Source organism: Siniperca chuatsi, linkage group LG15 (genome assembly GCF_020085105.1).
Source record: "Siniperca chuatsi isolate FFG_IHB_CAS linkage group LG15, ASM2008510v1, whole genome shotgun sequence".
In the NCBI taxonomy this organism is placed as follows: domain Eukaryota; kingdom Metazoa; phylum Chordata; class Actinopteri; order Centrarchiformes; family Sinipercidae; genus Siniperca; species Siniperca chuatsi.
In genome coordinates this window covers 16,233,483-16,373,698 of record NC_058056.1, presented here as the reverse complement: position 1 = coordinate 16,373,698, position 140,216 = coordinate 16,233,483, and the positions used below count along the sequence as shown (strand labels likewise).

The window sequence follows — 140,216 nt, the reverse complement described above, 5'->3', positions numbered from 1 at the left end:
GGTACTGCATCATGCACAAGGTTTAACAAGACAATTCAACAGGATTATTTGATAAGTTTTACCTTAAAGCATTCTCAACTACTGTACATAGCTATTATGAAATAATGCAGTCAAAATTTAATATTCATCAAAATAGCATGCAATGCTAATTTCTCAATATTTGCAAAAGGTCTTGAACTCCACTGTGAGCATTCCCATTGATATTAAATCCTAATATTATCCTGTATGCTGGTACACTAATGTACAAGGAATTATGGATGCATTCAAGCTCATCCTGATGCAAGAAAGACTCAAAAAGGAAGACTGCATGCGCCCAAAACATAAAACATTATAACAGAAAAATGAGATCAAGCATCTTTTATTAATACTATATGGCAACAGTTTATTGTACATTACTGAAATGTACTGTAATTACTTGAAGTTTATTGAACATGGAAATGCATAACAATATTCCCTCAAAATGTGCACACATAAACACATTAATGTACTAGTTATTAAAACCTTGTTTAAAACAGTTCACTCCAAACAATCCCAAAATTTAAAAAAAAAGTGTAATATTAACCAAAACATAGCTCTATTTCAGACACTGACTTCAAACTGAACTTTTATGCCAGCATGGACAAAGAAAGTTCTAAAAGTGGTCAGAATAATAAAAAGTTGGTATTTGGACTGTCTGTGTGCAAAAAAACTATAAAGTTAATCAATCTGTCAATCAAATCTGAACTTCTACAGTTAGTAGTAAAGACTGCCTGATACTGTCGAAAGTTACAGAACAAAGGAGTAAGTGGACCTTGAGTGGAGAATGCTTTGTCACTCTGTACTGTAGCTGTGTTGTTACAGCCTGTTGTAAAAGCGAGATCATTCACATTTGCTTTGCAGTGTCACTAATTTGGGCAGTGTCATTGTAAATTAAAAAAAATACATGACCGAAAATACATATTGAGTTGCATGTGTTTTATGTGTAAACACAGCAGGTTTTGAATGTTAAATTTAGGTTTTGACTAGTCAGTTTTTCACTTGTTTCACTTGTTTCCAGGCCACTTTCTCATCTATCCATCTCACAGTTCAGTAAGCCTTGCTGATTTACCCCCATTTGATCTACCTGACCATCTGAGCAGACAATCTGCACACCCTAGTCCACCACGAGAGAGATCCTGTTTAACTGCAGACTCAAGAGTTTTCAGCAGCTCCATTAAGCAACTGCTCACATGTTTAAATTGCCGCTGGAGGCACAGGCTATCTATAGAAATTGAAACAATCACAAACGCTTTGCTGTTTCAGTGTCTGCCCATTTTCCCGTTCTGTGTCTGTGTAATGACACACACCAGGCCATCACTGCAGGACGTCAGCCGGACTCAGATGCTTGACTCTGGCACAGCCTGTTGGTTTATTAGAGTAACAGCAAAATTTGGTTACTGACGAGCTGGTTCTGTAATGGTCCAGTGCAAGGAACAAATGAGTGAGCCAAGTTTTAAATCAAACGGAGGAAAAAATGTCTGAAAGCAGCAAGTGTTCGATTTTCTTACAGAACAAACCATAGATAACAACAGAAGTACTCATTCACAATGTGTCAGATATTGCATAACAATTGGTACACTTTTGTTTTGATCTACAATTCAAATTAAGTTATATTTCTAGTTCCAACAGCAGGACTTAAGTAGAATGTATTTCTCAGTGTAAAAGCTCAACTTAAAGCTGCACTATCAGTATTTGGACAATGGATGAAATGACTGTCTACTGTGAAAGGGGTCACTCATATTAGTGAACCCACAGATTATTATCACCCAATTCTGCAATTCCTCTCAGCTCTACAGAGCTTTAAAGCACTCCCCAAGTGGCCCAAATAAATCATTAATCTATAACAATGAAATTAAAAGGCTGTCTGTAGCCATGCTTTACCTTTATCTTTCTTTGTTTGAAGACCTCAAATTTCTATTTTAACAAATGCATCTGGTAAAATGTTTCTGTGAAAGGGTATATTTGTGACCTGTGAGTGTTAGATGTGGTTTCAGTAGATGTGAAGCAGGATGCAGGTTGGTGGTGTGTTTCACAGTCAAACCAATAATGAAACTGCAATCAAAAACAGAAGAAACTTTCTTCTAGAAATGCCTTTGTGAATATTTTGCTGAACCCCCAGTGAAGTGGCAGGATGATTCACAGTGACATAAACTAAACTGATGCCTCAAACTGCACATGTGGATAAAACATAGCAAGTCACAAACATTTTAGCATTCAAAGAGCGCAGATGTCTCTGTATACTTAAATTATCAGGGTGAGGATTTGGTGGGAAATTCAAGTAGGCTACTCCAATTAAAGTTCACTGAATTGCAGCAGTTTTCAAGGGTGATTGGTTTGCACTTCTGTCATTTTCTTGCTTAATGGAACCAGAATTGTTGAAAGTACATTGTGTCCTCAAGCACAAGTCCTTTTCCTAGTTCTTGTCAGTACACGTGTCGCAGCATTCTGGATCAACTGGAGAGTCTTAAGGGACTTATTCGGGCAGACGGATAATAAGGAATTGCAAAAATCCAGCCTAGAAGTAACAAATGCATGGACTAGTTTTTCAGCATCATTTTGAGGCAGGATGTGCCTGATTTTTACAAAGTTGTGTAGGTGAAAGAAGGCGGTCCTTGAAGTTTGTTTCATGTTGGAGTTAAAGGATAAATCCTGATCAAAATGTGTTTGGGGCGAAGTACAGTGATTTCAGTTTTGTCAGATTTTAACATCAGAAAACTGCAGGTCATCCAGGTTTGTATGTACTTACGGCATGCTTAAAGTTTAGCTAACTGATTATTTTCATCTGGCTTGATCGATTGGGTGACTGACATTTCGTCTTTCATTTAAAGTCTATTCAACTTTAGGCTAATAATCAGGTAGCTAAATTAAAAACCCAATAAATAAAACAAGATTTTTCTCTTATTTGCTTGTTACTTTTAAAAGGTAAAAATAAAATATCTATATTTAAAACAAATATAACTTGGTATATCTGCATTGGAATATCAATAAATTGAAATAGAGCTCAGACACTTACTCTTCCACATGATTTGATTTTTTCAACAAACTCACTGTACAGTAGTTAGTTTTCAAAAATTGATAATGAAAGAAAACCTGGGGTTGTTTTTATTTCCCTCTCTTAATGATGAGTAGTAGGCTGCTCTGGCATTACGGCTTTCATATATGTTTTAAGACTATCTTGCCAGACTAAACGAGATTCTTCCAGATTGTTGGAATGCCATTTCCTTTCAGGTTTTTGCAATGTTTGCTTTAATTTGCGGGTTTGGGGGTTATACCATGGAGCTAACCTTCTTTGTTTTATTATCTTCTTTTTTAGAGGGACGATAGAATCAAGTGTCATTCGCATTGAGCCTGCAACACTATCAACAAGATGGTCAATTTGACAGGGGCTGTAATTAGCATAGGAGTCCTTTGTTATATTGAGACATAACATTGAATTAAATGCAGATGGAATCGCTTCCTTAAATTTAGCTAGAGCACTAGAGTAGGAGTTTTTGCCTAATAGCGTGTAGTCTAGTAATAAGCGTTCAAAAGTTATTCAATAATGGTCCAATAATGAAGGATTCTGTAGAAAGACTATTAAATGTTCAAATTTCAATGCTATACACCAGAACAAGGTTGAGGGTGTGGTTAAAACAGTGAGTGGGTTTATGTGGATTCTGACGATCGAATCTAATTATGAGATAAATGCAGTACTAAGGCTCTCATTTTCAACGTCCACATGAATATTGAAATCACCTACAATAATTACTTTATCTGTTTTAAGGACTAAACTTAATAAAAACTCTGAGAATTCAGATAAAAAAGTCAGAATAAGGACCAGGAACGTGGTTCACTATAACAAATAGAACATGCTACTATCTGACTGACTCATCAACATATGGGCTGATATTGTCATTAAAAAACATATTTTCTTTCTTATTTTGTATGAAGCAAAACCTTTTTTATATTAGATATTGCAGGCTGGAGCTTTCCCGGGATCCTGTAGGGCTGTAAGTCCATTGTTTATTTTAGTTTTTGTTTATCAACTCATAAATCTTTTTGTTTCAGCACAAACTCAGCTACAGTATAAGTCTGACTTATCATTTTGTCAATTTAACAACGTATAAAGGCCCCAAATAGAGGAAAAATGACACAGTTGCCTATAAAAATGTAAAAAATAAAAAAAATGTGATAATCACATTCAAAATATTATTACATAACAGTTCATGGTTGTAAAAAATAGTGTTTTATTATTTATATACACAAATACAGCAGAAAAATGTAAGAAATAAAACTATAATTCAGTCTGTTTGAATGTAAAGTGATTTTATCCCAACATGTCTTTGTGCCTTTTTCAGTGAAAGTCTATGTATGCCTGTAAATCACTGAAAATATAAGCAATTCAAAGTTGTAAAAATGTATTTATTTATTTTTTATATAAAGTTCTACAGACAGTGAGATAGTGTGTGAAAGCACCACACAGCACTTTCTACTGGTTTTCTCAGCTTGTCGCTACATGATAAATTAATTATGATGTATAAATAATTAATAAATTAAACATCAAAGCTCCCTTTGATTTTGTTATAGCACTCAAAAATGTCCCCTGTGTATGACATTTGGGGGGTTTTGCAGAAAATGAGATAATGACAGATAACATATTTTGGGGGCACTATACCACATTTTGGGGCTTTGGGGTAAAACAAAGTTTTATATATAGTATATCATCAAGTTATCATAGCTCTACGGCAAAGATCATTTTTATTTTTCAAAAGCTTTCATCTAATGGAGCCTCTAAATTCAGTAAAACAATCAGTTTTAGGTTGAACTGCTCACAACTCACGTCTACACTGAGGCCATAACCCATGATGAGGGGTCTCAAGTGGATATAACTTTATTTTATGGGATCACAAGCTGTAGCACTGTCTACAGGAAAGATGAGAGAATAGACATTGTTTATTTTTTCTTTGAGAGATTTTTTCTGTAAATAAATAAATGAAAGTTACTAGTTGCTTTGCACATTTGCAATTTTTGGTGGGTTGCAGGTGTAGGTGGGGTGTTATCACTAAAGAATTATAATTTGATCCATTACAGTCATGTCAGTGATAGATCTCTTATCTTTGTCTGGAAAACAACTAATGTAGCAAACATCAGACAGTATATATAGTTTTATAAACATTTATTCTTATGTTTGTATGCTGAATAAGACCATCAACATCACCATTAATGAATAAAAAAGGTTTTCATTTTAAGTGCTACTTGTCAAATTTTTTTTTTGTTTTGACTTGAAGGCAAAAATCAGGCGGCTGCTGATCAACCTCTACAAATGAGTGAAAAGTAAACTCATCTGCTCTGCCTGCAAGATGATTGACACCATAGCAAACCTTGGGTCTCCCAGGAGATATGTGTTGAACTGAAACTCTGCTAGAGAAATGAACCTGTCTATATATAGAACATATAATGCATCTCTGCCACAAAATGGACTGAAGCGTAGCAATGTTTCAACAGTTCCTGTGTGCATATTGTCTTGTTTTTGCCTTTGCAATAAAGCTTTTCTGAAGCTGTATATTTCCACATGCAGTGATGCAATTCTTCTCATTTTCTTATACATACTTACTGGCATTTCTTTGAGACATGATTGTAAGACTTTTCTCTCCTTAAACAGCTGATAAAAGTTGAGAGAGTTGATAAGATAATCCTTCATTGATCCCCCAAAAGGGAAATTTGGGTGTAATAGCAGCACAAAAAATAAGACAGAAATAAGTACAGATAAATAGAGAAACTTAAATTATAAATTATAAGTATTTAAAATAAAAATAAGAATAGAATAAAATAAAATAGAAACCATACAAGAGCAATTAAACTAAAAACTCCAACTTACAGGCCTGTATGTTACTGTGTATGTTGTAAAGTAGGCCTACCTACATGATGTATACAGTGGTGTGCAAAAGTGTTTGCCCCCTTCCTGATTTCTTATTTTTTTGCATGTTTGTCATACTTAAATGTTTCAGATCATCAAACAAATTTAAATATTAGTCAAAGATAACACAAGTAAACACAAAATGCAGTTTTTAAATGAAGGTTGTTATTATTAAGGGAAAACAAAATCCAAACCTACATGGCCCTGTGTGAAATAGTGATTGCCCCCTAAACTTTAAACAGTTGCAGCTTGCATCCAAAACAGAGCAGAATATCTCTGTCCATACAAAACATCTCTATATCGTCCCTTAACAACAGCTCCAATGAAGACAGTCTCAGGCGCCACACACTTGTGAGCTGTTTCTGCCATCAAGGTTGGTCATGCTCATATTAGAATGAGTACCTGGTAGTTAAAAAAGTACTTTAAGTTCCTACCAAATCCTGTCATTCTGTACCCTGTAATAACAGAATAGGTAGCCTACCCAGTAGTTAGTTAGTACAAATAATTACACTGTAAACAGGGAAAAATTACCCTCTACATTGTGGGCTGTAATCTAAAGCGTTTCCTCACCACAGTCCAGGTCTATTCAACTTCACGTTTATGCTACTGTAGATACATTTAAAATCTACATTTACTCTTGTTTCCTTCTTATTCAAAACAAAGTAAATAAATTGGTACATTTTTATATCAGTAAATGGAAGCGTGGAGTCTTGTTGTTACCATGAGATTGCAAGGCGACCAGCAGAGAATCCAGGAAGTAACTGTGCCTGGCCAATGAATAGTCTGGTACAAACAATTTGTAAAACCACAATGTTTTTATACCGTTTTTGTATGAATTAAACCAGCAAGATATAACGTGTTAATTAGTGAGCTTTAGAGGTACTGGTAGATGAATTGACTTTGGTAAAGACTGAAATATCTCAACAACTATAGGATGGATTGCCATGAAATTTTGCACTGACATTCATGGTCCCCAGAGGATAAAACTACTGACTTTGCTGATCCTCTGACTTTTCCTCTAGTGCCACCATGAGGTTCACATTTGGGGTTTTGAGTGAAATATCTCAACATATATTTGAAGGATTGCCAAGGAAGGTCCTCAGCTGCAATGGCCCTGTTGCTGTGTTATGTGGTATGCACCAAAACCATTATGTTGCTGAGTCATATGCAATACTTTGGTTTCTTATTAAAAACCTGCAGAACTAATGACATCCCCCTGAGCTTCAGCTGTACTTTGTGTTTAGTGCTAGTAGACAAATGTTAGCATGCAAACATCAGCATGTTAGCATGTCTAGCTCAAAGCACAGATGTGACTATAGCCTCACAGAGCTGCAAGCATGGCGGTAGACTCTCAGTCTTGTTTGTCAACTACTATTTTCAGGGTCAGGAATGAACCTTCACAAGCTACACAAGCTTGCTGGAGTGAAATATTTTATCTCAAAGAATGAAACATCAGAATACCTAAAACTTGTTATAATCAAATAATTCCAGGCTTTTAGTTGTCGATGATATGCAGATAGTGAAGCTTTGTGGCACAAACACTGTGGCTCCAACACACCATTTCCTTTTCTACTAAGTAGAATGTACATTGACTGGAAAAGATGACAGCCTTGATGAGTGGGTAGTGTGAAAAAGGTTGTATGGTCACCACAAAACCACTTGAGAGTTTCAGCACTGTGACGTACGGCAGAGGATTAGGACCACGCGTGAAAATGTTTTGTTATTGAGTACTGAGTTCAAAGTAAGACTTCTGGGAATTAGTCAGAATTAGTTTCCATAGTGACCAGATACTCACCTCACCTATGCTGTGTATAAAAGTTGTGTTATCACCAGACACACACTCAGATATCACCACTCACTGCCAGCAATGGAAACCTCTTCAGTCCTCCTTGTGTGCATCCTGGTGACATGTTCAGGTATGCTGCAGAAGGTTTTTGATTCTAACATTGTCTTTATCATGTAAAGTGTACTTCAACATTTGTTGTTTTGTCTCTTCAAAGTCTGGACAGTCCACGGGAGAAGCTTAGAGGTCAACAGTGATGATCAGGAGGACGTGGAAGTGGAAATCTCCATGGGGGCCGGCAGGGTAATGTAGCTGCTTTAAACAGTCTGATAGTCCAGCATTCATCAAATATCAGATGACAAAATGTTAGATGATTAACAAAGCATCACTTGCCTATTTGCTGTGTCTCTGTAGACAATGTAACTCTAAACTTGACTTTGGGCAATCAAAACTTTAACCCTGACTATCTCTAACCCAACCTGACTAAACTCAGGCTTATGATCAGTGGTGGAGGAAGTACGGAGTAAGTAAAAATTCAGAAGCACAATGTACTTAAAGTATCAAAAGTAAAAGTACTCATTCTGCAGAACCGGCCACTGTGACTGATATATTATTTATTATTAGATTGTTAGCACTGATGCAAAAATGTGTAAGCAGCATTTTACTGTTGTAGCTGGTTGGGGTGGAGCTAGTTTTAACTACTTTATATACAGTTAGGTATAGTGGTTCCCCACCTTGGGGTCAGGCCCCTCCAATGGTCACAAGATAAATCTGAAGGGTCGTGAGATGGTTAATGGGGATGGAAAGAAGAAAAAAGTAAAATCTGCTACATAAATGTGAATTCTTATTTTTCTCTAATATTATCTTTTTGTGAAATATTGGATTATTTGACTTGGAACCTCAAGCAGTTATTTAAATTAATCTATTTGAGGTTAGAGGGGAAATCTCTCTTTGACAACTAGCCACTGCTTTGTAACCGCTTTTTGGTTGAACTGCTTGCAACTCACAGACATAGGCTGACATAAATTACATACCTATTTAAAAGCCCTTAACAAGCAGTGGCCTGCTGGTGGGTCAGTCACTGACAACTTTTTGTCCAAAGTTTTTTCAAACCCACAGTTTTATATTATAAATTGTAGGACAGAACCAAACGTTTCATTACATTACATTTATTTGGAATACATTGTTTTTTCAAAGCAACTTACTAATGTACCCCTACACACATGGGGATCAGTGTCTTACTCAATGACAGTTCAACATTTAGACAGAAGGAGTCAGGAATTAATCCACCAACCCTGAAATTACGGCCGCCCGCGCTAGTGCCTGAGCTACCCTAAAAGTTTCCAAAGATACCAAATCTGTCAGGCTGAATTTGGGGTAAAAGTGTCTAAAATGATGCCGCAGACATGTAGAATATTTCAATTTTGTGCTGCCATACAAACATGAAGTCTTGGGTATGTACATAATATAAACACAACATACATGATACTGAAAGACCAAGTGGAATTAGATGCTTTAACTACCTTAAAACTACTTAAGAGTAAAAAGGAGAAAACTGGATGTTCAGGGGTAAAATTTTAATAAAATAAGGGTAACACTTTACTTTAATACTCTATTTAGCATTTATAAGCTATATATAGACTCTTAACAAACAATTTATATCACACGATTTTATGAAGACGTTATACTGTATTGTTATATTGTCAATCACCAGTTGCACCAGTTACCAGGTTTCACATGAGGAGTTATAGTGACAGACATTAATAAACGCTTAAAAATACATGCGTACAACTGCATTATAGTGTGTTATAAACATTTATTAGTTGTTTGTATGCTGCTTATTTAACATTTGCTCAGTATTAAAAGCCTGTGTCACTTTCATCTGCAGCTTCCAGGTGTATGCTGGGCGTGCAAGTGGGCTTTACGTAAGGTGAAGAAAGCCATTGGACCTAACGCCACTGCAGAGGTAAAATAAAATGTCTCAAAGACTGAAAGCTCAGTGAGCAGGATGACCTAGTCAGTGCATTGTGGAAGGGGCAATAATGTCATTTTTACTCTCACAGAGTCTGACAACAAAGTTGAAGTCCATCTGCAACGAAATTGGCCTCATAAAATATTTGTGCCACAAATTTGTGAAGAGACACCTCGCAGAATTAATTGAGGAGCTCTCTACCACTGATGACGTGACGACGATCTGTGTCAACACTGGAGCCTGCAAGTGAGTTACCAGCAAAATGTTGTACTTCTTACCTCACTACAGTTATCTGACAGCTAGAGTATCTTTTCTGATTAAGATTTTAGATACAATACACATGATTGGTTTATTACATATGATGCACTGTTATAAGTATAAAGTAGTTAAATTAGCTCCACCTCAGTCAAGTACAAAAGTAAACTTCTTACATATTAATACATCAATAATAATCCAATGTTATATTAATATAGCACTGACAAGGGCCATTCTGCATAATGAGTACTTTTACTTTTGATACTTTATAAGCACATTCCGTTGGTAATACTTAAGTAAAGTTTTGAATGCATTTTACTTGTAAAGGAGAATCAGAATCAGAAATACTTTATTGATCCCCGAGGGGAAACTCTTTTGTTACAGCTGCTCACTATCACGTCAGTGCACACAGGAATAGAAGTACTAAGCGAAAAATATAATACACTATAATACAGGCAAGATAAATTTAGTACAAAGTGGATATAAGTATAAAATTAAAATAAGTGTAAAGTACAAAGTGAATTTACCAGTTGATGATAAATATGTACGGTATAACACTATAACGTAATAATATAAGTAATAGTGCATGTGCTGTCAAGTTAAGTGTAGCTTATTAAGATTATTATGAGACGGTGGGTATTGCACAGCAGTAATAGAAGTATGAATAAATATCAATAAATTAAACTGAAAACAGAGTATATTGCACCGAGTATTAAACAGAGAATATTGCACATTTATCTTGAATATTGCAGTGATGTTAATGGTCCAATGTCCAGTTTAATGACTTAAGGTCACATAGAGTATTTTTATAGTTTGGTATTGCTACTTTTACTTAAGTAAGTCATTTTAATACTAATTCCACCACTGAAGCTCTCATACATTTGAATTATTTTGATCTTTCCCTGATGTGCTCTCTTAAGGCCAAAGGAGTTGTCGGACCTGCTCTTTTATCCAAGTGACACGGATCCCCAAAGTGATGAAATGTATGTCCCTGATGTTGTACGCATGGATAATAATTAAACTGCACTTAATTTGTAAGAAAAACATAAACCACAAGTGTTTGTGGTGGTGACCAACTCACAGCACACATAAAATGTATGTGATCAAGGATCTCTTTCAGCTTTACTTTTGTCACTGCATTTACTCTATGTTGCACCTTGTCTTACCTTTATTTACTTTGTAATGTCAATTTCTATTTCTGTATTTGTGCACAGACAATTTAATAAATGATTGCATTTCAAATTGTATTAATATTCTTTGTTGGACTGGACACAGTGTCAGTTTAGAATTGCATTTGCACCCCTGTTAAAATCTCCAATTGTGGTGATTACCTCTTTCACGATTACATGCACCTGTATGGTTTGAGAACATTCACTGGGCTTTGAAACTTTACAAACCTTAAAAATAAAAAATAAACACTCAAAATTGCCTGTTAGTCAAGCTAAAAAGCTCTTAGTTCCTAAATGTTTTTAAAGTCAGACAGTGACAGTATGCCAGCTACACTTCAAAATGACCAAAACAATATTCGTGGTGACTACAAAGCTGACACAAATCACACATGCAATTCTTGTGTTTTTTGTGGTGAAGCATCTCAGAAACCTTTATTAATTTCTACACTTGAATTCCACTTTCACAACAATGCCAACTGCAGAATGTATTCAGCACTTAACAGAAATAGATAGCCCACTAACCTTCCTCTGTTACTGGTCGACTTCGACAGATTTTACAAATGGGGCCTGGGAGAATCCTTCCATTATGAAAATTACCATTTCAGTTTCATTAGAAATGACCTAAACTAAGGACATCATTCAAATGTAAAGTCTATAGTTTGAAATTTTTAAGTTTAGGTTGTATGTTGTCTGCCAATTTTAAAATGAAAATTTCTTTTCACATTTAATTTTGTTGCCACCAAAAATTACTGTATTTGTCATTGGTGTTATCATTTTAATTTTGGAAGTAATTTTGCATTTTCAAACAAAAAAATAAATATGGGATTATTCAAATTTTAATTTTGCCATACATCATGCACAAACATATGGAGCATGAAATTTCAATCACATTAAATGATTTAATTCTAATGATAGTAGCTCTAGACTTAACCTGCAGGGACGAAAATTTAATCTGAGACCCTCCTATTGACAACCCTGCAAAACTCCAACAGGCGAAGCTGCATATTTGGAATTTCCTGAAGACGAAAGTGGGCAAGAGTGAACACTTCCTATTACAGCTCATTCGCATAATCATCAGACGGCAGATCACCTACACTTATCACCATATTCAATCTTGAAATTTTGCAGTAACCACAAGTTGACACATTTAGTCGTGTACGAAAGTACAGCAGGTTATATGTAGAATCTGTGAACGATAGAGTTAAACAGATGAGAAAGAGGTTTTTGTGTTCAGGATTTATATGCACCAGAAAGAACTTCTTCATAGAGATGACAAATGGGCCACTGAAAGACAAAAGCACCATGAGTTATTGTAGAAAAGGTTTCAGTCGTAGTCATCTGGACACAAGACGTTTTGGCTCCTATCCGGAAGTCATTCTCAATTGTGAAAAAATGGGACGGGAACAGTGCTGATACACTGTGATAGACTTTGGGCAGATTGAATCTCAGACCACCATTTCAGTTCAAAGAGGGGTTCTCTTTTTTCACAAAAATGGCTTCCTTGACACCCCGTTCAAACCAACTCTTCTCTCTACTTAGAATCTTCACCTCGCTGTCTTCAAATGTGTGGTTTGTAGCTTTTAGATGCAAATGCACAGCGATCTGCAATCCTGAGTTAGCGTGTCATCTGTGCTGATAAAGTCTTTTGTGAAGTGGCTGTTTAGTCTCACCTATGTACCGTTCTTTGCAGTTTTCCTCACTGCACTGAATGGAGTAGACTACATTGCTCTGTTTCTGTGTGGGTAACTTGTCCTTAGGGTGAACAAGTTTCTGTCTTAAAGTGTTGCCTGGTTTAAAGAAAACAGGAACATCGTGCTGTCTAAAGATCCTTTGTAGTTTTTCAGACAGTCCAGATACATAAGGAATGGAGACATCGTTCCTTCATGGTTCTGTTACACTTTTGTCCTGTTATTTGTCTCTTTTAACTTTGTTGATAGCCCAAGTAGGATAACCACAGGCTGAGAGTGCATTCTGGACATGCCTTTCCTCTTTCTTCTTACCCTCTGAGCCAGTGGGCACTTCTTGGGCTCTATGTTGTAATGTCCGGATTACACCCAGCTTGTGCTGTAATGGATGGTGTGAGTCAAAGAGCAAGTATTGATCCGTATGTGTTGGTTTCCTGTACACTTCTATCTGGAGCTTTCCGTCCTCTCCTCTGAGTGTAGAACAATCAAGAAAGGCCAACTTACTTTAATTGTTTTTTTTAATAATTCAGTGGGTTGAGGACAACATTACATCATGACACAAACACACTAACATAAACTGTCTTTATGCACTTAAGACTTTCACAAATACACATGAATAAGGCGTACATAATACATGAAACATATAAGCTATTTACACAGAATGTCTGTGAATGCCATGTCACTGGTTATCTTTTTTGTGCAGTTTGCTCCTTTTGAAGATTTAAGTTAGCACTGCTAACTGAACAAAACCTTAAAAGAATAGCACCTACTGATTTCACATGGCTCAAAATTCTGTCAGTGATAAAGTTGTGCCATCATCTCTGAAGCATGTTTAATTTTTCCCTCTTCATGAGGAGGCTGCAGCAGAGAGCAGGCACTTGCTTTTTCGGTCAATGAAGTGTCCATGTGACCGACTGTTGTCCCAGCCCTGCTTTAAGGCTTGCCGGTCCAGCTTATTGAGTCCCTGAGAACAGAGACGGAGATCCTTGACCAGCTCTGACAAACCATCCAGACCTGCACAGTCCCAGGGGCCAGACACCTGACAACCTGTGGGCGAGGCAACAAGCAGGCATTCAAAGTGTATACTTGACACTCTTGCTGTTCTTTCTTTCACAAAAAAATATTTAGTATCAAAATCTAGCTGTAGCTTATTTTAGCTCACCCTTGTTTTCAGTATTATATTAATAGGCTACCATTAAAGGCACCCTTTGGAGTTTTAGACATCTAGGAGCACTGTGGAGCCATATTTTTACCAGCAGGCCTCTATATTTTGTTTGTATCATCAGATTTAAGATATCACTGCTTCAACCACCCCTCTGTATCTTCCAGTATCAATATGTAGTGGCAATCTACCACATCTTATCTGTGCAAAGAGTGTTTTCTTATTTTTAGGCAAATTATACTTACTATACTTATAAACATATTTTTCACACTTATAATAGTAATGTGAAGAAAGCTGCTAGCAAACAAACATGGATGTAAACGATGTCAGTTTTAAATTCTTCCACAAAAATTAGATCTATACATTTTTTATGAGGAAGACTGTATCCAGCACATTTATTAGGCCTCTAGGCCTAATAAAGGCCTCTAGGCCTAATAAATGTTTTGGGGAGAAACAGTGAATGTACACCTAGCTTTGTTTACAAAAAACTCCACAGGGTACCTGTAACTTATGACCCATGCACACATGTACCTTGTAGGTTTAGAAGGGTCAAAGGTCGACAAGCCTCCCTGAGAGAGATCAGGATGTTGTGAAGTCCTGCTGAGGTAACAGACGGGTTTCCTGATAGGTTCAGACTCACCAGAGTGGGACACGAAGGCAAGCACCTGGAGTGTTTAATAGAGAAACTGATAACTGCAGAGACAAATTAAGGATGACAGATCACACTACCAAAACCTCAAATGAAATAGCATTCTAAGTGAGAAAGAGCTCTTGGTTAAGTTAAAATGTCATTACGAATAGCATAACTCTGAACACGTGTTCACAGATTAGCATAACGACCTTTGAAAGCATGCTTAGAAGACATCATTAAACCATAATTATGAACCATGCATGTTCTCACAGAAAAATATGGCAGCAGACACACACATACACATACACACACCTGGCCAATGTGGCAACACTGCTGTCGGTCAACCCGTTAGCTGCTAGACTCAGATAGGTCAGTGAACACTCGTCCTATGAGGAAAGGCAAATGTTTTAATTAGTTTGTACTGTACTGCAGGTAAATGTAAAACCTCTCAACCAATCATCACATCACATTAATGATATTGTATATTAAATAGTTTGTGTGCAGAACATGATTTATGTGTGTGTATGTACCTGTGACAGGATGTTGGTTAGGTGTTCCAGCGGCGGGTAGTCAGCAGGACCCCTGCGGACAGCAGACAGGTCCAAGTGTGTGAGACAGTGGAGAGGCAGAGTCTTCAACACCAGCTCAAAGCCGGTGGAGCCCAATGCATTGTGGGATAGACACACTGATTTCAGGTGGCCTGTGCCTGAAAAAGAAAGAACATTCATTTACTCATTTTAAACCCCCTTAAACATCTTTTTCCAGGCTGAAATAAATTGTTGGATGTGGATCGTGATACGATGTGCTCCATCTCCTTTGTCTTCTGGCCAATTAAAAAAACAGGACACTTCTTGTTAGTTAAATGTCTGAACAGAGCTTTATCGATACTACAAGGATTTGATTAACAGAGGACACTGATGTTGAGAGCTTTATTGATTCTGCTTATCACAACATTAGCTACTTACTACAAGCTCTAATTTAAAAATCAAAGCAAACAACTTTATCCATCCCATTAACTCATCTCTTATCTAACCACCCAGTGGCATTTTAGTGAAGCTGAATGATTTGCAGAGAAAAAAAATAAAGCTTGAAAAGAAAAAGGAAACACTGACTCTTGCCTGTGAGAGAGTTACCTGTCAGAGCGCTGGCTAGCAGCAGCCGATGCTGCTGTAGGAAGCGAGCAGTGAGGCCACAGGCCTGCAGGGACAGCTTGGCTAACAGAGGGCAGCAGGACAGCAGACAGGACAGGGACTCTGACACGCCGTCGCCCAGCGGGTTCATACTGAGGTCGAGCTCCTCCAGGCACTGCGAGAGGAAACAACCACAAACAACAACATGCATGAGAGAGAATTCTCTATTAAATTAAATTTACATTACATGGTTCCCACACCTTCTTAAACATCAAATTCAAGGACTTTTCAAGGACCTTCAAACTCAAGGACCCAACATGGCATAGATCAAGGTTAATTACTGTTACAATACTTGATTTTTTATAAAGAGAACAAGCAGGCTTTACAGAAGCTCACAGACAACAATTAAAGAGAGAGAGAGAGAGGATTGAATGTGTGAACACTTCTCAGTTTTGCTGTGTTACAGTGGTTACTTAAAAATATATCAAAAGAACTTCAATTTAATGACCCATGTCTATTTATGTCTATTTTCAAAAACTTTCAAGGCCTTGATTTTCCCCCTTCAAAGTCACAAACTTCCGAGAATTTCAAGGACCAGTGAAAATGAAATGGGTGAAATGTCGTTCTCAGAGGTGACGATTTGCATGGTGTCTGAAATGACGTGGTTTGACAGGGGGAAGGGTTGTGATTTCAGTCACAGTTTTCTGTAGCAATTGGTCATCAAAACAAAACTAACAACTGTGTGAATCGCTGGGAAGCAACTATTAAACTTAAGAAATGAAACTCTGCTTCTACAGCCTTAACATAATACTAAACATTTGACTACCTTTTCATGTAGTGTAACCTCTGATTTCAGTGTGTCACCACAGCAAGAACACTGGTACCACTAGTAGACACTTAAAGTCACCCAAATACACAGACCCACACCCAACCACACACTATTTAACATGTTAAAAGAATATTTAACTTTATTAAAGAACATTTAAGTTATTTGTTTGAGAAAGCAGCCTTCTGAGTACCTGTGCATAGTCATATTGGTGCAAAATCTACATAGAAAAAGGTCTATTTTCATTCGGCCGCCATATCGGTAATCAGTGAATTTTTCCCCTTGGTATTGGTCTCAAAAATCGGTCGGGCTCTACCAAACCATGACAGTTATGGGACCAAATTATCTTCAAAAGCTGCCCAGCTGCATGAAATCAGAGGAAACACTGATGACAGCTGGTGGAATAAAAACAGAGTCGTCCAGCTGGGCTCTTTACCGGAAAGGCGGGATGGCTCTGTCCCTTTAAAGCATTTACAGCCTTCTCCAGCCCTTCCCCTGTAATGTGACTGGCAGAAATGTCCAGCAGCAGAAGCCGAGGCATGGTGATTGTTGTGGCAATCAGCTCAGGGAGAAGATTATCACTGAGACGGTTGCCAGAAATACGCAGCTCGGTGAGGCTGGCCTGCAGTTTTAGGGCACGAAGGAGCGGGTTGAGGGAAGAGGGGGCCAAGCTGAGGCCACACACCGACACCGAGGAGCTCCCATCCTGCACCTCACACAGCCGGGTGACACGCTTGTTCTCATCTGCAGGGAGAGAAAGAGATGCCGTGCTCCAGGATGGTTTATAAAAATGTGTACGTGTGCGTTTGTGTGTATGTGTGTGTTTATGTGTGTTGCTCACCCACTGCCAGGCTGTGACAGGCCTTCTTGTAGCGCTCAGGGAGGGGAGGGAGATCCCAGGAGCAAACTTCAGCCAGAACCTACAGCTCAACACATACCATTATAACTCTGTCCTAATGAAAATAAGTAATTTTAAAACACTCTTTTATGAAGGCACTTTTCTTAATGCCTGTCCTCAAACTGGCCTCACCTCTTCATTTGTGTGTAGAACAGCCAGCAGCTGGTCCTGAGGGGAGAGCAAAGCGCCTTCCTTCTGCAGCGAGAGGCGAGGCAGTAGGCCACATTTCTGGTAGTAACGCTGAGCGGCCTGCTCACACAGCCACAACACAGTGCAGGAGTCTGCCTCACTGGAGCGCAGTGGAGGGAGGATGAGAGTATATGAATAAAAACATGCAAAAATACCAGTTTGGTCTTTAGAGTCAAAACTGTTAAGCCAGGTATAAGTATCTTAAAAGCAGAATGCACCAATCACAAGCGATTTCACAGCAGTATAGTTTTGAAGAAAATAAATAATGTCATTCATTCATATAAAGAAAATGACATATGTGCCAACCTTTGCGGAACTGGGATGAGGAAAACATCTTCCTGAACTCTGACCCTCATTCTGATTGGTGGAGGCAGTGATGTGGTCATGGGAGCCAAAATTTGAGCTGGAGGCTGAAATAAATTGGCAAATTAAAAAACAAAACATATATATAAGCAAAATAGACTGGCTTTTTTGAAGGGGAACTCCACCAACATTACACATCAAAGGCTGTTTACAGGTCTTAGGAAGTACTACTACTACTTCATATATGAAAAAAGTAGTATAAAGTCTTTTGTGGCTCCAGAGGGAGCTATGTGGAGTCTGATAAACTGGCTCAAGTGATGTCACTTGGGGTCGAAGACTACAAGTTTAAAAAAAATCTGGGGGTGTGGAGTTAGAAAGAAGTGAGCTCACCAGACCTCTGTAGCACGCTCCTCATCTCTGCTTGAGGCTAGCGGCTACATTAGCCGCTTCTAGCGTAACACACCTGAATCTCTGACCTAACTACTGGCAGTCAAGTTGCATTGCACTACATAATATCTCTGGTTCTGCTACAATGATTTTGATCCTTTTTTTAATTTTTATAAATTGTTCAGCGTAGAGTACTCTTTTTATTAAAATCTATTCAGAATGTTACCATTCACAGGTCTGGAATGTCTGGAAATATAAGTAAAATAAATTTTGAAGTAAAAATACACAAAGTCAGTTTAGATCCGAGATAAAGCTGATAGTATTCAAGCTTCAGCAGTGTCTTAAAATGGCACCACTACCTTCTTGATCATCTTTCTCACTCATTTACCACCACATTAATCACTGTCTAAAGTTAATCAAGAAAGAAGACAGATTCCTGAGAAATGATGTTCCAGTTATGGCTCCTAGTCATTCTGAAACATTAATAATTGTCTAGCAACAGTCAACGTTGTCCTGAATAAGTAACGTGAAATCCGTTTCTGAATATGACTCTTTCAAACTTAAGATGAGTCATTCTATAGAGACATTACCTTTGTCCAAGGCAAATAATACTGCGTTGAGTGTATTTTTCTAGATTCGACTCAGTCTGTAGCTCATCAGAATAAAGGGTGGGATCACACCTGCATGTGTATTTGTGGGGGTGGAGGCGTCTCCGCTCTCATGTCGTCATCATCTGTAGCAGTGGGGCTATGTGACTTGTTGACCTCTCGTCTGCCCAACCTGACCATCCCTGGCATCTGAGTCATTTTGACCTGCTGAGGCTTCAAAGAGCCATTCTTTTTCAGAGAGAGACTCCTGCTGGAGGAGGAAGGAACTGCAGAACCTGAAAGAGAAGAAAAGCATAATAAAGCAAAAGATAAGCAAAGAAATGTGGAGTAAAATAGAATAAAAGTAAAAAATCTAATCATTATCTCTGCAGGCCGTGTTCTGACCTCTTGCTGTTGAAGACAAGGTAGTGTCCTCCCCCCTCATCCCATTCAGCTCCACACGAAGCCTCCTCTTCTTCTTCGGCTGCATTTCCTCCAAATCATCCTCCAACCAGTCATCAGCCAGATACTCCTCCTCAGGAACCAGGGCTGATTTGTTGCTGGATGAAACAGCAGGTGTGCTGGAGAACTGAGGCTGAGACAGATTGTGGAGACGAGTTTTGGCGCTGCCTAAGCCTCGAATGGCACTGTGGTACTCCTCTCGGGCAAAGACAGACGGCGCAGAAGCATCCCTGACACTTTCTCGACCCAAGTTGGGGATCGTGTTTGCTTCCTTGTTTGGGGGAACTTCCTTTTGACTCGGGGCTGCTGGGAAACTGAATCTAGGGCGGACGGGACGGAGAGGACTGAGCGGGCAGTCAGAGTCGCTGTCTTCAGAGGAGCTGCTGTTATTCTAAGGAATACATATACATACAAATCATGTACCGTAATTGTAAATATAAAGGCTTCTAAACAATGGTTTGTATAATCTCAATGAATCCAAAGCATTTGTAAGAAGAAATTATGTAGTATAAAGTATTTTTATCAACATATGAATAAGCATTTGCCAGACTTTACCCCATACAGGACAGCAGCCTCTGTTCCCCTGGCTCTGTGACGCTGTGAGGAGCCATTGCTCTGCCACTGTTTGGGGCTGGCAGGTACTGCCTTCACCTCTGAGTTCCTGTTGGTCTGGGGCCAGTCTTGGCTAACTGAACAGCCCCCTCCAGAGGACGAGCGGCTCTGAGTTCTCAGCATCAAACAGCTGGCTGTCCTGCAGGGCATCGAAAGGCTTGGCTGGGGCCGGAGCAGCGGGCACTATGTTAGAAAGAGATAAGTGTGAAAAACTGTCTTTGAAAGGGTACTTAAAGGCAAACCAAGGCTAAAGTGATATGAAAATGTCTCACCTCCCCCTGCGAGCGCCTTCCTCAGCAGTCTCTCTGTAGCGATGCACTCCTGCTTGGTGTCCTGGTCCAACTCTCTGCTATACGTCCTCTGCCATTGATGCAGGGTGTCCATGGCGGTGTCACCCTGACAGAGGATAGTGAAAGCATGAGATAGATGCACTCATAAGCATTTGGACAGGATTTTTTTTTTCTAGGTAAGGTGGGGTTATTTCAGTATTACCAGTCAGTGATTTTAACCCTTCAGTAATGATAACAGCCCCAATTACCTACTATTTTTCAGAAAAACTCGCTGGTCCAAGTTAGGAAAAAAATAATTACAGAAATTAAAACCAAATATTGTCAAGCCTCTTATTTTTGATGTAGAATTTCTATTACTTGGTAGCATACCAACAGAAATTGTGTGTAAGTTTACTTAAAAATTTAAGGATTTCTGCTCTGAAACTTCAAACTAAATTATGGTTACAGAAATCATGTCCATGCATACATGACTGGAAAGAAATGATTGATGAAAATTAAAACCATGGAGCAAATAACATTTAAGCTAAGAGGGAACTCGGAATTAGATGGAAGAAATGTTTTCATTATGAAAAACAAACATTTATGGCTGAACTTAAGACATATTCTTAATAATAACAATAATAATATTAGTAATAACTAAATTATGTTGCTTGTTTGTTTATTTATACAGTATCTATCTATCGGCCTAGTGTCTTTTCTTTCTTATCTTAATATCTGTTTGTCATAAAAAGTTTATCTTTGAGCTTGTATAGCCAAATTTTCTTGTTATATGTGTTTAACACTGTCGCAGATACCAGTCCCTCTGTTACTGTAAAAGCAGCCTAATAAATAAGCATTTCATTTTCTTTTACAGAACCAGCTCCTGTAATTCACCAGAGGCTCAAATGCCACACACACCTTGGAGTTGCGTTGGGTGACAGAAGCCCCTCGTTCCACCAAGAGTCTTGCGACTTTTAAACTGCCACACGCGAGGGCATCATGGAGTGGTGTCACTCCCTCACATAAGGGACCACCAGGATCATTGATGTTAGCACCACGCTCCAGCAGCACGGCAACAATGTCTGAACGAGAGGAAGAGAGACAAAAAGGATGAGAGAAAGAGGTTTTTTTCATTTTAATTTTCATAAAACAACTTTTAAACAAGGTTAAATACAGTTAATCTTAAATCAGTTACCATAGTGACCGTGGTTGCATGCCTCATGAAGGGGAGTCCAGCCACAATAGTCTCTTGGGTTCACTGGGTGACCCTGACATACAGCCAAGCAGAAAATCATTAATTATCATACAGTCCAGGTTGTCTGATGTTACATTTGTATTTACCACCCCCCCCCCCTTTACTCTCATCTTCATGAACATCACTCCTAAATGATTCAAGCAGAGACAGCCACTCTTCTTGAAGTGTATAGTAAATATTTAACAAGCTTAGGCAAGAAGATCAAGTCCAAGAAGTTTATTATTGGACTTCTTCTGAGTACAGTACAGCTATTTTACAGTTTACTGAGGATTTTACTTTTATCTGTCCAACTTTCATTGTGTTTTGTCTTGATTTTGCTTTTTAAGCCACATTTCATTGAAAAAAAATCAATATTTTTTTAAAAACAAAAAAGATAAATCTCGTTTTTCTCACCTGTTCTACCAGATACTGAACTTGCTTCAGGTTTCCATCTATACACGCTCTGTGCAGAGACGTCTCGCCCTTCTCATTCCTCTTGTTCCACTAAAGCAGGAAAATAGATAGAAAAAGGGGTAGAGGGTAAAAGATAGAACATATAAGACATGGAAAACAAAGATGAGATGATTGCTTGGATATATGACTCACCCTTCCTGCCTTCCTCCTTCCCGGTACCATCTTGTCATAACCCTCCAAATCATCATCTAGATACCACATGAAAAGTCATATAGGACAAACATAAATTAACTTTGGTAAATATTAGAATCCATTTGTCTAAAGATGTCGGAGGGGTAGGGGGGGCAGAATGGCAGTTCCCCGTTGGAAAGTCTACCTGAGTGTGAGAGAACAACATCACTGTCATCCAGAGGTTCACTGTTGTCCATCTCCTCCTCTTCATCCTCCTCGCCATCGCTCCCATCTGGACTCCAGCCCTCAGCAGCACACAGCTCCTGCAGCCTCGCCTCAGTGTCATCGGCCTTCGATGAGCCACGCCGTCTCTGGGATGCCAGCCAGAGCCTCAACACGCGTTTCTGCAGGAGGGAAAGTGAGCCTTCATACATGGCATCTGTTTTCACGGTTCAAAGTATCATTCTTTAACATTATATATATGGGTTTTCAGAACTTTCAGCTGCTCATTCCAGCTCACCTGTAGTCTGGCCTGCCCAGACTTCTGAGCGCAGTGTGAGGCCGTATTGAAGCTGCTGTCTATATCCTCAAAGGCACAGCTGCTCTCCTCCTGAGCTGTTGCGATGTTCAGCCAAGTGCTACACTCCTGATCCAGACACAAACAAGTGATTCAATTACAGGCATTATATACATGATTTATACATGATTTACCTACATCCATAAAAAATAACATAACTATTATCATAGAATGGCCATTTATAAAGAGAGTAATGCTGGGTGAAGATACAGGTAGCTCATGTATACCTCAGTAGAGCTGCCCTGTCGTAAAGCCAGCTCCTGTCTATAGTGCTCCACTGCCTTGCTGTGCTGTCTCAGGTCTGTGTAGGTCGCAGCCAGGGACACGTGGATGACAGCCAACTCCCTGGCAGGCTTTCCCAATGCCTCAGCGCCCTTTAGCTACACAACATAGACAACAAAGCTTAACATAATTATTTGTGGTGACGTTCTATTATGTGAATAAACTCAAAATGGAGAGAAGTTAAAATGCAGTGAATATTGGGTGCTAAAGTAAACATTAAAATATTCTTCAGTTTTTTACCTGAGCTTGATATGCATCCAGAGCTTTGCTGTAACAGCCAACCTTACAATAAAGGTCGCCCAGCTGCTCTGCCAGCCCCACAGCCTGATGGGAGCAAAGTCTTTTGCTCTGATCCTCCCCCAACTCTTCCTCTAATTTACAGCCCTGGTCCGCTATGAAATTCAAAAAAATAATGCCATCAACACAGCTATCTCAGTGAAAAAAAATTAAATCAAATTTAAAACTAAATACTAATAATCGACAAGACTGAGTGAATTATAAAAAACAAGCTCTTTCACCATATTTGAAAGCTTTCTTCACTGCCTGTCTGTCCAGTGGCTGCTGGGAACCCAGCCAGAGAGCTTTCTTCAGAGATCGTCTAGCCGCTACGAAATCACCCAGAGATAGCTGCACCTGTTGATAAATGTCATGCAGATGCACAGATTACAAAATGAACAGCCACAATAACAAAAAATGGGTTAGTTGGTTAAATACAATTGGACTATTTTTGCTATAGCTTTCTCAAGAATGAGGTCATACTTTGCCAATGCAGTGAAAGCACTCGCTCTCACTGAACTTGTCTTTGATCTTCCTTGCACACTCTTTGGCCTGTTCAAGGCAGCGCACAGCATTAGACTTCTGACCGTTACGGAAGTAGATGTTGCCTAGGTTAAAGTTTGCACGATAGAGATCCTCCAGCAGCTGACTCTTCCTTTACAGGATAAGAATGGAGAATTTAGACAGTACAGTTAACAATACTTTATGGTAATCTTATAAAGTACACTTACTGTAAGTTGCTGTTGTACACTATCAGAAAATAGGAAACATTCCTGACAATTTCCCATCTTCCTATCTGAGTTTTTACATTAAGATGAAGTATAGTTTAGGATGTTCTTACTCTGCAATAAAGACACTACGTCGGATAAACTCGCTGCAACGTTTGGGCTCCCCCAGATGATCACAGACCAGACCAAGATTGAGGAAGAGACGTGCCTTCATCTCACTAATCTCTCGCCCTGACACAGTCCCTGGAGGTGAGAAAAATGAAAAATGTTAGAACAAACAAGTAATACAAAAAGTATTGGCACTAGATAATTCAGTACGCTGAGGATACAAACAAGCACATAGACAAACAGTGCAGACCTTCTAGAAGGTCATCCACAATGGCCAGGCTCTTCCTGAAGGCATCCTCTGCTTGCTCTAAACTGTTCCTTGATTGGTCTGATTCATAACGGAAGAGGTAGGTTCGCCCAATAGTGGCCAGTGCCCTTTGCTCCTCAGCATGATCTCTGACAGAGCGAGCCAGGTCCAGGTGACACCACTGGTGCTGAAGAAGAAAAATACACACAACCCCTTACATGCTTTAATGTGAGCCTGCATGTTGTCTCTGACATTTGATGTCGTTTAATGGCCGCACAAGCATTTTGAATAAAGCAGACCAATCTACTCACTTTCAAAGCAGCCTCAATGTTTCCCATTTCTGCATAGCACTCTCCTATCTTACGATTGGCCACAGCTCGTCCAATCACATCGTTTAGCACCTCAGAGAGAGCCAACTCCTGCTGGTGCTCCCTGATGGCAGCCTCATAATCACCTGAGATACACAAGGACCAGACAGGACAAACTCACTAAAAAAGTAATAATAAAAGTAAATATATAAATCAATATTACCAAAACAGAGAGAGAGAGACAGAGAGACAAATTTGCAGGGATTAGGACTATTATGGGCCGGTGTAAAAGTTATACTAGGGTGCGAGGTGGTGGGGAGGGCAGAAGATGGCTGTATAGTGTTTTTGAGGACAACTGGATTGATTAAACAACTGTAGTAACTCCACACTGAGAGGGGTTAAATCCATAGGGAGACAGAAAAGCAACATCAGAAGAAGAAGAAGCAGCAGCAGCAGCAAGCAGTTGATTGTAGGAGTGTGAAGCTTTAAATTTATGCAGAGACGATGGTTTGAAGCTGCTGATTGAAAACGACTTAAAACTCACCAGTTATTGTGAATAAATGTATGTACAGTTTGTAAATGCACACGAGTTAGGAGTTGTGTCTAGTTACATCACCTCCATCAGTATGTTTAAAAAAAAAAACGATGAGTATGTCATCTGCATGATCTGGACATATCACTGCTATCTATTCTATTTGAAAACTTCTGATCTGTGTCCTTGTACATGTCTATGTCATGTCCCTATGCCTATATTGTATATAACAAACGCCTTCTGCACAGTTTCCGATTTCTTACACATTTCTTTATTCAACAGTAAATTCAATATTTTGTAAAAGATGTAGAGCAGTTGGACTAATTATCAACCCCGATGCTCGCCATATGAACCACTTACCATTTCTGGACAGCAGCTCTCCCAGCTGATTGCAGATGCTGGCTTCCTCTCTTAAGTTCCTGCTGTTCTGCGCTTTGCTCTTGGCTTTCTGCAGCTCTGCAGAGTAATCACACATTTAACGTTTACAGTGTAAAGGGAATTACACACCACTTTCAACTTGCAAACGCCGTACAAGTAAATCAATACATACGTTTTATCTCCCGTGAAGAGCTCATCTTGACTCAGCTCTGAGCACTGATAGCTAACAGCTAGCTAACTTAAAGCAGGTAGTAAATGACAACGCAGCGCACTTCACTTTAGCTTAGCGCTAGCTGAACAAAAGCCAGCTGCCAAACCATAAATGAACAAAACAAACCACCCTTTTCACTTCATTTTCACAGATATACGTCTTTGCTAGACCATTAATGCTCTCGTTGTCATTTGAGTATCCGATCGTGTTCGATGTCTCATCAAATAGCGCTACAAAGTAAACATTTCAGTAAACATATTTTTGCTTTAGCTATCAGTCCACAGTTAACTTTACAATGCCCCGCCACTACTGCGTCAGCCAATGACTTCCCTGTATGTCAGTGGTCCTATTTCACCCTGATATTAACCTCTCAGGCACAAATCACGCCTCGATCACTGGGATTAAAAGTTCGTGTATCCAACCTTACCCTTAACCCTGATCATCTGCTACAACCCAGCAATTAAATGTAACGCATTTGATTTGTTGATGTTTCTTGACGGTGCACAGCTTGAGAACAGAGTGTGTCTGTCTGACAGACGAAAATCAGGGCAAAAAGGTCAATATCCATCAAAAGCCGATCGTTCATTGGCTAACGCCTGGAGCGTGACGTAGATCTACATAGAAACAAGGTGGAGGTTCTCAGCAGCACAGGAGAAGCTCGTGACTTTCTGTTACAGTTGGACAATTAGCGATTGTTTATGCAGTTAAATGCCACACAGAAAGCTATAGGACAAAACTATGAGAGCATGTTAATGTGTTGCGACTGAAACAACACATGCAGAAGTAACAATGAATAGCTTGTTCCTCATGTCAATCAGGTAAAAAGGTAGACAGGTAAGAGCTAATTCCTGAGCCAGCTTTGAAGAACATCTAAACCCTGTGTCACACTGGCACATTGTTTCAATGTTGAGGAAATTGAACTTTTGCTGTAGCAAGGGAGATAATGATTTCTATTTTGTTTTTAAAGTAATTTAAAAAATACTGAAAGGTTATAGTTGGGAGCCCATTCTTGTCAGGGAAGAAAGATAGAAAGAATTTGCATTGATAGAAAAAAAAGATTTTTTGATAGATAAAAATAAAATATCTGTATAATATATATCTCATAATAATGACAGAGTAGGAAGTCAAAGCGATAATGTAATATCTCATAATTATTAGAAACTGACTAATATATATTGTCATGGCCAATATTATTAGCTAATTTTAGCTTATCACATATATTTGTATGGATGTATATATGGGCTAATAAGTAATAAGAAATTGTCTACAGAAATGATGAAGATATGTTCCAAGCAGAAATAACGTTGCCCAGTTTGGCCTCCAGGCACTGACAAGTTAATTTTTCAAAATGTCCTGCTCACTGTATATCTTAGTCATAATTGTTTAATAACCAAATGTAAGGGATCCTTATCAAAATTGTTTGTTTATGTTGTGTGTTTATGTTAATGAATGCGCTCCACTCCTCTTTTATGAAATGTCATGCACAGGTGCAAGAACTTCAACGTCTTCAGCAGAAAATGTCACCATTAAATAATGCAAATGCTAATAATAAGTAAATAATATTTACTGCAGAAACTTGTCAGTTTGTCGGGTGTTTATGTTAAAAAATAAATCTTCTATAAATAAATTCTCAGATTTCTTCACACTCAAATATCGATAATGGCCAAAGAGTAACTGCAACTAGTCTAATAATCTGGTTTTCCCTGCCAGCTAGTGGTGACAGCATGCTCTCTTTTTTCCACACCCCGTAAAGCTGTGATGCCACATGAGAGGGTGGTCACAAAAGTACAAAAGACTATATATATATATATATATATATATATATATATATATATATATATATATATATATATATATATTAGTCGGGCTCTAATAATAACTGCGACTTAGTAAAATCTAAATCCTGATCATACGATGTGAGGTAATTATGAGAAGTTTTATTTTTATTCCTCAACTACCTGTTTGTTTGTTTTTTTACATTTCCCTGCATTAATAGGCTTCCATTTACACATCTGATGAAAAATATCAGCTCGGACTCTCCCCTGAGAAATGTTTTTACTGTATGTTAGAACGTGTTAGTATTTTGTATTAAGAAGGATCCACAAATCTGAAACGCAAACAATGTCTAACATTACTTACACCAATTTTCAGATTGACGTCCATGGAGCTAACCCAAATTTATGATCTTATAATCCAACTGTTCAGTCTGCTAAAAAAAGGGGGGGGGCTGGATGACGGTGACGTCAGCGCTGAGACGTTTTTTGATTGGCTTATTTGGATGGATAGCACGTCTTAACAGACAAACAGTGGTGCAGCCTCTAGTGCATTGCTAAATTAAAAAACACACCCATAGTTTTTTGAAACAGATTGATAAGTGTGTGATGATCAGACTGGTGTTGGGACCAAATTCATGTTTTACTGTGTTTTTTATCCATCATCTGACAAAACAGGACCAAATCATTGATGAAAATTGATGTAAATATTAAGTCAGTTGCTTTATTGGCTTACTATTCCATATTATATATATCCTCTAAATGATTTAGATTTGTAGGTTTCTTGTCCCCCATTTTTTGGGGGATTCAAAAATATTCCCAAAGTCCCCTGAGAAAAAACGCCACAGTGTGTGGCAACAAAATAACTCTGCAATCATAAAACACTGCACTCACTGTCCAGGTTTACATTAAGCTGAACTGAAATCCTGCAAACACCAACAGGCAGAAATACAGATTTGTGAAAATATTAGATATGAGACATGCAGCATCAGAAGGAGCTGAGAAGCCTTTCGTATTCAGACACAGAGATTCCTCTCAGCCTCTGTGAGTCTGTATCTCTAAACCGTTGACCTTACAAATGAGCGCGCTGCATCATTGTGAGAATTGATGTTTCTGGGCGTGTGCAAAGTGGAGTAGAGCACATCAGAGTGCAGGATGTCTGAGCACAGCAGAGCGCAGAGAGGCAGGCACATCCGCCGCTGGAGGGATCAAATCTGTACCATCTGACGCTCAAGGATTTATGGGTTTAGTCAAAATTGCTTTTCCCACTGTGGAGATTAAGCACCGTAGGATGTTTTCCACTCAGGCCGTAGAATAGCCCAGTGTAGCTGCTGCTGCTGTTGCTGTTTTTCCTCCCTCTTATCGGCTCCGGCGCTGGAGAAGGGAATGTCTCAGGAAGGCAGAGTGCTCCAAACCCTGGAGGGGAGTAGATTCTGACTGACAGGAGAGGTCCGTCCTCTGGGGAATGTGAACCATGCAGGTGGACGCTGTTCTTGTGCTCTTCTGTGTTTGGCTCGCGGGTGCAGCGGGAAAGATGGCCCAGTCGAGGGGTCACAAGCTGGAGACCTACAAACAGAGCAGGTAATGTCAAGGGAGTCACGAACGTATCAAAGACAAACACTGGAATGCATGTCTTTATTGTCTCAGCAGGATGTATGGCAGTCTTAAATTAAGCTTTTAATGGAAAATCTGCGTCTCAATTGTTAAATGTCTTTTTTCCCATAAGGGCTTCATTATGTTCTTATAGATATGTCTTTGAGGTTTACACAATGTTGTCCAGTGTTTCCTGTGTCACCTGTGCTGCTCCCTCCCCCTCTAAAAACAGACTTATTCAGACAGCAGATTGGAGAGCAGAGAGAGAGAGGGAGACCTAAATCCCCACATCTATTTATGTACTACTGTTGAATGCTGTGTACTCTCGCCCCACAACTGCTGCAGGCCAGTTGCAGACTGTTTTCCCCACCGGCAGCAGTTGTAGTCAATGTCATTTTCAGGTGATTATTTAGGCTAATTGCTGCCTCGTTAATGCGTCCATTGGATTAAATGTTTGAGTTGGGACTGAAATAGATGAAGGGATCGTTAAAGCGTCCTTGATTCTACATATTATTGATTGGATTGGCTGTGACATTAGACGAGTGTTTTAAATAGAAATGATGTGTTTGTTTAGTAGAATATTAGATGTTTTATGTTTTAAGAAATGTGACATTTATACAACAAACCTCTTCAGTTCAGTTTGAACAAAGAACTTTGTATCGTCTTTTTTTGACTTGTGTTAGAAATGCTGATTACTTAAAATAATTCCGTTTATTTGGAGCACATAATGAAAGAGGAGAAAGTGTGTGATCGCTTAAATGAATTCATCAAAATGCTGCCAGGTATTTGAGAAGCTGAATGTTTATATGCACAGCAAATCTGTCAGAAGGAATAACATTTTGAGAGCGATATATGAAATACCTGTGAGTACAAAGAGCCAGAGCCACTGGTGACAGCTTACAATGCCTCGTTTAGTCTGACCAACAGTCCAAAACCCCAAACATATTCAAGACAAAGAAAACCAGCAAATATTCACATTTAAGAAGCTGGAACCAGGGAAGTTTTGCCATTTTCAAACTAGTTGCAGATTAATTTCCTTTCAATCGACTAATTGTTTCAGCTCTAATAATATATTATATATTATATGTTAAGTAATAAGTGCAGGGAGCAGTATGTGGAGGTGGAGATACTGAGATACTTGTAGTGGAAGAAATGTGACTTTTACATTACAAAATAAGCATCTTAGTCTTTGATTAGAAATGCAAATGTGATTATTATTTCAGTGATTCGGTTACATTTGGAGCATATATTGAAGCATAAAAACACCACTGTGAGGTGTTTTTTAATAGATGAATGTTTACAGAATTGATTTAAATTTGAGAGCATGATAATTCTAATTTGTTCAAAAGATTAATTGAACACCTTCAGATGGCTTCGAACACCCGTGGAGAACAATGCCAGATCTGTGAGCAGAGAAATAACACACTAGGGCTGCAACTAATGATTATTGTCTTCATAAATCAGTGTATTGTTTGGCTAATAAAATGTCAGAAAATTGTGGAAAATATCCATCACATTTTCCTAAAGCCCAAATTGATGCCTTTAAATGTCTTGTTGTATCTGACCAACAGATCAAAACTCAAAGATATTCAATTTACTATCACAAAAGACCAAAAAAAAAGCAACAAATCCTGACATCTGAGAAGATGGAACCAGCAAATGTTTGGCATTTTTGCTTGAAAAATGACTTATAAAAAAATAGTTGCTGATTAATCCTGTCGACTAACTGATTAATCGACTAATCCTTCAGCTGTGGTACAAAGTCAACAGCTTTAGATGGATCTGAACACATCAGCCCTATGAGCAGAGCAACAACACTCCAGTCAACAGTGAAAAATACAGATTTTCTTTCAAAACTTTCCCAGAAATAATCAGTGAAGATTGGACTGTTTTCCAGCATTTATATCCACAAACACAACTCTTCTCTTGAAATAACAGCAAAGAGTTTAACTACAGCTTGAAGCCCTCAAGTCAAACTCTCTTTGCATTAATCTCTGGTGAAGATAAGATTTTCCCAAGCAGGCAGCGCTGTACGCCTCATAATGCTGTCAGCGTTGAATGATTTGCATCCACTTAATATATTCAACAAACCCTGTCAAATTATAATCCCTCTGCCTTTAGATACACTATCACTTTCCATGCCTTAACTCTTGTTATTTATAGATCAGAGGAGATGTCAAACAGCAATCTGCTCACTATTAAGACTCTCTTCCATTTGAGTGAATTAAATATGTTTGACATTGCATACCTACCAGTTCTTATATATGACTGTGGTGTTACTGAATGGGGCATTTCTGTTAAACAGTATGAGGCTGTCTTTTTAAATCTAAACAATCCTCCATGAAATTACAGTCATTCAGAGTGATCATCTCAGCCCTAAAGTGATTAAGATGATCATTAAGTATAAGAGGAACATAATCGTAGTCAATTGTGGAAAATCTTCAGAAGACAGAAAGCACAAGTGGCTCAAAGCAGCGCTGTAATCTCTGTAAACACCAGTGTCGCCTTGTTATCAATTCTGTGCTTCACTGTTTTTTGTTTTTTTCCCAACTAGTTAAAAGTCCTCTCACATCAGTCTTCTCTCTGCTGATGCACACAGTCTGAGAATACAAATCAAATGTAAATCTCTCCCTCCTCTTTTTTTTGAGGGGGGGATCTCAATATACTTATGCAGAAGTCAAACTCTTCTTCTCCCTGTTTCTCATCACTCCACTCCTCCTCTCTTGAGTGTGAAATTGCAAAAGCGCCTGTATGCTGCTGGTGTGGGTTGTGGGTGGTTTGTGGTGTGGTTTTCACTATAGTACTTTGATTTTGTTTTTCACTCGCTGCCTTGAGGAGGAAGAGCGGAGCGAGGAGGTTGTGTAGGACAGCAGAGTCCCACACAAGAAAACATCTGAGGAGAAAACAGGATCATTTTGTGCAGTCGCTGAATGATTCTTGGGTTAGAAAAACAACACATTTTGATGAGTAAAATAAATCAGATGCTTTTTTTTACACTTAAACATAGAAATGTAAAGCATAAATACTGTAAAAGTAACTCATCTAAATTTAAAGCCCCCACAGTATCATGGGTGCATACTGCTGTACAAAGCCAAAATGCAGTAAGTATCTAGCTACATATTTTGTCAAATCTGACTTGTTGATTTTTATTTTGCCATATCATTTTTTTATAACAGCAAGAGAGCCAAATCAAGCTAGCTGGTGAGATAGCCACGTCTAGCCTTGACTAAAGCTACATTTACTTACTTTTCCCCAACCATCATTTCATGTAGTTAAAATATATACATTTTAGTGAACTAAGATCTTGGTAATTTGGTTTGTCAGAAATCCAGTCATATAGAACAAAAAATGCTAAACTATCCTGCTAAAAAAGTATCTAGCCTAGCTTAGCAGAGTACCAGTAACTGCCATCTCAGCTTTTTGACTATAGTCAAATAATAAATAAATAAAAAATAGTCATAGTGGAATTCACAATTTGGTGTGGAAGTTACATTTAAATCACATATTTTAATATTGAATTGTAAATCCATTTTTATATTCATTTCAAAGTAAATACTAACAAATGGGCAATGGAAAGCGGAAAGAATGCATTTTGTTTTTTGCCTTCATATTTCATGAAGTTTTTCCAAAGTTCTATATGTCAATGATTTTTGTTGTAAAATAAGTCTAAAAACACACAAAATTAAGACATTAAATCCTTTCCATCTGTTACAGTATACCCAGTCAGCCTGTAAACGTTTCTGTATTTACTGCTCTCTGCCTTTTTAAGGCAGCATACATTAATGTGTCCAGGATGACTTCTGCAGGAATCTGGCCCATCAACCCTGATGCAGCCTCTCTGCAGCGATGCATGCATGCATGTTTATGGCTGAGGGGCAGAAACAGCGTCGAGCCACACAGAGCAGAGCAGTGAGCAGACAGGCGGCGGTCTGCTGTGTGGTGTAGGCACGGTAGAGAGGGGGATTGGAGATGCATTTCTGCCAAGAGGATTAGGAACCAGCTGCTGGATGGACGCAGACGAGTAGCACCCATTGCCCATCAGAGAATTCTTTTTTTCTTTTCTCCCTCTCTCGTGGCCAGAAAAGGCTGCCTAAAAGACAAGTACACAGAGGCAGCCCTCATGTAAAGTGACACCAGAGAAGCGCTGGCTCTCTCTAAAGTGGATGTGATGACGAAATGCTATTTTGCCCTGTGTGCGAAATGTAGATAAAATGTGTGTTATGTAACAGGATGTACTACATCTCCTTAGTGAGAAGTGAGAAGTATCAAAACAAAACAAAAAAATGATTGTTCCTACTTTAAACCCAAGTAGATTTAGGCTTGAAAATGACAGCATTGTTTCTTTCAAAATTAAAGCTGCAGCTAACAGTTATTTTCATTATTGATAAATGTGCTGATTATTTTCTCAATTAATCAATTCATCTTTTAGTCTATTAAATCTCATAAAATAGTGAACAATGCCTAATTATAATTTTATAGAGCCTAAAGTGACATATTTAAATTAATTGTATTTTCGAACCAAGACATTCAGTTTACCACCATGTATGGCATAGAAAAGCATAAAATCTGCACATTTGAGAAGCTGCAACCAGCGAATGTTTGGGCATTTTTGCTTCAAAAATTACTTAAACGATTGATTATCAATAGTTGATGATTCATTATCTGTCGATCGATAGTATAAATAGTTGCAGATGTAGTTACTATTCAATTAATTGTTGCAGCTCTACATATATTACATCTGAAAATGAAAAACCTTGTAAAGAAGGCTAAAAAGACAACTTGATTTTGAATGTTATTTTCAATGTTGCATTTTAGAGGTAAAACACAAGAAAACAGTAAAATCTCAGCTTTGAATAATGTGCTGCTGCCATATGTGACATATGTTCTCATAATTCATTATTTGTTTATTACTGTTTGTTCTATCAGGTTGCGAAGAGAGACCAGAATGGATGGAGGTGTAGGCCACAAATCCGGAGGGTGAGTTTTATAAATATTGAATTAAAACTTGAATGATCAAAGCAATATCGATTCTTTCACTAATTTATTTTGACATTAAAAACAACGCACTACATATCCCTGAAGTCTCATTGTGACCACCTGTCTTTTTTTGTTTTACAGCCCGATTTACAAACGAAGTCCAGACATGACAAAATCTCCCATGACAAAATCTGAGCAGCTCCTGAGAATAGACGACCATGATTTTACCATGAGGCCAGCGTTTGGAGGTCAGAAAATGGATGTTACTTCAGATTTAAGTGTTTTAAATAAAAGTGGGCGCATGATTACAACTTAGTCAGGATGCTGTAGAGGCTGCATGCTCAGTCAATCAAGTGCAGCTGGATAAGATCTGTGCAGTGGTCACTGGTTTGGGCCAAACAGTCCTATAACCATTAAGCTCTTGGAGATCTTAATTACACCATCCATGTAAGCTGTGCTGGAGTTCCCAATTGCAGCTCAGTTCTTTACATCACAAGAGTGTTAATACATGTCTTTTGCATCACTGTATATTAGAGGGATTAGATGTCATCTTTTTGGACTGCAGGATTATGCTGAGATAAAGACACACATGCTTTTGTTTTTACTATAATATAGTAATGGAATATATATTTATAATCTTTTTAGCTGTCTATCTTTTTATTCGTCTTTGAAGGCAAACAACCACAAACACGAGAGCTTTAACAAAAAAAATCAGGCACAAGGGCTTTCACTTTGAGGAGGGAAACACGTGCTGTTTTTATCAGACCAAGACTACTTTTAATTACACCGCAATCTGTTGCTGAAAACACAACCAAGTGACCCTTGTGTCTCAGATGGAAGTGGAAAAGAGAGCTGGATTTCATCCACCGCTGCATCAACTATGATCCATTACTGTGACCTAATTGCATTTGTGTATTGGAGGATGATGATGCAAAGTAGAAAGGCTGAAATAGGTCAAAAGTAGAATCCCAGCCAGACCGGCAGCAGTCGAAAGCAGTTGCTCTGTGTTTGTGTGATTCATTGTTCTTTTTGGAAACATGTTTTCCAAAACAAACAGTCTCTGTAATGGTCACGTCCAAGATCGTACAGAGAAGCACGCTCAACAAGCATCTATGTTGAAAAATAACACTTCTGCATTTATTATGCATTTCTGACAGTCCATTTCTCTTGTCAGGTCCTCCGATTCCTGTTGGAGTAGATGTTCAGGTTGAAAGTCTGGACACCATCTCCGAGGTGGATATGGTAAGTATGAAACAGCTTTTTGGTATACGTTCTAACATGATGTATTACAGGTTACAAGATAAAACACCAGTAGTGGAAAGTAACTAAGTATATTACCGTACTTAGGTACAATTTTGAAATACTTGTACTTTACTTGAGTATTTCCATTTTTCCTATTTTTCACTTCTACTCCACTACATTTCAGAGGTATTTGTAAGATATTACATTAAAAACATGTGAAATTATAAAACACAATGTATTGTTAAAGATTAAACCAGTGGTTCCTACCTTTCTGTCATTTTGGCTTGTGAAAAAACTTTGTTTAGCTGGGGCCTGTTGTCACATTTCAGATGTCTGTGTTAGTTAGCAGTTCCGCCAAAGACACATTTCCCCTCTAAACTTCTCACATGGTTCCAAATAATCCAGTATTTCACAAAAACAGAAAAAGATTAGAGAATAGTCTGAAAATGAATGCACATTTTTTCTTCTTTCCTCTCTCATTAATCATCTCACGACCCCTTATTTATTTATTTATCTTGTGACCCTTTGGAGGGGCCCGACACCTAGGTTGGGAACCACTGGACTAAACAACCTAACTGTATATAAAGTAGAAGAGGCCATTTTACTGCACAACCACTACTTTTACTTTGATACTTGAAATATAATTTTTACATTGTTGTATTGGTGCTTTTACTTAAGTTAAGCATCGGAGTACTTCCTCCACCACTGTACTAGTACTGCTAGTTGTTGTTTTTCCTATAGGACTTTACCATGACACTGTATCTGCGTCACTACTGGAAGGATGAGCGGCTGTCGTTCCCGAGCAACAACAACCAGAGTATGACCTTTGACAGTCGCCTGGTGAAGAAGATTTGGGTTCCTGACATGTTCTTCGTACACTCCAAGCGTTCTTTTATCCACGACACCACGACTGATAACGTCATGCTGAGGGTTTACCCTGATGGCAACGTCCTCTACAGTCTCAGGTAAACAGATCGGCAGGAGCCTGTATTCTCTCAACTTAGAGAAGAAGAACTAACTCACACTAGGAGGCCCAGTCCTGAAAAAAATGCCTCTGCAAGCAGTTTATATATTTGAAAAAAAGACATTTAAGTTGTTGGTCATTCATCACTAACAAAGAATACAGTTTATTTTCCTGCACTGTAAAAATAATCTTAAACATCACAATAAAAAGGCTTTTTACAACAGACACATTACAAAATTAAGCAATGCCACATACTCACAAACAACACCAACACACAGCACATGAAAAGACTACATAGCAGTCATTAGAAATGCTAAAGGTCACATTTCGGTTTCATTTGATGATTGTAATCAGTGTAGCAGATGGATGTGACAGTGTTGATTTCATCAGAGGAGAAATGCCAAATTTGACTTTAGTCAATTCACTGCAGGGACTTTTTAATTAACCTTTATTTAATCAGGCAAGTCATTTATATTCATATTCATATTTACAATGACAGTGTGGAGAAGTGATACAATACTGCAGAAAGGCAATGCAACAGGAAAACTTAAAAAAAAAACATTTTAAAAACAGCTCTATAAAAGGGACAGTAGATTTGCACAGTGATACGTTGGAAAGACATATTTACGTACTCAAAGACATCAAAATTGTCAAGCACAAAACACAAGCTTGAGTCTCCTTCTATTTGTTTTGGTTTTGGTCAGCTAACAAAGCAGCCTGTATACAAAAAATGTGTGAATTTACTCTTAACTCCCTTGCTGTTACTCGAGGGAGTTGAATTACAGCGTATGTTTTTCTTTGTGTTACTGCTGTTTGCCCTGCAGAGTCACTGTCACTGCCATGTGCAACATGGACCTCAGCCGCTTCCCTCTGGACACCCAAACCTGCTCGCTGGAGATTGAGAGCTGTAAGTGGATTTATTGAAAATATGAATAAATACTTCAAGACAATCGCTTTATTTTCACTGCTAACATGGATACATTCATCCATCCAACACTTTGGTCCAGAGCAAAATACATATCTTGATAACTAGTGCCCAGATTGCCATGAAATTTCGGAAGAATATTTATTGGATTGGATTTTGATGACGATTTAGAGTTGTCGTTTAGCAACACCGTCATGTCAAAGTTTCCTCTTGACCACCTTTTTAGCCCATCTGAATAACGAATGTCTGGATTTCCATGACATCTGCTTTTATATTCATGGTTCCTCTTTTTCATTTCCATTTTGGACACTATATGAGCTTTCCTCTATGCCCTCCTCAGGCCAAAAAGTTTGCTCACCAGATATCTAAAATGAAATCTCAGATATAGCACGCCATGAAAGTTTTTGAGCACATTCATGCTTCAAAGAGAATATATTGCATTAATGTTAAGACCCTCTCCTCTAGCATAACCCCCTTACCCCCCCTCTAGTGAGGCTCTAAGACTCACAAAATCAGAGTGTGTAATGGACATTGCAGAAGGGACTGCTAGTGGTGCTTTAGAATTGCATTCTTGTCTTGTTAGATTTTGTTCACATTAACATCCAGCATTGTTCATACTAAATCTGTCCCTATGTATTTATCTACTTCTTTCCCCTCCAGATGCGTACACAGATGACGACCTGATGTTGTACTGGAAGAAAGGCAACGAATCCCTGAACACAGACGACAGAATATCTCTGTCCCAGTTCCTCATCCAGAAATTTCACACCACCACCAAGCTGGCTTTCTACAGCAGCACAGGTGCTGTAATCCACAACACAAGCGCTTCTAATATATACAGTAAACTGAACTGATTATGCAAATGGACCAAAGGTGTGGATCTTGCATTGTAATAACTAGAATGGAATTAAAACTTCAATGCATTTCATTTTCCTTTATAAGCCTTTTCCAACTAAAGGACAGAGTCTTCCTTACATGAAATTGGTGTCCCTTGAATGTCACACCAAGAAGAATGTACTAATATTTAATCCTTTCTGCGAAACAAAGTGAATCAAACCACTGCCAACCACTTGTACGCTGCTGGAGAGCCACTGTGAAACCCTGCAGCCTTCTCATAACCACATGTCACTTTCTAGCTCAGAAGAGCAACCTGAAGCATAAAAAGGATTTTGTGTGCTATCTCTTCCTGCCACAATAGCTGGGAACCTCTGCTTCGAGTGTTTGTACGGTGTATCAGCAGCTAACATATGACAATGTGTGTATAACTGTGATATTTCTTCTTCTCAGGCTGGTACAATCGTTTGTACATCCACTTCACCCTGCGGCGTCACATCTTCTTCTTCCTGCTGCAGACCTACTTCCCTGCTACTCTGATGGTCATGCTGTCCTGGGTGTCCTTCTGGATTGACCGCAGGGCCGTCCCCGCGAGGGTGCCACTAGGTATGATAGCGGTTTCTTCCCAGGGCACAGCCTTAGCAAAGAAACTAGCTCTACAAAAAGACTATTTAGTTTGAAAAATGAAGGCGTATTCCTAAAAAAAAAAAAAAGGTGGGAAAACAGGTTAGCACAGTGTAGTGGTCCTCTTTGTGACCCAAACATTTTGGGAAATATGCTTATTTGATTTCTTGCCGAGTTAAATAAGAAGATGAATACCACTCTCACGGTAAATAAGAAGCTATAGCTAGCAGCCAGTTAGCTTAGCTTAGCATATGAATGAAACAAACGAGATACAGCATGTTAATTAGTCGGCTTTAGAGGTGTTGGTAGGCGTATTCTGTTACCTGGACAAAGCCAGGCTAGCAGTTTCCCCCGTTTCCAGTTATTATGCTAAGCTAAGTTAACTGGCTCCTAGCTGTAGCTTCATATTTACTGTACAGACGTGAGAGTGGAATCGATCTTCTCCTCTAACTCTCAGCAAGAAAGCAGTTTAATGAGTGAGTTCCCATCCCTTGTTGTATCTTTTGAACAATTTTTATAGGACAGAAGAGGTCAATTTTACCCATGATTTTACAATAATAAAGCAAAGATTAGAGAAAAATCTGAGAAATAAATTCATGTTCAATACATGTTTTTTTGTTCTATCTGTTAAACATCACATGCCCCTCAGATTTTTCCTGTGACCCTTTAAGGGGTTCCCGACCCACAGGTTGGGAACTGGTGGCAGAAATAGTGAGTAGGGAGTATCTTATAATATAAGTTCTGGATTATGGCTCTCATAGATAGAAGCATTTGCCCTGCTGAAGTGTATAGAGGAAATAATTTCAAGAAGTTGGTCATATTAGTTTTTTTGTTCTGCAGCTAACCTCCAACCCTCCTGTGGAGGTGAGAGAGCAATTACAATACTGTCCTACAGTGATCGCTAAAATACTGTATCAGATTAAAAAACAAACAAGTACACAATTAATATCCATATAAATGTATTATGGCAGCACAAAATGAAAAAATATTATTGTGCGCAGCCCTGTCTATGATATTTAGGATTTGGTTTTAGCCTCCCAACCGAGTGATACAGTAAATAAAAGCTCTGATGTGACTAAACTGTTTGTGTGTTTTACTCCAGGCATCACCACAGTGCTGACCATGTCCACCATTATCACTGGGGTCAACGCCTCCATGCCGCGGGTCTCCTACATCAAGGCAGTGGACATTTACCTCTGGGTCAGTTTTGTCTTTGTCTTCCTGTCGGTGATAGAGTATGCGGCGGTCAACTACCTCTCCACCGTACAGGAGAGGAAAGAGAGGAAACTGAGGGAGAGAGTAAGTTATTTCATGTGATTTTTCTCTGTGGTTGTCAGTTGCCTGCATTAAAATCACAGTTAACCTATGATCTTTTAATGATTCACAGTGGCAGACATTCTACATAGACAGTTTTACATTACCAGACTACGGTAATAATCTTGGCTTCACTGCACTTAAAGAAACAACGTGCTTAAAAATCAAACATATAAACTTACTGATGTCCTGGTCTCTCCTGAGTGTGAGTGAGTGCAACATTGCCAAGCTTAATTTTTGGCCAAAATGTTCCAAAGACGAGGGTCCCTCTTAGCAACAACTACAGCTACATGGCATTTACTTTGATTTCTGGACTTTTAAATAGTAAATACAGCTTTATTCTCAAGTGATGAAATTACATTTCTGTTCACACAGGGAGTAAATAATGCATGTGACCAACTTATTCTCCTCTTTTTTTTCAATTTTGCAAGTAAAAATAAGGAAGCAAATGTTGCTCTGATATTTTGAATAAATTATTAATTAAAACAGTTTGACTGTGCAACAAATATGTTTCTTGTTTGATGCTGTTTTTTCCCTGAATTTAACCCTCTCAACATAGATTTGGAGCTCTGCAGAGGACATCATATGCTTTACAGTTCTAATAGTTTAACCATTTAATAACAAACCCACACCATATGTTTAGGGTTTTAGTTGTATAATCTACCGTGCATTGTACCTGGATTATTTTTCTGACAATGTTTTTAAAGCAAAAAAAGGTGGACAGTATGCGCATCCAGCCCCAGGGCAAAAAACATCAACAAAGTAAAATGACAGGCTGTCTGCACACTGAAAATTATGTAAATAATTTAATTTAATTCATGCATTAATAAGAACTTGGAAGCTTGCAAATTTCAGTATGCGGATAGCCTCTTCTTTTCCTTCAGGTCATTATTTTTAAACATAATTCATGTAAATTTCCATTGCACTAGAATTCTGGTAAACTCCTACATAGCAATAGTGTCCCACGGGTGGAACACTGGGTGGTAAAAGTCAAATAAAAATATGTAAATGGCTTATCATTTTTTTTTTAAATCAAACCCATATTTACCATAAAGTTGACAGAATTTTAAAGCTCTCTACAGGCTGATTTAAATTTCCTAAATGTTAAATGGTCTACTGTTGTGGATAAAATTCTAATTGTTGCGTCCTGTAATAGCTGCAAATAAGAGACTCAATAAAAGCAAGATGCATTAAAAGCTCTCTCTAAATCAACATAGGACAAGGCTGACCTGATTTTGTATTAAAATATTTTACACATTAAAATATTTCTAAACCGGTAGAAACACGAATTAATAATTTATGTGCATTTCCAATAAACAGATAAATATTTTCTAAATAGGCTCACTTTAAGCTCTCGCAGCTATGTCAAATTATTTCTGGGACTACAGCTTGTGTACTATATTGCTATTCTTCATCTGCCAAATGCTGCAGCATATGGAGCCAAATTGCCCACGTACCCCAGGGAACATTTCCAGCACAACCATCCTTTTATAAATGTTTCATGCCAAAGTTATTTAAAGGCCCTGAGTGTGCAGGAAAATGATAAACATTTAACAAACTAATGTATTTATATTGTCATTTTAGTTTGTTTTATGACTTAATAGCGTTTACAATAAGCAGATTTCAAAGTGTCAAAATGACTTTGTTTCCTTTTTTACCTCTCTAGCTGCCGTGTACATGTGGCATTGGCAACCCCGATGAGATGATGATCGACCCCCAGATCACTGGCTACGGGTCTATGGATATCAACACCACAGGGAATTATGGGATGCCAGAGAACGGCGGCCGCCAGGAGCGAATGTTGGCCCAGGTGGCACTGAATGACCCGCAGATCACAAACCAGGTGAAGCCATCCAGAGGCTACGTGAACATTTGGATAGACACCCACGCCATAGACAAGTACTCGAGGGTTGTGTTTCCTGGAGCCTACATCCTCTTTAACATCATCTACTGGTCCATCTACTCGTAACGCGGGATGCAGAAGTTGATCCTCTGTGAGAGTCGTCCATGATGAGACTCTAGGAGCTTGGCTCATTTGTGAAAGAGCAAGAAAATAACATTGCATTTTATGCTTTTCAGACAGAGAAACTGCTCATGAGATGCATGGGGACCATTGACAGATTGGTGACCATTGCCTTCTTGACCCAGCCACTTAAAACTGAGGAGCTTAAAAATGAGCTGCTGACAAACAGGACAGTCATCGTCGCTGGTTTTGTCACTCCATCAGATCTATGTGGTTTCATGTTGTAACTATAGTGCTGTTGATGGAAAGACGTTTGGATATTGTCGCCTGATGATTTACTGCAAAGAGAGATTCATAAACATGGACCTGTGTAATTGTGCAGTTTAACTCAGCTACATTTCGGTTCTCGATGCAGTGACTCTTTGACCACATTTTCAAAACCGAAAGTGTGAACTGAAAACGGATTTCTGACATTGCCTGCGTATGGACAGATTCCTTCCCTTGCTTATGAACTAGACTTGACAATCAATGACAAACTAAAAATCTTTTAAGGAATAGCTCAGCTTATTTGCTTTCTGGTGGAAAGTTAGATGAGAAGATTGACACCACTCATATCTGTCCGTTTAATATAAAGCTACAGTCAGCAGCCAGTTAACTTAGCTTAGCACAAACACTGTAAACAGGGGGAAACAGCTAGCCTGGCTCTGTCCTGAGGATTAAACAAACAAGATATAACACGTCAATTAGTGATCTTTAGAGGTGCTGGTAAACGGGCCTTGTTATATTCGGACGGAGCAGGCTAGCTGTTTCCCTGTTTCCAGTCATTGTGCTAAGCTAACATCTCCTGGCTGTAGCCTAATATTTACTGTATAGACATGATAGTGGTATCAATCTTGTCATCTAACTCATGGGGAGAAAGTGAATGTCATTTCCCAATATGTGGAAATATTCCTTTAAAAACCTGATAATCAGATTATTCTTGTTCTTAATGTTCAATTTTTTTCTTTTGCAGCACGTTAATATGATTCAGTATGTGTTACAGTTTCTTGTGATTTTTGTATCAATGCAATTATTTTGCTGTCAAGCTATGTACTGCATTGCAGTTGCATGATCTGACAAAGTTTAGTAAAAAGGCAAAATAATGCTGTATTAAAATCACAAATGTAAAAATATATGTTTAGTAAATCCCAAACACTGATTATGGTACTGACTTTTTTAAATGTCCTCATTTGTTCTTTTTTTTTTTTTTAAACATCTGAAGCTCATCTCCTCTGTTTGGTGTTGTGAGGCTTTGAGGTTCACTGTGACCTGTTAGTTGCTAGTTTTATTGTGTTTTTCAGCTTAAAAAAACTGTATACGTTAGGCAAAAGATATATTAAAAATATCTTTTGGTGGTTTATGACAATTTAATGACCAAATATACAGAAAAATAAATTAAACTCTGGAAAAATGTTATATATGGAATTTCCTTTGGTGGTTTATGACAATTTATTGACCAAACATATAGATATTAAACTCTGGAAAAATGTTATATATGGGAAAATGTTTAATAAATGTTTTGTTTTCTGAAAATGTGAAAATTATTTGAGCAGAGCGTAGGTGCTGAACAACACAACCACAACACTGTGCATTTTAAATCTCCATGTAATACATTTAGTTTGTAAAAATGGAAATGGACTGAGATGGATGGCTGAGTACTGCTTCTGCAGTCATCAATCAATTCAAATCAACTAAATACACAAACAACAGACACTTCATTTCAGTTGAAGCATTTGGCGACATCTTTCTGGTTAGACCTCTGTCTTGGTCCCAAATTTTGATCCTATTTTCTTCTTCTTCTTACAAATATTTATACAGTATATTTAAACAGTGCTGGAGGATAAGCTTTCACAGATATTAGACATTGGATTGCTACCAGCTGCAGGGTCTCTCTACTCTCACTGGCACAGGTCTGATTGCTGATAAGCATTCATATAAACTGCATATTCTATAATACCATTAACTGCTCACATGTGACGTAAAGGGATATAACAGTAAGCCTATTTTTAAAAACAATTTCTCTGATTTCTTGCAGGCAAAAGTGTGGATTATGCTGAAGAATTTTTCAATTTTTTTTACTTTTGTTTTAATCCACGTAACGTCCCAAAGGGCACGGTGACAATTCAAACTTTGTGCACCATCATCCTTCAAAAACATCACAACAAACAAACAAAGGCATCACTGCAGCAGAAAGACATGAAAAGGATAAAGCATCAAAAAGATGTCCAGAACCTGATTTTCCACCACATCTGTGAAAGTTTTTAAATCGAACTGTGAGCTTTTTGAAAGCGTGCCCAGAAATCTAAATGAGTGAATAGGTCAATGGGATTTCATGGGAATGCAACACCACTTCCAGATCAGGTCATGTCGGCAATAAGTGAAAATGACATTCTGTATAAATACTGTTAGTACGATTATTTAGATAAAATTAGCTTAGACATTACAAGAAGGAGGACATCAAATCACAAGTACAAAAATGTTAAAGGACGCCACAATAAAGATTTAGGCTTATTTAAATTGTGGTTGTTGATGTAAAGATAGCAAAGATGTAAGACGCTGAGTGAATGGGCGACATCATACTACCAACAAACCAACACAATAAATACCTCTATCATCATCAAAAAAAAAAATCAAGTCTGCGGGTGCTTTGAGCTAAATGCTAACACATCTTAGCATGCTAACATTTGTTAATTAGCACTAAACGCGAACTACAGCTGAGGATGATGTAAATGTGATTCGTTTTGCAGGTATTTGATCATAAACCAAAGTATGATGAGTTAAGGGATCACCAATTCAACTTTGGGGAACATGAATGTCTGAACCAAATTTCACAGAAATCCATCCAATAGTTGTGGGACCATAAAGCCAAAAAGGTCAAGCGTCAGGGTGGCGCTAGAGGAAAAGTCAGGGGATCACTAAAGCCAGTAGGGTTTCATCCGCTAGGACCGTGAATGTTTGAACAAAATTTTATCTTAATCCATCCAATAGTTACTGAGATATTTCAGTTTGGACCAACGTGGTGAACCAAACAACCATGCTGCTAGCATAAGAAATTACATAAAATTACACTTCATAGTGTCCTATGAGCCATAATTTTACCTTCTGTTCAAAATTGCAGTGTTATATTATTTACTTTTATTTTAATTATTATTTTAATGTGCAAAGGTAACATCATTCCTGGCACTACACCATCTAAAAGAACAGGTACTCATGTTGGTATTGAACCTCAGCAAGCACCAGTCGGTAACAGTAGTTCTACTCTGGTGGGAACGAGTTCGTCCAACCCAATGAAGGTGGTCTTTGAGATACACAGCAGCTCTGTTGTCATAAATATTATGTACCACACTGAGTTGTAGTTTTATGGCTCTATGCTTCAAGGGTAAACATACGAACTGTTGGAACTGCTGTTTGCCAACATGTGCACAACCCTGACAGGTATAAAATGTCCTATGAGATAGATAGATAGATAGATAGATAGATAGATAGATAGATAGATAGATAGATAGATAGATAGATAGATAGATAGATAGATAGATAGATAGATAGATAGATAGATAGATAGATAGATAGATAGATAGATAGATAGATAGATAGATATTAATGTATCTATTTTAACTTTTTTCAGGGACAATGCACAGTGACTTTAGACATTACATTAAAACACCTAATTATTTTTTCCTGTTATTATTAAGTCATTGTTTTTATGGAGCTGTCAAAGCTGTCCCTTCTACTCATTTCTCCTGTTTCAGTTTGGCAAGGCTGAAGTCCTCTCTCACTTGCCTCAGCAGAACAGGGCAGCACACTACATCCACAGCTGTCATAGCCAGGGCTTTGGCTGTCCTCAGGGTGAACAACTGGGCCTTTTCAGCTCCTGGCACAGGGAAAAAGAGCAGAGGAGAAAAATAAAGCATCGGGTAAATAGAAACTAAACAGGCAAACCAAGTGACCTGGAAAGAGATGACGGCTGAAATTGTCTGATCGTAGTGTAATTTAATTTCAATACAAGAAACAACATCTGTTCCCAATAAACACGTGCTGCCATACCTGCTGCTTCGGTGTATTCCTCAGTGTGATTAACCGCATCGGTGCAGATGTAGAAGAAAGGGTGGATACCAGGGACGATGAATGATACGTTGCCAAAGTCTGTAGAACCTGCCAGATAATTATAAAATCACTGTGATAACGATCCAGTGAACAAGAAAAAAGACAATCTGTAAAAAAAACCACTAGATCACAGTTCTGCTGTTACACTTTTTATGTTTTTTTTTTTACATACCAGGGAAAGGACTGGACTGAGATAATAATGTCCGTTTTTTATGACTTTTTTATTTTCACCTACCAGAGAAGTTGGCTGCCTTCTCTGGAAACTGAATCCCCAAAGCTTTTCCATTACTTTCATACAGGTTTGCCAGTGTGGCATTAGGTAGAATGTTATAGTAGGCATGGGCGGGGTAGATTATCTCCACCTAAAGGAAACACAAGTATACCCTCATCCATGGGGGACGGAAATTTAACATCACAACACAGAAAGAGATTACTATCATATATTAACAGTCTAAGAACTTCCATGCTTCCTCTGTAATGTGAGTTAAACCTGCCTGAAGCAAGTGCAGCCGTAGGAGAAAAGCAGCCTGAAGATAACGGTGAATTATGCAACAGTAGCACAGCACTCAGAGCATAATTACAGGAATATGTTAAAAAAAAAAGAGCAATGTTATATAACAGCAACTCCAAAATGGCATTTTTCTCAGCTCACACATGTTTGTTTCTACATCTGTGCTCAACTGTTAATCTACATATCAGGGATATAATGTGCGTCCAGCCGAGAGGGAAGCAAATGGAAGACAACATTTTTAGGTAAGCTTACTTGGCAGCCGGTGGCAACAGCAGCTGCCCTGAAGCAAGCCTCAGCTTTAGCCTTCAGGTCACAGAGATCCTTAACCAGCGGCGTGCGCAGATAAAACTCTAACTCAGTGTAGGCAGGGATAATGTTTGGCTTCACCCCTCCATGTTTGATGATGCCTGTAGTGGAGAAGAAGAACACAATGTGCGCAATGGAGGATAAGAAGGGATGCATGCATAATAACACATAAAGAGATAAAAACATCCTTCTACATTTGAAAAAGCAGATGAAAATTGTTAAAAATACTTGGAAAAATTGCCTGACATAGATACCTTCCGGTTGCTATCCTTGTTAAATGAGTGTGTAACTGTTCGTGTATCACTTCACTATAATATCAAGGCAACAGACAGAGGCACAAGTTTGTAAAAGCTATTAGATGGTAATTTTTGAGCACTAATTTAGAACGTTGAGAACACACACACAGCGAGGTGCAGACCAGTCTGAGTTTCAATTTAAGTCTATCAAAATAAAAACGTGTTGCACAACTCTTCTCCAGCACACCATGCATTATACACCAAACATTTCCAGCTATCTTGCCTTCTTCAGGGTGACGTCTGAGGTTCACTCATCAGTCATTTGACACCAAATCACCACTGATACCAAGTATACAAAACAACATTATCATCATCCTTTTCTTTAGAAATACTATTTATAAAATACCATTACTCTTATTAGAGAGTTGACAGGAGATGGAGTACAGCATTTAACAAAGGTCCCGAGCTGGACTTGAACTGGGTCGGCGCCTTAATTCCAAAGCCACTAGGGCGTAACCCTAAACAAGCCTAAAAAAAAATCTATCAATCAATCTGTAGTTGTATCCATCCCTTAACTAAATGCATCATTTCTCCCAAAGTCCCACAAGGTCCATTTAGAAGCTGCTCTGGAGCTTTTGATCATATCACACGATCTTCGCAGCAGATGGAATTTGCCCAGTTGTCGTGGACTTGTAGATGAGCACATTAAGGACTTCTTGTCCATGCCGGCTTAAAAGTAAATGGACTTTGAGGTGAGATTGTTTTGAATGAACTTTGAAGCTCAGCTAATCCCAGTTTCTGCCTCTTCCTCACCGTGAAGCCTCCACTCTGGTTTGAGCTGCTGTCTGAGCGCAGAGAGGTTGTTGTAGGCCAGCACAGCAGCGTCCAGGGCATTCACTCCCTCCCAGGGGTATGCAGAAGCATGAGATGCCTTCCCGTGGTACTTCACTAACACCCTGTGTTACATCAACACAGCGGGTTAAGGATTATCTGCAATATGTATAGATTAGGGGGTTCATTAAGATGGAGAAAGCAGAGAGGACACAGAGAACAAGTTGTGAATCCTTATATGCTATATACAAGAACTTGCTCATCAAGTGCAACACAGGGCAGGCACGAAGCATCTTGCTGAGCTGGGTGAGCCATGAAGACGAGGTCGATGTCAGCGAACGCCCCCGCCTTGATCAGATCGATCTTTCCTCCTATATCCTCCTCTGCAGGAGTTCCCAGAACAGTTATCTGGTATAAAAAGTGTTTAATTCAGTCATTTGACAGTCATTTGACATAATTATCAGTCAAATAAGTCAAAGGTCAAAGTTAATTCTTGACCTCGGAAACAGTGTTTTTAACTCAAGGTCCACTTACTAGCTTTGTCAGAGTTTTCAACAACATTACAGTTTTTTTGCGTCGATCGTAACCAAAGATGGTTAACTCTAAACAGAGACAGGGGTTACAAATCTCTCCTTCCCATATAGGACCACATGACTGAATTACCATGCCTCGGTCATCTCCATGACAACTGACTGAGCAAACACCCGTCAACTGAGGACTGCAAGATGTAGCAGAAAGCTCCAGAAAAAGCTTCAACAGTCAACCTTGAGTTAAGATTGTTTTTGGTCAAAAATAAATACATTTTTACCAAACTGTCTGTGAACATATAGAATACACAATAATCTGTAATATGTTTTTGACACTTTTTCCCCTCATAATCGGAAGTACAATAAAATATATTGCAGTCAAAATATTTTTTAAACATATTTCACCACAAAATACACACTTTGTACAAATTCAAAGTATTATGATGCTATATATTATACTCATTTACAATTATCAAAAAATGTTTGCGTGGATAGTTGTTAACTTTTCAGTGATAATTATTGGACGTGCAAGTGTTGATTGTTTGTGGACTCAATTGAAAAATATAACAAATTAAGGAATAAACAGAAAAAAAATGATATCTTCATATTGGAAAATCTGCACCTCTTGTAGCCAAGACTCATCAACACAACTTGTTCTTGTATAATAATAATAAATAAATAAATAAAAAACACATTTGTTTAATAAAATCAATACAGAATCCAACAGTGCTTTATTTTAACCTATTTACTGATATTTGTACCAAAAGTTTTTATCTATTTAACATCAGTGTACTTTTTATTATGTTCTTAGATATGTTTCTTGTTCCCCGTAGCTGTCTTATCCTTGTCTTTTATGTTGAACGTGGATGAGGGACAATAAAGCGAATCTTGAACTTTTTTAAATTTTTTGCTATTAGGCTATTATTAGGCTGTTATAGGCTATAAAATAAAGTATTTTATTTTGATACACAAGTCTTTTATTGCTTGAAGAGCGGAGTCACATCTTGTGAAAATGTGTGACCTGTTGAGTCAGAGTCATCAGAGGAGTTGACTGAAGGACTGATTGAGATTTGTCTATCATATCTTTTGATCATGTATCAGAACAGTGTGTTGTCAGTCAGCTTTCAGAGTTGCTCAACGTTTGACTTCTGGTTGTTTATTCTGAAGTAACAGCACTACAGTTCCCTGGTTACCTTCACTGGGACAGGGAGTTCAGTCTGGCTTTCTAAAGCAGCTTTCAGCCCCAGAGCGGCGGCGGCCCCCACCTCTGCTATCAGGTTGTGCCCGCACGCGTGCCCGATACCCGGCAGCGCGTCGTACTCGCACATGAACCCCACGTTCAGCCCCGGCTCACCCTCCCCGCCACCGACCGGACCCCAGCAGGCCCGGAATGCAGTCGGTAGTTTGTAGTGACTTTCGACCGTCCACGTCTGGTCCTGAGAGAAGTAGCGGACCAGCCTGTCGTGCGCATGCGTCTCGTTTCCGGCAAGTTCAGGTCGGCTCCAAATGTCCCGACTCAAACTGTGCAGCTCGTCTTTACGTCTGTCTATGCACAGCTGGAGGGCGTCTTTCATCTGCTGTCGCTTCTCCATGTGGCCTGACAGTCCTGAGCTTCACTTTGGTGTTGTGCGAAGATCTATTGACACAATTTGCTGTCTTCCAGGAAGTACCATTCAGAAACATCAGAAACTGGGCGGAGCCGCCGCTTTTACGCCGGAAGTAGTTTTACCATTGTAAATTTGCATTTGAAAGTTTAGTTTTTATAGCTGAACATACTCATTCTGCGGTAAAACTGTCCCTGTCAGTGTTTTACTACTATATATGATGCTTTTGGATTAATATTACTGCTGCATTAATGTGTATGTTGCATTTTACTGCTGTAGATGTATAAACAATTAATACTTCAGTTTATCAGAGAACTTCTAATTCATTAATTTTGGAGATACATGGTTTGAAAGGGTAAAATTGTAATCTGAAAAGTAACTAGTTAGTAACTACAGCGAAAAAAGTACAATATTTGCCTTAGAGATGTAGTGGAGTAGAAATATAAAGTACAGTACTTGAGTAAATGTACTTAGTTACATTCCTTCCACTAACAGGGTTATAATGTTCAGTTTTTGTTGAAAATGTTTTAAAAGAGGTGTTGATGAACTGTCATTTTGGAGGCTGCAGTTTGTGGTGCGTTATACTGACAGGTATGTCTATTATTTTGTCCACCCCATTTATATCAATGAGGTTTAGACTAAATAACAGCTTATGAACATTATTGCAGAGCAAGCTAATAAACTGGCAACTGAGTGTATGTAAATTCATTCACAGGAGGAGTTTTGGGTCATTTCAGCTTCACTTTTTATTTTAAATTCAGAAAATTGTATCACCTATTGGACATACACATTTGCCTCAGTGTGGAGGCTATTGTTTTGTTTTTGTACAAAGAATTCCTGGGGAATGCACTTAGCCAGACAGCCTTGATGTATCATGTACTGTTTGATGAGTTTGACCAATTGTGTTGGGCTACAGCTCCTTTCATTCTGTTTAAATCTTGTGAAATGTTAAAATGTACTAAAGCAATGGAAAACAACCCATTAAAAGTTATTTTATTATAAGTTATTTTGTAATTTCTATCACATTGGACTGGAATATGTGTGCTCTTGCTTTTTGCTTACATTTTGAAAGAGAGTTACTAGAGTATAACTTTTAACTAAGAAAATATTACATGCTTAAACAAACCAACAGATTGGTTTTTATTTGAGCAGACAAACATTACAAAATCACCTGTTCCTTTTCCCCTTCTCTAGAATATTGTCCATCTGACAAAACCAGTCATTATTTCAACAGATGAAGACCGTCCTGATGGCTGCACTGACCTTTTAGTGACCAAAGCACTTCCAACTGCTCCCGGTTCTACCTCCATTAAACTAAAAAGGACCCCAGGTAATGTATTTTCAGGTACATAGTATATGAGAGTGGAATTGCTGCAGTACTTTCCTATACATTTTGTGACTTATACAGGAAATATGTTGCCCTGTGCTTTTGTAAATCTTCACTCAGTGCAACACTGCTTTCTTCCTCTTTAATGCAGTATTGTGAAAATACCTCTTTTATTAGCATCAAACTTTAAATGAGTTTCTTTGAAGCTGGATCGCCATCTGTTGGCCAGAATCACACTCTTTTTTTTTTCCTGTTTAACTGCTTGAAAGAGTAGATACTGCATATCACAGTGCACTGAAATTTGTTACAAACTGTAAAGCTCGTTTGAGATCACAAGATATGATCTTGTTGTCTGTTCCAAGTGTACGGACGGAACTGGGAAAGACAGCTTTTATGTGCTCTGCTCCCCTCACTTGGAACAACCTTCAAAAAGACTAAGAGAATTGGTCTCTCTGCCAGATTTTAAAGCTCTTATGAGGACAATGGTGAGTGAATCGGTTGGTACATGTCACTGTGCTTAGGTATTTTACTTATTTCAACACGTTAATGTATATCTTATGTGTTTTCGAGATCTCTGATCTCAACGGGTCTTACTTGACTTACTTGGTTAAATATGGGTTAAATTAAAAAAATAGCCTGTAACGACACAGCTTCCATCAAACTGCATCTAAATATTAAATGCTATTTAATTTAAATCTGGAACTTTGGATAGGGAATTGACAGTTCATAACATTACAAGGCTCCAGAAACATAACCCTACACAAACCAATGCACATTTTTGCATGTTAGTCATATGCATAAATCAGAATGATGCTTCTCCACTGTGATTTACTGTCATCAAGATAAAACAGAACCCTTCTGTCAGGCCTGTGTGATGTGCTGTATTGAATGAGAGTAAATGGAGACTGTCTGTTACCACACTAGAGGGACCCAGAGTGACATACTTTTGCACATGGTTCTGCATTCATTTAATTTGCTATGAAAATAAATCACTATTCTGCTGCATTTCATGTTTTACCTTGAACAATTTAGTGGATTGAGAATGAATAGAAAAAAGGCCTTTAGGAAGAAAACTCTGACAATCATCTTTTTTATTTTATATATTGCCTATAGCTACTCAGATGACTGTACACATGCAGCAAGCAAACAATGTTTTCCCTTGAACTGGGATCTGGCCCCGTAAAACAAGGACAATTAGCGCTGAATTAATAAAAATTAAGCTCCACAGCTGTCACACACCCAGCGAGTGTGTGTGTGTGTGTGTGTGTGTGTGTGTGTGAGAGAGAGAGAGCAGATGTACATGTATGTGTTTTCTGTCTATATTTGAGTTGTAGGTTAATTGGGGGTGGTTGTCAGTCACAGGAGGAGACATGTTGAACAGCGCTCAGCAAGCTGACACCAAGACTGTGTCCTGACATGGCCTGTCTGTCAGCTTACTTTACGCCCCGCTGGTGATGCCGACACTCATTGTGTATCAATTAAGTGACATCGAAGGGAGGCAGCCATGTGTCACTCCATTGTTTTATTCAGGGATTTGCCTCGTGAGCATGTGTCTAATTTCACATGATTACACATGTTTTTGGCCTCACGTAGTGGCCAGTGATTCCACAACCTTGAGAATATTGGTTTAAGACTGTTAGCCTCTGATGATGAAGTAAAGGTGCTGGTGATAAAACCCACATCAGCTCAGAGGAAGAAGAAAACCAACTGCACTACAGGCATATGTAAAAGCAATTGCATCCAATGAGTGATGCAACAAATAAAACCTCTGTCCGCCCCCATGACACTCTGAGCACATGGTACATGCATTAACAAGCGCTCAATATTTCAAGCAGCGTAGATATTTTAGGTTGAGCCACTAGTCATCACACCAAGCCGCAGTGATACATGACTTATGATATATGCAGGCAGGCGTCACAACTGCCAGACGCCCCAAAGGAAGGCTGGCTTGACAGCTACAATGAATTGATGTGCTCTTGATGACAGCATGACTCTAAAATGGGAAATGAAACAAACAACAGACTTTGCTTGGGTGTGTGTTTGTGTATGTGGTCCACATATTAATGTGTTTGTGCCTCTACTCCAGCCTTGATCTATGGAAACCCATATCCGTCATGATAAAAATAAAAATGCTCATGATAAGTTACTAAGCCAATATTTTGTATGGACATATTTTCCGGAGCATGTGCAGCAGTGGTGCTGGGGGTTCTTCCACCACCTCATTGGCCTACCCATGCAAATGTTCTGCAATCTCTGAAAGGGTGAACTATTCTTAGTGATTTTTGTAAACATTAGACAGATGTAATTATTAAAAAATTATATATAACATATAATTTTTGCCAACAAGTCCTCCAAATTAAACAACAAAATACGTTGTTTGTCCATGCCCTCTAGAACGTCACATAGAAGCGTTTTCTGATCATACGCAGCTATCAGCATCATTTGTCTGTGCCTTCCAAAGCTTTTACAAATTTCTGTTGAAAAATAAATCCCATTTTCTGATGTGACAACGCTATTGTTAAGGTTTGGTTATGTTTAGGCACAAAAACGACTTGGTTAGCTTAGGAGAAATATCATGGTGTTGGTTAAAATAAGTACTTCGTTAAGTTTAGGGGACCTCATGTTATTAATCTGGCAACCCCTCTGATTCATCCTGTTAGAAACCACTATTGTAGCCAATTTACTACAAATCACATATACTTTACATCTAACAGCTAACTGCTACTGTGTTTTAGAAAATGTAATGTTTTTTCCCATCTGTTGATTTCCATTCGTTTTGGTATACGATTGGCAGACTCTTGAAACTGCATCATGTTATGTCACAGTTTTGTCAAAGTTAAAATTTTGACACACCATGAGAATTTAAATTTTTTGATGACTAACTTTTCATCTATTTTTTTTCTTTTCCTGGCATGAATGGGCTTCAATATTAACCTCAACTCTACCAGTTAATTTTCTTTCCAGCAGACAAAATATGAGCCCTGACAAGTTGTTGATGAGCCTGATTTTAAACATGAGGTTCCAGTTGACTGAAGGAAACTGACAATGTGTCAGTCGTGCTTGCTCTGTCCTGTCAGCATTACTATCATATAAAATGCACCCTTAGAGGAGTCCCCCGGAAATCAAGCCAGCATTGTTCAATAACGCACAGCAAGCTGCTTGGTAGTTGGAAGATATCACCCACACTCAGAAATGTGAGTGTACATGTGTTTGTGTGTGGGTGAATGTGCAACTTGACAGTCCCGTTTCTGTCATTAATGTCACATCAGTGCACACAGTGTGCCTCTGCGTTCTCCAAGCTGGAATACATTAACGCCTCGGTTGATCAAGTCATCCTGCATCTTCAGGGGGTGGAGTAGGGGTGGGATTATACTGCACAACATTTGTTCCTGTTTTTGTAATGGTTTATGATGGAACTAGCTTCACCCTCGTCTCTAAATCTCTAAAACCCACAAAAAACATATGCTTTGTGTCACTGATCGAAATGATACTGTTTGTTACTGCTTCAACTCATTTCCAGTTAATAAAAGCTTTTACATTTGCTGTTCCTAACATCCTTGTAGGAAAAAAATCTTCTGGGACACAGATAGTGGCACATTTTCTCATCTTGGGCTGCAACAGACAGTAAGCGATTTGTTTGTAATGGATAGAAGATGAACTTGATAGTCTGTACACGCAGGGAAAGCCATTATTGCTGTGCAGAAAAAGTAAGGAGGACAAAATAGAACAAAAGATTCTGGAAAAGAGAGTGCTATACATACAGTACAAAAACATCACAGCAATGAAAGCAAAGAGAAAATGTCTCACCAAAATACAAAACCCAGATTGCTACTTGAACAGAACAAATTTTTCCTGTCTTCAGGTTGAGTCATATATTTTCTTGTTTGTCCACACAGCTGCCCTCGCTGCTTCAGAGGTAGTCCTGCCGTAGCAGTGCCCTTTCTTTGTTTGACAGTGCTGAAAAGGCTGCTGTCTGCCCCAATAATAGTGGGCAGTGTGTTGAACAGTGGGAGTACGAGTAGTCCCTCCAACCACAGAGGAACCACAATCAGCAGGGTGTGTTGCAAAGTGGAGCTGAAGTGCAGATTTGAAAATGTTATCTTACTGAGTTTTTGTGCTGGATTGTCTTTTGTAAAAACAAATAAATCATTGCATGATAACAAAAGGTAGCTTTGCTAAGAGAACTGAAATGCTTAATTTCTCACATGTATTACACCCTGTTCAATGATAACTAAGCTGATACATCTATATAAAAGTTTTAATTTCTTGTAGGTTATACCTCTTTTTACATTGGTAAGTAAGAGGAAGCTGAAAAAGAGGGGGCTGGTTGGAAGCCATTGCTAAGCCCAGAGACAGTTGACACATTGATTGTGCAAAACAGGCTGCAACTTAGCCTGATTTGCATACAACCCACATGTATTGCATTTGAAAGGTTGATACTCTCCTTAGTACTCTACTGTAAGCTTAATTTGTAGTCTTCAAAATACACTCTGGGAGTTCCTGAGGGGTAGGATTAATTTCGGTTTTCTGCTCCAGAGGAGGGAAGAAACATCTCCCTCTCTTCTCTGAGGATCCCCCAGCTCTGATAATTGCCACAAGCAGAAACCGTTTAAATAAAACATAGACTGTGGTGATGCCAGGCGACTAAGTGGCCAAAGTCTGCAGGGAGGATGGCGAAATCAAGTAGGAATCAGTTTTTCTCTCTTATAGTGAAAAGGCCTGAGACAACACAAGAGAAATGTGTGTTTTTTCAACCCTTTCAAAGGGGCAGGAGGGAAACTGCTGCTTAAGAATAGACCTGCCCATCGTTAGGTTTGACAATCTTTTTGAAGCAAAACACATGGGCCACTGCTATACAGGCATATAAAGAGGAACCTGCACACTAGACTAAACAAGACTACAAGTACAAAATACTAAAAGGACAATTTACTATCCCATTAGTATTACACTTATCCACATACCAAGATCTAAATGACAAAAAAATGGTTTTCAGCTTTTAAATAGACTTAATTTGTAATATTTGTCAGAGAAATAATGTTACAGTGATTGCTTGTGTTTGTTAGTCTTGACAGAGTAACAGGACTCAGAGAATACAGCTGTGCTAGCAGCTCTGTGAGACTCAGGCACAGCAGTGCTTTGAGCTAATGCTAATGTCAGCATTCTAACATGCTGATGGTTAGCATGGAATGTCCACCATTTTTGTTTAGAATGTTAGCATACTCATATTTGCTAATTAGCACTAAACACAAAGTACAGCTGATGGGAATGTCATTAGTTTTGCAGGTATTTGGACATAAACCAAAGTAGTGGACACATTTTCATCAAAGTTATAACAATTAATCCTGAGGGGGACATGCATGTGTGTACAACCTCATGGTGGCACAAGAGGAAAAATTAAGGGTCTACCAAAGTAATTAGGATTCATCCTCTGGGCACCATGAATGTCTGTACAAGATTTCATGGCAATCCATCTAATAGTCTTGACCAAAGTGGTGGACAGACTGAGAGCAAGGCTAAAGAGTGAAAAGAAAACATCAACCAATGTTAATCAAACCATGTAAATAGTTTTTGTTTATTTCAAAGAAATGATTAAATTCACAGTGTCTTTGGTACATTAATTTTGTACCTATATACCATAATTCTCACAGAGAATTTTTCACCAAATTATGTATCTCCTCCGTGTGTCTGCCTGAGCACTCTCTCCCTATCTTTCCATCTCTTCACATTCTCGAGCCAGCCAACATGTCAGGGAGAAAGCTTGAGTGTTAATTGGAAGCTCTCCCACGGGAACTCGTAGGCGTCTTCCTTGTCCTCTGTTTATCAGCTAATGTGATTGCCACGGCTCTCTTGGATTCATAGTTACTGTTGAATAATGAACATACTTAATATTCCTTTCAGACTCCTGTGACCTGTTGTGCATGAATAATACTTAAGCATTCAAAAAATTAAACCCCAGCTGACACAACTGGATTTATTGTACTACAACAGACACAGTGGTATGTTGTTTTTGTCGTGGTTGCTCTGTTGCAGGCTTAAAAACTTTGATGCATCCCCTCTTCTGATACTGTTCTGTGTATCAATGTTTTCAAAAAATCCTTTGGGATAATCTTTTATATCAAATAGTGGGCTAAAGGAATGGTTCAACATTTTGGTAAATTTGCTTATTTACAATTCTTGCCAACAGTTACATGAGAAGATTGATATGACTCTCATGTCTGCGCAGTAAATATGTAGCTGGAACCAACTGCTGGTTAGCTTAGTTAAGCACAAAGACTCGCTAGCTGTTTCCCCCTGTTTCCAGTCTTTATGCTAAGCTAAGCTAACCGACTGCTGGCTGTAGCTTCATACTGCTTCATACTTGTACTGAAGTGTTTTTCCCAAAATGTCAAACTGAAACCAGTTTTGATGCGTGCCGGCCCTCCTCTGAAACTTGTAGTGTGATAAGGTTTTCATGAAATCCTCTGGAGGAATCTTTCATTAAATACTTTCATATTAAATAGTTGGTAACTTTATTTGGATAATCCGCCTACATATAGTTTATAGAGTAGCTGTAACATTCAACTGTTTCACTTTGTCTGTAGAGAGATTATCAATAAAGTATATGTGACAATTCATGCACATACCCTAACCAAGATGTTTTTTTGTGCCTAAACCTAACCAAACCAAGAAAACGGTTTTATTTGTGAAACTGTTGAATTGGATCTCAACTAATAAACTGCTGAAATGTTACAAATACTCTGTAGGTAGACTATCCAAATAAAGTGTAACCAAATAGTTTGACTTTTTGGGAAGTACATTTATTTTCTTTCTTGCTGAGAGTTAGATGAAAGATTGATACCACTCTCATATCTGTAGGCCTTCAGTAAATATGAAGCTACCGATTAGCTTAGATTAGTGCAAAGACTGGAAACCATGAGAGTGGTGTTGATCCTCTCATCTAACCTTCGGGTCACTTTCTGGTTGAGAGTCACTGTCTGTACGTTAAAGCTAGGGTAGGTAACGTTGTAGAACTAGCAAAAGACAGCTAGATTTTGAAAGTATCCAACCGAAAAAATCCAGGCCTCCCTCCAAAGCCGCTCCCCAAAACACATTGAGTGCATGAGCAGAGTGCGCGCAGGTAGGTGGGTAGACAGGCAGGGAGGTTAGCCAATCATTTAATTCCGGCAGAATATATTGGATGGGCTTATTACAGGCCTGCGACATAGATACCAGATTTTTTTTTTTTAATTATCAGAGCATTTGATTTATTGATTGCTGTTGGGATGTAAAGAGAATTTCAACAAGTATAATAAAAAATGCTTCTGAAATACATTACATACCCTAGCTTTAAGGCTACAGCCAGCAGTCGGTTAGCTTAGCAAAAAGACTGGAAATGGGAAAGCTAGCCTGGCTCTGTCTAAAATCTGCCTACAAGCACCTCACTAAGCTCTTAGCTATTTAGCTCACTAAGTAACATGTTATCTCGTTTGTCGAGATAACATGTTTTTTTTGTTTTTTTGTTTTTTTTTACCATACAGTTATAAGAGTGGTATCAATCTTCTCATCTAACTCTCGGCTGGAAAGCGAATAAGTGTACTTTCCAAAATCGTAGAAAAGGTTTCAGTCGTAGTCATCTGGACACTGTTTTCAGAATCAAGACGTTTCGGCTCCCATCCGGAAGTCATTCTCAATTGTGAAAAATGGACCGGGAACTCAGAAATTTAAGCTACTCTGTGTTACTTAAGCCCTGCCCTCAGGAAGGAGTCTACCTGAGTATCTGTTGATTACTCTGCCTAGTTTCACCTGAAACTGACCTAATTGTTTCCATGAATCAGTAATCAGGCCTATTGTTTTCTGGCTGCACCTCCCTCATCACTGTTCAGTACCTGATTAGCATATGATTGGCGTGACCAAGGTGCTAATACATTGTGGTAAACGTTGGGCAGATTGAATCTCAGACCATCATTTCTGTTCAAAGAGGGGTTCTCTTTTTTCACAAAAATGGCTTCCTTGACACCCCGTTCAAACCAACTCTTCTCTCTACTTAGAATCTTCACCTCGCTGTCTTCAAATGTGTGGTTTGTAGCTTTTAGATGCAAATGCACAGCGATCTGCAATCCTGAGTTAGCGTGTCATCTGTGCTGATAAAGTCTTTTGTGAAGTGGCTGTTTAGTCTCACCTATGTACCGTTCTTTGCAGTTTTCCTCACTGCACTGAACTGAGTAGACAACATTGCTCTGTTTCTGTGTGGGCATCTTGTCCTTAGGATGAACGAGTTTCTGTCTTAATTGCAGCATGTCTACCATGCTGCTTACAGGCCCAGAGGTCATATTTCTCAGGCTGAGAAGTGACATCCGTGCATGCATGAATTACACCAAACAGTTGAAGTGAGAGCATGTGTGCTCATGAAATTGCTTTTTGTCTAATTAGATTTTGTAGAAGATACTGTCATAAGAAGCTAATCCTTCTCATAAGAATCCGTCAATTTGTTTTGATATTATGTTCGATGGAGATTAAACACACCCTGAGTGATGTGGTGTTTCAACTTAGAAATGAATCTAATTATTATTCCACAACCAATTGCTTATTCAAACGATCAATAACATTTATCAGACAGACCAATGTTAGCATGCTCTCCACACCACTGTATTGATTTTACACTTTACAAGCATGCTATAAGTAACTTAATTCGATGCCCATATATACATTCAACCATAAGTATTGATAAACTGAATATATAGATTTTGACAGGGACAACACAACTATGTAATTATATGTACAATGTATAAAATAATGATTTAAATACAAGTTACTGCAGCTGTAATTCACACAAAGACTCACTCAACAGCCATTTTATTACTATCATAGGTTCAGCCTTAAGCAATCAGACAATCATCATACAGGATGTGAAGACAGGGTTACTCACCACAGGACACGTTCACAGCCTGATTAAAATGGGAAGCAGCAGTGTCAGATACGGAGCCTATAGTGAAAAATGTTTCCTGCTTTTGGGTAATCACTAATTATCCCTCCAAAAAATAGCTTAATAACAGCTTGATTTTAAAAAAGCACAAAATGTGTCCAGTGAAGACCCTCAGCTTTGTATCTATTTTTTACCAACAGATGTGTGATCATGATGTCGGGCCTTTCTATTATATACTATTTTATTTATATCTGCTTTGTTCCAATAGCATTTTTATAGTATTTTCATGCTAGTTTTCCCTTATTAAACATAAATGTGTGCAAAGTCAGGAAAGAATTGCAAAGAGAAGAATGATATGCACCTCAGCCATCTTTTTTGTTGTGATGCACATGTTTTATGTGTATGTGTGTGTAGACAGTGATCAGTAACCGAACCATCGTGATTTGTGTTATTGTATTAAAAGTACATTATTTACAAAAGTCTTGCATGTCATTGTTTTCAAAGATGTATTGTAGCATCTACTGGACCATACGTCCATCTAACACTTTGTTGCACAGCAAATATCTCTACAACTACACCAAAAAATCACAAATCAAAGTTTCCATTTATAAATATAAGTGTAAAATCTAATGTTATACTGTTAGCAGCAAGGCCTAACAATCATGATTTCAGTTAGTCAATTGGTTCAGCATGTTGGTTCAAAACACTACTACAGCTACTGGCCAGAATTGCCTTGAAATTTGGGAGGGTTATTTGTGTTTCCTGGAGGCTGACTCCTAATGATTCTTTAGGCCTTCTAACATTTCCTCTATAGTGCTACCAACAGGCCAAAGTTTCCACTTGTACACAAGAAATATCAACATGTAGAGGAGCATATATCCATAAAATTTACAAAGCACCTTCACGGTCCCCTGAAGATGAATCATTTACATTACTGACATTGCATTACCTTTCCTCTCGTTCCACCCTTAGTAAAAACATCTACTTTCTCACACTAACAGATGGCCATTTACAGGGCACATTCCTGCTCCCAAGGAGATGAACCCTTTTGATTTGATCCCAGAGTCTAGCACCACCCTCAGGATAAACTTCTCATTCTGAGCCCCGCTACTGTCACAGCTTGTAGAACAGAAAAAAATCATGTTCTTTATACTATGTGGAATGAACAGCCTTGTTGTCTTGTTTTTCTGACAATTGCCTGCATTTCTGCATTCTTAGGAGGCTGTCTCGATTATCTTGTTTGCTTTCAGCTTCAAGGTAAACAGCTTACAACAAAAGAGAGACAAAATAAAACGGAGATGCTTTCAAACTGTACCTTTCATTCCACCACTACTTCCAACCTCCTGCCACTCCATGTCCAACTCCCCTGTTATTTATCTCTTTTCAACACCACTATTCTGCACCGCTATTTTTCAGGACTGAAAGATAGGTGTCCTCCTTTTGGAGGTCATGCTGTTGACATCCCTGTAGGTTTGTGTTTTGCAAACACAAAAAAACTCTCTAGAAAGTCACACTAACATATAAAAGCATGACTAGGATAGGAAACGTTTGAAGCTTTTTTGTAGATAAACTTATTATACCTCTGATATTCTATGAAAATGAAAGACATACTTTAGCCTTTATTCTGTGAACAGTGCTAATGTTCTAAAACAGAGCAAGATGGCTGATTGGACAGTAGTGACACCTCAAAGATGAGATGAAAAACAAATCATTTCTAATATGTTTATAACACGCATTAAGACACATGAATTCCTTTTCTAATGATTATAGCCAAAACCTGACGGCTTTAATAATGTAATATCAGGCTGTCTGTCCCAAGCTCCCAGAGCTCATACATCAAAGAAATAATTTAGATGCCTTCTCTGATGCCACAGACCTACTATCACAGACTCTCTCACACGTTAACACACACGTACACAGACTTACACACTTGGCAAAGCAAACTGTGAAATGCACAGACACATTCAGTGAATTTGAATTTGGGAATAATCAGAAAATAAAACTGATAAAATGCTGATTTCAGTGTAGGAACAGGTGTTGTTGTGTGACACATCATTAATCAATCAAAACTTAACAATGAACTCCTGACTCTGGGGGTCATGACCTTTGACCTCATCCATGAACATGTATGTGAGAGAGACTGATGGGGGTTGAACCTTCGTGAACCCAAAACTGGGTTAAACCGCTGAACCAAAACTGATATAACATGTCTCCTAACATTATTCATATCTGAAAAGAGACGGCAGCAAACCTGAGAACCTGCAGATACAACAGGACTACAGCGTATTTATGTTCCTCTTTTTGAGAGGAGAGTATTGTGTTGTGACTTATAACAAAGATTAAAGCATAAGTCTGGTGATATTTAGCTTTTTTGTTACACAAATATGAATGATGAATTTATCCTACTAACAAGTATTGTCTGTGTAGCCAAAACCTGATTTAGCTTATTCCTCTGGGCCATAGAGCTCCATTGTTGTCCAAAACCAATTTAAAAAACAAAAACAAGCATTGCACTGGGTGCCATGTTCCTTCATTACGATGGACACGGATAGTGAGTTTATTTTGACTGAATTCCACATACAGAATCCTGCTGCCATAAATGCTCACTACAGCCTCACATCTGTGGCTAAAAATAGTCCTCAACAAATACACAATTTACTCCTGAATGCATGTTAGCAGTGAGACATGGAGCAATATTTTAAAGTCGTGCTTTTGTCCACCTGGTGTATGTTAGTCCAGTATTCACCCTCCATTCAGCTCTGTTTTGGTCTTCATGAGAAATATATCTAGCTGTTTAGTTGGTTAATGCTCCCGTATGTTCACCATCTAGTCCTAACTTTGTCTGGTGGGTTTTTAGAGCTTTTTCACTGAAAACAGCTGCCTACTGCAGCTAAAAAAAATTACACTATGAGAGCGGTGAGAGCAAACCAAAACAGTAAAGTTGCGGGTCGGAAATCAAAACAATGAGCTAAAAGATGTTAAGCCGTTGTGTGATAATTCTCTGTGGGTTTGTCACTATGAGCGACCATGTTCACATTACACATAGTCATTTGATCCATTGTTAGTTTAAAAATAAAGATTATAGCAGCTTTAAAAATAAAAGTATAGATTATATTTTTAAAGATTTACGTCTTCATTAGGAACAGACAAGACTTGTGGATGAGACACACAGAAAACCCGGAAAGTACTAATGGACGAATGAATTCTTGGTTCACACTGAGATATTTGGTTACATTTCTATGTGAGCAAATTTTTCAAGCTGTGAGTCACCATGGCCTTGAGTAGCGACCCTTTGATGAAACCACACAGTCTGATACAATGGAAAGCATAACAATTTGATCTGTCACTCTCATGTATCCCTAAAAAAAAGAATTCATGCTCTGGAGAACCAAAAAAGGAGCCACTGACAGAAATACAATAACATGTTGCATACAGATAATTCAAGAAAAATAGAAGTGAACCTTCTTATGAAAATGCACAGCAAACCTATAGCAATCAATCATTACTGATGGTTACCATGGTGACATAAAGATGAGGAATGATTTCATCAGTGATGAGGGAAGGTAGGAGAGGGCAGAAGGACGACAGACCAACTGGCAACAATAAGCAAAGAAAAAGCAATCTAGCTTGAAGGACAACAACAATTCTGACGTGGTGACAGAACCAAATAATAGAAGGACCTGAACACGACACTTTCATCCACTGCTTTTCAAATACACTATCATCAAACCAACTGTGGATTACTTCTTTTGTGCCGTCTCAGAGTCTCTGCAGAGTTAGACACACACACACTCACACAAGCACACTGGTGTAAGACAGGTGACCTTGCGCAGTTGTGGTACAGCAGAATCTCTATGGTGATGCACCTGAAATGTTAACAAAGATGTGGTGCAGCTTTTACAATCCTCTCAGCTTGTAAGTGTTCTTGTCTAGACACAAAAGAATAGTTTTCTGCAGGGCTTCGCTGTTATTACTTGAGGGCTGGATGAGAAATAAATACACAGTAATGCGAGCAGAGCAGTGGAAAACAAATCAGTCAAAGGAAAGAAAATTGAGATTTTAAAGCAGCCTGAAAATGATTTATTCCATTTGAATTTTATATGAGTACTTGACATAAGTCATCGCAGACAAACTACATCTTAGAACTAGAGGAGAGTAGTGAAAAGATGAATAGTTAAAAGTTAAGGCTCTAAAACTAATACAGTTTCTTTATATGATATACAGATAATGGCTGTGTAATATAATGCTGTCTCAGTGAATAATATCCACTGATGATTTATAGTTTAGTCCACATACGTGTACACCTGAAGTCAATTAGGCCACAAGCTGTGAAGTGATAATAAGCGGGAGGTTATAGGTATAAAGTGAAGGAATCATCTCTGTTCACCAAGTTCAGCTTGATGGCTGGTGGCTGGCTGCCAGCAGGGCTGTTTATGCTCTGTAGCCATCAATCTATTTTCCAGCCCAGATGGCTGTGATTGCTGTAGGAGGGGGAGCTATGAGCTCTACCTGACAAGGATTATAATCAGATCTGTCTTTGTGTGCTTTACTTTTAAAAATCTGCTTCTTTACTGACACTTTACTGATGTACACAAATGTCATATTTTGACCATTATCAGTTCATGTCAAGTGTTGACCCTGTGATACACCAGGATGTGTGAAGGAAAGAAGGAAAAGGAAAAATTGGCTTTTGATGTCACAATAAACAATCTTACAATCTATCAATTTATTTTAAGGGTCTGTAAATTCCTGATTATTTCCTAATAATTTACTTAATAGTTTCCTGGAAAGAACTACATGTATGTAACTTGAGTAAAATAGAGACAGTGTTAAAATTGGTAAACTTTAAGTTATTTAATTCCAATGAAATGCTAAGCTAGCACATCCTAGAGTCTACCTAGAATTCCTAGAATCTACCAAGTTTGTCCCTATATTTTCTCTATAATTAGCACCACATTACATAGTTATTTCCATTCAAAAATCAAGAACTTATTAGGTAATGTTAAATAAAATAAAGTAAAATAAAGCATTAACTAAAATTATAATTTACACATTATTACACTATGCTCACTTTTTTTGCATTTATAGAAGTTTATTCTGATTTAAAGATCACAACTCTCACATAATTAACACACTACAAAATGAGACAAACTCACCAGTAAGATTTCCTGCAGTGGTGGTTGTTCTGTGATGGTGTACCAGATACTGTCCTGACCTGGTCTGGATGTATTAGAGCCAGTGTTTGACACTACAGTAGCTTGATTTTGGAACGTCACAGTGGTTGAAATGTCATTTAAACAAACCAATGGGAGTTGAAATGTCACCTGCCACTTATGTTCATCTTTGACCCTCAACCTTTTATTAAGAAGGTCTTGGCATACAGTATATGTGATATTATCATCATGACCCTCAGACTTTATTCAACCTCCTGTGGCTTACTGTATTGCCCAGAGGAATGTGCTTGAATGAAATATTAATAGATTATTGGATTAAAGAGTTTTCTCATAATTGAGTGGACCATAAATCTAAATTCATCTATTTGCCAGACACATTTTCATGCATAAAAGTGGGGAGACATTAATAGTAAGTTCAAGGGAAAGAAGAACTTTTATCAGCATCAGATGGAGCCTTTTTTCATTTCAGTTTTGGTTTTGTTCTCTTGATGCTGATGAGTTCACACACATGCTAATGCTTCTTGTGCAATTGATGATAAAACACTTGCCGACATCCATCAAGAAAGACCAACTAAGTCAAGCTGTGTCAAACTGCTCTTTACTGCTCACCACAAATGCATTTAGATGGATGGACAGGCTAGACTTGAATTAGTTTGTTTTTCCAACAATATGCAAGCAAATGCATGCTTGCACCAGTGCAGAGGCATATTTTGCACCCTTTTTTGTGCCAAACCTTTAGCCTGATTTCCTTTATTTTAGAACTCTGCAGCATTTAAATCCCTCTCACTGTAGTGAAAGCAGTGAGCGGAATTTAAATAAATGCTGTATATGGACTTGTTACTAATGTTATAACTCTCTGCACTGACCAAACACAAGAAAACAATTCTCAAACCAATTTTAAGCTCTTTGTTCTTTAATGCCAACTCATTTGTGATGGAGTCTCGTCATCCTGTGATAAAGTTAAAAGCTGATACACAAAGTATCTCTGTGATGAAAGAATTCTTCCGGGATGTGAGAGCACTTTGATATTGTTTTGCCTGATGCCTTTGCTAGTAATGGCTGAATGAACATGATGCAGTGAGCAGAATGACTACGGATAAGTACTGTGGTCGGTATGAAATGTTTTCATGGAGGTGCTATGTAGGAATCAAGCTCAAACTGTGATACCTTTACAAGCAACAGTGGTGGAAAGTCATGTCAAATGTAATGTTGAATTACTAGGTCAAGGTTTTTCAAGCACTTCTTCTCTAACAATCCATTCTAATCCATTGCATTTATCTGACAGCTCTGACAGCTGTAAAAATGATATTGCAGAGTAACTTCAGTTATTCTGCAGAGTGCATGCTAAATATACCCTTTCACATAACTGTATTTCTCCAATTTAACAGACGCAGCACCAGCAATATATGGAGTAGTTAAACCAGCTATACAGCTTCAAATACTTAATGTTGTAAGGCTTTAAAGAGGCTAGCTGATTAGCATGCTCTGCAACACAATACATAGACGTCTTTGACATGATGTCAAAACTTCTTCACATTTTAGTTAATTTTTGAATGTTTTAAACTAATATTCTTACATATAGCTACTTTAAAGCAGCTATAATCAATATTTTATATTAATTAAACTTTGTTTTGGTTCAGTCTCACCGCTCTTATAGTGTCATTTTTGGGTCCAACAGGCAGCTATTTTCAGCATAAAAGCTCTAAAATCCTGTCTAGCACCAAAGGGCAGAAAGACAAAGTTAGTGACTAGCTGGTGAACATAGAGGAGCATTTATCAGCTAAAGAGCCAGATAATTCCCTCAAGAGTTGGTAGAGACCAAAACAGAGCTAAAAGAAGAGAAAATATTGAACTTACATTCATCAGGTAGCCAGGAACAGGATCCCAAATGAAAACTAATGTTGTTCCTTATCTGCTGGATGTCAAAATAGGTGATTGTTTGCTAACAAGTTCGCCGCATCAGCTTAAAACTTAATAATATGTCAATCTTGTGGTCATGACTTGTTTCCTAAGTGGCCAAAAGATCACAAATTAAATACTTTTTACACTAGTGATGTGATGAAGTATTGCAAACACTGAATGTTAGCACAAAGTAAGACATATATAAAAGGAGGTGAACAGCTAAAAATAAATTTAATTTCACAACTCCTCTTCTTCCGGACAGAAAAGGGCCATGTGATTACAGGTGACTGTTGGTTTCATGGCAGTCAGGTCCATTTGGGGTTCTCGTCAGTTTCTGCAGCTCTGCAGCTGGGTGTAGGGCAAATGAATTATTATCTGGCTCTGAATCAGCCAATTGCACTGCAAGGCCTTTCCAGATCATGCTCTCGCTGTTCTGGGTTGCAGTTTCCTCTCAGGCCGCAGGGCTACTACTGTACACCATATCACCTGAAAATCATGAGGGATAACACTGAGAGAAACAGTTCAACTGAGCTGTAATTTGAAGCTCTGCACTGCTGCCTGAGTAATTCATCTGTGCCTGTAGCATCAATTTGCATAGTGTTTGCACAAGTGAGCAATCACTGAACCACCTGCTAAGTCTTTGTGATTACCACTGTGTTCTGCTGAGATTTAAAAAAGGTCTTTATATGACTTAATGGTGCATGAAGGGGATTCTACCCACTGACCATTAGGCTGTTATTCCGCCGCAAGAAAATACACCGTTTCTGCAATGGAAATTCATGCATTAAAACTGGTCAACTTGCTTAAATTGTCTATCAGAAATAAAAGAAGTGCATTGAATTACATTAATCACTTTATTTATTTAGTCTGTTGAAAAAAATGAATCATTGTCTTTCTACACTGGTATTTTTTTGATGTTTTGTTAGAGACAGACAGTTGATCTCTTTTTCAATCCAGAAAAAAATTCAGTCACAGAAGGCATTAAGTCACAACTTTTTCATCCTCCCTGCTGTGCTGTCATTCCTCGCGAGAAGGATCTGTCCTGAAATTCTGATGCAGGAGAGAAACATGATGGGGAACTTCCGCACTTCACCTCTCCCTGTCTATTTCTCTGATGATGTTTCCTGGGTGTGGAGTTGCTCGTTCAATTAAAAAGTCTTTGGGAAATGGATCAACAAACACCTTTGATTTGCCTAATGAAGCCAGGTTGATACATATAATTGTTTGATGAAGTGAATAATGAGGCTGATGTCTGATGATAGTTAATGATGCATATGACTCTTCTGTGCATGAGATGGAGAAACATGTAAAATGATACAGAGTAAATTTAGTAAACATTATATTTGGGTTTTTTCTTCTTTCTGAACTGATTTGAATTGAACTCAGTCTCATTCTGCTGCACCACATTGGCTGCAATATCAAGTGTCTCCAGCTGGGGAGGAACAGAATTTAGAAGGGGCAGATTAGGAAACTGTTAAGAGCTGTCAGTGTTCAGCTACAACCGCCTCCCCTTCTCTATTTATGCATCTTTTCCTCCTCACCCCTCCCTCCCCCACTCTCTCCCATCTTCCAACCCCTTGACACAAACACATCAGAGACAGACAGCTTGCATTAGAGTCTCGTCTTGCAATGTGCTGTGTGTGTAACGACCACAAAATAAGTAATTTGTCCCTCAGAATGGTCTCGTGTATGTGCAATATCTTTAAAAAAATCTGTTGAAAATGTGCTTTAATTCACATGTTTTGCATGTATGTGTCTATTTCGGAGGATTTGAAGCCTGTGTGGACTGAAAGTAATGATTTCATAATGTAGGCAGCCACTCCAATAACAGCTGACTGTAAATGGAGAAGGATCGATATTAAATGGGAGGCATTATGGTGCTTTTCATGAGGAATCCTGCTAAAATCAGTCACTGTAAATCACTCGCAACATTCAGCACCAAAGACAGACGGACAATAGCAGCAGCCTCCCATAACTTCATGGCCCACATGGTGAAGGGGATTTAGAAAAATTGAATTTCTACAAGTCGCTGTTATAGTCTGCTTTTGTCATCGCAGACAGCGTTGTCTCTCTCGCTGATGCTTGGTGAGAATGACAATGAAATATTGATGATAATTATTATGATGGATGTGGATTGCAATACTCTGCCCCATGCTTTGAGAGATGATAGATGCTGCTTTCAAGCCAAAACAACATTAAAACTTTATCCTGACCAAAAGGAAAACACCAAAGAGCAATGAAACAGAAGCCACTTTACATATATCTGAATTAATTATAGATGAATTCCACAATCAATAATTGTTAATAAGATGTTTCACTTAGACCATCTGTCTGTTTGTGTAAAATATCTTCATAAAAAGTACATATTGGATATACTGTTCTTCCACAAGTGATCAATGGTTGCTTAAATCTGCTTTAAGCGCAGCAAAATAAGTGTTCAGTAATTAGACGCATGACTCCTCAGCCTCTTCTGTTCTGCCAAAACTGGAGGAATTATGTGCAATGCCTTTCATTGTTTTCCCATGATGTTGCATCGCCAAATGTCATGTATTTTCCACAACCAGATACATGTAATTTGGGTGATAGCTCTGCTGGGAGTGCATAGTGGAAATAATTGCACAGCTGCGCAGGACAGGAAAAGGACTCTAAATAGTGTGTGCATGTGACCCCCAACTGCAGTAAATAAATAGATAAATAGTGGTGGATATTCAGAATGGACTTTCAGTAGCACTGTGACTTTAAAATTGCACTAAAATTACACTGCATGGTGTCTTTTATGTTTTACTATCAGCATGAGTTTACTGTAACATTACAAAAGCAGTGGTAGAAAAAGTATTCAGATATTTTACTTGAGTAAAAGTGGCAATACTGCAATGTAAAAATACTGTGTTACAAGTAAAAGTCCTGCATGCAACATGTTCCTTAAGTAAACATAGAAGTATCAGCAACAAAATGTACTTTAGGTAACAAAAGTAAAAGTACTTATTATGTAGATTGGTCCTTTTCAGAGTGATGTTATTGTATATTTTATATTACTGGATTATTATTATTACTGATGCATTAACATGTAAGCAGCATGTTAATGTTGTAGTTTGTCAAGTTAGAGCTAATTTGGACTACTTTGTAGTTTAATATAACTATTATAGTGCATCATAATTTATAGTCATTTATTTGTATAACTGTTATTGGAGTTTTACAATAGTTTGTTCATAAGAGGTCTAACAGGGAGTTAAACAGTATTTCTGTCTGTCACTTTGTTAGTTTTAGAACATCTCCCCAAAGGACTGCAGTTGAAAATGAACCAGCTGGCTAACACTGGCACATTTACAGAAGTGTTGATTGATGTGCGTGTCCTTATAAATAAAGAAAGTAAATGAAACTTCTTTGGCATCTAAATGACCCAGAACATTAATAACGTGACAGTGTATGATGACATACTGTACATTTCTTTGACTGTGAAAGACTTTTTGGCAAACTAAATCAATAAATATTTGTTCATGCATAGCCCATATAACATATACAACATTACATATTGCACATATTTGTTGTGTGTATATGTATATATACATATATATAAACTGTATATCTTCCTTGTAAATATAATTTTCCTTTTATTTCTTCTTTTAGTGCTACCTTCATATACTTTGTTCTGTTTTATTGCCTATTTAATTGTTTTGATGCTATTCTAATTTAAACATTTGAATATCTGTTTATACATTTTCTGTGTGTGTGGCAGGGAGGGGGCTACAAATGCATGTCATTGTGCAATCCTGTATTGTATAATGAAGATGAAGCTAAACCTTTAAATAATCCCTTATTTGGTGTATTTATGATAATTGCCCAGTTTGTGGCAAATGTAAGGGTTACCACTTCAACACTTTTCTACATATTGGGATTTAATCAGGACAGAAGACAGCCAAATATTGTAATTGATATTACAATTATAATAATTATTATTATTGGGACACTGAACAATGAGGAAGTATAGCCAGTCTCAGCTAAAAACACGAGTTAAGGCTGCCTGCAGCAGCTGTTTAGTTCCATCCGAAATAGGTGTGGATGATGTTCAGGGATGCACTTCCTACTGCGCTCGAACACCTCAGACCACGTGACCAGCAGGCGCACAAAAAGGAGCCGCCCGCTCCCGCAAACACACGCTCCCCGCCGGCTGCCTGGCTGGCTTTACTGTGTTTGGCACTGACAGTATCTGGGGAGTCAACACGCGACCATTCCCACGGCAAATCATCAAAACAACAACAACTGTCATTTTTACACTGGCTTCCAGTTGTTTTTGGAGTTGCTGTAACTGTTGGTGAAGAGAGTGAAGAGTGCAACAACAACAGACTGGTTTACTCCCAGTTTAGTTGAAATATTTTTGCGGCATGGATCGGGGCAAGATGTTTGTGCTGAGAAAATCAAGGTACGTTTTTAAAAAAAAATTTTTTATATTTTTTAGCTTTTATTATTTTATTAAATAATTTTTCTTCGTGATAGTTTTTCATTTGTGTGTTCTTTTAATTCCTTTAGTCGTGATTAATTTATTCTTATGGGCATTATTGTCCAATATATTAGCATAGCTTTGATCCGAACTGTTTTTAGGCACACCATTAAGGATTTGTAGGCTCTCAAACTAAAACGTATTTGATTCGCAGCGGGTCATGTCATGTTTAATTGTTTGCCAACACTGTTTCTCCTCTTTGGAAACGTCTTATTCCAAACCCTCCATGTAAACTTAACCGTTAATAATTAATAGAATAATTACTGGCATCAAAATGTAAATGGATATTGGACAGCCATGTGCATTCTTTATCTTGTTTCTCCCTTGATGCCTAATTAATCCAATGATTATTGAGAAAAAAAGGCTTAATGCTTAATGACCTCCTTTAATTAATAAGAAAGCCTGGCTGTCCTACATACTTAATGCAATGATTTCCCATGAGGCTGCACAGGTTTGTCATCAACTGTTCAGTTTCCCACTATTGTCTGGGATGCATCTGCTCTGGAGTCAGCTGGCTGATACACAGATTCCCCCAATATCTCCCAGCAACAAAATCATTTTCCATCATATTAATCATTAATAAACATTGATGCTGCTTTATGTATTCAGATATTTGAAGGATTAAATGTAACAAGATGTATTTAGTGATTTATGAATAAATTATTGCATTCTTGGAAAGAAATCTCCTTTTTTTTTTCTTCATAGATGTCCTTTTACATGGGTCTAATGCTGTTACACCACACACCTCTCCACTGAGCATCTCTACAGCCACAAACCAGCCATGAAGTTAGCTTTGCACAGGATAGCAGGCACCACAATGAACACGTTAACGACAGGTGTCCAGTATCTCGGCTCCAACGACGCCAGCTACGATGACCCCTCTGTTGACTTGACTCTAATCAAGAACAGATTCCACTTTGAGAAGCCTCACTCTGCCTCGGTTAGTAACTCCTTGCCCGGTCTCGTCCCTGGAAATAAGGAGGTCATTCACAGCGGCCTCTCTCCTATTTTCCCCACCAACGTATCAGACTTTCTGCTGAGTAATGGCACCTCTGTGGAGACTGGAGGGGCGACCCAGTGTGGGGACAACTTTGTGGACAACATGGAGTGTTTTATGATCCTCACTCCTGGTCAGCAGCTCGCTGTCGCCATCTTGGCACTCACCCTGGGTACATTTACGGTGCTGGAGAACCTCATGGTGCTGTGTGTGATCCTACACTCCCAGACGCTTCGATCTCGGCCTTCCTACCACTTCATAGGCAGCCTGGCTGTGGCTGATCTGATAGGCAGCATAATTTTTGTCTACAGCTTCCTGGATTTCCATGTCCTCCACAGGAAGGACAGCCCCAATATTTTCCTCTTCAAGCTGGCCGGGGTCATCGCGTCCTTCACCGCCTCTGTTGGCAGTCTGTTTCTCACTGCGATCGACCGCTACATCTCCATCCACAGGCCCATGGCATACAAACGCATCGTCACAAAGACTAAAGCAGTCATTGCCTTCAGTGTGATGTGGACCATCTCTATTGTCTTCTCACTGCTGCCGCTGCTGGGGTGGAACTGCAAGCGTCTCAACTCTGTCTGCTCGGACATTTTCCCTCTAATCGACCAGAAGTACCTGATGTTCTGGATCGGGATGACAAGCATCTTGGTCCTGTTTATCATCTACGCCTACATGTTCATCCTCTGGAAGTCCCACCACCATGCTGTCCGCATGCTGAGCCGCAGCTCCCAAAGGAGTGTGATTGTCTACACTGCAGAGGGGGCTAAAGTGCAGACAGTGAGGCCCGAGCAGGCCCGGATGGACCTCCGTCTGGCTAAAACCCTGGTTTTGATCCTGGTGGCCCTCATCATCTGCTGGGGCCCACTTCTAGCCATCATGGTTTACGACCTCTTTGGGAAGGTGAACGACTTCATCAAGACCGTGTTTGCCTTTTGCAGCATGCTCTGCCTGCTCAACTCCACCGTGAACCCTGTGATCTACGCCATGAGGAGCAAGGACCTGCGCAGGGCCTTCCTCAACCTCTGCCATATGTGCCGGGGAGCGACGCAGCCTCTGGACAACAGCGCAGAGAGTGACTGGAACAGCAGGAGTGTGAGAGGCACAGCGGGCGGGGCGGGGAAAGATGGAGCCGGCTGTGGAAAGACTCAAGTAAAAGTAGCCCAGGTTACCGTTTCTGGAGTGACGGACACTTCTACTGCAGAGCCGGTCTAAGAGACAAGCTGCCCTGCTCTGGTACAACTGAAGTAAAGATATTGTAGAATGACCGCGACTCTCCTAGCGCACTGCTCTGTTACTGTGAAATGTGCCAAAACATGACTTAGATACAGAACTGTAAAACAAGTTTTTGTTGCGTTAAAGCTGAAATCTGTAATATTTATACATTATTATACCCAGCCATATAGTGGAGTGTGATGAGACTCTAAAAACTGTGCATTTCTTTAGGAGAACATGCTCTCTTTACTCTGTTATTGAGAAATGGTATGTTAGGTTGAAAGTGTGATTGACTATGTAAATAATATATTCGCATTTACAAGAACCAGTTGGCTCAAGGGCATTTTTTTCCCCACAACAACCGTTAGAAACACTATGCTGTGTCATCTTTGCTGAAGTTTCAATGTGCATAAAGTTACAGATTTCAGCTTTAAGGTAGAAAAATATGACATTCCCTTTTGTTCTTTCTTTTTTACATCATGGCAATATTGTGGCAGTAATGCAAGGTGAAACTGTGTCTACCTTCATGCAAAATGTCAGTTTTGAATAACAGCATACTGCTTGTGAGTACAATTAGCATCACATTAGTCATTCGAAATCAGCTATGATTTTGTAAGATCATAATATTGTGAAATTTGGCATTTTAATGTTATTTTACTTTATTGCAATTTTTTTTTAACATGTACTTTGCAAAGCAAAATGGTGAGTCATACTTTGAAATATGAACGGCTTTTTGATCAAATCAAAACTTTAGTCTGTAGTGATTTGGGAATGTTACATAGCTGCTTATTACACATGTGCTTATGAAACAGTTTTGTGAGAAGCTACACTTCCGTATTTCTGTGAAGCATCCATTGTGTCCCATAAGTGTGTGTAAGCAAGGACATGGGTTCAATAAATATATGAAATTTGTTATAATTTTGTCAACATACCAGGTATCTTTTTTTCAATAAAATGAAATCTCAGCAAACCATCACATCAGCACCTGCTGCTAATTTACAAGACATGAGATGTGTATTTTTTTTTTTCAAGGTTAAAAAACGTGTGAGTGTGTGACTGTATGTGTTTATAGCTGTGGGCCTAAGATTTTTGGCATGTGAAGCCCTAAGCAATGTCTACTTCTGACCCCTCGTCACATGCTATGGTCTTAATGTGGTTGAAAACTGCACAGTTCAACCAGACAAATTCATTTTTAATTTTTTTAACTTGCAAACTTTAAGGCCTTATGAGATGAAAATATTTTACACAAGAAAAAGGCACAATTTGAGAAAAAAAGCTATTAAGAAACATAGAATGTATTTCTCACTGCTTTAATCATCTTGTGACCCCTAGACTTTTTGCACATAAAGTGAAGTCAACTGTTAAGGCCTGTATTTTTTGTGTAACACTGCCCTCCTGTGGCTATAAAAGACTTCTGTGGTCTATTATTTCTCATGGACTGATCATACTGATGAATGGAGTTGTAGTTCATCGAATAGTACAATGAGGCTATAATGTAACCAAGATAAATCTAAGAAAAATTGACATGATTTTCGGATGATGTAGTTTAATTTCTCATTCTTTACTGTGTTTCACTACATATCCCAGAATGCATTACAGCGTATTTCACATGTGACGTCACGAGCCGGAGAAGCCGACAGCCTCATATCAAAAACAAGCAGCTAAGTTCCGTTAGCTAGCTCCCCTGTTAAACGGCAGACAGTTGGCCCGCAGCCGGCGGATCGTCACTTCAACTTTTGGGAAGCAACTTTTAGAAACAACACGAGTTGTTTAACTTAGTCGGGCAGACCAACTTCCCCCCCAAAAGGTAAGAAATAGGGTTTTTTTTCAAATGTACACCAGAGCGCACTGTTCTACCAGTGGTAGCCAAAGCTAACGTTAGCTTTGTTTTCTTTTTGATTATTAGCTAGCAAGCACAGCTAATGTTAGCTTGCTAGCAAATATTTAAAGCCTCGGCTGCGCAGTATGTCTAGCATGTAATTCTCAGCGAAGGAAACTGATTTTAGCAGAATAATTCACACTGTAATTAGCAAGCCGTGTTACAGAATACCCATGGTTAGCAGTTATCTGAAATAACTGATGTTACTGCTTCATTATTGTCTTGTTTCGGTATTTTGTACCCCCCGCTCCTCCCTTTAACAAACTGAAGTCATGGCGTGTGGAGCCACCCTGAAGAGGACCATGGATTTCGATCCGCTGATGAGTCCTACGTCCCCTAAAAGACGAAGATGCATCCCCGTGTCCCCTTCGTCCTCATCCTCATCCCCTAGGAAGTATCTTAGCATGGAGCCCTCGCCATTTGGGGAATCGTCGTCAACACTTAGTGCAGGTAATGTTACTAATGTTGGCCAAGTTGGCCTGCTTGGTGACCAGCCGGGGGCTTGAAGGCATTAGCAACATGTTGAACAAGACTATGACAAACCAGGAAACAAATATGCTTATCAGTGATAGAGTTTAGATGTGTACTCCCTACCATGACAACTGTATTTGTCTACACTAATAGCCCTCCTTCTGTCTTCTTTGTTTTTGCTTTCTTTTGTCCCACTAGAACAAATCCTCAACAGCATCAAGCAGGAGTACAAACGCATTCAAAAGAGGAAGCATCTAGATGGAGGCTACCAACAGTCAGAGTGCTGCTATTCTCCAGAGTCCCCATCCCTGTCGTCTACTATGAATGTTTCCAGCATGCCAGGTTGGTTGGGTAACACACTGCCTACAGGAGAGACTGCTCCAGAATCACTGTGAGGTGTAGTCAGAAATACCACATATGGCATGATTCTTAAGTTGTTGTTTGATTTGTACAGGAACGTCCTCTGGAGGCGTTTCTCCTACTAGAAAAGAACAGCCATTATTCACCCTCAGACAAGTTGGCATGATCTGTGAACGCCTGCTGAAAGAAAGGGAAGACAAGGTGCGGGAGGAATATGAGGAGACCATGACTTCAAAACTGGCAGGTTGGTTCACATTGAGCAAGTATATTTATGACTCAGAACCCACACAAATCAAGCAACAGTCTAAAATCTTCAGATATATAAGTTACATTGATATAATACAGAGGAAAAACAGCAAATCTTCACATTTGAAAAGCTGGAACCAGAAAGTGTTTGGCATTTTTGCTGATAGTTGATTCAATTGTCAGTTGATTAATCGACTTTATTTTTTCAGCACTAAAATCGTTATGTTTTATTTTGATTGTCAAAAATGATCAATATACTAAATTCATAATTTAATCTGAAAAATGTGAAACTATGACAGTTGCCTAAGATATGAGAGCCCAAAGTAATGTCTTATGTTGGTATTTTTCTTGTTAAATGAATTTAATAATTATCAGAATTGTAATGCATTTTGTCTATCAACCAACTGATTGAGCAATTTTTTTCATGTGCATTCGTGTCATTCTGTGCGGTAGTGAATTAATTCAGTATGAGAACTTGTTGCACTGAGCCGTGCTGGATTTTACTTCACAAAGCCAGATTTAAATATGGGAATGGACTACAGTAAATATTAGTACTATTTGTGATAAGTGTGTGATTTGTACCATGGTTAAAAGACAAGTCTCTGGCAAAATGACAAGATAGAAGACTAATTCCAATAATGCACGTTGTCTCTTAAGGCTTAACATTTAGTTCAATGACATTAACTGTGATTTCCTGTCCTGTAAATTTCAGAACAATATGACACCTTTGTGAAGTTCACACATGATCAGTTAATGCGACGATTCGGGGAGCAACCTGCAAGCTGTGAGTCATTTCAATTCATCTTAAATTATTTTCACATTGCTGTTTCACATACTGTGTGTGAGCAAGTCTTGGATCTTGGTTTGAGCGCCGCCTTTGAAGTTTAAAGTATTTTATTTCATCTCCCTCTTCTCCAGATGTTTCCTGAGTGTGGCACAGAAATCTTTGCAAGACGGCCTTCTCTTGCTGCAAGCTATCATGCGATATCTCAAGAAAGGAAAAAAAAAAAAAGCTCATCATTGTAAGAGATTCAGTTTAGCTAGTTTTAATGAAACTTTTCTTACTGTGCCATATTTCTGTCTTTGGGCAAAGGTTTATATGAAGCTGTTGTCAGTTGTTACCACTCTGTTGTAAGCAACAAGGTGCTTCCTAATGTAAATTAATGGACCCTATCTCTACCAGTGGCCTATGTTCCTCCCGCTGTACGTGTATCTACAGTTATCTCACTTTTGTAATGATTCCCAGCATTCCAGGCTTTGTCACTTGTTTTGTTTGTTACATGTAAATATGATAAAGCAGCGCAGAGTTTTACTTAAGGTTTGCTGGTCAATCTGAGAGGTAGTGGATGAAACACAGCTGAACAGAGAATGTGTTTGCAGTTAGTCTGCTGTTTATTGCTTTTTAAATTGAGCATAAAGTGGGCTAATTAGACTTTTTTTTTTGTTCTCCCTACCAGTGTTTTATTTATTTAGACTTTTGTTTTGCTGGTTATCACTTTCAAACCAGTGTACTTATTGGACAAAACAATAAAAATCTTTTAAGAGACTTTTAAGTGTTTTGCTGAACTGATACCCTTGACTATTTTAAACATAGTGGCTTAAGTGAAGTCAATTATACCAAGAAATACCTGATCCTCAGAGTTGTTGAGATCACATGCATAACCCCTGAAGATGGTACTTGAATGATTGATTGTCCAAAACCTGATGTCAGCTTTGACTCCTGCAAAGCTTGTCCACCCCTGTAATCTTTATTCATTGCATTTTATGAAAAAACAAACAAATCCTGACTGTATTGGTTTGTCTTTCAATTAACTGTATACTATGCATCTGTATTTGAGCTGTACCTTCAGTATAGCAACGTACTGGCTCAACCAGAGATCCTTATCACTGCAGATACTACTACAAGTGTTTTTTGGAACATCCAGCACCTTCATGAAAGAGATTCAATATGTGTATGTTGTGCTTAATACACAGCTATGAATAAAATAAACATGTTTGGCACCATGATTATCAGACACTACTCACATTTTATTAGAGAGGGGAAAAAATACAGTAGAAAATATGAAGTCAAATTTGATAAGAGCTTAAATGAAGGGAGACAGCGGCCACAGATATATGTAAAGGAGTGCATGTGTGGTTTCTTTATGACTACTGTCAGCAGCCTCCCCAGGTGAGTCGAGCCACATGGTCAGTCTTCTGCTTGGTGGACTTGATGAAGCCCAGAAATTCCAGCTCTGACACAGCTTGGATGAAACGAGCACTAGAGAACAAACTAAGGAACATCATTTCTCAATTGTGGATTATACTTAGGCCAAAAGCTAAATCTTTTTGCCAATCATTTATATAAAATCTCCACTCTCAATTGTCATGAAACTTGATATGTATCTCTAGAGCAAACACACTCACAATTATCTTAGTGTCCGTTTTCAAAAACTCACAATAAGCAAGTACGTTGTTAAAAACATGTTGGTAGATAAAGTTACAGAAGGATACTGTTTGACTTCCTCCACTTTCCCGAAAGTGTCAGATTCTGGATCATTACCCTCAGCAGCAGAAACCACAGTGGCATAGGCCTGAAAACAAACACAGCTTTTCATTCATGTCAGTATCCAGTCCACTCTGGGCCAATATTTGATTTTCAGATCAATAATGTGACACATTGATCCTCAGGATCAATAAATCCTCCTAAAGGATGAAAAACAAACTTCCAACCGTCAAAGTTTGTAGGGCAAAGTTAAAAAGGTGCCGTTATTGTGAGTTAAAACATTATTAGCCACATACCAAATTATTCAGTATATAAACTCACTTCTAGCCAGTCGTAGAGGTTAATCAGCCTGCCACACTCCAGATGGAGTTTGTACACAATGCAGATATCAGGAGCAGCATTAGAGACAGTCCCATCCTCAGTCTTTAGGCTGTCATTCTACAAGAAGAGTCAGTCTTTACGCATTTTTAGATTTTTCAATGTACATGTCTCACGCTTTTCCAAAGATTTATGATAATGGCACTGTTTAAACATCACTATACATATATACTTTCATTGCTTTCAGTTTCTCATGTTAAGATGGTTACACACTTGATAAGATTAGGCAGAGGTACCTGAAGATAATAGTAGGGACTGCTGAGTGCAGCCTGAATGGAGGTGCGAGGTGTTGCGTTGAGGTGGTGTCTCACAGTGGCAGAAGAACTGTAGTAGCAAACTTCATTCAGTGTCTGAGACTCTGGGGGAGACAGGTGACTCCTGAGTGGGAGAGAGATGTTAGCCGAAGATTTTTTTTACCATACTTATGTAATTTAAGTTGTATAAAACGCCACACTTTCTCAGTAGAGCAAGAAGGTTATATGTCTTACTTCACTAAGCTGTCGATAAACTCAAGAGCGTCATTTCGTAGAGCCTCAAACGGACTCAGTTTCTTGGATCTCCGAGACTCGTTCATCTCCAGCAGCGTCTAGAATACATAAGAACCAGACGATTTATGAATCAAAGTATTAAAAACACATCAGCAAGGTGGATAATCTCTTCACAGAAATTCTGTGAAGATACTAATCTTCATAAAACCATAAAAACCTTTTGCAGCTGGAACAGATCTGTTTTCTTTTGAAAATTTTTCACTGGAGAGGTGATACAGTCTTCCACACAGGGGGGAGTTTCAGCAGCTACTGCTGTTAAGAACAAGACAAAAGACAAGAATTTCAATTACATTTCCACTGCTTATTCCAGCTATAGTAGTAATTGTTTGAAAAAGGATCATCAGGATGACCTGGATGAATGCAAAATGAGGGAAAATAAGAATCTATAAACAGAGAATAATGTCATATGGGTGCTCTCCCTCATTTTTTTTACTACTTACTGTCCAACTGCTTGAATTTGGCAAGCAGGTCTTGCAGCTGGACAAGAGCGTTCTTCATCTTCTTTGACTTGACGGGCTGCAGAACCTCCGCACACATCTGTAACAAAGCGATCAGCTCCTCTTTAGCCAGCATCCTGGAGGGAAACCACAGGAGGTTTACAATTGAATGGTACAGCAGCAGCCCAAGTGGCTAACTTTAGACTGGGTTGTTGTTGGACTAAAGTCTGGTTTCAGGGGAGCTCCTGCACAATAAAAAATCCAGTGTCAAACAACAAAAGGCACAATACTCTTTTACTGTATATTAATGGCTATTTGGCCACCAGGTGGAGCAATAATCCTCCAAATATCCCTGAATATGTTGCCATCTGGTGGTAAAATTTGTAAATAAAAGTTGAAAGAATAACTGTATATTACTACAAATGATTATGACAACACGTCAAAACTGGAGGGCTTTAGGGGTATGTTCAACAGTGGGCACGGATCAAACTGCCTGCAGTTTCTGTCATTTCGATATTTTAAGACTGATGATGTCGTCCATTTGTTGGTCCCACTTGTTGACATACAGGTTAAATAGCCAGACTTACTTCAGAAGCTTCATGGCAGACTGGTAATCCTCATTCTCCCATACGTTCTTCTCCAGACATATTAAATGGAGTTCTCTGATCTGTAACACAGATAATTCATACATCAAGCCAAAAAACCTGACACCATTACTTCAACACTAAAAGAAAATGTTTTGTATATTTCTTGCCTGTTTTCCAAGGGGGTACCGAGGTAATGATGAGGTTAGAGTGTGGAGACACCTCAGGACGGGATAATAGTTCTTGTGGTATTTCCGAAGGTCCTTTACCAGTATCTGACACACCTCCTAAAAACAGAGAAAAAAAACCTAAAGCATTAGATTCTGTCTAGGTATGTGCACTTTATATTGGCTATTGCCTCAGGTGTAGAGATAAAACAAAGAATGTACCTTTAAATGAGTGTCATCTGTCAACAGATTCACCTGTTCCTGAGGTTCCTGCTTCTCTACATACCTGGGAAAAACACACAGACTTGATTTAAAGCCTCAGTTTTACACTTGAAAAGGTAACCAAAACCATTCAACAAGCTACTGAACCACATTACAACTAAACTTAAGTTACCTGCGTGTTCACTGCTTGCAGCGAAATTAAATGGTATATTTACACACTTTTATGTTTTGCCTGTCAAGTGATTAACTCTTCTTAGAAATGTGAGAGGATTCTAAGTGGAGACTAAGTCATCACATGTGAAAACCAAATTGTGTGTACCTCTTGAACGATGGCAGCTGCCTGATCCTCTCCAAGTCGCGATGACTGAGCTGCATCACATTAAGAAGAGCCTCCTTCTTCTTGCAGCACAGTACACTGAGAGGCTGAAAGTGAAAGTGCTCCAGCAGGGCCAGCTGCACCAAGACAAAGCAGAAAGTCTTTGTACCACATATCTGAATTACATCTACAGACAAAGAGACAACTTGTCTTCATCAAGTCCACCAACTAGTTTTTAGAAGCTATGCTGTACCTGAATGCCCTTGATGAAGTTTCTCACTGAGAAATCGTGGTAGAGGAAGATGCTGATCAGCACCTGCATCACTTTGCTGTTGAGCTTAAAGGGGAACTGAGGTGTCAGGATCAACTGGAAACATAGACACCACAAATAAATACAATTAACATACTGGGATTTCGTTTAAAAGCCAACACAACAGCTTAGTAAAGAAAAAAAATTGCAACTTGTTTATTTTGTATCTGTATATACTAAAAGTTTACACTTTATGACAAACTGCAATTCAATTCCAACAAACGCTACAAATTTCAGTCTCAAAAATTACAATAGAGTTGAACCCAAACCTCGCTGACACAGTGAAGAGTATAAACTTCACAAAGCTAATAACGCTATTGTTATGGATTACATTATATGGTACAGGTGATCATGTTACTATGTCTATTGCCTGTATGTATCTGGGTACCCAAATCTGTTAACTCACATGTTTACAAATGACATACTGCAAAACATATCCTTCCATGATCAATAATACAAACCAGAACTCAATTTAACACATTCTATAAAAAGGTTGAATTGCTTTTGGCTGCTTAATACAGTTTTAAATCTCAATAATGCAGAACAACATTAAAGATGTAGATTATGTGCTTCATTAAGTAAAAAAATTAAAAAACACCTGCACAAGTAAAGAGTTTTCAAAAAGAAAAACTCAATTTAAAACCTGTATTGAAACAATTTTACTTGTTACAGCATCTTCATGATTAAAAGCTATGCGATAGTATTTTACAATGAAGTACCTACATGAGTACCTCAAATATGATGGATTTTAACACTTCAATAGTACGAAATTGTATGGAAGATTGGCAATGAGGCAGACAAGAATATCTCATATCTGATAAGTTAATTGATATTAAAATAAATGGGATCTTGTCCTGGATGTTCATGCATGCCACTAGCTTAAAAGTATCATGATGCAACTGTCCACCATATTTCCTGAACTTCAGATGCATTTCTTCTGTACTGTACTGTATGTGAGAGTGAAACTACCTTGTCTATGACTGTGGCCAGGTGTTGTGTACAGGACAGGGACTGGAAGAGCTCTATACACAGCAGGGAGGACACAGAGTGGGGCAGCATGTGTTGGATGGTGCTGGGTGATGTGGCGATACCAAAGATGAACATCAGCGGAAGACGTTCAATGTACCGGCTGTGGAATACAGAACATGTTCACAGAGATACAGTTTTAACATTTTATACAAATGATGATAATTTCATTGTAATTGCATAAACAGGAGGAGGATGATAAAATAATATAAAATTGTTGAGTTTCTAGTTACCTGCAGATGAGTATGAAGTCCTGAAGAACTCTTGGGTTGAAAGCCTCCAAATCTTTGAAAATAATTACAACAGGAGGCTGCTGTGGATCATCTCTGACAGGAGAACTACGCTTTTTTCCAGGAGTACCAGAGTTGGATTTCTGAAATACAGGGGGGAAAATTGCTTTATGTGCTTTCAGGTGATCAAATTCTTTTCATGCACCTAATTACAAATGTAAAATCATGTACACTAGCTATGTTCCCACCTTTGTTTTTGTACTGTACCAATCACAGAGTGTACTGAGGCAGCAGTGCACGCTCTTGTGGAGCAGAGTACTGGTCTGCTCAGCCTCCTCCTCTTCCTCATCATCCACAGTCACAGCAGTGTCCATCAACCTCTCCAGGACCCTCTTCATCAAATGCTTCAATGCTGAAATGATAAAGCAGACAATATAAAGACTTGAAACCACAAATAACTAAATAATTATCAAGCCACTACCATTACTACTCTAAAAAAGGTACAAAGAGACAAGTTTCTTCAAGTGTTTAAATTCAAAAGGGAATGCAATCCTCTGAGTCCCTTACCACCGCACTCTTTGGCCTGTACAGAGGCCACATGAGGACTGACAGACTGCTGGAGCAGGTCAGACAGACTTTGGAAGGTCATGTCATGGTCCGGGACATTCACACCTATGGAGGATATCAAAGGAAAAGAAAAGCAGACACAATGTGTGACACTATGTCACATTAGGCTTCAAGAAACCCTCAAAGGCATACCACAAGACTGATGAAAATAAAGAGAATGGAGATAATTTGTTTGCATTATATTCTAAATTGGTTGTTGTTTGGATAGCCAATCAGCAAATGTCAAATACCAAGCACAAGAGCCGCTGTGGGAATCTCACTGGCCCTCATCTGTGATGCCCAGTCACTGTGTTGGCGGGTGGAAGAGCACTTCCTCGTGAAGTCCAGCAAACTGTCCAAGATTTTCCTGTTGAGTTCATCCTGTAAAATCTTACAGGCAGCAAAAAATGTTTGTTAAACTTTTTTTCCTTTATTAAATGAGTAAATTGTTTATGAGACCCAGTTTGGGGCTAATATTTTAAAGCTAAATGTTTACTGTCTCATGACTATCAAATTGTTTCCAAGGAGTGTAACTATCTGTTCTGTAAAAATTTTCTGTACATTTCCCCCCCGCCAGATTATTCACAAGTCAAACAGTCCTTTAGAGGGTTTTATTCACAATAATGTACTGAGGTTGTAGAGTAGTATCTCCTGTTTTTATTACCACATCTGGTTGTTTTTTGTGACATTGTAAAACACTACTTTGGTTTCCTATTATACATGCTATTGAGACACCACTAGTGGGCTTTGCAAAGATCCAAAACACTTCATATATGTTCAGTTTAATGCTTTTAATGTATAAAAATTTACCAAATCATGACACCGCCATATTAAACAAAGATATTTTCTAAATCAGTTCACCTCTACTATCCTTTTCATTGTAAATTCTGTTGGACTGGGCAACATGTTCAATATCTGTTCTTACCTCTGTGTCTGTTTTAATTTTGTCCCACAGATCTTGACAAAGTTTGAATCGTATTTCACTGTTCTCAGCACCTTCACAGCCATGGGTGAAATGATCCTCTGGAGAAATGGCATCAATGTGAGTAACGTTAACTTATAACTTAGGACACTTCAAGAAGTCATCTGACAGCTCACCTAGGATACTCTCCTATAAACATTAATATAACTCACCCAAACTGAGTGTCTTTTTCTTCTTAGCACTTGGCTTGAAAACAAAACAGCCCTGAAATACCAACGGCAATACGTTACAAACAGTGCCAGTTTACTATAAACATAAACAAAGAAAAACAAAGTAAACTTTGATGTGACCATGTTGTACCACGATTGCCAATCTAGTTTCATGAGCTTTATGAAGCATAACGTTACATGCAACATAACGTCAGAATATTACGTTACCTTTGACACAGATGAAGTAGACATCCCAGCTACAAGTAAAGGTATTTTTATGTTTAGTACACTCAGTCAGTGACTTGCGCTGTCGTCTGTTTCAAAGTATAATAAGTAAAATATTTGTTTAAAATATAGCTTTTGCTGTGCCTTACGAAGGAGCTAATGCTTCCCGCCACTGTGACGTTTACGGAAGGAGCTGTGTTCAGATAATAAACGTTTACGCAGGGGTGTTCACAGCTTGGTCAAGTTTTAAGCTATCGGTCATGATAACCATAACCAAATAAAAAATGTCAAATGTGACCATAAAGTTTTTAACCCCAGTTATGTTTAAGAACATTATTCCTCTTTCCAGTTTTAATTGCTGTGGGTTTTTTAACATTGCTGATCTTGAACATCCCCAGACCCTTTAAAGCATCCCCGGTATCCCTGTTGTGGCCTCCCTGCAGGTCCAAGTCTGTTTCCTGTTGCTGTGTTAAATATTCATTGATGGCAAACATGTAAGGATGATGCTCCCTAATACTAATAATAAAGTTATGATGATAAATATACAATAGTAGTAACATAATAGGAGAAGTAAGCAATATTATTAGCTTTAAACCTTTATAAATATGTAAAGTTTAATTTGTATGTATTTAACTATTTAAATGGCATAATTAGTATGTAGCTATATGCTCAAGTGTTAATGAATATAGGTCTCATAAAAGAGGGACCTGACTAAGACTTTATTTTGCCCTTTGTATTATTTACTCTTTAGTTAGCATTGTGCATATTGTATACTGTTGGGTGTCTATACTAAAAACTGAACTTAAACTAGACTGCTGCAGTTATACAAATTGTTTTATTTATTTTCATGCAAATTAAGTCCAGTATATGTGTAATTTGTGTGTAAAAAATACTCAGCAGGCGCAAAGGTGAATTTAAGTGATCTTCCTCTAATGTTTTGTTAGAAATTCAGCAATGGTATGATGGCAATTATGTCTAATTTCCATACTTTATCTATCATTGTTTATTTGTAATTGCCATTGTAATCTTGTTACAGTAGAACAGTGCATGAATCTAGGAAGCCTGGGAACACATTTTCTCTACTGTGAACTCTGTGAACAAGATATCAGAAAAAAGTACCTGCAACACAAAAAAGACCTGCAGACAATACTTTACAAAAAGAACCAGTAACATTTTATTGAACACTTTGTGGAAGACATGTAAATATTACAGATAGGTCTACTAGTGTTGAAAAAGGATGAAATAAATACAAACAGAACTTGAAATCCCATAGGGATATATAAAAACATTGTTTTTCTTTAAAAGTCTCCATTTAGCAAAAGGAAAAAAAACATCTTCAGTACTAAGCATAAATACAAACATGTTTCTAAAATCTATGCCCTATAGATTACCTGGTTATTATAACTAACATACATACTTAAAATCATCCAAGACATTTTTTCATTAAGTACAAAATAGGCCATTTCATCGTTACCTGTGACTGTTACTGTTATCAGTTGGAAATCTGATGCTTTAACAAACAAACCATTCTGCAGCATAACTTCTCAAATCCTGAGTGAGATCGAGTTGAGAACAAAATATCGGGCTATGATCCACTATAAAGCCACTTTTTTATTATGACTATGGGCCTCATGTCTTGTAGCTGCTTTAGCAAAAGATCAGCACCGTCTGAAAATGTTTTATCCATGACAATCTTGACATTGTTCACTGATTTGAGATTAAGGGGATTTCTGAAGTCTACAAGATTTTCACAGCCAGTTATTTTACTTTTCATTGTGGATTTCTGTTTATGAGTTTGTTGTCTTTTGGACGGCAGTTCAGCACTAGATTTGTCATTTAATTTGCGTTTGGAAGAGTGGGTTGACTCTGAGGTTTCCAAGAACTTAAGGAAAGAGTCCTCAAGTCCTAAAGGCTTGAAAGACCCTGGCATAACCCCGTCATCACGTTGTTCTTGGGCTGTAGGGGTACCAGGATTTGAGTTCTCTCTTGAACTGTTAACAGTCGAACGATTCCGAAGTGTCAGCATCCTCTCTGGACAAGCTGGTGTAGGATGTGCAGGTTTTCTGGGACGGCCTCTTTTAGTTCCTCCTTCTGTCCCGGTGGAAGCTTGAGATTCTGCACTATCATCATTGGACAGCTTGCTGTCTTCTTGGCCTATTCTATCCACAAGTTCATCTGTTTTCTGGTCATTGGGCTTTTCGCCATGATCGTCTGGCTCCGTCTCTTCAGAAGATGAGCTTGATGCGCCCTCTGATTTGTTTGCATCCTTGAATCTGGCGCGCGAGTACTTTTTGCAGAAAATAAACTGGCTCCTCTGGTCTTCAATGTATCTTTCTGTGAGGCCATGAGTGGTGTAATGCTTAAATATACTTCTTTCAGCCCGCTCCACTGCATCACAGCCTATTATCATGCATGGGTACTGCAGGGCGGACTTCTTGGTGCACATGGCTGATGCCTCCTCATGGGATTTTAGTGTAGGCTTTCCAAAACTAGTCCAGTGTTCAATGGACTTTCCATCTTTCTTTTTAGTGTTTTTCTTCTTCACTTTGAATTTGTTTTCCACATTCTCTTTCCCATTGTTAACTCCTGGGAAGAGCCCTATTGATTTAGTCCTTCTTCCGTCACTTGTTTTAGGATCATAAACATAATCATGCTTTTTTATCAGGTGTCGGAGGAGGTTTGATTTCGTAGTGTAAACGCGGTCGCATCCCTCATACTCGCACCTGAAAGTTGGATCAACTGAGCCGCTCTCAGAGATGGCGATTTCCTTGTGGAAATTCTTAATGTGCTCGATGTACTTGTCCACAGAGTTGAAGGGGAGAGCACACTCCGGTCGGTCACAGTTAAAAGTCCCTATGGTCATGCTGGCCATCATGGCGGTGGCTTTGTCACGGGTAAACTTGTGAAGTAAGAGGTAATGCTGCACTAACCTTGTGATTCCCATAAACACCCTTGAACAGTCTTTCACTTGACACCTGACTTCATTATCTTTGTCTATGCTCTGAACGCTCTCCTGTCCATTATTAACACTAGTCTTCTCAGTGTCAGTTTCAGGTTTGCTGGGGGGCAAGGTTGCCTGATGCATGGCCCTGTAATGGAGAATCAAATTTTGCTGGATGGTGAATGCGGCAGTGCATCCTTCATGAACACAGCGATATGGTCTGTATGGACTGTAAGCGTTGTCTGTATCACACATTTTGAGGTTCAACCTTTTCTGAGGTTTCTCTTTGCTCTGTGGTTCATCCTTTGTTGGTGTGTTTTTGGAGCTGCTGGGTTTCTCTGGGGAGAATGAAGCAGATGCAGTAGGAGGGCTGGACTTTGGGTCTTTTACTTTGCTTAATGATGCTTCTGATCGTCCTTGCTGCTCCTTCGCTTTGCCAACCGGACTGAGTTTCTGTTGTAAACTGAATTTCTGTTTCACATCTGGACTCTTGTTTACAACAGCCACTTGAGGCTGCTCTGGGGCTTCATGAACTGATGGTGTCACCTCACCAAACAACTTATCAGTCAAATAGTTGTTAGGTGATGGTAGTCGTGTAACAGTTGATACTTCAGGTGTGAAGCCTTGTTTACCTGCATCTCCTGGTGAAGTGATCCGAGGAACTTCTGGATTGTTCTCACTGTCTGCTTGAGGTACAATTGCAATGTCAAGCGGTTCTTGTTTTATAGCAGGTAATACCGCTGCAGATTGTGTTGTGCAACTGGTATTGGCATCAGTGGTTGCACGTCTAATAAACTCGCATTCTTTGTTAAGTCTAAAAGCACGCCTGTTTCGAGCACTGATTCTTAGCTTCTGCATTTCTGCCTTTGACAGTCGATGAACTTTTTCATAGTGAATTCTCAAACCTGTCGTTCTCGTGAATGTTTTGGGGCAAATCTGACAAGGATATGGAGACAGTTTGGATGGGGTTCTTTTTAGTTCTTCTATCATCTCATTAGAGTAATCATGCATTTTACTCAAATGTTTGAATAACGCCTCCTTTGTCATGAATGAGTACTCACAGTCATCCTGGTCACATTTAAAAGGTTTGGGTACCTTTTCAGAGGGCTTATCATCACTTTTACTCAGTATTTTACTTTTTTCAATGTCAGGGGCTGTATCACGATGACTGACATTTTGCTCTAATGACAGAGCACTCCGCATCTTCTCTTGTGCAGCCTCAATCAAATCCAACCTTTGAAAAGCATGTGAAATTTCCATCAAGTGATCCTCTTGATAAGGTACAGCAAGGGCTGGATTAGCAACCTCTACTGCTTTCTCTTGCTGGTTTTCAGAGGAAACCGATAAGGAGTTTGAATAGTCCATTATATTTGTATTTTGGGGCTCCTGTTTTAACACCATGGGTGAAGTCAAAGTGGTCAAGCTAGAAGACTGCTGTGAGAAATCACCATTTGACACGTTGTATATTGCTCCATTAGTGTCAGGGACATGGGGGTCATTGAGAAAATCAAGAAAAGATGTTGGCAGATCAGCTGTTAGGTCGATTTCGTCTACAGGCCTGCACTGTGAACGTTTAGATAAGTGACCCCCGAGAGACTTGGTGCTTGTGAACTCTCTGAAGCATCTCCTGCAGAGGACCTTGCCATCCTTAATGATGGCTGGCCATTTGGTTCGCTTGCTTGACCTGCTGCGTTTTCCTTTCTGCATGTCAGGTTCACTGCCCTTTTCATCTGAAGGGTTAGCCTCACAGTCAGCATTAGGACAGTCCTCTTCATAAGGAAAATCTGTTTGAGTGACACTGTGTGGACTGAGCATGCCATCTATGGAGTTGTCCATCTGTTCATAACCAGGAGTAGACATATTCTCAGTTTTAATAATTTCATTTGTAGCCTTTATAGCAATTTGGGCCTCTGGGCTCAGACATTTCATGGGAATATCAACTGATGAGCCTTGAGTATGACAAGAGTTTTCACTCTGAGCATATGGAGTGTGGTAACTTCCTTCAGGGAGGCTGTCAATTGTTGAGATACTGTTTCCATTATCCAACTGGCTTGTCATACTTGCACTGCTTTTTCTCATATCTACGCTGTTTCCACTGCCCTCTGGATGCATTAGTCCATACTGATGCCCTCCATTATGTATTTGCCCTCCATTGTCAAGCATCAGAGAACTGGACACATACTGGGACATCAAACTTGAATCTGAAGGAGCGTGTGACGTAGTGGGAACTTGTATAGCTGCCATTGAATGATCTCTATCAGATGGGAGAGACGCTGTGGTTTGATAAGGGTCTGCCTGCCACTGAGGATAGCTCCGAGAGGGGTACTCATTCATGTTGAAGGCATCTGGATAGCAGTTATTCATGGGAGGTGAAGACCATGACTGGGGCATGTCTGACTGCATCATTCCGGTGGGATTATTTGGGCTTCCCCATGACGGGTACAGTGTGTGGTTCACCATTGGAGTGATAGGCACAGGCTCCATTGATCCAGGATAACACTGGGCAGGTGAGGTTGAACATCCCATTGGGTAATCCATTTGCTGCATCCCAGGTTTGTTGCATAGTATTCCTGGCTGAGTCGACAGCCTGTTCCCCAGGTTCTGAGACTGATTAGGTGAAACTGGCCCACTTGGTGCCTTTTTTGCTGTAATTTTGGCCACTTTGTTATATTTCTTTGCCAATTTCCAGTCCTCAAATATTTCCGGATGTTGCTTCTTTACATGCCTAGACAAACTTTTGTTTGTACTGTATGCCCTTGTACAGTCATTATATGGGCAGCAATGTAGGTTCTCCTCATTGCCAGCAGTTACAGCAGGCGTGCTGGAAGGATATCCTTGCAGCGAAGACGGAATTTCTGTCTTGATTTGACTTGGAGAAATTATTTGTGGAATCACTTTTGAAACTTCATTGTCTTGTACATTATTAAGCCCCTCTCCCTGTTGACTTGCCACAGGATTTGTTGCAATGGGTACAGGATATACTGGAGGGATTTCACCTTGCCCAGCCACATTATGGAGCGCATTAGGAGCCTCCGGTGCTGGTTTCACATCAGCTGGTGCTAGAGTGGGGTTTGTCAGCGGAGTGTAGCATTTCTCTGGTTTTTCCATTTCAGGATCTGCCGCAGAATTCAGCATGCTTTCAATCGAGTGTTTAACTCTCACAGGACCAGCTTCTGGTAATGTGCATGGTGATGTGTTTGCCTTTGACTCCTCCATATATGTGACCGTATTAATCCTTTCAAGGCAGACAACAGTAGAACATGCAGCTTCTTTGCTCGGGGTGCTCTCAAGTGGTGGTTCTACTTTTGGAGTGACAAAAGGGTTTTGATTTGTGATGGGCGAACAGTTAACTGCATCATTTGGACTATGATTCTCTTGGTGAGACAAGAACTGAGACTGTGAGTAGAATATTTTGCCACAGTTATCAGTTTGGCAGGTGTAAGTAAGATAATGCTGAGCCTCGTGATCATACAACAGGTAGGCCTCACTGAAAACTTTGCCACAGTTAGGGAACATGCACTGGGCCTTAAATTCAGGATGTGTTTTTTTATGCATGAGAAGCTCAGAATTGGAGTTAAAGTTGGCCTTGCAATCCAACTGTATGCAGATGTATGGTTTGCTGCCACAGTGCATCTGCAAATGATCATTAAGATGTCTGACATTAACAAACTGCCGTCTGCAATACTGGCACACCACTTTCTGTTTTTGTATCTCTAAAAACCTCATGGCCTCTTCGTCATCCTTGTGAGATCTGACATGAGCCATGAGGTTACGGAAAAACTTGAAAGCCTTGGAACAGTTTTTGACAGGACAGAAACAATCTTGACTTATGTGTGTGTCAGATGTAGTTTGTTCTATCTTAACAGGAGACGCCAATTGGTCGCCAATTTGAGATTCAATTTTAACAGAACTAATGCTTATCTTGGCAGCAACTTTTGAATTTTTTGATGGACTTTTAGGGGACTGAGGTGGTTTGGTTACCTTCCTAGCAGCTTTCATTGCAGCTAGTCTCTCCTTGCAAGATTGCTTTACATGTGATGCTACATGTGGCTCTAAAACCTCCCTACTTTCAAAACTGTCAGCACAAATTGGACAAAGATACACTCCATCTTTGAAATGCTTCTGCGCATGGCGAACAATTCTGTGACCCAAGAACTCCTTGTCACACAAAACACAATACTGCATGTAGGCTCGCCAATTTCTGAACCGAGCAGACACAAAACCCTGCTCCCGAAGTTTTTTAGCCTCTCTGTTTTTTTCTCTTTCATCTGTAATTTCATTGAGTTCATTTGTAGTGGTTAACAGAAAATCCTCCAGGTCTCTGTATTCAGGGAGTTTGCCAAGTGCACTTTCCACCTCCTGTTCGTCTGTGTCATTGAGTGTGTCAATAGATGACACAATAGCTGCCTCCTCACCCATCAGTGCCAAGCAGTTGCGTTTCAATGTTTTCCAGTCCCAGAACTCTGGATCAAAAGGCCACTGTGTCTTCAAGGCCAGCAGTAACTCGCAGCGTAAAGAATTGGGCACTGGTAGACTCCCGTCCTCCTCTGGCTTTTGGTCGGGTTCGTTGTACAGTGACTCCACAGCATAATACGAGTCAATGGTAGGCTGCAGGAGGAACTCGGTCAGCTGGCACGCACGCTTAACCTCTAGATCAGTTGGCAAGAGGCAGGAAATAGTTTTGCAGATGGTAGACTTGCTATCCTTATGGTCACTGGAGGTCATTTTCAGAGCTTGAATGCACATTTCCACGCACACTGGAAGCCCCACCTCTCCAACCTACGGAAATAAAAAAGTAACATAAATGCTAAGGATTTTATAATAAGGCCTCTTTAACAGATGAGTCATTATTGGTGTGAATGGCTATGTGTAATGGTTCTGCTATCAGCTGCAAATTTGTAGACTATTTTTCTTACCTCGTTTTGGATTACTTTGATCAGAAACAGAATATGACAGACGCTTCTACAGAGAAGAGCCATCTCTTTGCTATGTCCAAGAAATGCATCAGCTGACGACTCTAAACGCATGAGTAGCTTACTCCAGAACAGTGTGAGTTCCCTGGAAAACATCACAAGTACAACTGTTAAAAACAACTAATGATTATTGTAATATTTATATTATTGATCATTTGGTTAATAAAACATTAGAAAACAATGAAAAATACCCATCACAATCCCCTAGATGCCAAGGTGACATCATCATATGTCTTGTTTTATATGACCAACAGTCCAAAAACCCAAAAATATTCTATTTACTATAATATAGGACAAGGAAAAGCAGCTAATTCTCACATCTAAGAACTTGGAACCATCATATATTGAGTGTTTGTCCTTTGACCATACTGTTACTCATTCAGTCACAGTTGGCCTTTCTTCCCTCAAGTGCTAAGCTATTAAGAGACATGGCCCTTCAAACACACAGAATCAGGATTTGCAATACTGCTCAACAATGAGGGTATCTTTGTTTACTACAGAGGTTGCTTCAGGTTGGATAAAAGTAAACTGCATAATGCATTTGTTCCATGACCACTGTATTCCTAAGGGCAATTTTGTAAGTGTTCTGAGAGTATTTATCTGAAACAAACAGCAACACTTACCAGGCACAATAAACATCTCCTTGGAGAAGCTGTCGCTTGAGAAAGGCAGAACATAAGCCGAGAGCTCCTTTCTCATCTCCCTCTGACTCCAAGTTGCAGATCATTTCAAGAGCATCTTTACAGTCTATTGACGCAATCTATTAGGGAGAAAAAGAGAAATAATCAAAGAAACAGTCAATTTAAATGAAATCAAATAACGATCTGAAACGTTTGACAACACTGTTGGGACATTTTATTATTAAATATCAAACAAGTACTGAGTGATTACTGGGTTTTGCTTGTTAGATTCAATTTCAGTTCAGTCCATTTTCAGTCCAGCAGTCCCATTTGTTTTAATGATCATGTTACACAAAAACAGTAAAACTTAAAAATGGCCTCAATCTTCTGTTTGCTGATTGGGAGTTTTGCTGGGTTAAAGATATAAGATCACAGATCAGTTGTTTCAACAGCAGAGTACTTGTTTAAGTGTTAAATATAATGACTTTGTGTATACAAGCAACTGTGTTGCTGTGTGTTATTTCTTACCTCTTCCATTAGCTGCTCCTGACTTTTTGTCATGCAGATGCAAAGCAAGTAGGTTTGTTTGAAGTTTCCTTTTCCTTCATATCCGGGATACTCTGAGCACATCTTTGCAAGGACAGCAGCTTTATCAACGCTGTCCACTTTGATTAGGTGCTTTACTCTCATGTTCAGAAGTGTGGGACCTTCCAACTCAAGATACTCATGAACTAAGAAACAAACAATTTAAAAAAAAAAAAGGAGAAGACAGAGACAAACGTTAAGAAATTGCAGATGACAGACGATTCAGACAATTACAATATACACACTGAACAATTATAATTTCATGCAATTACAACTGTACAAGTTAACATGGTGCATCTTCAAACCAAGTGAGAAACAACCTTGCTCAGTTTGAGGAATTTGATTGGAGAGGATGCTGCTTAGTGTGGTGTTGGACCAGACGCCATCCTGCTGCGCCAGAACTGAGAGCAGGCAAAGCTGTGTGCTCCCACTTTCTTGCAAAAGGCTGTGTGCCAACTGTAACAGAAGATAAATATGTAGTAAGTAAATTACTAAAACTTCAGAGAATCATCCGTGTTAGACAGTCTAGAGTCTAAAGTAACTGTTAGAACAATGTTATTGTAGTGAATTTGTGTCACCACTCAACTGTTTACATTTCTTCAAAAGCAGCAGTGAACAGAACATTTCATAAATGTCGTTCTTGAAAGGAACATTCAGGCCATTTGTTTATATTACTTTTCAATGATGAACTAAACCAAAAGTATTACTACAACAACAACTTTTCATTGCTTATCACTGCAAAGATAAGCCTCAGAAAAAGTCCCAGGGATACTGACCTTCATGGAGGACTGAAACTCCTCCCATAAGGCACCAGGGACATGCTGGGGCAGTAAGAGCAGCAGCTCCGCACAGCTCCTGTGGATCCAACACAGTCATTTGTTAAAGCCACATTTAGGTCAAGGATGTGAACACACTCCACAAATTAAGGGTAACCATACAAGAATAACTATTCACAAAGTGTGGTGCTGTAAAGTCATTCTGACATTTTGGAAATATAATAAAGATGACAAACAGGAAAATGAGAGATATAAATCAGCAGCAGTGAGACACTTTAGTTACATGGATCAATATAGGTGTTATTTTAGTCACTGTTGTTTTTCATATGGTAGTAATGAAAAACAGCTCAGAATGGCTAGATCAGTAATTGTGATCAATACTTAATTAAGTTGCATCCTTGACATCAATAACGGTTGCCTCTGATTCCCTTCATTTTGTGTATGCACTGCACCTCCATGTGCAAAGTATACTCTGTAGCTCATCCCAAATATGTCGAAGCTCCCCAAGAGGTAGCCTACATTTCTATTCTGTATTACAGCCTCAAGGACTTCGCTTCCATAACTACTTCAAGAGCACACTGTGCGACGAGCTGAGTAGTTCCTGTATACTGTTTGCAGAGTATTTCCAAACGTTTCATATCTAAATTTCCTTTGAGATGTGGGTGTGTTTTGTTTGTTGTTGCCAAATATTGTGCATCTTTCATGTTATATCTAAAGAGATCACTGTTGCCAAAGACAAAACTACACCAGTGGAACTGCAAAGCAAACTAATGTTAGATATAATGTTATCCAGTGGTGGAAAGTAACTAAGTACATTTACTCAAGTACTATACTTAAGTACAAATTTGAGGTACTTGTACTTTAGTTGAGTATTTCTGTTTTCTTTACAATTCTACTCCACTACATCTCAGTAGGAAATATTGTACTTTTTACTCCACTACATTTATTTTACAGCTTTAGTTACTAGTTACCTTTTTTATTTTAACAGATTCAGATTACATTACAAAATATAATCAACAGATCTCTTTAAGATGTCTTAATAAGATAAGACTTTATTGATCCTGGGGGAAATTCACAATTACCCAGCAGTATATACAGTAATTAAAATTAGCTCCACCTTTACCAGCTGCAAAATTAAGTACACATTAATGCATAAATAATTAAAACCCAATTATATATTATTTATTATTCTGAAATGGGCTATTCTGCATGGTACTGTAAGTATATTTTGATGCGAATACTTTTGTACTTTTACTCAAGTCAATTTTTTAATGCAGAACTTTTACTTGTAACAAAGTATCTCTACACTGTGGTATTACTACTTTTACTTAAGTAAATTATCTGAATACTTCTTCCACCACTGATATTATGTGCACATCCAAAACCTGTGAGCCATTCTTTGCCAACTTCACACTAATACAGGAAAGCTAAGACTTAATGAAGATGCTTTCCCCAAAATACAATTTGAGCATTACATTTCTTAATGTGTAACATGTAGGTACAGGTCAAGTTCATAGTAAATATGCTGTTTGAAAGAATAAGAAACATAATACAGGATTTTGAGAAATCGTATTTCCAGTGACACTCATGTCAGAGTTTCTACTCACAGTGCTAACTTTTCAAGTAGGAGTGGCACGTTTTCACATTCGGAGGAGAGACAGGAGGCAGCCTTAGCAAAGCTGAGGATGGCCACAGTGTAGACCTCCAGCAAAGGCAGTGGATCCTCATCAGTTTTCCAACGGCCAGCATGTTCAACAAGGACCTGGAAAACATAAAAATACTACAAATTAGAATAAACCCACTGATAGATCAATTTTTTTCCTTCAGGCAAAAAAAGTAAAGTTAAAGCCAAATGCTGATTCAGCACATCCTAGTATGCTGGCTGCTGTGCAAAAAATTTAAATACTTATAGCTTATAAAAACAAACACCATACATCACTCATATCTTCCTTTAGCACTGAAACAATTACTCAATTAATGTAAAGTCCATCAAGCAAAAATGCAAAACATTATTTATTGCTCAAATGTGCTGCTTTTCTCTATTTTACATTAATGTAAATATCATTTCTTTGGGTTTTTGGGTAACTGCCTGGATAAAACAACCAATTTGAAGATGTCACCTTTGGCACTGGGAAATTGTGATAGGCATGTTTCACCGTTTTCTGACATTTTGTAGACTCGGCGAATAATCAGTTAATCTTAAAACTAACTGATTGAGTAATCAGTAATGAAAATAATGGTTGGTTTCAGCCCTATTTTGCTCATTTATTAACTATTTTTGTCCTTGTTACATATTTATTTACATATACATTATATATATATATATATATATATATATATATATATATATATATATATATATATATACATATATATATATATATATTTAGCTCAGTGTACCAAAGCAGGTGTATAGGTGTCATTACATAGAGATAAATTCTGCTTATCGTATGGTAGTAAAAGACAAAATGTAGGCTTCAAAATCATTTTGTGCTGACTGTATCAAAAAGCAAATGTGTTTAGAGAGAAAAAAAGATCTCATTCCTCTTTACTAGGCCTCAATACAAAGATGATGTAGAAAAAATAGTAAACTATTAGTTTTGTGGTTTGCTTTGACAAAGCTACAGCTTACTTTTAGATGAAGAAAAAAACATCAGAAACTATCAAGGATGAAAAAAACGGCATTTGGATCAATATTTATTATGTTATTATGTACTGATTACATAATTCAGTCAAGATGTAGACACCTAAGACAACGAAGCACCAACATATGTGTGGCTCTGCAAAAAAAAGCCATTTTAATCCTCCCTCTCTTTTTTTCCTTTCACTCAGCTCCAGTAAACGCCAAACCTTCATCTCTGAAAAGTCCCTCCATTTCTTCCACACACACAATATTCATGCAGATCCATTTCATCCTGAATGACTCCATTATTCCTGCAGTTGTAAGTTACTCTTATGAGAAAAATCTCCATCATGACTTAAACTGCACACAACTACAGCATACAGTCAGTCCGAGGCTCGTCCCCCTTTTTCCTCAAATAACTTTAAAGTTGAATGAATTCCTCACTGCCGGTTAATTTATGATAGAAATAAACCAATAATCCCACATTAATTTGGTGCAATGACAGCAATCTTTGCAGTATCAAAGGGTATATCAGGTAAATGGAGACCTCGCGTGATATTTACTTGGTCAGGGCAAATTAATGAGGAGGATGTGTAATGGAGTCAGTGACCACTGCCACACTTTCCCTTTTTAAATCACTGCCTCAGCCAGCTGCAGGCAGATCGGTTGCCATAAAATTGACATCAATTTAACATGTTTTTTTCTGGTGCTGGCTATATGACTATAATGAACATCTCCGCTGATGTGGTTAGCTGGATTAATTAGTGCACAAGGCCTGGGCTAGCACCTTAAAAAAAACCATTGATCTTTCCGTACGATAAAACAGCTTCACAAAAGTAGCCCCTTTTTACACCAAGCTAAAACTTAAACAAGCATGGAGATGCTGTGTTATAACGTGTGAATTATATTTTCTACGTGGAATACAATCATATCATTCAGCGCATATCAATGCAATCGCCCTGTAAAATCTCGCTAACGTAGCTATCCATTTTTTGCACAGCATGACCACTGCACAGGACAGGGGGACCCTGCATACCAGCTAGCAACATCCATCTGCTATTAGCTATATGGCCTGGAAAATACGAGTAATACATGCACGGTGCGCATACATTGCTGTGGCTTCTCGCCGCATGGAGAGTCAGACTTTGCAAATAAGGTCAAGCCACAAACAAACATCATTGGGAGAATGGCTGAAAACCACGGAGGAGTTTTTTTCCCCATCTTGAAATTCCAGGCAGTTAGCTAGGCAGCTAGCTCCTTAGCTACATTGTTGTAGCAAACGTAAACGCGCATCCTCGGCCAGGAAGCCAGAGGGGCTGCAGGCTGCCCGGGATGAGCAGCAGGAGAACGGGCTAACCTGGCAAAACTCCTGGCAGAAATGCAGGGAGGCTTCCAGCGGAGACTGCAAGCTCTCTTTCAAAGCTGTGGTCAAACCCTGGAACCGCTCTCGGAGCTCCTCGATAGCTTTCCGTGTGTCATATTCCTTCTCTGTCTCCCCCTCCGCCATCTTCACAACAATCACGACCGCGTACGCACAGATGTTACGCTGCCAGACTCGCACACGCACGCGCACGCATGGGGGAGAGCACACAGTGTGCTCCACATACACATACACCCCTGATGTCAACAAAGCATCCATGACCTTACAGTGACACAGAATGACACTCTGCACACAGGCTGGACGTGAAATGTTTGCTCATGAGCTAATCTCAGCTATGATTGGACTCCTGTATTTTCCCTGGACATGCTCAATGCTATACTATCCATGTACAGATACTGCATGTCAGCAATGACCTCCATCAGTAGACAAACAGCCTCCACCATGAAGCAAATTTTATTAGATTTTCACAAAAGTTTTAACCAACGTCCAATATCTCCATGGCAAGATATTCTTGTCTTTCTTGTCCCTCAGTGTGGTGGTCAGAGTGCACGTCAGAGTCAGCTCCAACAACACCCCTGACTCAGTGTGACTTGGTCAGGGACACTTCAGCACTAACAGGGGTCAGTCAGCTGAAAGACTTGTAGGCCTGTTTAATCACCTGACCTAAAAGGCAACATGTAACTTACTATATAAGTGTCATAAAAGCGTTATGATTATGTTTATAAATGCTGAAACATCACAGGTTACTGTATAGTACTCACTATGATGTGCGCTACGGCTAACTTCACTTCCACACATACAAGAAATGGGCATTTAATAAGCATTTCATTTCAAAATTATTTAAATTCCGGAGCTGTTGAGTATTTGATCATACCACACAATCTTCAGCTTCAGCTTTCTCAGTTGTCATGGAATTGTAGAGGTTAAAATTACCATAATTTTTCTTTTTTTCGTTTTGAGCACTTTAATGACTTCTCTCCGATGTTGGCTTCAGTTTCAGTTCTGTTGTGTATTGGCTACTTGACATAAGTTTTGGCTGCCAATTCTGATTGGAGAATCAGGTTTGTAATGGCGCAAGCCCATGATCAACCTCACAGTCAATTTTCATTTTCAGACAGTTACTTGTGTTAGTATTCCTTACACTGCATTAATTTAGCAGACACATTTATCCAAAGCAACTTATGTTAAGCAATTTGTAACACACTCAAAAAATTGCTCCCTTCACATACTCATGCACGCACACACACACACACACACCACAATCCCATGCATTTCAGTGTAAGACACAATCATGAAAATGCAACATCTGGGTGCACATTTTAATTGCTTTTCATTCTACAATTAATCATACACATCTATCAATGCAAAAAATGTAGACTAATTACACATCACATACACAGAATTGCTACAAAAATATTATCCTGCAACAAAAGAACATACATTTAAAAACAGACAAGAGCAAGAGCTTGTGCATATTAAAAGAAACACAATTTGTTGCCAAGCTGAGTGCTGCAGAATGGTCTCCAGTTCCCATCTGTCATATCTTATGAAAATAGCAGGTGCTGCAGTGGCAGTCTGTATGGTTTCTCACCCTTATGCCGGCCACCTCTGTCTGAAAAAGGATCAGATGAGGAAGAAACAAGAGTGAATATTAACAAAGTCACATCAATCTACAGCAGCAAACATGTATGATGAAATGCTCTTTTTAGCAGTGTGAGGAGTCGAAAAACACCTGCACTTCTAAACACCTTTGCACTAACAGAAACCAGAAGTACTGCATTTAAAGTCCTACTTAAGTAAAAGAATTAGAGGATTGGTTCACAATTGTCTTAAAACAATAGTCAAGTGCCCATATGAACACCGAAACAGGTTTTGCTTGCTGTAATCATTCTTACTGTTCATACTGGACATTCCCTGTCTGATGTGATTACAATGTAAGTGATGGGGGACAAAATCTATACACACCTTGTTTTGTGCAAAAATGTACTCAAAAGTTTATCTGAAGCTAATATGAGGCTTCAGTGGTGATTACACAGTATGCATCGTTACTTACTGTAACATCTACAATGTACAGTATTTTAAGAAAAGTTGGCCTGACATGTCTTGTGTCTTTACCTGTACCTCGTAGCTGTGCTTGGCGACACAGCACGTTGCCTCTGAGGTGATGTTCTTTGGGATTGTCATTGTCTTCATGGCCTTGAGAGGTGTTGGGTACGCTCTGGAGAAGCAGCAGCCCATGCACTGGTACACCCTCGAGAAAATACTGTTCTTTCTCAGTGTGCACTCCTCACAGCCCACTGGAGAAAAACAATACAAGTTTTACAACCAGAATCAAAAGGTACTGATCATGGACAGCTTGTGATACAGTGCCAGTAACAGTTGAGATCTGAGACTGAAAGTACAGTGTACAATCTTTGTGAATAGAGATAAATAAAAGCAGATGGTGCTAACTCACTGAAGGAAATCCTTGGTTGTACTCACATTACATTTACATTTGATTTATTGTCTAAATATGATCAAGTAGATGCCTTTATAGTAAGTGGGAGGAGAGTACTTAATATATTAGTACTTTTATTATAAACAAATCTTACTGTTTGATAAGTCAGTGTTGGGGTAAGAATCAGCTACGTAAAGAAGAAAAGACACCAGAAGAAGAGACAGTCCGGCTGATTTCACTGCGCCCATCTTGGTTGCAGCAGTTACCTAATAATACAGAGATAAAAGAAAATGGTCAATCACAAATCTGTTAAATCATAGCACGAGTAAGCCACAGAGATAGAGGATTACCACGTTGAGAGAAAGTGTCCCCTTCATTGTGCCTCTGTACAGGACGGCTTTTTATTGAGGACCTCTGCTTCACTTCAGGTCGATATATAGCCGTGCCCCGCTGTCTGTGGTGACTTCCTGGATTAAGTGAAACCTACCAGCCTTATCAATGATCTCACTGCCCACTTTGTAACCTTTCTCACAATCCCTGTAAAGCACAAAATGATAAGAACAAACAGTGGAAAGTCAAAACATACTTACATCATCCTTCCACCATGACTGTGATGCTGCATTTAATCCCTGGGTTTTTGTTACTTGGTAACTGTGGGGGTTGTTATTATTTGTCATGTCACAGCAAAGGAAAGGTCATTAGTTTGGGCTTTTCTTGGCCCATTTTGGTTTGCTGCAGAAAGACTATTTGTTGACTGTAAGTGGCCTAAATGTGTTCTTGAATTATGAAGAGTATCACTTTCTAAAGCAACTCTAGGAGTCACAAACTCATTGAAGTTGTTGGATACACTTGTTTTTTCAGTCCCCCAAAGAATAGCATCATAAAATTTAAACTTTTTTTTTATATTCTTCAACATTTAAACCAGAAGGCATTAGATGTTTCCCTTAACAATGACATGATCTGTATTTTCCCCAAAAAACTATAAAAATCTGATGAAATAGGTGTAAATAACATTTTCTTTGATTTCCAGATAGACATACCTCAGTTGTGATGGTTCTGAAATGAAGAGGATTGAAATAAATCATTTGAGAGCTTCCTTGGGTTGAAACGATTAGTCGATTAGTCAATTGTTTGATGGCTGATAAATCATTTCAGTTATTTTCAAAGCAAAAACGTTTGAAAAAAAGCCAAAAATTCTGTGGTTTCAGCTTCTCAAATGTGAAGATGTGTTGCTTTTCTCTGTTATGTTGTTAAATGAAAATCGTTTTGCCAGGTTTTGGACTTTTGGTCAGACAAAACAAGACATTTGAAGATGTCGTCTGGTACTCTGATGGTCATTTTTTCACTATTTTTGATATTTCATAGACTCAGTCAAAGAAAATCTGCACACTAACCATATCACCATCATCATCAATGAAATCATAATGCAGTTTAACATTGGATACTGTACATATATTAATGCAAATACAGTCTTGTATCAGACCAGTGAATTTTAGCTCTATACTGGAATGCCATATATGTTAGCATTAAAAATATATAACACATTTTATTTAGAAAATATTAATAATAATAATACATTTTAACAAAACTTTAAAACATAACAACAATTATTATTTACTGTGGGTGTATTCTTTCCTCCCATAATTTTACACTATATATTGAGGCAAAACTCATTTCAGCACCGTGGCTCCTTCAAAACTGGGGGATGGATGGAAGAAGTTATGAATAAATGTAGAGATATTTGATAGTTGTTAAGAGGTATCCATCTGTCTGCCTCCAACATCTGAAATCTCAAGGATGAATATGTATTTATTTTGTATTTCATCCGTCTGTTTACTTGAGTACCCATGTCCTGTGTCCTTGGTTGTGCTGGTGATAAATCCTTTGCCTAAGACTCGTAATTCAATGAGTGCGGAAGACAAAATGTTCAGTCACAGAGCTGTTTAAAGGTTGTTTTATTTAGATTAAATCATTTGTACCCTTCTTCAACAAATTGTAACATTGTATTGTAAATCCTATAATAAGTCGTACTAATTGTCATTCCTGCTGATAAGACTGATGTCAATGGCTGTTGCATTGTGTGCTATTGCTTTGGCCATATGTAATTTTATTGACATCAAACAAAGTGTCCTGTCTATCAAATATAATTGACACACCTTATTTGAGTACATCGGCCTATCCATGCTTACTGAAAAATACACTTTCTAGCATAAAGACTCTCAACATCAGACTTGGTTATTTCCAACACTGTCTAAAATAACTGCTTGAAATCATCATGGACTGGACTAATGAGTTTAAGATACTAAAGATGAGATGTTATGAGATATTTACGACAGTTCATTGACATAAAAAGGCAATCAGGTGAGAATAGAGGCACAGAGGATCAGTTTGAAGTTGTCTTCCTTTTTCTATATTTGGATTTTCTTATTGACCTGCTTCACAGCCTCCTGATGTATGAAACAAAGGAGTGGTGCTGAGTTTCTTTCAAGGCCAGGATGCTCAGACTCTCTTTTTGTATGCTACATTGATCTGGCTGGATGAGGATGAGAACCACAGAGATGTAGAAAGCCCCAGGTGTGGAGTGAATGGCGTAGCCTACATGGTCATGCTCTGTGAAACACTAGTCAGATATATTCTCAGGGGCTCCGGTGTCAACACTGTCACTGTTGCTGTATAGGAGAGAGCACAGGAGGCACAGTGAGGTTAGCAGGTCAGGTCTATTCTCAGCCAGGCTCTGCACAGTTCAAAGCCAAGGTGCTCTAGAAGGCATCAACAAGATAACCACCAACAAGTCAGTGACACCAGACAACAAATTAAGTAATTAGCTGAGACCTGTAGTTTTCTTGGTTATGAAGCTAATGACAATGTTTAGTGTAGCAGTTAAGAGAAAGATGATTGAAAATGAGAATGAAAGCCATCAAGTCCGGGCATATTTATGATCCTGGCTCATTCCCAGTTCAACACAGCTAAACTGAGGGATTTGGGTATATTTAAAGTATATTTGGTCGAATAAACTAACCAGAAGATGCCATGTATGCTTGCCTTTTGCAAATTTAAAAATGTTGCACCCCACTCCACATTCAACCATCCATCTTATTTGCTGCATCTATACAAACATTTCTTTCTTTCCATTATTCTAAATTATTTCTTTTTTCCTTAAAAGCAAAGCACCATTTTGATGGGATATAAGTGTAACATTTTATCTAAGCAATTTAACATCATGCATGCGGGCATACACTCTTATCCTCTCTTATCTTATACATCAGTACAAGAATGGTGCATTGCAAACAGGAATACAAAAGACTGGAAGTGATGAACAGAGGTTTTGTTAAGTTGTTCAGGAGCTCAGATCATTTTGCTGTCGTTGATGAGTACACAGAGACACTCTCTCCACACGGTGGCATGAGAGATCTGCAATACAGGAACAATTATGGCCCTTATCTCATTCAAGAGTTTGTAGCGGAGCCATAATATAGTGGTTCTGCTGGTTATCAGAGGCTCTTATAATTATAATGACTGTATATCACTAGAAACAAAGCAGATATCGTCAGAAACAGACAAACATAAAACAATAACGTTTTCATAAGAATGCATATCTAAGGTCATATTAATGGTCATATTGATGAAATTAAAAACAATAACAATAACAACCAAAAACCTACCACTATATAATTTTGATATGGAATGCTATATTTAGTCTGGGCTAAAGAGGCAATTTGATGTCAATAAAGACCTTGTTCACTCCTCAAACTGAACATTTTCAATGTAATATGTCAAATTGAAACCTAAATACTTATTATTTCCTGGAGCCTTTATACCTGAGAATCTTGGTATTAATTAACAAATAAGGGTTTTGGCATAATCCTCTTGGAACAATGAACAGTGCTCTTGTCATCCCATCCATGCCCATCTTGGGTACCCAGTTTTCAATTTAGATTCAAAACCAACTATAAATTTCCCTTTTTCTGTTATTTCTATCTAAGGAGCTGTGCCTCTATAAATAATGCTGACTTCAGAAACTGGATCTTCTTTTGACTTTTTATGGCAAAATAAGGTTTCTTTTAGAGTTCCAGCAGTTTGGGATCACAAATTCTACAGACAGAGTTTTGGCTAATACCTGAAAACTTACAGATGACCTCTTCTACAGTCGTAGCTATTAGTTTTAAAGCTGAATGCAAAACTTTCTGAGCCAATTGTTTTGTACTAAAATATCTGTCTAAACTATGTTAAAGGTTTGTTCTCTGAGGAGCCTTCAGAGGCATGAGCAATAAACTTATTGTAGTCCCATAAATTCAAAATAGACATTATTATGGACTCCATCTGTAGAGTTTCCTGGTCTGTAACAGTCTGTGGATGATTAGACAAGAAGACAAAGCTTATTAGCAAAGTTTTAAACTGAAAGTATTTGTTTTATTATCTTTCTCTGGATATATTTTCTGTTTTGATAATATTTTAAATTTAATTTATTCTTTCTTAATCTTTGTGCGACACTTTGCCATTGTTCTTTTTTGTTTTGTCTTGTATCATTCAAAATGTTTGTGTTTAAGTAAGTTGCATTTCTTTATGAAACAACTTGCAACAGACCTTGGATTCTGTCTATGAAACATTATTACTGATTGAGAAAATGTGCCAGGAAATCATTCTGTAGCTCTATTCCTCAGCAGCTGTTTAAGTTATTCCTCCAAATCTTCCAGCCATCATCCTCATCCAGCTGTTAAGGCTCTATACCTGTGGGGGTTGTTGGAGTCAGTTACCTGCTAAAATTTTATTATTTCAGCCATGAGCCAAACATTAAGGCCAAGATTCACCCTAGCTGTGATGAAGATAGCAGATAACCCAATCCCAAATTCATACCTGCATTGTATTGTCACTGCAAAGTATTTGTATTGCAAAGTATTTTCAAGGATCAACACTGACACAAGTAATTTTCAAATGACACTTACTGATAGGAAGTCATGTATTAACCTTGGACTTCAAATATGTGAACCCAGAAATAGTAATTTAAAAAGATACCAACAAGTAGGATTTGGCCAGTTTTTTTACTTGAAATTCAACTGACAACTTGCTGTCAATCCATAGTAAGATATTGAGAACAAATACTATTGCTTGCAAACTAGATTTTCTACAAACTAAGACACATGTAGCAATTTTTTATTCTGATCCAGTTTGTAATGCATGCATGATGACAAATCATATCATAATCTGTTGTATCAAACAAATCATATTGTTTTCTATACACACACACTCTCGAGACATATTCTTTTGTTCATGTAGATGAGTGATAAATATTGAGAAGAGTGACACAGTGTGGTGGAAAGTGGGATCTACCTCACTACTCCCAGTCCAGCACTCTGCACTCTGCTAAAATACTTTAAGGTATGAAGTAGACCACAAGTGTTGGTCTGTTAAGGTCCCAGATGTAGTTTTATATTTAAATATATGTGGACTTGATAACATTTTGTCTGAGAATTCTGACCATATTTAAAATGTATTATTATTATTGGTGGTGGTGGTAGTAGAGTATTAGTACATTATTAATAATAGGCTAAATGATTTCATTGTTAGAATTCATTGTTTTAGTTCATTTTTATTTACTTTTGAATTTACGTTCAGTTCTGGCTTTTAGTCTCAACGTTTTGTTTATGTTCTATTAGCCAATACTTGTATCGGTCAAATAAACTGTACTGTTGTCGTGAAATTACTCATCGTTAGAAATTATGATAGATGCTGTGGATGACCTGCTGCTCCTCTGTAAAATGCATACAAGGCAAGCCCGTGCAGGGTTGTCCAAGAAACCCCATCGACGAGACAAAACTCGAGGCGTGAACGTGGCAGCCATTTTACATCATCAAGAGTGAATGACTGAAGCCGGATCAGTGCCGGGAGTTTTACACTTTTTCTGTCTTTTAAATATCACATTTATCTTCCTAAATAATCAACACCATACACGTTGGTGATCCAGCGGCAGGTAGGGCGAATGCTACTAATTGGTCACGTGATTGTTGCTTAATTGATTGCTAAAAAGTCTGAATCGTGTGGTGCTGTTTCAAACAATGTGGAAACTGGTGGTGGTTGGGAACGAGTTCTCCAGACCGGCTTTTTGAAAATGGACTCTTCCTATATGGCGGCACGTTGACAAACCACGCATCCAGCAGGCTAAACCTCTAGCTTTCAAGGCCTCGTTGAATCTAATTAAAATTTAAAGACATATTTTGTCAAGTGGTGAAGACCGAACCGACAAATGACGTTGTAACAATGGCCTCACTGAAATTCCGTTCGAATTAGCATGCTAGCTTAAGCTAGCCTATTTTGACAGATCATGGAATTGACATGCTCATTGTCATCGTATGCTAACAGCAGCTAGCTGGCCAAAGCCAGTTAACTTAGCAATAATTTGCGATCCTGCGTTACTGCTGTACTAACTGACATGCTTCTTACTCACTAAAATAGTAAATGCAGATGCATTCATAGAAAATGAATACTAGCGCGTCATGTTATTGTCCCGATGAAGGTCCCTAGTTCGCTCGATTGCTGTAACATTAGCTGTGCAAACTAGCCCGCTAGCTAGCTCAACGTGTGCGAGTCAGTCTCTCCCCGCTAAATCTAACATTATCATCAACATCGGATAAAATAATGTATCCCCAGAAATTTGTTAATGTTACAGATTTAAAGTAAAGCACGAGAGGCTTACAGTTAATTTTAACTTGTCAAATGTTTTTAACCACAGAGAAAGCACGTGCTTAACGTTAACGATATGAGATTGATTAGCAGACACTACAAGATAAAAGGTTGCACGATATCTTTAGGCTAACGTTGGCTAAGTTAATGTTAGGCCAAAACAGAAGATTGCCGTCCACGTTTTGCTTAGTCCAGCGTTGCCGGATTCGGTAACTTCATGTGAACAGAGAGTAGTTAGATTGCTGCTCTGCACAAGTTAATGCCTCAGTATCTGTCGATACAAACAAATTGGAAGTAATGGTTGGGGTGGCCATTAACTTGATAATTGGAGTATTTACCTTAGTGTCACTATGTGCTGTCAAAGTGTCAAGAAACAAAATGCTATAGGTGGCATACTTGTTCATTGGTCAGCCACCGGAAACCGGGGCTCACTCTGATGGAACACGTGTATCAGCTATCTAGCCTGTGCTGAAGTCAGCAGTGAGAAGGTAAGCTAACATGTAATTTAGAGACCAAAGCAGACCAGGCTTCTGCACCAGCAGGGACCAAGAAGGCTGAGATACAGGCGTTAGCAAGTGAACTTGGCTCCATTTGCACAAACTTCTTAACCCAGGACAAACCAGAATGGAAAATACTGCCACATGGACACAAACCCAGTAGTTTTCACTGTTTTTACAAGATGTCATTCAATTGATTTCTGTGGGGAAATTGGTATGGTTATTGTCTGTCTTATGTGCAATGTTGAAACATCTGTCAACTGCCTATATACAGGTTTCTGGGCTTCTACCTCATGCAAGCTGAGAGCTGCAAGTGTTAACTCAGGATAGTGAAAAGTCTTAAGACTATAAACAACCACATAACCATGATAACTTGTTTTGCACACAGCGACATCCCCTGTTTATTGATAAATTGTAATAACATGAAAGTCACCCTGTATCCAAGATCATAAATGTTAAAACAATTTTTTTGTGTTTTTTTTATTTATTTTTTTAGAAATTATTTTCCTGACAAGTCTGAGACTTTGCACTCTCCTGAACACACCCCAAGTCTTGCCCTTGACCCAGGATTAATTTGGCTCATTGCATTTACACAGATTTCTGGAGACATGGCCACAGAACATATTAATGGAAATGGTCCAGAAGAACCAATGGACACCTCTGCTGCAGTTACCCATTCTGAGCACTTCCAGACTTTATTAGAAGCTGGTTTACCACAGAAAGTTGCTGAAAAACTAGATGAAATTTACATAGCAGGTAAGGCACAATGAATATACTTGCATATTCAAATATGCAATTTTCTATGTTTATCAATTTCTTGCATGTTGCATATTGTCATTTTATCACCTTTTTGAATGGGGGAATTGGGATCCTGAAGCAACTTTTTGTGGTTTCCTACCAAAATGGGTACTGCAGTGCTACAAAATATAAAATTACACATTACCAGTGTGAAAATGTGTAAATGATTGCAGCATTTGCATTCCCAACATGGTTGCATGATCACTGGTGTCAGGGCGAATGAACTGTCCTCTCCCTGGGAGTTTGTGTTGAGCCTGTCCAGTCTTCATTAATTTCTATGAAGTTTTCTTTGCATCCAATCAAATTATTGCAGAGGAATGAATAGGTGTCAGTATGTCAGCTACAGTTTAAGTATCTGCTGCAGTGGTCAAATCTTTACAAGTTTGTATGGGGTGAGCTGCAGGGACAAAGTTTGGGGGTCATTTTAGGACTTGTTTGGTCGGTCAGATCTAGAAAAGTACTGGTCTGGCCTTTTCAACCAGATGGGACTGAGGCAGAAACAATGGCAGCAGCTGCCTGGTGTGTGGCTGCCTGGGACAGGTGATGGCCCCTCCATAGAGGAGAATGCAGACCGGTTCATTAGAAACTCCCAGCCACAGTATAGAGGGGCACTGGCATATCGAGTTGCACTGTCACATCTGTTGTGATTAGTTCTGCAAAAACGTCCTGGCTGTAGAGTAAAGTGCAGCCTGACTACTGAATACAGCTCTATTAGCTTAATCTGTTACCGCCTCTCACTCCTAATTGTAGTAATCATTATTTATCCATTTAACAATTCAAAAGAGATTTGTTATGTGAAATAACTCGCATGTAAATGCTTCTCTTCGATCCTTTCACTTGTACTTTAACTTCTGTGCTTGAATGACGAGGTAGTAATGAAACCTTTGTTTTTCTTGTTAGTAGCTCATATTTCTCTCTCTGCCCCCCCCCCCTCCAGGTTTGGTGTCACACAGTGACTTAGATGATCGAGCGATTGAGGCTCTGAAAGAATTCAACGAGGAAGGTGCTCTGCAAGTCCTCTTGCAATTTAAGGACAGTGACCTCTCACATGTTCAGGTATGCATGTGGCACTGTTGGTGTATTGTTTAGATAACTATGATCTTTCATTTCTGATGCCTTCATACGAAATGGATGATTGACCTGTGCAGTGTGATGTGTACTGGCATTATGTAGTATAGGAGAAATGTGGTTGCACAATAACTCTTAGCTGTGATTGATGTTATCTACAAGACAGACTCTCGCTGCGTTGTGTAACAGCCTATTTTTTTTGTGTAGAACCAAGAATACCATGTTGTCTTAATGACGATGACGACATGTTTTAATTGTTTGATAGTACTTAGTTATGTGTTTTTGTCTTTCAGAACAAAAGTGCCTTTCTTTGTGGCGTGATGAAGACGTACAGACAGAGAGAGAAACAGGGGACCAAAGTGTCAGACACCAGTAAAGGACCAGATGAAGCCAAAATCAAAGTGAGAACTAATGTTAAATTAAGTTACATCTGATTTTAATGCTTAGGACATGTGTGAACACTGATATAATGTTTTTGAGTGTAAAAAAACCAAAAGAAAAGTTTCTATAACCAGGATGATGTTTGAATATGACACATTCAAATAAGAAATTGTCATCTTACATGCTTTTTAATGTGCTTTCCCACAAGTGTACTGTGAAACTTATTTAGAGGACTTTAATTTATTAGACTAAGTAAACAGTATATTTCTTACTTTCTTTTATATGTTTTCTGATGATCAGGCTTTGCTGGAGAGGACTGGCTACACACTTGATGTGACAACAGGCCAGAGGAAGTATGGAGGTCCCCCACCAGAGTCCGCTCATTCAGGGGCACAGCCCACCATCGGTACAGAGGTACCAAACTTGTCACCTTTGAAGTTGTACCTTTCATTAAGCATAAAGATGCAAGAATGATGCACTTTTTATTTACTGTTGAGTTGGTTGTAAGTTTTGGGCCAAGTGCATTCAGGTTTCATAAAGTGTCCTCTATATTAACCATGGTTACACTGATAGTCTACCGCTAAAAGCTAGCTGGATATCTTTTACCTAAATGCCATCTATCCCTTGTCTTTACTTCACATGTCAAATTAAAGAGTTGCTCTCATGCACCATATTTCCCTTTTCATCAAAACCTGGCAGATATTTGTAGGCAAAATCCCCAGAGACCTTTTTGAGGATGAGCTGGTTCCGCTGTTTGAGAAAGCTGGCCCCATCTGGGACTTACGCCTGATGATGGATCCTCTCAGTGGCCTGAACAGAGGCTATGCCTTTGTCACTTTCTGTACTAAAGAAGCTGCACAGCAGGCTGTCAAATTGGTACGTCCACTCTACTGCAAGTACGACCGATAAGAGAGGGTCCGATGGAATTGTTAGTTGAAACGCAGACAGTAGGATTTAGTCAAGTTAACAAAATAAGATAATGTTGCATACAATGTTCTTAAACATGTAGAGGTCTGAGAAACATGTCTGCTAATAGTGGATAAGGATGTGAAATGGTAATCACAACAAGTTGCCATAGGCTCCATTATGTTGTTTTTATTGCTTGCTTAATTTCTTATCACCACACTATCCTCGATCCTTTCGCAGTGCAACAACAATGAAATTCGACCAGGGAAACACATCGGCGTGTGCATCTCTGTGGCCAATAATAGACTGTTTGTTGGCTCCATCCCCAAGAGTAAAACAAAAGAGCAGATTGTTGAAGAATTTGCAAAAGTTACAGGTGAGTGAAAAGTTAGCAAAAGTCACAGGAGGTGAGTCAGCACCATCCTTAGATCTCTCATTCCATATAATATTCTGTGTAATATTTATTCATCAGCTTCATTCCTACATTTTTAATATTTTTATTTTTTTCTGTTTGTGTCCAAATGATGACCTCATTACAACGAAGGAGTGACTCACGTTACTATGATGGTTTACCGCTAAGATCTGACTGGACACTAAATGTAGTAAATTCAGTTTTTTCAGTCATTTTTTGCACTCAAGGTTAAGTGTCTATTGTGAGTGACAGAAAAAACTTTCTACACTATTATCAATGTAAAGTCTTTTCTATATATTAAGTCTTTCACTTTACAGCTGCTTACTACATAACTTAAACCATTTGGATCATTTTTGTTTTTAAATCAAGCTTTTGAATCAAGCTTTTAAATTGTAGAATGCATTTTTCTTTTTTGTTTTCCTAAATTATTTTATTGTTTGTAAAGGCAGGTTTGATGTCACTAGTCTGTTGGTAGATCATTGATGTTAGTGATTTCTGTTGAATAAATCCAGTTAACCACCTGCTGCCTTTTCTACACCTCTCTCCCCTAATTCTTGTCTCTACAGAGGGTCTAAATGATGTCATATTGTACCACCAGCCAGATGACAAGAAGAAGAATCGGGGCTTTTGCTTCCTGGAGTATGAAGACCACAAGACGGCAGCTCAGGCCCGCCGCCGGCTAATGAGTGGCAAGGTGAAGGTGTGGGGAAATGTGGTCACTGTGGAGTGGGCTGATCCCATCGAGGACCCAGACCCAGAGGTTATGGCCAAGGTAAGGCACAGATCCAGAGGTCATCAGTAGCATGCTGTTCAGTGTACGTGTGACTAAAATGTGTCGTCTTTGTGACTGTCTCCTGCAGTTGTATTTGTTCCCTTTTATGCAAAAAAAACCCCTGTGTTTCCATTACCAGGTCAAGGTGCTGTTTGTGAGGAACTTGGCAAGCACCGTTACGGAGGAGATACTTGAAAAGGCCTTTAGTCAGTTTGGCAAACTGGAGCGGGTGAAAAAATTGAAAGACTATGCCTTCATCCACTTTGAGGAAAGAGATGGTGCTGTGAAGGTATGGACGAAAACACCTTTGTCATTGGACAGGCATTCAAGACATTTATCATGAACTTAAACTTCAATGTTTTATTGCAGTGAAAACATAATTTTATTATCTTAATTTCACAGGCTTTGGCTGATCTCAATGGCAAAGACCTCGAGGGGGAGCACATTGAAATCGTTTTCGCCAAGCCCCCTGACCAGAAGAGGAAAGAGCGCAAAGCCCAGAGACAAGCCGCAAAAACACAAATGTAAGAGAGAACAATGCAACGCAAACCTATGCTCTTTTAGTCATGCAGTTATCAACTTGTTGATATAAAGCAGAATGCCATGTTTATATTGAGTCTGTCTATCCTCTTTCAGGTATGACGAATACTATTATTACGGGCCTCCCCACATGCCACCGCCCACGAGAGGCCGAGGCCGAGTCGGGCGGGGAGGTTATTCTTACCCTCCTGACTATTATGGCTATGAGGACTATTATGATTACTATGGATATGACTACCACAACTACCGGGGCGGCTACGATGACCCGTACTATGGCTACGATGACTTCCAGGGGTCTGGGAGAGGACGAGTAGGGAGGGGAGGAGTCCGTGGTGGTGCCAGTCAGACCAGGGGCCGCGGTGGCGTCACACCGAGGGGCCGAGTGGGCTTCTCCCAGCGAGGAGGCCCTGGAACAAGCAGAGGTAAATAAAATTTTTCTTTGATACTGTTAGTTTCAAAGTGGGTAAAATCAAATTAGTCTGTGGTAACTAATAAAGCTTGATTACTGCTCACGAGTGAAGAAGAACTTGCTACGTGGCTCAGTTTATTTTGAGTCTGTGCTTTTTAGTAGTCTAGAATATCACAGGAAAAACTACTACTTGGCTCTGTCTTAGTGTTGGAATATATTCGTCAGTGGGTCAGTTATCAAAGCACGCAGTTCAGAGGAAAGACATGGAAGGAAGGAGCATAGTAGATAAGCACATGAAAACAGCTGTAGTTGGGGAAATTGAACTTTGAGGATGCCCTACAGTGCAGGTATTGATTGTCTTGAAATAATGTTGGTAATAATTTATATAAGGCTGCACTTAATAAAAAACAAAGTTACACCTGCTTATTGGCCTCATAACTAATCCCTGACAGGTGTCATCTTTCAGAGCAGCCAGTCAGCTTGTTTGCCAGCAGACAAAGGTCATTCACAACACACAGTACTATATTTTTTAAGGAGGCCGACTGAGTCCCATCCTACAAAACAGTCTTCAGTCTAAATTTTGTTGAATTTCATTGATCCGTTTGTGGAGGGCAATGTGTGCAGCATGGGTGTCTGTACTAGTCCCCACCCCCCCAAAAAAAATTCTGTATTAATTTTATCTTTTCTTTCATTGGTCCAGCAGGGAAACGGGGCAGAGGGCGGTCCTGACCTGTCACAGTGGATACTGACTTGATGTGTGGGGTTACACCGTAAGCTGCAATGGATGTTAAAAGAAAAAAAGAGCAGACAAAAAGGTCCAATGATATTCCAGCCTTACAGAAGAAGCATCTCCCTTCCCCCCATGTTTTTTATTTTCTTTTTTTTTTCTGAAACTGCCACCTCAAAAAGATGACCGGAGGATTCTGAATACTCGCCACAGCCTCTTGCCCCGAGCCCTTGTACCCAGCCCTGATATACAGGGCTCTATGTATTGCCCTTACAATCTACCCCTTCCCTGTCCCTGAACATGCCATTTTTTAAATAATTATTGAAGAAATTGCACTTTTTAAGTTCTTAGGTTTGAAGTGGCTCAAACGAGCTTGATGCTATTGTATATTTTTGTGCTAATCGCAATTTTTATTGTCGGAATATCCATGTTTCTTAATTGTTTGATCTGGATGTTTGACAGAGAACATTTGCAGGTTTTTAGGGTGTACCCACCTGGCATGGATAAGTCAGGCATTCCAGGAAAGTGGTTCTTTTCAGAACTTGTCTTTAAAGGGTTAGTTGACTACCTCAGTACAGAGGACTAAACTACCCGGCCTGTACTGTAAATAGGGAACCTATATTGATGAAAGCAGGGCTTGTTTTCATACAAAATATGCAAGAGCTGCAGCGTAAAAACGATGTACTTAATGTAATATAGTCATTTCAGCTGCAACTCTGACACTGCAAACAGTCAAACTGGGCATGCAAAACAATCTCATATGATGAGTCTGAACAAGCCCTGCTTTTATCCTATTTTGAACTGAATTAGCCGCCTTGCTTCTTCAGAGTATGTAGTTACTGGTTGTATAGTTTTACGGATAAAATGTTACTTTTGTAAAGGCTTCAACATCACAGGCATCCAACTGCCTTTGATTTAAAAAAAAAAAAAAAAAAAAAAATTAAAAAAATAAAATAAACAATAATAAAGCCCTGCAGTGTCCCTTTTGTGCCACTGTATTATTCCAGTGGGTTTGTTTTTATATTGATACAATACATTTTCAAACAACGTCAGCATAATGTAAAACAACCTAATCCAATCCTTCATCATATAAAATCATGTTAATCTTGAATGATCCCTTTCCAGCTTCCAAGATGGCAACTATGTAGAAGATCTTTCGAGTTACTCTTGATGGATGACTGAATTGCCATATTGCCCAGCCGCTGAGCATGTGTGCCTAACGTTAGCTGCCATGGTTTGGCGAGGGATCATAGTCACATAGTGGTAGAAGGGATACTGCAGTGAATGATTTCTATTTCCGGGTATAGCAAAAAGGAAACTGCTCTTCAATCCCAGTTTTCTATACAGTTAACTCCCTCAATAAAATCATAACAACCACCTTTTGAAAAAAAGATGTTAGCAGTTTTAAACTATTGTTGGTGGCCAACAACGTTTTTTGCATTCCTGCAAATAAATTGTTTTATACTGTAAAATGGAGGTGAGTGTAACTTATTTTTGTAATAAAGTTTTTTTGATTTCTATTTGTGTCTTACTCTTTGGATAAAATCTTCATGAGATGCAACATGGCTGGTGTTTGAGTTTCAGTGATTTCAATTTATTTTTGTGTGATGTGGAAAAACTGACAGTTTATTATGATCATCTCATCGGTTAAAATGTATGTCCTTTGAGTAACAAGCTGCTTTATTAAGTGCTAGTAACGGCAGAAAAAAGAAGTGGGTGGAAGAATTTATATTTTTGAAAATGACAGATGAAGGCTTACACAACAACACCGACCAAGGAATAATGAAAAAAAATATAAAGTACAATGACACTATATCTCTAATAAACAGACCAGAATGAGTTTTCTTATTAAATGTATAAAACGTTACAGACTTCAGAGCTTGCATTGTAGTCAAAGCAGAGAAAGCACAGGTGCAACTAATATTAACAATGGCTCAGTTTTAAGTGTCCCAGGAAGCCATACAAGTAAGCTATCGTGCACTGAAACTGGCAGAACTAAATTGAGTATTGCTATTAATTACACCTATGCTTTAACTTTAATGACATTTCAAAAAGACTACAGTGAAAAGGCTCTTTTTTATGCAACGAACGAGACCCAAAAGCAACTTAGATCACTTATTGGACTCCCATTTTCACTTGCATAAATGAGTTGGGAAGTATGGCTGCCCTGAATAATACAGTTTGGGCCTTCAAATGTTATATTATTCTCTTAATACATCCATGGAGCGGAGAGCAACTTGGGCCCTCTGGGACTTTGGTTTACAGCAGGGCAACTGTTGACTGTTAGCGCAGCACCCATCAGACCCTTATTTTGATGTTTGGCTTCATTTTAACAGGCAGTCGCATTTAAGGATTAACTGAATTGTGTACGGTGTGTTGCTATAACTGTAAATATATGGCAAGTAGGGCCATTGAAAATAAGTGTCTCTAAAATGTCGTTATGGTCACCTCGAACTCCTCAAAGTTCCGCTAAAAAATGTGACGTTGGTCACAGTTCTAAATCTGCACGTAACCATAGCAACAGCGCCCGATGTGGCTACTACAGCGGAACAAATTAATTGGCGGTTTTTGTTTCCAAACTAGCTTACGTTAGCTAGCCAAAAAACGTAAAATGGCCTTTCAGTTTCCGTGTGTAGTTTGGGTAAATTACCATGATAAGTTATTAACCAAACAGTCATATTAACGCTAATGCACTTTGAGTCCATTATTTAAGAAAATAATAAAAATCGACATGGCAGAGGAACTCCACTCCCATATCTGCCTCGTTTTTTTTAATCAGTACATGTCGTCGTGTATTGTGGCTTATCTGTTTGAGGGAAGATGTAGCTGGTCTACTTATTTGTCTGTAAACGAGTGCTGTGAGCTCAGCGGAGGTGACATCACGCGTCTCCAGCGCTGACAACCAGGCAGCAACCGTTGCCCCCCGACAATGGACAGAAATGACAGCTAGAGAACCGCAGCCATTAGCCAAACAGTATCAGAGTTCCAGGACAGCCTAGACACAGATGATGCTGTGTAATTATCTCTAATCCTGCAGTGGTTTACAGCTGTGTACGGCACCTCGCGTCTCCTCCGCTGATCCTACAAACGGGCAGCCTGCGTATTTATTCTGCAAATTCATGATGGTGTCGCTCCTGGACTACAATGAAAAATGGCCCATATCATCCACCGTACACTTCCAGTAAGTGCTGGTGGATAAATAAAATCACTGCAACCTGTCTTGGTATGTAAAGCAAAGAAGCAGCAGAAAAATTACACTTTTGAGGTGACGCTGTTATGTGTCGCTGCTGCACGCCCCTATTTATTTTTAGACAGTCGCATGATGTCTTCTTTATTTTACAGTAATATGCAATAGGCTACATGCGAACAGGCTCCCAAAGCGACGAAGATGGGATGCATCAGGGCTTGTCTGCAGAAAATAAGACGCAGGATGAAGCTAAACCGGCTCAGAGAGCTGGGCCGACAGTATCCAGTCTTCTGCTTTCTGCTGCTGGTCCTGCTGCTGTCCACTGTGCTTTTAAACAGGTAAGTGCACAGTAGCTACTCTTACTCCATCAGTGCTACTTCATGTGTGACTTCCCTGACACCCTCATCTATTTCTTTTATATGCTAGATGTTTTTCACTCAGTTAATAGCAGTATATTTCTGTTTTGACAGATATATTCACATTATAATGGTGTTTTGGTCCTTCCTGGCTGGAGTCGTCACTTTCTACTGCTCTTTGGGGCCTGAGTCTCTGCTGCCCAACATCTTTGTCTCCATCAAACCAAAGACCAAGGTAGGTCAGAAAGCAAGAACTATAGTTGTCTGATACTGACAACATTAAAATTTCACGGTATCTGTGACTCTGCCGTGATCATAACAATTTGACAACATTTTTGGTGTATCATTTGATTCTTTTACATAATATATCTAAGGTTTATAGTGATTTCTGAAGAAAAATCTGTACTAATATGAGCACGTTAACACTTAAGCAATATCACAATACTATCCTGATATTCAGTGTCTCCCAACTCTGAGTGTCAGAAATGGCAGGTAAATTTACATAAATTATTGGCTGTTTGCCGTAAATGAATTGATATATTGATTTTGGACACAAAATTCCCTATGTTTAAAGCACATTTGCGGCTGCAGTGAATGATGGGTAGCACCTCTGTAAAAGCTGTTAACCTACAGTATGTTAACTTTCTCTTACAGTCATTCCAACAGGAGCTGTTTCCACTGGGCCACAGCTGTGCTGTTTGTGGAAAAATCAAATGCAAAAGGCACAGGTGAGATACCTGGTTATGCTGTGGTGCAGTGGAAGTGGTTGTATTGTGACCTTATCATTTGTGTCAACAGTAGTTGTGCTTATGAGATAAACTCTTAATGCCCACAGACACAAGAGGGCACTCCATAGACCTGGATATTCCCTGTGACTATGTATATTGCCATGCTAGTAGATATCCTGGGTTTACTTGTGCTACTAAAAGACAGTGTAAGTATCTAACAAAGTGATTCATTTGGAAGCAAACAGTAAGGTAAATTGGAAAACAGTCCTCTGCATTAATTGAAGAGAGACTCTTTATATAATTCTGCTGGAATCTTTTTGCATTTGGTTTGTCAACATTCATTCAATGTGCTCAATAATAGTCATTCATGAAGTTATGGAAGATGTTACACTGCCCCCTAGTGGCCAGAAAGGGTTCCTGTGCTTTTCTTAATGCATGATACATTTTTTGTTTTTTCAATTTATTGATAGACCAACTTTATTACTGGAAAACTATCAACCATGGCTTGACCTGGAAGTTCCCTCTAAGGTGGATGCTTCCCTTTCAGAGGTAATACATGCATGGATTAAACATATTTTTAGTCATTATCAAATGAATAGACCAAATTATCTCATAGTCTGCTTATGTTTTATTTCTTTCCAAGATTCTGGAGCTGGTTCTGGAAAATTTTGTGTATCCTTGGTATAGGTAAGCCATTTTTCTGTATTTTTTGCATGTTGTAGTACAAGGTGGTATAATAATATATGTAGTGACAAATGTGACTGTACAGTGTTTCTTTTCAGAGACATCACGGATGATGAGGCGTTTGTTGACGAGCTGAGAGAAACTTTGCGCTTCTTTGCAGCTGTGTTGGTCCGCCGAACCCAGAAGGTGACAAATTAGACTGTATAGAGGTAAAATCTTGGGATGCTGATTGAACATGAATTTTTAATTTAATTTATCTTTTTTTTTTTCTCTCTCAGGTGGATGTGGCATCCCTCATCACACAAAAGCTTCTTAAAGTTTCCATGAAGCACATTGAACTCATTAGCAAAGCAAGACAGAAAGGTATTGCTGATATGAGTCTTTTCTTTGTGTTCGCCATAAAAAAGCAGAACAACAAACCTCTCTGCTCTCTTGCTCTCCTCTGCAGTAAAGAACACAGAGTATCTTCAACAAGCTGCCCTGGAGGAATACGGTCCTGACCTCCACGTAGCCCTTCGCAGTCGCAGAGATGAGCTCCTCTACCTCAGGAATCTGACTGAGATGCTCTTCCCCTACATCCTGCCACCCAAGGCTACAGACTGCAGGTAACTCAGTGCTGTTACAATAAAGGACATGCAGTGCCTCCATATATTTGTCACAAAAGTGAGTCACCAAACATCACAGCTCTTTATTGTCCCCCAAGGAGAAAGTCTGACAGCATTGACACTATACAAAAGTAGATAAGGATCACTCTTTACTCTTTCATTTTCTTATTTCCTGCTGCCTTATCTGTTCGCTCCTCTCAGATCTCTTACTCTCCTGATAAGAGAAGTCTTGGCTGGTTCTGTCTTCCTTCCTTCAATGGACTACTTGGCTGATCCAGTGAGTGTAGACACATAAAGGGCCAATTTTCTGAATCCAGAACTGCTGTTACTTGAAGCCCTCTGCAGATACAGTCTATATTTGATCTGTATTTAGTGAGCATGTCAGTTAATGTTATTTACCACAAGCATGTAAATGGAAGACAAAGATGTGTCTTTTTCAGAACATCAAAAGTACTTACAGTATTCTACGTGAGTTTTGTGAACTTACTTAGATTTTTTTTTTATTTCAGGACACAGTGAATCATTTAATTTTGATTTTCATCGACAAGTCCCCTGTGAGTATATCTGTGAACTGACATGCACAGGCAGTTCCATTTAGATTCTGTGTATATAAACATATTGCTGCAAAGTGTATGTAATTTGTGGGTGAATAAGATAAACATGTTTTCGTCTGTTTTTGTCCCTCCAGCCTGAAGAAGCCACAGAACCAACTTCAACGTTGGTTCCTTTCCTGCAAAAGTACTCTGATACTCGCAACAAAAAGCCCTCTGTAAGTGTTTCCTCTGATCCAGGGGAAAGTAGTAATACAGTCATTCTTAAAATCTTTGAAATCCAGACAACCTCTGATCAAATAAAATCTTATAAATACCATCTCAGATTCTATATGTAATAATATATCACAATATGCAGGCTCAGTGTGTTTTAGTGCAGTAAATCAGGTCTCATTTTTACACACCAAAAATGTTGTCAAAGAACATATCTTTGAACTGTTCTGTCTTTCCCTACTGCTCTCTCTCTCTCTTATCAGGTGCTGAAGCTGGAGTTGAAAGAAATCAGAGAACAGCAAGACCTTCTCTTCCGTTTCATGAACTTCCTGAAGCAAGAAGGGGCTGTTCATGTGCTCCAGTTCTGCCTTGCAGTCGGTAAGCGTGTACCGAACCTTTTGGATGTTTTCAAAAGATACTTTGGCTGCTTTTACCTGCATGAAATTCAGGTTTTGAATTGTAAATTTCAAATGCTCCTCAAAATACATTATACGACATAGGTGAAGTAATAAACAGGTGAAGTCCTGTTTCTCCTTTTCTGGTTTAATTACTTGGAATTTGTAGTAGCTGTAATGTCAACAATTGACTCTATAGCAGATAAATTGAATAGAAGCAATCCTACTTTAGCCTTTCTCTGACCTCTCAGTGTCACACAGTCAGTCTGAAATCAAAAGCAAAACTCACTAAAGACTGTCTGTAATCTTGACACTCATGGATACCACAGTGATGCATTCTTGAAGGTCCTAACACAGTGAGACTGAGATGTCTGACTCTTCTTGTCTAACTTCTCAGAGGAATTCAACGATAGGATACTGTGCCCAGAGCTGTCAGACTCAGAGAAGATGATACTTCATGAGGAGGTGAAGAAGATCTATGAGACCTACTGTTTGGACGAGAGTGTTGACAAGATACGCTTCGACCCCTTCATAGTGGAAGAAATACGCAACAGTATGTGACAGAATCACTGAAATTACAAAAGAAAAGTCCAGCTCCAGGACCCACCTTAACAAAAGTGTGTATGCTATCATCTATGTGGTTTTTGTTTAACTTTCCAGTTGCAGAGGGCCCGTATTCAGAGGTGGTGAAACTGCAGACCATGAGGTGTTTGTTTGAAGCCTATGAGCACGTCCTGTCCCTCCTGGAGAATGTTTTCACCCCCATGTTTTGTCACAGTGATGAGGTTAGTGTCTACACCAAGAAATAAATCACTCAACTCACTGTCACCTAGTGTGACAACACATGCCTGAGGCTCAACCCAATTAATGAATCACCTCTTTCATATCTGTATTGCATCTGTCTGTCATGCTCTGGTTTCTAAATACAGTCCTTTCAAAATAAGGTTGTTTCAGCACAGACTGAATATTAATGTTAATTTGTTTGTGTCAGAAGTAACAAAACTATATCTGCCAAATGCTGGAATTAGAGTCAATTTGGAATTCATTGACTCCCTTTTTCTATCCTCTTCCGATCTCTCAGCCACCAACCACTATCGGCCGTGTCATCAATACCAGACGCGCAAATGGCCAATGAGCCGACACTGGCGTTATGCCAAGCTGAATTTCACCCCTCAGAGGCCGTTTTATTGAAAACAGCTGGGTGGACCAGTGCTCAGCCATTGTCCACAGCAGGCCACTGCCCTGCATGTGTGTCTGGAAAATAATAATATTATTTGATATTTTATTGCCACTTCTGTTCCTGCTCCAAAATAAAGAGTGCAGTCATGATTATTATTGAGGCATAAAGAGGTCACTCGATACATACAGTAGTACATTTCGTTAGTGTCGCTTATATACTGTCCCAGAATTTGCATATGCTGTGTGTGATTGACCCAAGATTTACATACCTTTATTTTCATTCTCCAGTACTTCCGCCAGCTCCTGAGAGGAGCCGAGTCCCCTGCCAGGAATTCCAAGATGAGCAGGTAGGTTTCACTTTATTAATTTTTGTGGTTGTGTGTAACAAAAATAAAAGCTTGACCATGATGTTTACCAGCATATTGATTCATCAGTTCATATTTGACAGAAGGTACAGGTACTTTCGGTAATCTAGTCACAGAAAGCAACTAAAAGACAAGTTCCTTTAATATTTCTGAATTTCACTGATAATTTAAGTTTTTTTAATGTTCACAGCTCTCTGTATCCCAATAGCCACTGCAGTATGAAGGAAGTATATAGTATGTGCCAGCTGCATCAAATATAAATATGAATTCACTTTAAGTTTTGTCTTAATACAGCCTAAAAGAAGCTGTAAATTAGCAATAAAAAATAGTTTTTTTTTTGTAAAATGAAACTTAAAATAGAAGTGAACTGACCCAGGGATCGACTGTCATGTTTCTAACACGGGGTGTGGTGTGTATGTGGCCATGGGGCCCTGCCACTAACTCCTTGTGCATATTGTTCCAGAAATAGCCTCAGTTTGGATGACATTCGGTGAGTATAAGGCATCAGTGTGCTGATCAAAACAGTGGCTGGCTGAGCAGTGCTGCTGCACGCAAGATACAAACGACACTTCATTCTTGCCTGACTGGTCTACAGAGGAACATGTGCTGCCTTTTTAACAAATTTGCTGTGCTCTGGGCCCACCGCAATCAGGGCTTCAGTTCAATGAGCACTAGTTGATAATATGATAATTACATGTAATTCTTTTTTATTTGGTGCCTGTGCTGTAAATGCAAATGAGAGAAGATTGAGAAAAGTGACTTTAATCAGCTAATCATGTTAATCATGCTGCTGAACACATGCAATAAAAATGTTTGTTCTGGGAGGTTTAGGCTTTATTTTTCATGATTTTCTTGTTCAAATTTTCAAACTTGGGTTCGCTTGCTTCCAAAATTACAGAATTAATCATCAGGGGAACTTCAGGAAGGACATTGGGTTCAGATCTTGTTAAGAAAGCAATCTTGTTATGAAGGAAGTTTTCAAAGCAGCATGAATTATGCCTCTCAAAGAAGAGAGAAGAGATAGCAGATAATGGCTCTTACTGGCACTCCATACGTAAACATTGACCAACTACAAGTCTCAACTCCCTCCATGTCTGCGATTCAGTAACCCCCCTTCCACTCTGCCTGTCTGTCTGCCCGTTACTCCATCTATGTATTGCCACCACCGTGCTGTGTCTGTGACTGTATGTATGTCCACTCTGATTCTGTAACCACCATACTGCCTGTCCTGGTATGATCCACGGTCCTCTCCCTCCTCTTGCCCGTGGGGACATGACCTTGTTCTGCTTATAGTTCCTGGGACTGGAGCCCCGAGTCCCCGTCCTCACTGTTCACCGCCTCTGGCAGCTCTTCACCTGCATCTTTTAACTCCCTCCATGCCCAGTCCACGTTCACAACTTTCCCATACGGCTCGTTATCCCACCGCCACTCATCACCCAAGTAAGTCAGGGTCCATTCGTGTGTCACAGGTCGCTCAGTGTGATGTTATGCTGTCCACTTTCTCCTACGTGACCCCAGTCCCAGTCAGACGCCTGCATGGTGGGGCCGATGCATGGGGTCCTGTTTTTATTTGTCATGCGTCCTTCCTCCCCAACTTTGTTGTGTTGTTTAGGCTAAAGACTCGCCTGTTGTTTTTGACAATGCAGTGACTTTTCAATGTTCAGTTTCTCGTGTATTGGGTATATCACCATGTATCATATGGTGATTTTTATTTCACTTAATCTAACAGGCACTCACACAGAGCACCTGTGATGTTTTGTGTCTGTTCTGGTTGACTGATAACTAATCATATGACATTTTTGCAATCATTCAAATTTGTGATCCCCTTCCAACTAGACATCTGTTCATAAAATCACTGCTCACTGCTGTGTGTTGTGTTTGCTTTTGGACCTGCAGCCCTTAAACCACAACCCAGGCATTTCATTTCATTGTGAGATGGCTGTGAAGTGACATTTTGGCTTTTGGTTTGGCTACCTTAGCTTTTTCTCCACATTGTACAGTCATGATACCGATGCAGTATGCTGTTCCTTGCTTCCCCGCCTCTCCTCTACGGTTCCTTCCCTATCACTTCTCTCAAGCTGCATGCGCTTTGCTGAAGCCATGCGCATCTCCTCCATCATGCATTGTGTAATAACATCCCTGTTTGGGCTGCAGGAACACGTCAAAGAGGGGCGAGTCCTTTGGGATCAGCCGCATTGGCAGTAAGATCAAAGGAGTGTTCAAGAGTACAACCATGGAGGGAGCCATGCTGCCATCCTGTGGACTGGTGGAGGGAGAAGATGATATGGTGAGGCTGATCTAAAATATTCCAACCGCTCATTTTTAGATGATTTTGTTATAATGCTAACAGGACGATAGTTTCCTTTGGAGTCTAGATTTAATCACAAATCAAATGGTCATTTGTGTGTTGACTTACTTCAAAACAAAAAAAAGTAGTTACAAAAAATTTGATCCTGTTTAGATTTTTTCTTAACCACTTAGGTTACTGCAAAAAGTAATATTCAAACTAATGCACCCCTCTAAGCAATCACTGTAGTTACCACTTGGGGGCGTTGAGTGAAGAAAGGAAAGCCACACTGTTTTAACTAAATCTGCCGTCCATGTGTTAACTCAGGGTTTTTTCATTTTGATGATATCACAGATTTTAGTCTTGATCACTGCTGTCTGGCTTCCCCAAGACATTCACATGATTCCAGCAAGTGATTGTGCTGTTCTGAAGAACCAACTGAACTTTGAATTTGCAAGCTCAATTGACAGAAGGTTGTGTGGGCTTAGGGAGGAAGTTTTTCCCTATGAAACCACATGTAAGACTCATGAAAATGACTAAACATCTGCTTTGATTGAGAGAAATGTAACTGGTGTGTTTTGTTAGTACAGTTCTGATCTAATGACTTCTTTTTTCTGTAGAGAAGGTGCCTAACTGGTTGGTATTATTTTACAAATATTGTGTATCAGAAAATCAACCATATCTACAGATATAATGACTCTTCCTCCATAGCTGGTGCAGTAAAACAAGACCTGATAGCTGAATGTTTGGAAATATTTATTTAATTGCCCTTCCCGTACTTAGTTTAAGGGGATGTGCTGGGTTTCCTTTAGCATTTCCTTTATTTGTGGCTGAGTCTCAGCCAACCTTGTTTTTTATTGTTTTTTTTATGGCTTATTTCCTTCATTGTAAATTGGATAGGTGTACACTGTATGTTAAATGAGCTACAAAGTGAAGACACACACAGTGAAACACAGTTGAATTGTAATTCACTACAAAATAAACAGAATCTGAACTCAAAAACAAAAGACAAAAATTAAAATACAGATCTCCAGCCAGTAGTGATCTTAAGATTGTACAAAGTGTTTTGCACCTCAATAGTAGCAGTTTTGACCATGACTTATTTCTTCTGAAGACTCTACTTGACCTTAACCTTTCTCATTTCCTTCCATTCAAGGTGGAGGAAGCCATGATGGTGCTGGAGGATGACTCCCCCATGGAGGCAGCCTCCACCCCCAGCACCCCCCGAAACCTCTCAGCCTGGAACATCACCATCCCGTACATTGATTTCTATGATGACGATGTGAAGAGGGAGAGGATTCCTGTGTTCTGTATTGATGTAGAGCGCAACGACCGGAAGGCAGGTGAGGCTATCGGACCTGTCCTTCTGTCTCACTTACTTTCATCTGAGAGAGGTCATTCTGCTTTGCTGCATGATGTGAGCTGTGGCGTTAGCAAACAAACCACCAACTTTCTGGTAACTTTATAGTGAGAAAATAGATTTCCATGAACTTAAAAACTTAGACTTGGCAAGATCTTCATGTAAAAGTAAAATTGTTTTGTCATCTTAAAGGAATAGTTCCACATTTTTGGAAAAGCTTATTTGCTTTCTTGATATCACTCTTATATCTGTACGGTGAATATGAAGCTACCGACCGAAACCGGTTAGCTTAGCTCCTGGATACAGGAGATACAGCTATATGCTGGCTAGAGCTTCATATTTACAGTACAGACATGAGAGTGGTATCAATTGTCAGCAAGAAATCAAATAAGCATGTTTTCCTAAAGATCCAACTATTCCTTTAATGGAGAATGTAGGACTATGACAGACAAGAGCATCTTATTGCCAATAATGGAGACCTCATAGATTTGCCCCCAGTGACAATCTGGTGCTAAATACAATCACTTGTTGCTCAAACAAATTGACAAAAATCTAAATATAACAGTAAAATGCAAGTGACTTTTGCAGATAAAGCTGTGAAAAATAAAAGCAGTGTTTTCCCTCTAATTTTTCATTTTTGGGGTATTTTGGTGTGAATATTCACAGACTAGCTACAGTAAGTTGGTTGATATGAGCAGTGAAAAGTAACACATTTACCTCTCACTGCCTGCTGGAGCTGCCAACATGCATAGTTCCCTCAGATGACAGTAATGCTAACTGAGAGTAGATCTGACTTATTGATCTTACTTTGTGTTTGTGTTTGTCTGCAGTGGGACATGAGACTGAGCACTGGTCCGTGTACAGAAGATATCTGGAGTTCTATGTCCTTGAATCAAAGCTCACTGAGTTTCATGGTAAGATTTCTGCAAATTGTTTCTTTAGTTTGCATTAGAGAGCATGTGCCCTGCTCTTTTTTCAATCATTGTCATAAGGAAAGAATTACCAAAGTTGTCTCATGGATTCCAGAGGATTCAAAGAACATTGCTTCCAAGTGAACCAAGTAAGTTTAATGGCCCTGTTGCATCATTTAGGGCCTTGTGTGGGACAACTGTTATTTTCCTGTGGAAGTAAAAGAAAGCTTTTTCTGTGAAATCTTACACCCTCTATAGGCTCATTTCCAGATGCGCAGTTGCCTTCGAAGAGAATCATCGGTCCCAAGAATTACGAGTTCCTCACATCGAAGCGTGAGGAGTTCCAGGAGTACCTTCAGGTAGATGTCCTGATGAGAAAAAAATGACACTTAAGTCTTTGAATTGTATTAGAAACGTATACTCAATACAGATTGATGGATCTGGAGATGAGCCAGTATTTAAAAAGAAACCTCTGATTATGTAATGTTCCTGTGCAGAGAGATGATTATTATTTAAACACACAGCTGTGGCTGCAGTCTCGATGAAAGTGGGCTGATATAATTATCAAGCAAATGCCTGAGTCATATTTGATCATGTGCCAATTTCCCACTAAACACTGGTCAATTCAACAGTGAAACAAGTCAAAAAAATCCATGAGGTAGGAAGTAGCACCCTAACCCAAGAATTTTGATGAGTGGCATTTTGCCATTACTTGGTGTCTCACTTTTTCTCAAGCCCGGAGCCCATCAACACAACACACACACACACACACACACACACACACACACACACACACTCACACACACTCACACTCACACTCACACACATACTCACACCCACAGACACACAGTGCTCCAGACAAATCTTTTCATAATGCATCTCGCTGAACAGGCAGCACTCTAGTGACCAGACATCAAGATTAAACTGGATCGGTCTCAATTTTTGAGCATTTGTTCCAGGAACACACCTTGTCCAGTTTCAGAAAAGAACCTTTTAAAAGTGATCATTATGAAATTGTAACAAACTAACAATACTGTATGTCAGGACCATGGACAGGTTAAATCAATGTCCTAAATGGAGAAAACATTTTCTCTCTGTCTCTGTCCTATTTGGCTGTTGTGAGGACAGTTGCAGCTTTTCAAAACACAGTCCAGACTTTGCAACTTGTTTGTCTTCTGATATTTATTTCTTGAAAAATTGCTCATGATTTCATGGAGTTTTCAGCAGCCGACTCACAAATCCCAGATGTTTTGGAACTGGAGTGTCCTTGAACGCAGCAACAAGGAAAGATTTTTAAATGGTCCCTGCTCGCAAGTGCATCACCATAAGATGATAACTGACAAAACTACAAGACAAAGAGTCTACAGCCATGCTAGCAGCTCTGTGAGGCTGTCCTTAGCCACAGTGGTGCTTTGAGCTAAATGTTAACATCAACATGCTAACATGCTTACAGTTATAATGTTAACAGGCTGATGTTTAGCATCTTATTTTAGTGTGTTAGCCTGCTAGCATTTGTTAATAAGTACACAACACAAAGTACAACAGAGGCTGATGGGAATGTCATTAGTTTTGCAGCAATTAGTAAATCTGATTTATACCATAGTACAATAAAAGTCCCCTCATTTGTGCCTGTGAAACTGCGAATGGCTCATTAAATCAGTTATGGTTCCTTTATGGTAGATGATCTCAAAAAGAGCATAGCTCTTTATTGTTTAAATCTTTATTGCACATTTGTCCATCAGACAAATTAAAATTCTGATTTCATGGTGGCCCTAGACGAAAAGACAGCTGATTGCCAAAGTTATTACAATTCATCCAGAGGGGACATGAATGTCTGTACAAAATTTAATGGCAATCCATCCCGTAGTTGTTGAGAACCATCCCTAGAACCATGCCGCCAGCATGGCTAAAATGAAAAATTAACTGTGATAGATTCCCTATCTCAAAATAACTTTCAAGTTTCTTTATACCATGCTGAGATTAATGGACAGAAATATAGTATATAATGTGTTTTCTTTGCAGAAACTTCTGCAGCACCCGGAGCTGAGCAACAGTCAGCTACTTGCCGACTTCCTGTCCCCTTATAGTATGGAGTCTCAGTTCCTGGACAAGATGTTACCTGATGTGAACCTGGGTAAAGTATGAGTGTGGCAAAGAGCAGTGTGATGGATTATGTTTGAACAGCAGAACATGTCAAACACACTGTGAAAATGTTTGATCAACCTGACCTTGGTGTTGCAGTGAAACAATGTTAACAGAGGTTAAATGTGACAGAGCCATACATCACTGAGATAAAGTATTTATGTTTCACAGGGAAAATCATTAAGTCAGTTCCCAGCAAACTGATAAAAGAGGTAAGAAATGCATTTCTAGTGGTGTGTGTGTGTTTGTGTCTGGGAATGCTCTTCATTTCTCTCTGTCTCATCTTTCTACATTACAAATGTTTCCCTTCACGTCGCTGCAGATTTAAGCAGTCACTTGTGTGTTTCTTAGATCCTTAACAGTCCGTTTTACCTTTTAGATGAAATATACCTGTAAGAGAAATAATACTGCCATAGTAACTTATACAGACTGTGTCCTGTTCTCTCTCTGTCAGAAAGGGCAGCATCTGGAGCCTTTCATCCAGTCCTTCTTCAACTCTTGTGAGTCTCCCAAACCCAAACCCAGCCGCCCAGAGCTCACTATCCTGAGCCCCACCTCGGAAAATGATAAAAAGGTTAGGGATTCAAATTTTTCATACTCTCTCTGCCTCTGTCTCTCTCTCTTCCTCTCTCTCTCTCTCTTTCTGCAAGCCTAGGCCCCAGGAATGTTATCCTTTGAGTCATCCCTGACTCTCAAATTTAGTTTAATAGTTATTTACACTGAAGGGTTTCCAGTTACCACTTTCTGGTTGAAAATTCACATTCCAATCGGGCTTTCCAGTTCAATGTTTGGGGGAGGGTGGGGGTTGGGGGGTCAGGGATTAATGCATACAGTTTAAAAAGAAGAAAGACTTTTGTTGCAATATTTACATTGTTCACATTTTGTTTGTGAAAGAAACAACAACACATAGACATTTATGAGTAGAAAAGGTTTATGAAGCAGAATAGCAATATAGTAGTCGTATGGTCTTAAATGGGCTTCCATCTTAAACATGGATGTAAATCCCTCTTTGGTAGCTCTTCAATGACCTCTTCAAAAACAACGCCAACCGATCAGAGATGACTGAGAAGAGACACAATCAGAATTACTTCATGGAAATGATCACTGTTGAAGGGGTGTATGACTACTTAATGTTTGTTGGTAAGTGAGTTCTCCTGGAATTTGTTTATTGCAATATGGTCATCACAACCTATTATTTATTAAATTAATTTTATTATTTAATGCATTTTAGCATTAGCATAAGCTTGCATTTAGTAAAGATAAGAGACATTATTGTCATCCATCCGTATACAGAGCAGTACAGTACAGAGAGGAACGAAATGCACTTGAAGTACGGGTTGGTTTTCCCTCATTAATCACCACCATGACAAGTAGACCCCATTAGTCACTCACACACTCTCTCTTTCTTCCTCTTTCTGTCCTTCTTCATGGCTGTCAGGCAGAGTCATCTTCCACATCCCCGACTGGCTGCACCACCTGCTAATGGCTGGCAGGATCCTGTTGAAGAACACACTGGAAGCCTACACAGACTACTACCTTCAGTACAAACTGAACCAGGTGGTCCAGGAGCACCGGCTAGTCTCGCTCATCACCCTGCTTAGAGGTACACTGTAGAGATGTTCACATAATTGTGATAGTAAGGAGAGTGGTATTGATCTTCTGATCTAATTCTTGGGGGGGGGGTTTGCCAAAATGTTGAACTATTCCTTTAAACAATCTAATGAGGTGAAATGATTTGCATAATCTAGACACAGTTTTCTGTGAGAGCAGTCTGCCGCGCTCGGCTCAGGACAAGCAGAGGAGGGCGAAGAAGACATTTGAGGAGATGATGACCTATATTCCAGGTATTCATTCAGATCTTCCACGTAGCGTTTTGTAATCTGTGGACCACCTTACTTCCGACATTTTCACATACAAGACAAATTTACAAATGTGAAAACAAGTCAGTTTTATGTGTCAGCTGGGAAATTCATAAGCCATTTATCTTTAGACTTCCTGGGGAAATGTATCGGAGAAGACGCCAAGTATGAAGGAGTACGTCTCCTCTTCGATGGACTGCAACAGCCAGTTCTCAACAAACAGGTACGCAAGGACACTCTCACAAACACACACACACCTAGCCCGTAGAACGCATTTCTCGTTTTCCCAACGTGTTTGTACTTAATTGACCTGAGAGAAGATGTGACAGGTAATGTGAAAGTGAATTTGAACCTGTCTCCATGCTGTATATCTCTGCATGTTTGCACTCATAACTGGGCTTAGGTACACACTGTCACATGGGATGTGGCAAACCACAATCCAAAATATTTTTTGTAATTTGATTGCAGTATCCAAATGTTTTAAAATGTATTTGCTGTTTTATTTAAAGGTCACTGACCTTAATGCTTTTTCACTTCCTCAGCTGACATATGTGCTGTTGGACATCGCCATTCAAGAACTTTTCCCTGAGCTAAACAAGGTAAACAGATGCTAGCATTGGTTTCCAAAGAAATATTGAGTCTGAACATCAATCCATCCATCCATCCATTATCTGTACCGGCTTATCCTTTGCAGGGTCGTGGGGGGAGAATAATTGTATTTATTAATCTGTATCAAATCTATAAATGTCATTATTACACCTGTAATAAATTTAAGAGTGAAACCTATGACTGTATGATGATGTCTGACAAATAAGTATATAAATCTAAATCTTTAAATCACTGAATTTTCTTTAGGAGAATATAATAATAAAAAAGTATGCTAATAAGCATGCTTATTTAAGTGATTGGAACTCTACACTTCTATTATAGGCTTTCAAATGTGCCTGTAGTTATTTATCCTATAGAGGGTTTTATGTTGTAATGTCTTAATTTAATATTTAAGTGTTTTGGAAATGGAAAAATCACCTGTTGTTCTTACACAGTTATATTTGGCTAAGCTGTCAGAGCCAAGATTGGCTGTAGTGATACCATCTTGAAGATTGTGAGAAAAGTATGTATGTACGTTGTTTGGATGTATTTTGGGCTGTTGAAATGTACCACTTTTTGATATACAATATAAATATTTTTATTAATAAGACACATTTTTGTAATCATTGTGTAATTAATAGCAGTGTAATATTAACATGCATTGTTTTCATATTAAAATCCTCAAATCAAATGTGAATAATTACATAAAGTACAGCCATTATCATATTATAGCCATATTATCTGTAACTATAAGTGATAAATATATATATAATGGAACACCTATTTGACTAAGAACATCTATTTTTGTGCTTACTCTATGTTTTGTTTCCTCAGCAGGTACAGAAGGAGGCCTCTATGATGGCTCCATGGATGTAAAGTGAACAGTTCAATGGACATGAGCTGACATGCTTATGAGGCATTAAACTACTGCAGAGACTTTTGTTGGTCTGGTTACCAGAAACTTACATGTAGTCACATGTACAGCATCTGACCTGGACACCTGCAACAGCAAGAAAAGGAAACACGAGGCTTCTCCTGCTGTATGTGTCATTTAAAATCAATTATATAAATAAATGCCATAACAGTGGTCCTTGTGTAATTATTCTCAACTATGAAAGCGAACAGTATAAAAGTGTGCATCTGTTTGACAGCTGCAGTTGATTGTAGCTGTAGTACAACTTTAAATGAATTACCTTTTTCCACTATTTCACACTGTGATACTATTGAGGACACTGCGGTATTACCACAGATGTAAATACCTCAACTGCTATATATCCATCACCTCATATTATAGCCTGTAACAACTTGGAAAGGTGGTCATTGTGGAATCAGTTTTACAGAATCAAACTAGAGTTAAAATGTTTATTTAATTGTTACTGTCATTTTTTTGAAAGAGAGTGGAAAAAATCCTACTATACAGCACACGTAGTCTAAGCGGGGGAGGGGCAAGGGAGAGGCAGCATCAACATCAACTGTGGCAACTAAAATTACACTCAAATAGATAGGGTAATATAATTCTTTATAAAAAATGAGGTTAGATGAACAGTCACAGTACTCTGTTCTTTATCTGAATGAGTCAAATGAAAGTTTAAGGTGGAAGACAATCTATAAAACTGCAATAGATCAAACAGTACGTTTAGGCACATTCAGGTGCATAAATACTTTAAAGCTTGGGCTTGTTGTTTTATTCAGTGAGGGAAGGCAGAGATACAGCCAGACAGCTTTCCCTCTGTTCATCATCTCACTAAGAAGTTGGACACTGTCTTTGGACTCTTTCATACCATATAGTGAAGCATTGTCTCGGATTCATAACATGGCACTACTTCTGTTCCTTCAGATTCACAAGAAAAAATACTAAATACTAAAAACAACTTACATGTACTTTTAAGTCAATAATATTGGTGATATCCAAAACATATTTACTGTTTTCATATTTACATTGTTCATCTTGCACACTTGTGTGTAAAATCGTATTATACAGAACTCGTGTTTTTTTGGGGGTGGGGGTAAAATTAAGTTCCTGGTAAAAAAAAATAAGTTCCTGGAAATACTGCCTGGATATTGAATCTACCCTGAGGCTGAACCTGCAATCCTGTTGTCTTCTAGTTATCCTTGAAGCCAGCGAGATGAGAGGCAGTTAACCAAGTCCCAGAGGAGTTTCCAAGCAGCCAAACTTGCCCTTCAGTTTATCACAGTTTCCCAGAGTGTGCAAAGCCAATCAGAGGATCAGGGACAGACATAAACCCAGCAGCAACAAACCAAGGCTGTGGGCTGTAAAAACAGCTGAGTTCCTGAACGTGATCCGGCCTTCCACTGCAGGGTACACACGCTTCATGTCCGAGATGTATTTGGAAAAAACAGAAACGTCCATATCACCTGCAAGAGGCGGGAAAATGACAGCTTGGTTAGTATTTGGTTGGTATTTTATTTTCCTGATAAAACTATCTCCTTTCGGCCTATGCTTAAAACTTGCTTATAGGACAGCTGCAGTCATAATATAATGTTCAAGTGAGCGAAATATAGTGAAAGACATTTAAATGTATTGATGAATGAGGGGAAGCCAATGCAAAAATGATTGTTAAATTATTATTATCAGTTATTGCACAGAAAGAAAAAACACAAAAACAAGACTAAGAGTCTACAGCGATGCTAACAGCTCTGTGAGGCTGTATGTAGGCACAGCGGTGCTTTGAGCTAATGCTAACATCAGCATGCTAACTTGCTACAATGACAATTCTAACATGCTGATGATGTTTGTAGAAAATTTCATAGCAATCAATCCAATAGTTGTTAAGACTTCCATCTGGAGCAAAGTGGTGGACCGCTGAACTGTGCTAGGAGTGGAAATTGCTTGTGTGCAACACGTTTCACTCTTCCCAAAGCAACATCCTGCCTTTCATAATATTTGCCGCTGAACCGCTTCCCCTTTACTTCTGCGTGCTCTTGCTGATCTGTTTTAAAAACGGACTTTTCCACTGTTTTTGTGTAGACAGTTGAATGTGACATGAGGTGCCAAGTTTGAGAAATCTGAGCCAGAGAACTAGACAGAGAACTTTAAAAACATTAAAGCCCAGGGCTTACTTAAGGTCCAGTCCAACAGGAAGGAAAAGTAGGGGAGGGAGGACTTTGAGACATTAGAGATCTGGAACTAGTTTTTAGCAGTCTGTCAACTCTAAAGAATTATTTTAATCAGAAACATTTTTCTTTTGAGTATTATGCAGTGAAACTTACAAGCAAATGAAACTAACTCTTCTTTCCGGCTGTCTTTTATCATCAAATTAAACAAAAACAACATTTAGTTTCAAGTAAATGCTCACCTTATCTCACACACAATTACTAAACAGCCTCTGCTGCCCACCTGTGTTATGCTTCAGTAACTCCTCCTTGATCATGGTAAAGTTATCACCTCCGCCCACCATGTATGAAGGCATGACCACAGTGTACGTCTTCTCCAGGTCTAACGGTTCATACTTGGGCACACGGCACGCAGTGCAGAGCATGGACACAGACACTACACGCTGGTTCACTGGTTTGGAGAGGTCATACTCGATGTGAATGCCTAGAAATGTCAGAGAGAAAATGAGGAAATGTTAGGCTATGTTTGCTTAAGTGTTACATCAGTAACAAGTAAAACATTTAGAGGAATAGTGTGACATTTTGGGAAATACGCTTTCTTGTCGAGAGTTAGATGAGAAGATTGATACCGCTGTTGTGATTTACCGTTGAAAATGAAGCTACCATGAGCAGCCAGTTAGCTTAAAGACTGGAAACGGGGAAACAGCTAGCCTGGCTCTGTCCAAAGCTAACAAAATTTGCCTACCAGTATCTCTGTAGCTCACTACCTCGTAAAACCACTAATTGGTTTTTGTACAGATTAACCAAACAAGATGTATCGTAGAAAAGGTAGAACACTCCTGGACGAATGAGTGACTACACCGTCAAACAAGATGTACAATTTTAATTAGCAGTGTTTGGCAGCAACGCATTACTTACGCAGGAGGCAGTTAGCTAAAAAGAGGTGAAATACGCCTCATGATCCCGGTAACTCAAACGTTGTATATATTACATGCTGTATCTTAGCTGCCAGCTAGCCACCGGTAGCTTGCCATATATTTGGCTAGTTAGCCTTCAGTTGAGGACGGGACTTCTCTGGAGTGCACTCAGTCATCAGGGTTAAGCTTATGTTAGTTGTTGATGTTCGGTAGCCTACCTAAGCTAAGCTAACTGGCTGCTGGCGGTAGATTCATATTTACTGGATGGACATGAGAGTGGTATAGATCAAATTATTCCTTTGATACAAAACCTGATAACAGTTAATATTATTCTAAGAGACCCTGGATGAAACAGTGATGGTGGAGCAGCACAGGGGCCAGAAGAAATACCTGACACTTGAAGAAATTCTCCAGACTTGTTTCCATAACTGTGAACGGAATGTTCAAATGCCTTTTTCACAGTTGATCCCTTTATTTGAACCAAGTCAAAGGTTCCTCCAAATGGTAAGACGGTGAGGATCTCCTCCATAGTTATGGAACCTAAAAGTACGGGCAAATGCCATTACATTAAACAAAGAAACTACAACTGCAGCCAGTGCAAAGTGGCCTTTGTAATGAAGCACTCCATTGAAGTACCATTTTTGTAACGCTCGTTTATAGCTGTCCGTATTGCCCCACTATTCAGCATACATATGCCCACGTGGTTCCACTGCAGCTCACTTGAATACTTTATATTGTGATAAATCTGGCAACGTAAAAGGAAAAAAATAAATGTTATAGGCTGAGGTTACATGTGTTCATGTGTGACAAAACGAAAATGTTTCTCTTTTGTTTCAGTTGTTAATAAACTGAACAACAAAATGAGGGAGCAACTAAGGCTTTCTGAATATACTGTAAATGAATGACTTAATAAATGAACTAAACGTTGCCCATAATTATTACCATAGCATCACAGATCAGGTTTCCAAGGTTACACTCCCGAAATCGACACTCTTCAAATGTCCCATTGAGGTAGACTAAGGTTTGTCCGACATACTGTGAGGAGTACTGAGCCAAGTCTTTCTTCCACTCCTCAATGTCAGCAAGGATATCTGGGTCTGAGTGTTACAAAAAGAGTGACACTTGTGTAAAGAAAGGATTTATGAAAACATGAGACACGTTTATTGTATAAACTCTTGAGAAAGGAAAATAGATTATATTGTGTTTTTAGTGTGCTGCTATAATTTTAACAAACAGGGCATGCATTAAACTGTTTCCGAACATAATCAGAAATAATCTAAATGCATTTGGAATTTTTATGTATTATCTACAAGTTCAAGCTTTTGTTTCAACATCATTTGTTTCAACATCATTTGTTTCAACATCATTTGTTTCAACAGCTGTGTAAACATCAAGTTCTTGCCAAAATTATTCCATGTGCACTAATTATTTATTTACTAGAGCATTGCACACAGATAGACGTCCCAGTTCAAGACACTTAATCTCACATCAAGTCGTTTTAACATGATAAAATCTCATTTTGTTTAATGAATTGTTTCAACCATTCAACCAGTTAACAACTGAAAAGTCAAACATTGGCCTTGTGTAATTACTGACATTCAGGATGTCTACCTTGACGTATGCTGCTGTCCATTAGGATGGGGTTTCCAACAGCTTTTTTCACATTCCCAGCCTCATCAAAGGTAACTTTCAAGTGTCCAAGGTACTTCCCAAAGGCAAAGGCCTGGACCACCGGCACATTTCTCCCATCGTTAGACCTCACCATAAAAGGGTACGGGCCTGCTGGCACTTCAGTGGATGGGTGATTTCCTGCAGAGAAAGACATTTTGAGGTTTGTAGTGCACTGTTTCTCATTTCCTGTTACAGTGAAGGTAAAATGATGTCTTTACTCTTGCAGTTTTTAACTTGTTTGTTGCATCTGTGAAGCACAAGTATCTGAGCATAGTGGGAATGCTAAAAAAAAGACAGACTTCTGCAGATGAATTTAATAAAAACAGAAATAAAAAACAATACTAGTTACAAGATACAATACAGTTGGTCTTTTGTAAACCTCAGCCACTAGAATAGACCTGAATTGAATGAAATAGGATAAAAATACCCGTATAGAGGAATGTGTTGGTGTGTCCTCCAATAACGACGTCAACCCCTCTCACACGCTTGGCGATGTCTCGATCCACGTCAAAGCCAGAGTGGCCCAGGGCGATGATCTTATTATAGCCTAAGGTTTCCAGCTTATCGACCTGAAGCTGAAGTGCTTCCACCTCATCCTCAAACTTTAAGTGTTGTCCTCACACACAGGGGAAGAATGGGAACTAGGATTATTTTATTTTAGTGGACAATGCTCCTCATACTGATGAATAAAACTTGAAACATCAGATTATGATCAGATGACAAGAAGGTGTAAATAAAATAAAGTACTATAAACCACACTGGAAAAAGCTCTAGAGAGTGTCTTAAATACAAGTTTCATTAAGTGACTGTTCTGTCTTGGGGTAACAAAGCTGTACACATGAACTGCTGCATGCAAAAATTGTGCCAATAAGGACATTATAAACTTCATAAATCAAACAACAGATTTTGCTTTTACCTGGCATGGATAAGAAGGGGGTCTCTGCAGTGGTGTAGCCGACCACAGCCACTTTCTCTGAACCCACATTTATGACTGTGTAGGGTTGGTAGTAGCCACTGAGTTTTGCAGCCAGAGTCTTGTCAGGTTGTATGTTGGCACTCACCACAGAGAAATTTACTTTCTGGAGGAAGGGCTGGATCAGACCCTCCACTCCATTGTCAAACTCATGGTTTCCAAAAGCCTTAAACACAAAATTTTATTAACTGAAAACTAACTCTACAATTCTACTATTAGAGGATAGACCTATATCAATTTCTCTAAAAACAAACAAACAACCATTTTCAGCTGTGTGGTCGCACATTAACAACAAATCACAATTAAAAGAATATTTACCATAACATCATAACCAAGTTTGTTCATGAAGTGCGCTGCTTCGGCGCCCTTATAGTAGTTGAACCAGATAGTTCCTTGAAACTGGTCTCCAGCATCCAAGAGCAACACATTCTTCTCCCTTTTCCGGATCTCCGACACTTTAGTGAACCTCCTGGCGACCCCAGCGAAGCAAGGAGCACCGGCTGTACACTTCCCCGCGTCCTCGCTGGTCTCCTCGATCCGTGCATGGTTGTCGTTGGTGTGAAGCAGTGTCACCTCAAAAGTCGCCACTGTGCCCGAACAGTTTAAAAGCAGAAAGAGGCAGAGCGAGGTCAAGAGAGCGCACCGTGACGCCCAGGCGCTCATCGTGTCGCTGTGCGTAGAAACGCACCAGTGACCAAGTATATATAGAACATGAAAAAGGCGTGAGCTTTTTTCTCTGAAGTAGGATGTGTTAAAGCACAGAGCAAGATACTGAGGTTACAATATGTGAGATAATTCCCACGAAAAGTTAGAACACCTTTAATAATGGGTCTGTAAGCTGTAACGAGTTTTAAAATGGTTAATAAATCATTTCCCTAAATTTACTAATGCGTTATGGGTCCGTTTTAAGCAATTAATAAGAACAACTTTTGGGTTGCCAGGTT

General features: G+C 38.9%; 11 protein-coding genes across 28 annotated transcripts; 5 read left to right on the top strand and 6 right to left on the bottom strand.

Moving 5' to 3' along the window:
• Positions 1-13,278: 13,278 nt before the first annotated feature.
• tonsl (tonsoku-like, DNA repair protein) lies at positions 13,279-26,140 on the bottom strand. Its single transcript, XM_044167012.1, is given in 29 exon segments — positions 13,279-13,825; positions 14,472-14,605; positions 14,884-14,957; positions 15,102-15,277; positions 15,705-15,876; positions 16,964-17,271; positions 17,369-17,447; positions 17,558-17,714; positions 17,921-18,024; positions 18,985-19,187; positions 19,297-19,744; positions 19,909-20,068; positions 20,070-20,148; positions 20,238-20,361; positions 21,153-21,316; positions 21,430-21,502; positions 21,883-21,972; positions 22,075-22,130; positions 22,259-22,457; positions 22,574-22,699; positions 22,858-23,010; positions 23,153-23,304; positions 23,431-23,545; positions 23,672-23,843; positions 24,030-24,159; positions 24,275-24,458; positions 24,583-24,725; positions 25,472-25,567; positions 25,662-26,140. Coding segments are annotated over 29 exon segments (4,296 nt in total). The 5' UTR covers positions 25,687-26,140; the 3' UTR covers positions 13,279-13,625.
• Positions 26,141-28,341: 2,201 nt separating this feature from the next.
• Positions 28,342-43,430, top strand: LOC122861868 (gamma-aminobutyric acid receptor subunit rho-1). The gene is made up of 10 exons (XM_044166877.1): positions 28,342-29,053; positions 33,992-34,042; positions 34,184-34,290; positions 35,217-35,284; positions 36,026-36,249; positions 37,073-37,155; positions 37,834-37,974; positions 38,461-38,613; positions 39,734-39,930; positions 41,612-43,430. Exons 1-10 carry the CDS (start codon positions 28,947-28,949, stop codon positions 41,912-41,914), a joined length of 1,434 nt encoding a protein of 477 aa, XP_044022812.1. The 5' UTR covers positions 28,342-28,946; the 3' UTR covers positions 41,915-43,430.
• A 4-nt stretch (positions 43,431-43,434) lies between these two features.
• LOC122861869 (peptidase M20 domain-containing protein 2-like) lies at positions 43,435-51,062 on the bottom strand. Of its 3 annotated transcripts, none has more exons than XM_044166879.1 (7): positions 49,656-51,062; positions 48,195-48,343; positions 47,918-48,060; positions 46,815-46,969; positions 46,287-46,413; positions 45,992-46,099; positions 43,435-45,818 (listed from the first exon to the last, which is right to left on the bottom strand). In XM_044166879.1, exons 1-7 carry the CDS (start codon positions 50,052-50,054, stop codon positions 45,679-45,681), a joined length of 1,221 nt encoding a protein of 406 aa, XP_044022814.1. In that variant the 5' UTR covers positions 50,055-51,062; the 3' UTR covers positions 43,435-45,678. The 3 variants fall into 3 exon arrangements, with proteins under 3 accessions (XP_044022814.1, XP_044022815.1, XP_044022816.1); XM_044166880.1 differs by having other exon boundaries at positions 49,728-50,439; XM_044166881.1 differs by lacking the exon at positions 46,287-46,413 and having other exon boundaries at positions 49,656-50,445.
• Positions 51,063-71,491: 20,429 nt separating this feature from the next.
• On the top strand, positions 71,492-75,085 carry LOC122861537 (cannabinoid receptor type 1B). Its single transcript, XM_044166087.1, has 2 exons — positions 71,492-71,791; positions 72,575-75,085. Exon 2 carries the CDS (start codon positions 72,651-72,653, stop codon positions 74,079-74,081), a length of 1,431 nt encoding a protein of 476 aa, XP_044022022.1. The 5' UTR covers positions 71,492-71,791; positions 72,575-72,650; the 3' UTR covers positions 74,082-75,085.
• Positions 75,086-75,711: 626 nt separating this feature from the next.
• Positions 75,712-78,035, top strand: LOC122861538 (akirin-2-like). The gene is made up of 6 exons (XM_044166088.1): positions 75,712-75,888; positions 76,231-76,410; positions 76,630-76,773; positions 76,886-77,035; positions 77,750-77,821; positions 77,956-78,035. The coding sequence occupies exons 2-6, from the start codon at positions 76,233-76,235 to the stop codon at positions 77,964-77,966; spliced, it is 555 nt and encodes a 184-aa protein (XP_044022023.1). The 5' UTR covers positions 75,712-75,888; positions 76,231-76,232; the 3' UTR covers positions 77,967-78,035.
• A 1,009-nt stretch (positions 78,036-79,044) lies between these two features.
• On the bottom strand, positions 79,045-85,901 carry orc3 (origin recognition complex, subunit 3). Of its 2 annotated transcripts, none has more exons than XM_044166086.1 (20): positions 85,706-85,901; positions 85,481-85,532; positions 85,272-85,369; positions 84,598-84,736; positions 84,308-84,412; positions 83,989-84,152; positions 83,744-83,883; positions 83,454-83,613; positions 82,428-82,541; positions 82,178-82,311; positions 81,859-81,922; positions 81,640-81,756; positions 81,473-81,552; positions 80,889-81,022; positions 80,606-80,697; positions 80,389-80,486; positions 80,137-80,278; positions 79,844-79,960; positions 79,531-79,610; positions 79,045-79,297 (listed from the first exon to the last, which is right to left on the bottom strand). In XM_044166086.1, the coding sequence occupies exons 1-20, from the start codon at positions 85,727-85,729 to the stop codon at positions 79,192-79,194; spliced, it is 2,160 nt and encodes a 719-aa protein (XP_044022021.1). In that variant the 5' UTR covers positions 85,730-85,901; the 3' UTR covers positions 79,045-79,191. The 2 variants fall into 2 exon arrangements, with proteins under 2 accessions (XP_044022021.1, XP_044022020.1); XM_044166085.1 differs by having other exon boundaries at positions 80,606-80,700; positions 85,706-85,899.
• Positions 85,902-86,852: 951 nt separating this feature from the next.
• znf292a (zinc finger protein 292a) lies at positions 86,853-99,763 on the bottom strand. Its single transcript, XM_044166084.1, has 8 exons — positions 99,578-99,763; positions 97,205-97,359; positions 95,598-95,676; positions 95,142-95,277; positions 94,765-94,967; positions 94,240-94,376; positions 93,560-93,701; positions 86,853-93,422 (listed from the first exon to the last, which is right to left on the bottom strand). The coding sequence occupies exons 1-8, from the start codon at positions 99,725-99,727 to the stop codon at positions 87,288-87,290; spliced, it is 7,137 nt and encodes a 2,378-aa protein (XP_044022019.1). The 5' UTR covers positions 99,728-99,763; the 3' UTR covers positions 86,853-87,287.
• A 1,143-nt stretch (positions 99,764-100,906) lies between these two features.
• Positions 100,907-102,545, bottom strand: cga (glycoprotein hormones, alpha polypeptide). Of its 2 annotated transcripts, none has more exons than XM_044165725.1 (4): positions 102,389-102,545; positions 102,193-102,304; positions 101,717-101,898; positions 100,907-101,213 (listed from the first exon to the last, which is right to left on the bottom strand). In XM_044165725.1, the coding sequence occupies exons 1-4, from the start codon at positions 102,413-102,415 to the stop codon at positions 101,139-101,141; spliced, it is 396 nt and encodes a 131-aa protein (XP_044021660.1). In that variant the 5' UTR covers positions 102,416-102,545; the 3' UTR covers positions 100,907-101,138. The 2 variants fall into 2 exon arrangements, with proteins under 2 accessions (XP_044021660.1, XP_044021661.1); XM_044165726.1 differs by having other exon boundaries at positions 101,723-101,898.
• Positions 102,546-107,829: 5,284 nt separating this feature from the next.
• LOC122861403 (heterogeneous nuclear ribonucleoprotein Q-like) lies at positions 107,830-116,746 on the top strand. Of its 3 annotated transcripts, none has more exons than XM_044165722.1 (12): positions 108,056-108,165; positions 109,810-109,969; positions 110,949-111,067; positions 111,373-111,480; positions 111,761-111,874; positions 112,160-112,336; positions 112,607-112,742; positions 113,345-113,550; positions 113,690-113,839; positions 113,953-114,074; positions 114,187-114,512; positions 115,200-116,746. In XM_044165722.1, exons 1-12 carry the CDS (start codon positions 108,145-108,147, stop codon positions 115,226-115,228), a joined length of 1,668 nt encoding a protein of 555 aa, XP_044021657.1. In that variant the 5' UTR covers positions 108,056-108,144; the 3' UTR covers positions 115,229-116,746. The 3 variants fall into 3 exon arrangements, with proteins under 3 accessions (XP_044021659.1, XP_044021657.1, XP_044021658.1); XM_044165723.1 differs by lacking the exon at positions 108,056-108,165 and adding an exon at positions 108,206-109,204; XM_044165724.1 differs by lacking the exons at positions 108,056-108,165; positions 109,810-109,969 and adding an exon at positions 107,830-108,006.
• Positions 116,747-118,094: 1,348 nt separating this feature from the next.
• Positions 118,095-133,723, top strand: LOC122861401 (sorting nexin-14-like). 12 transcript variants are annotated; one of them, XM_044165709.1, is made up of 32 exons: positions 118,103-118,407; positions 118,569-118,751; positions 118,884-119,004; positions 119,424-119,497; positions 119,968-120,046; positions 120,141-120,184; positions 120,280-120,367; positions 120,460-120,544; positions 120,630-120,786; positions 120,988-121,063; positions 121,296-121,340; positions 121,475-121,555; positions 121,814-121,928; positions 122,343-122,498; positions 122,606-122,730; positions 123,413-123,471; positions 123,953-123,979; positions 124,783-124,929; positions 125,644-125,776; positions 126,933-127,119; positions 127,967-128,050; positions 128,306-128,406; positions 130,070-130,181; positions 130,361-130,401; positions 130,644-130,763; positions 131,206-131,329; positions 131,628-131,792; positions 131,938-132,033; positions 132,180-132,271; positions 132,591-132,647; positions 133,092-133,159; positions 133,471-133,723. In XM_044165709.1, the coding sequence occupies exons 2-31, from the start codon at positions 118,615-118,617 to the stop codon at positions 133,143-133,145; spliced, it is 2,982 nt and encodes a 993-aa protein (XP_044021644.1). In that variant the 5' UTR covers positions 118,103-118,407; positions 118,569-118,614; the 3' UTR covers positions 133,146-133,159; positions 133,471-133,723. The 12 variants fall into 12 exon arrangements, 11 of the variants coding, with proteins under 11 accessions (XP_044021648.1, XP_044021644.1, XP_044021645.1 ...); XM_044165710.1 differs by having other exon boundaries at positions 118,103-118,449; positions 133,474-133,723; XM_044165708.1 differs by having other exon boundaries at positions 118,103-118,449.
• A 261-nt stretch (positions 133,724-133,984) lies between these two features.
• Positions 133,985-139,998, bottom strand: LOC122861402 (snake venom 5'-nucleotidase-like). The gene is made up of 9 exons (XM_044165720.1): positions 139,591-139,998; positions 139,216-139,438; positions 138,727-138,915; positions 138,240-138,437; positions 137,571-137,725; positions 137,265-137,373; positions 137,019-137,168; positions 135,995-136,195; positions 133,985-135,012 (listed from the first exon to the last, which is right to left on the bottom strand). Exons 1-9 carry the CDS (start codon positions 139,933-139,935, stop codon positions 134,855-134,857), a joined length of 1,728 nt encoding a protein of 575 aa, XP_044021655.1. The 5' UTR covers positions 139,936-139,998; the 3' UTR covers positions 133,985-134,854.
• Between the last annotated feature and the right edge of the window lie 218 nt (positions 139,999-140,216).

Coding starts and splice junctions, on each gene's coding strand:
- LOC122861538 (XM_044166088.1), top strand. CDS start 76,233: ATGGCGTGTGGAGCCACCCTGAAGAGGACCATGGATTTCGATCCGCTG. Junction 76,774..76,885: donor GAATGTTTCCAGCATGCCAG/GTTGGTTGGGTA, acceptor TGATTTGTACAG/GAACGTCCTCTGGAGGCGTT. Junction 77,036..77,749: donor CATGACTTCAAAACTGGCAG/GTTGGTTCACAT, acceptor TGTAAATTTCAG/AACAATATGACACCTTTGTG.
- orc3 (XM_044166085.1), bottom strand. CDS start 85,729: ATGTCTACTTCATCTGTGTCAAAG. Junction 84,413..84,597: donor CACAGCGGCTCTTGTGCTTG/GTATTTGACATT, acceptor TATCCTCCATAG/GTGTGAATGTCCCGGACCAT. Junction 83,614..83,743: donor GACTTCATACTCATCTGCAG/GTAACTAGAAAC, acceptor TGTATTCCACAG/CCGGTACATTGAACGTCTTC.
- LOC122861401 (XM_044165709.1), top strand. CDS start 118,615: ATGGGATGCATCAGGGCTTGTCTGCAGAAAATAAGACGCAGGATGAAG. Junction 124,930..125,643: donor CACCGCCACTCATCACCCAA/GTAAGTCAGGGT, acceptor TTTGGGCTGCAG/GAACACGTCAAAGAGGGGCG. Junction 132,272..132,590: donor AGCCAGTTCTCAACAAACAG/GTACGCAAGGAC, acceptor TCACTTCCTCAG/CTGACATATGTGCTGTTGGA.
- znf292a (XM_044166084.1), bottom strand. CDS start 99,727: ATGGCGGAGGGGGAGACAGAGAAGGAATATGACACACGGAAAGCTATC. Junction 95,677..97,204: donor CTACTTGAAAAGTTAGCACT/GTGAGTAGAAAC, acceptor TTGGATCCACAG/GAGCTGTGCGGAGCTGCTGC. Junction 95,278..95,597: donor AGTTTCAGTCCTCCATGAAG/GTCAGTATCCCT, acceptor CTTCTGTTACAG/TTGGCACACAGCCTTTTGCA.
- LOC122861402 (XM_044165720.1), bottom strand. CDS start 139,935: ATGAGCGCCTGGGCGTCACGGTGCGCTCTCTTGACCTCGCTCTGCCTC. Junction 139,439..139,590: donor AACTTGGTTATGATGTTATG/GTAAATATTCTT, acceptor TTTGTGTTTAAG/GCTTTTGGAAACCATGAGTT. Junction 136,196..137,018: donor AGAATTTCTTCAAGTGTCAG/GTATTTCTTCTG, acceptor TGACATTTCTAG/GCATTCACATCGAGTATGAC.
- LOC122861537 (XM_044166087.1), top strand. CDS start 72,651: ATGAAGTTAGCTTTGCACAGGATAGCAGGCACCACAATGAACACGTTA.
- LOC122861869 (XM_044166879.1), bottom strand. CDS start 50,054: ATGGAGAAGCGACAGCAGATGAAAGACGCCCTCCAGCTGTGCATAGAC. Junction 48,061..48,194: donor CCCTGTGTTGCACTTGATGA/GCAAGTTCTTGT, acceptor GATGTAACACAG/GGTGTTAGTGAAGTACCACG. Junction 46,100..46,286: donor GAAGGCAGCCAACTTCTCTG/GTAGGTGAAAAT, acceptor ATTATCTGGCAG/GTTCTACAGACTTTGGCAAC.
- LOC122861868 (XM_044166877.1), top strand. CDS start 28,947: ATGCAGGTGGACGCTGTTCTTGTGCTCTTCTGTGTTTGGCTCGCGGGT. Junction 35,285..36,025: donor CCATCTCCGAGGTGGATATG/GTAAGTATGAAA, acceptor TTTTTCCTATAG/GACTTTACCATGACACTGTA. Junction 37,156..37,833: donor CTCGCTGGAGATTGAGAGCT/GTAAGTGGATTT, acceptor TTTCCCCTCCAG/ATGCGTACACAGATGACGAC.
- LOC122861403 (XM_044165722.1), top strand. CDS start 108,145: ATGGACTCTTCCTATATGGCG. Junction 111,068..111,372: donor GTGACCTCTCACATGTTCAG/GTATGCATGTGG, acceptor TTTGTCTTTCAG/AACAAAAGTGCCTTTCTTTG. Junction 112,743..113,344: donor AGAATTTGCAAAAGTTACAG/GTGAGTGAAAAG, acceptor TTGTCTCTACAG/AGGGTCTAAATGATGTCATA.
- cga (XM_044165725.1), bottom strand. CDS start 102,415: ATGAAGGGGACACTTTCTCTCAACGTG. Junction 101,899..102,192: donor CAACACTGACTTATCAAACA/GTAAGATTTGTT, acceptor GTTTTTCTCCAG/TGGGCTGTGAGGAGTGCACA. Junction 101,214..101,716: donor AGCACAGCTACGAGGTACAG/GTAAAGACACAA, acceptor ATCCTTTTTCAG/ACAGAGGTGGCCGGCATAAG.